Raw genomic sequence first — 127167 nt, 5'->3', positions numbered from 1 at the left:
CACTCGTTTACGTGAACATCTCTGGACTTGGTCGTTAGACCATAAAACAGACTGAGTGTGATAATTCGATGATATCGTGATATTAACTTAACGACCTCATGCGCGGTGTGGTTTCTTAGATCGGCGTCCCCTTGCGCCTTCTGTTGACTCGGGGGCCGTAAAGTCTGGCATCGGACAGCTGCCCCCTTCTTTACTCGCAACGCTCCCCGTTCTTTGATTTTCTCGCTTTTTTCTTCAAATTTTCACTATTAATTTTCAACAACCGCTCCCTCTTTTTCCTTGCGACGCTCCTCTTTCTTTACTTCTCATCCTCATTTTATTTAAATTTGTTTTCGATTAAATCCTTTTATTTATGCGAGGTAGCAAGCTCCTTGATTTTGTCTTTCTTAATTGGTGCTTTTAAAATTTACTCTAAATTCTTGCGTCTTCTTTTCGCGTGGACGCTGACTTCCTACTTTATAATACTTTGACACGCTTGCACGCTAACTTCCAAATTCCAATGTTATACTATTTCGATATTTTTCATATCTATTCATTCACTCGAAACTCTGTGAAAATTCTTTTTTCTCGTTCAGTAACGAGACAAAATCCCTTTTCAGGCTCTGCTGTCGCTCTCTGAACATTTCGCTACTTCAAGCTTTAGGCTTGGTTTTACTTTTCGTCGCGTGTTGCTACCAACCATGACTTGGAATGGCCACCTCTGGCTCCTTGCTTCGGTGTTGCCGGCTCCCACTCCGGTAAATGAATTTCGCGTACCGCTAAATTTTTTTTGTACGAACAAATTACGTTCAAATTTTTTCGCTCTCCTTGAATAGATTCGCAATTGGACTTATCAAAAATAAGTAAAAAGATCATTCCATAAAAATGCAACATTGGGCGTTCCTTATCTACATGAAGTACTATTTGCAGATAAATTTATTGACTACTTTAATTTTTATAGAACTGAGTTTTATTGTTAGTAAGCTTTTTTTTAGTGATTCATTGATATTTTAGCAGGCCAGTTTTTTTCAAAAATTGAGAATCTTGCATGCATTTACATTTCCTCTAATACCTTAATTGATATTTTGTAACTCAACTAAGTTTCTCTTTAAAAACAAGTCTTCTTTTTGATTTTAATGTTCGTTGTTCAACCAACTTGTTGAAGAACAATCGTTTTCTAATTTTTTCCTTTAAAAGTATGGATATCGCGTGCAAAATAATTACCACGATACTTGGATTCCTCTTGCTGTTCGGGCGGCTGATATATCGACCGTGGCGAGGCTGCAACTTTGCTCAGAGTTTTGTTTTTGTAAGAGCCTTGCGTCGTCAGCATGCGTGATATAGGGGCTCGCTGTTAACATTTTACGGCCGCCCTCGCGCTTATATGATCCCTCTTTACGGCCCAGATCGGCGCGACCCTCACTACGCACCTCCCGTGGCCGCGCTGCCACTGCCACCAAACGGCACTGCCACCCCTTCAGTGGGCACCCTTCCCTCCCCATTCAATAGGCACCCTCCTTTCAATGGGGAAAAACTTTCAATGGAAACCTCTTTTCAATAGGCACCCCCCCCCCAATAGGCACTTCCCAATAGGAACCTCCCCCTCCGCCGTTGCAGACTTTTCGTCCCGAATCACCAGTGTTTGACGCTGTAAATTGAGATATTTGAATGTTATCGTTGCGTGACATCCACGTAGTACTGACGAAATCGTTTCATGCAGCACCAGCTAAAATTACTCAAAATGGTCACAACACCGTTGCCAAATTGTCGACTAGTGTTAATTAATTCCACCGATGTTCCTATTCCAAGTCTCGTGATACTCTGCACGAGCGTTTCTTGTCTCGTTATACTCTACACGAGCGTTTCTTGTCTCGTGATACTCTACACGAGCGTTTCTTGTCTCGTGATACTCTACACGAGCGTTTCTTGTCTCGTGATACTCTACACGAGCGTTTCTTAAGTCTCCTGATACTCTACACGAGCGTTTATTTAAAAACTAGTTAAATTACTAGTAAAATTAAATAGTTACCATTTTCACACAACAATATACAATGGACGATTTAGTGGTGCCTATTCATTAGAGTTTAGCGACTCCTTGTTAAAGTAAGTGGATTTTTTAAGCCTTCTATTCACGTAACTTGTGAAAATTCCCTCTTGGTGTGAGGCGTAAAACTTCAAGTGAAAATGCTCGAGTATCCGGTAATTATTTTGCGAGTTATTCTCTATTTAGAGTGTGCAAGTAAATAATTAATAAGCATGAAATCAGTGACAGAAAGGAGCGCGTCGTAAGTTTCCCTATCATGTATTTAAAACCATTATGACTAGTAAATTTAAATTCAATAAATAAATACGTCTTTGCTTTATAATATACATGCATGTTTAGAAGTGCTCAGTTAAAACTACAAGCCATGTCTCCTTCAACTAGGAGACTTTCTCGTCATAAATGTGCGTTAACTCTCAGGCAGGTCGGTCTTAGTCTCTTGAAGCGTGCCAGAAAGTATCACTTACAGCAGGATTATCACCGATAGAGCTGAGCAGGATATCACGTCTTATTGGAATCCGATGAGAAGAAAAGGCTCGCTTCAATCAAATGAGACATACGGAGGGAAGCTGCTCCCTCTCGGAGGCATTTGAAGGCACGGAGCAGAAATCCCGAGCCCGCGAAAGAGGCTCCTTCGCTTCTCCGTCTCAAAATTTCAATGGGTAATTGGCCGGAGGATGTGAGCCGTATTGAGCGGGAGTGAAGAGCCCCCTAATTGACGGAAGAAGAAGAGAGCGGATATCGCTGGTTTCACGGAGTCCACCGCCAAAGGAACAAGTTCCGTCCCGACAAAATTTCGCTTCTGATTTCGCTCGCTCGAACTTCTGACTTCACAGGTTTCGCGTCGAATCAAATCCTCAGTCTCCAGTCGAGCTTAAATAACTGGAGTTCCAGATAAATTTGCGTTTAGCTGAAAACTCGTGCGATCTGTATTGTTTTTTAAAGGCGAAATGTTAATACGATTTAAAATCCTCGCTATTTACGTCAGGAAACTTGCAACGTTTTGTCTCGTCCGTTGCTTTGACGAGTCGAGAGCTACACGTCGCTGCAAATCTGTAACTAGTAGGTAATAAATTTGATATACTAATTTTACCATAGTTGGTATATGTGTTTCTCATTTGGCCGAAATCTAAAGACCCATCAGTTAGCACTAATTTCTGGTTTTCATGGGCGCGTCTGGCAGGCTCTATTGTGCTTCCCTCTCTAGAACTGCTCAGTGCGCTCCATTTATTCTTTTGTGCGGTCATTTTAGCCGAGGTTATTACTGTGCTCTGAAGCAACATTCATCACCCAAACGCCTTGCAAATAATCGATATGCCTTGGTGACTCTGAGCTCCTTTGTATCAGATCGCGCAGAGATGGCTTGTCGAATTATACATTTCACAGGGCATTTACAGTCATTTGGTTATTGTTCTAGGATTAAAAGTATCTTATAGCAAAAACTGGTGTGATAATTCATAAGACAAATGCCACTGGATCATTGTGATTTACCCGTTACCAATGACGCTAATTTGGAGATTAGAATATTAAACTTTGATCAATTCTGAGACTATAATTTAACGTCGTAACTTTAGTTTGAAGAGGACTTGCCAAAATGATGTGGTTTCCCTGAAAAAGAGTAACATTTATATCTTTGGAATGCTAATACCTCGTTTCTGTACGGACACACGCAAGCGAGCCATCACTTCCTGTCAACAAACTTTACAATTGCAGTCGTCTCTTTTTCCTCATAGTATTGTTTCGAGACTTTTTTGCGTTTGCACATTTGGCAGATGTAGGTATGATCTAATGCATTCAACATTTATGATCAGAATTGTCTTTGGACAACGATTCCTTGTGAACGAGCTAATCATTTTTTTTTCTTAAATTTACTCTCGTATGATTTATATCAAGTTTATGTAATGTATTTTCAACTTTCTTCTAGGGTCACTTGACTAATTCTTCAATCAGCCTTAATGTTTGGACAATTCTATTCATTATGGGATGCTCTAGAAAACAAAGCACTGTCATTTATTAAAATTGTTGTAAAGACGTTTTGGATTCAAATGTTTGGTTTTTATTAACATCGCGCCTAACGCCTCTATGACCCGCGAGTCTCTCAAGGCAGAGCACGCGTCTTCTCGGTAGAAAAGGCCTAGAATTTTGTGGCTGCTTCGCGAGCGGACGGCCCTTTCGTTCTTCTTAAGAGTTTTAGGCTCACTGGGCTGTTGATTATCAGGAGGATTTGCTGCCACGGCGCCTGCTAATTGCTCCTTTTGATCGCCCTCCTAACACTAAGAGCGCTCTTTAAACCTTTCTTATCTGCCTAGTATTGCGTTTGATGCTAAAGTGGATTAGTTAATGCAATAAATGAATTTCGGGTGTTTTTAATTAACGCTCCGAGATGAAAGTACCTCGTTAGTATCTAGGGTCTGCTTATTGCACTCTGTATGTATCATAATAGATTTCTGCTTTAATTAGTGCAGATGCTTCTAAATGGAATTTGTTATTGAGTTTAAGCTGAATTTAAAAGTCCTCCTTGCATGTCACTGAAGAGGTAATATTGCCGCGAATCGTGGCTCGATTACTATTTCCTATATTGTATCAAAACTACGTAACAACATCACATATAATTTCCATGTTCCAAAGCCTGCTAATTCATCGTAAAATGGTTCGAATTATTATACTTCATGTGCCTGGCAGCTGTGGACGAAAACTTGCATTTTAAAGGAAGTCTTGTGAGCTACAAAGCTCCTTAGCAGCTCTGCAGAGGGCATCTTGCCATTCTTTGTTTGTGAGGCTCGGCCGTCTCAGGCAGGCGCGAATGCCTTCCCCTGAGTGCCTCTTTTGGATGACTTCTTGTTCTATTTAATGAAAATTGTAATGAGATCTTCGTAACTTTGAAGCTCCGTATCTTAAAGTTGCTTTTAATTTAAACTGTGCGCGTGCGAGAGCACTTGGAGATGGACGGGCTGATAGTGTGACAGTTATGGTTTATGGGAAATTAAAAACTGCTCGTGATGAGTTGCGCTCTACTTTTTTCTTGGACAGTTCCAGTTTTGTGACACAAACTCAGTTAAAGTCCGTCTCAAGTTCTCACTTCTGCTCCAGTTGAATGAGACAACTGCCGTGCTCCATACGGCATGTTATGGCTCAAACGCGAACTTGTATAGCTCGACAAAAAAATGGTGAAAAAATACCATGACCGGATTATTTACAGAAGTTTTGCGATAAAAGCTACAACTTTTAGCATGCGAAAGCCAATTTTACTGATTCTATTTCCATTCAAATTGCTTCATAATAAAATGTCGTTTCCAGTTGATGCGAATAAGTTTTTGATTGGTTTTACCCAACTACGTGCATGGTTCATGTATTCTTAAATATTATGGTATTACTTTAAATTATGTCTGAAATAAGTCGCGGAGACTTTTATTAGTTTTAGATCAAACCGCATTCAAAAAATCTTTGGTTACATTTTCGTTAAGCATTTTCGGGTTTCGTCTCTTAAAGCCCTCTTATAAATCTCTCTCGATCTCTTGTGACGCGACAAACACATTCGTCTTAGCCAAACGGTCTAAAAGTATGCAAATTCAGTCGTCGTGGACGATATTCCTTGCCATCCGATGATATTTCCATCTCTGTATGCTGTAAAAAGACTGTATGCGTTCACGGCGTATAAGTATTTGTGTTGTCGCGCACTTAGGCAGCCTTATTGATGGCGTGCCATGAAAGATGCTCGGCCTTTTACCGATATCGAGAAAGGTTTGCAAGCTCTCTTATTCAATAGGGATCCCCTCCCTCCCTTGACTTGTTTACTAGAAAACTAGACTCAATATCGATAATAACGGCGGTGTTTGAGGTATGAAAGTGCGTATAACGAGAAAGCCTCCAATGCTGAAAATCCTAGTCATTTTTCTGTGACAATAGAGAAGAGATCTGGGAATGAGGGCTCCTTCTTTTCGTGTCATAGCAGGACTCGAGCGCTCCCCTGAGTTCTCTGCTATTGGATTCTGGTGGTAAAGCCGTCGTGATTAATAGGCCCTTCTTTAGATGGCATCTTGGCAGGATTTCGACTCTTTGAATTATAATGGTCGTTTGCGATTTCGTATTCTAGTTAAATGAGCGAGTACTCATGAAATCGACAACAAAATTTGTTTAGTTTACCATCACTTTTCGTCACGTACATTACAGCTGAATTTTGTACGAAACACATGTCATAAAGTTGAACTTTGTTCGAAGATTTGAATAAGATTTCGTTCTTTGTTCCACGATTTGACTTTGTTCGAAGACTTGACTTCAAATTCGAAGATTTGACTCGGTACAGAGTACGTACGGACCGTACGTAATTTAGACTTAATCAATGATGCTAAAGATGCTAAATCTAAAATCAATGATGCTAAACTAATCAATGATACACACTAATCATTCTAAAGTTTTCAACGATTATTTTTAGGCGATTGGAAGCTGAATCTGAAAACAATATGATAGTGTTCTCGGTTGCAGTACAAATCATGCATCGGTGGGCCCTTAATATCGTACGATGAAATTATCGCTAGACCACCTTGATATAAAAGACAACGTATAATTGTCTGAGATTAGATGAGTTACGACATAATGTTGTGACGTCATTCATCGTCGTTGTTTTGCTCTCAGACATAGCCAACTTAAATAAATGGTTGATGCGTTCCCAGATAATGGCGAGTCTCTCAGGGCAAATTTCTAATAATTCAGTCTGTGAAAATCAATTTATCAAATCACGGTTGTAATAAATTTTGATTTACTATGTTCTTTTCGTAGTGTGAACAGATCGTAATCCAATGATCCGTGCGATGAAGCAGTCTTCTATTTTTACCGTTTGCTAGATTGTATTTTACCAATAATTTTACCTTTTTACCAATTATTTTGCGTTTTTACCATAAATGTAATGGAGGGGAGCGTCCTTTCCTGCATTCAAATTTCTTGTATAACCCTATCCGTTTTTAACCGAATTTCATTTTTGTATTCACAGATGCAAGACAGCGGGTAACGTGAGCGGCAGCCGCAACCCGTTACATGGACGGGCAGGCCGGCTCGATCAACCCGCGAACCCCTGGAGTAACCCCTCGAGCCGGAGGGGTTCCGGCTTACCGGGATATGAATCCCAACGGCGGGGTACAGCAGCCCGGGGCTCGGTATATGAAACGCTCCCCATCGAGTGGTTTAGGTGACAATGGAGGCCTGGATAGTGACTCTGAAGACGAGTACGCGGTGAGTGACGAGCGACTACAGCAACAACATCCTGTCAACGCTGCCAAGAGGACGCGCAAAAGTAAAGGTAAGCCTATAACCTTTACTTGATATTTCTTGATATTTTCTTGCGTGCTAGGATTTTTTTGTGTGTTCTAATTGCGAATATTTTGAATTCTAAATTCTGGCATTATTTTATTTGTGTGTAATGTATATAGTATATGAGATGTCTATAGAATCACTTTTACGGCTCTTTCAAGGCCATGCGACAGAATTCGTTAATAATCTGTTTTTGGGTAAGTCATAAGGATAAAGTTTGAAAACTGTTTTTTTTTTCTATCTTCGGGAGCTAAAAATGATCAAAACATTCGTTTAAGTTCCTGGTCTCATGTAATTTATATCAAATTAAGTCAATTTTAACACATTTCCTTTTAATTTAAACAAAAAATTCAATTTTTATCGTGTCCGCAAATGGGAAATTTATGAAAGTTGTATTTCGTTCGAAAAGTATAAAGTAATGTCTTCAGATAATTACAGTCCTACAGTTTACAGTTCTCAATGATTTAATATCGTTTTCAAAGATTGATTTTTAGTCATTCGAACCGTCTTTCATCAGTCCTCGTGCAGCTTTTTTCATTAATCCCTGCATTATTAAAATAATTCACACTGGTATTAGCAACGCACGCGATTTAATTCAGCTCTCTTCCGAGTTTTCCATTCGAGACGTCATTGAAATGCTAATTATTCCTTTGGTTTGAGCTCGTCTTTTCAATTCGCCGCATTAAAATTCCCACCTTTAATTATTTCCCTGCAAGGCCCTGGATTCTCTGGTTTCCTTCTATAGTCCTGCGAGAGCCAGACGTGACTGCGCTCGATCGCAATCCTGACACTTCGTCCTTGTTTAAAATTTTTATCTGTTTCAGAGTCAAGACAATTTAAAGTTCCTTTTAGTTTCAATATATTTTCATTCGTGTAGCGGAGTGTTAATGTTGAAACTTATTTGAAGTGCAAGTGAAGAGATCAACTGATGAGAACAAACTTCAATTCTTCTTTCCATAATTTTGTTACTTCCTCAAAAAGTGAGAATTGATACTGATGAAAGTATCAAATTCTGATGTAAAGTTTTGATGTGGAGGCAGCGACCTTCAGGCCCAGTGTAGTTCATTAATGGATTTTAGCGACATCGATCACTCTTTGTCTCTGCTGCCATGGCTTACCATTCTTTCTCATTAGAAAAACATTCTAGGTCTGATGGAAACTATAACAGCAGCGAGCCTCGCATTTGTTCCCGAAATTCGTTGTTGATGTAGATGAAATGATCATATTAGACTTGCTCAATCTTTTTCAGCTTTTTGCTGAGCTACCACTTTCATATCTAACATCTAACGAAATTTAGTTACCAGCTTCTAATCAAAGCAAATTTCATTATCACTATACACACAACTTAGAAACTTGTACTGCAGTTCATGTTACATTCACGTGTTCACCGATACCGTTTTATGATCCAGCTTTATGTTATTGATGGTGGTTTTCGTTCTTCCCATCACATTATTTCGTATCGAATTTGAATGAAAAATAGCTTTGACTTTTCGTCTCAATCGTTATCCAACTTTGATAAAAGGTTTTTGTCAATATCTCTGTACAATTTCTACGTCGCCTTGCCTTTTCTGAGGCCCTTTAGGTCATTAAAGTTTAGATCGGCGGTATCTCGATCGATGGTCGAGTTCCACAACGTCTTTCTGCGGTGCGTGGCTGTCCTTCTCCATACTTCAGCTGTCTCGCAGCTCATTGCAAGTGGCCCTCACTATTTGTCCGAGTTCAGGCGTCTTTCTTAGGATGTCGGAGTTGACACGATCTTTCCACCACTGGAAATCATTTAGCGATGGCAAGTTTGCACGGCCAAAGTTTTCCTTGGATGAGCAGCGAACTCCGCGGCCAACTTACTTCGCAGGAGGCATTGTCAGGCTGCTGATCACCGACGTGCGGCACTTCCACAATTAGTGCGACGGATGTGAAGGGAATCTTTGCTGGATTACGTTTTTTACCCATGTTTTTCGCGTGCTGAAGGAAGTTATTGTTCTGAATAAAAATCTGGTAATGAAGCACGAAAACGAAGCTGAATTTATCGAAAATTCAGATGCAAAAAAGTCTGGAAATCGAGTATAAAGTCAGGTTAGAACGGAACGAAAATTCTCAAAAAAATCTCATCAAATGTGTTTGCCTTCCCCTAACGCTTGCATTTCATTTATTTAAACTGACATTTATAAAGCCAATAATAATATTCGATATCTTCTATTCTCCAATTAGAAAGCATATATTCCTTCCTCTGGGCTTCTCATTAATTTTTTATTGAACTATCTTGTGCAAGTGGCTCTTTGCATCTTTCTACAGCCCCGGTTTTTGCCCTCGTTTGTTCTCAATATCTATAAGCAATGTACCTGCTGTTACAGTTATCGATGCTTGCAGATGCAATTAAGACGGTCGGTGTAAGAGATGCCATACTTCTAAACTTTAATTTTTGATCTTGCATGACGTCAATCAAAAGAGATCTCTTTTACTTCCCGCATCGCAAACCATGAATTTATCCGACCATCGATCAGCCCGTGTTGAACCCCATGCATGAGTGGTCTCGAGATCAATATTATACATTGTTTTTGAGGAGTTATACTCGTGCTATTCTTCGCATCGAAAACCTTTTCGTGCTATCTGCAAGTACGCAGTTTGGTCTCCTCCTCATTACAATATTTTACTCCTATAATAATGTAAGTGAATTCACTCCACAGGAGTACCAAACCATATATTCAGGCCATAATTACTACGTTCGGGTGAAGGGACATGAATTAGTGACATTAAATATTGTAAAAATATTATTGAATATAAGGAGGAATTCATCGGAAGAATTCCACTGCGGCCATTACTGACCGCCTATAAAACTTGTGCCAGTGAAATTTGTGTATGATTCACAGAGTACAAATAAGTAAATACACTGTATATCTCACAATTACTTTTTAGAATTTTTAATGAATGACATCTAACTTGAGTTACTTAAAGAATAAGTATGTATGCTTTTAAGCACGTACTCCTTTCGAGTTCATCCAAGCTTAAAAATGTAACAAGACGGTATGTAACAAATATTTGAGATTTTCTTAAAAAAAAATCTAAATTCTTCTTTCATATTTGGCAATTACAGCTCTGTCATGGGCGGATTTTGGCCAGCACCTGAAGGTGCGTCGTACATCATGTGGCGGTGCAACGTGCCGTGCAAATGGCGCCAAGTTTAGGTGTAAGTTAGAGGTGCAATAACAGGACGACACTGGTGACACACAGGCCTCTACATTATAGTGGCTGTGACACATACACAGCACCAAGGCGCGTGTCGTGATGTAGCTCAGCAGACCTTTGCTGCTAAATGTCTCATTAAATTTTGCCCATGCGTATGATGAATACGTTGGAAAAATTACAACGTAGTTCTGTCATGTGTTATTAGGACCTCGAGTTTCTTATTATGCAATATAGGCAAATGACAATTTTTTGCCTTGTGTGGTTTGGTTTCCAATTTTTTAGGTATGTCAGTCAGTATGGTTCGAAATGGTTAGTAGAGATAGCTTGGAGACACGTGAAATTAATTTTTCGGGTTACAAGGCAATTTTATGAATTCTAAAGGCAACCTCACAATTTATTGGTTGAACAAGATAGATTCCTGGGGTTTGAATATAAATTACACGAGTTTAATTTTTATTGATGATATTTTACCGTCAATCAGTTTCTTGTATATTTTTTGCAATTAAGCTTTGAGAAACCAGGAGGGTCAAACTAAATGTGTAAAAACTATTGATTGTTCATAGTTCCACTTTACCCCAGATGTCCAGATGTAAATCTTGCTTTACAAATTCGTGCGCTCGCTCAAACAATGCGTTTGAACTCGTCTTAATGCAGCGATTGTCTTGCAAACTCTCCGCCTCACGCATCCTTATCAAGAACTTGTAAAAAGTTCAAGAGGAAATTCCCCAAGTATTCAATACTCGCATTGCTATTCGTCAACTTCCCTCGTAAAGCCATAAAATTCCTCAACAACTGCCATAACTGCTATGCAAAACTGGGCATGGATGCGTCTGTAAATCCACGGAGCTCTTGTCTACCAGAAGAGGTGTCTGCCAAAGTGTCCGTTTGGCGCTCCGGAGAACGTTACTGAAAAGCATGCACGGCATTGCGATGTGGCGCGCGAGTGCGAGAGCCATGGCTTTGCTGCTCGCCGTGTATGGAAGCTGTCGACCCGAGCATCAGATTACCCTTAGAGATGTGCTCAGATTTGCGCGCTCGGTATTCTGAGGAACGCCTTTCGGATGCCAGCGATTTGAGGCCAGAACCGCTAGATAGAAATGAAGCAGAGTTCCAAGAACAAAGCACAGCACCGAAAGGGCGTTCCTTGTCATGCATGTGTAATGTTTCCGCGACGCTGAAATTCGTTTTATTCCAAACATTTCGGCACCAGACCTTAGCTTTGGCTCTTTGTTTGATCTAGTGCTTGCGGAGATTCTGCGCTTGCCAAATGAAGTGCAAAACGCTACTGAACTACTACTATCTGAGCGCCCTCTTTGATATTGAGAGAATAGACAGATGATCCACATACCTTCCAACTGCTGTTACTATTCAGTTTATTGCCTGTTGTTGGACAGGAACGATTCTGTTCTTCTCAACCTTACTTTTCGGTCCAGAATTCAGGCTTGCAAATCTACTGAAGCTCAGCTGCATGCGAGACATGTTTTCCTTTATTGCTTCACTGACGATAAACTGCCCATAAATATGAGACTGACGGATAGGGCAGAGTGACTGCCTGGCTCGTGTGAAGTCTTGAACAGTGAATAGTGAGAAGTGAGAGACTACATGCATTATATTGATCCACTCTCTTGTGACAGAACATATATATAGTGTCATTGTGACCTTGCTGTCCACTACGGATCCATCGAAGAACATTCGGATCCGTCATTTGCTTAGTGTATATAATACGGGGTGCACTATTTTAAGGCATACCAATACCAAATGGCTTACACTTCGGTTTTTCTTAGTGAGGAATGAAGTTACGTTCCTCATGATGGACCTACCTACAGTGAGAAACTAATTTAGACGAATAGAGGGATTTTTTTTATTTCTTTCGATTTGTAACATGAATTTTTATTTCATTTAGTAGATTCATTTTAATTCTGTGTAGTTAATTTAAAAGTAATTTTTTCTTCTATTGTTGAGCATAATATTTTGTGGTCCTAAAATTCCTTAGATGTTCTTTTAGCATTTTTTCTCGAAATTTCATTCCAATTGTGATATACCATCGATATTTATATACCGTCTCGATACTTATCGATATTTATACACCGTCTCGGTATACACTGTGATAGAAGCTTATTGAAATGCAGTAGTTTCCGCTTCAAGTCAGATGTGCTTACGTCAGATTTGCCAGCTTATAATTCCGTAGTCGCAGTCGGCGATGTAAGATCTGTAGGTTGTTTGACGAGATTCTAATACTTTCTCCGATACTGCTAAACAGATGGGTTCTACTTTCTGTATTGCTAATGCACTCTCATAATATTTCCTAAAATTATCTTAACATTATCACGATTATGCACTCTGAATTATTTCGTGTGAATATGCAAGTCGGCATCGCAAACAATGAGTTGAAACTGCAGTGCACGAATTCCTGTCAGTAGCTGGTAAAGACGGCCTTGTCCAATCACCATGAAAGTTAATCTATTATTATTTTAAACATTTTTAGCTTCTAAGTTTAGATTGAACCTTTTTCTTCTTATGCACTAATTTTCTCGTAGGTCTGCGATATTGCCATTTGGAGGTTGCTTCTAGGACGCGGCACTCGTCAAATATGCCAATTCCCTGGATTTTCTATTAGATTGAATTCCAAGATGACGTGAGGGGTCGAGATTGCCGCCAGCAATCGGTGTCCTGTGGAGGAAAGGCAGTTTGAGCTTTCATGAAGGCTTCTTCCCTTCTCTTCAACCCCGTAGTTTGGAACGTTTTCCCTCGCTCTCCCTCTTAATTGTTTCCTGTTGTTGGCCGTTGTCACAATTTCTTACTCTTTCCCTAAGGCGAGCTTTTTCGTTCATTGTTTGAGGTGTCCCCTACAATAGCCCTTTTATACGTTCAAGGCCTCATTTTTTTCAGACACAGCAAAACTACTGTCGAATTTTAATAGATCTTCTAAATTTTTGTACTGGTGTACGATATTTTAACGTCTTTCAATATACTTTTGTTAAGCAAGTGTATCGAGTTCCTCGAACGCATATAAGGGTACTTTTAGGCCGTTTAGGTCAGGTGTGCTAAGTTCAATTTGTAGCATATAAAAGTTTATTTACTTACATACATTATGATACTAGTTTTTGCGCGAATCTAGCATTCTTGGACAAAAATTGTTTTAAATCACTTATTACGTTGGATTTCTTCTTTTTACATCGCAAGGAACTTAAATGAGACGAAATGCAGTAAAACTTGATGATTGTATAACCGAGTTATAACAAACTCTTACTTTGAAGATAAATGTATGCGTTATCTATATGTTTATAAGTTTAAACTTGAAGTTGTTGCTATAATATATGTTGATGTAATATATCCATTGAACAATCATTACACCGGAGACCGGATCAAAAGTCAAACCTTATAAGTGCTGCAAACTAAGGTGCGTGAGTCGCGCTCGAGTCGACCGTATAGAGCGCTCCTGCGGTGCCAAAGAATGGACCTGGAAATGGATCTAAATAGGCCGCCTAGAGGGCACCCAATATCCCTGCTATAGCGGCCAGATAGGGGGCCGCTATCCATGTTTATTATTATGGCCTAAAGTAGCGAGATCAAAGGCGTTGGGTATTGGGCGCGTAAATTGACACTTGCGAAAGGGAGGTCATTCTTATTGGACAAAAACGAGCATTTCTGACAGCGCCGCCCTTATCGCTCTCTGTACGCTGGCGACGACCGTTGCGCTCATATCGTTCTGTACCTTCAACAACAGTAACTTGTTCGGTTAAATGGCAGCTGTGTTCATGATTATATTCAAGCAAATCGATCATCATGCTTCTATACTACCATTGTTTCAGTATTATTTCAATCATAATTTCTGCCTATTCGTTAGAAATGTATTAATTCGATTATTAATTATTGTCTTGGTCGACCAGAGCTCTTGAAGAATTTACTTTGTTAGCTCAACATTTCCTTTTTTTTTCACCCTCTTCGGACTGCATTGATGCTACCGTACCTACTCGTACGATTATAACGTTGTAAAATTATGCAGTTTGAAAAAGGTTAAGTTCCTTTGCAATTGTTGAGATTGAGTTGGTAAGATGAAATTTGGTAGGAACTCCCAATAATTTTATTTCTCTTTCTTACCCAGACCACGGCTCCTCCATGCGAGGTGGTGTCACTCCAGTCACCTCTCCGGGTGACGTGGACTCAGAGTACAGATGTGGAGGTCCTCAGTACGCCAATCCCAACCTCCTACCGCCAGAATATTTCTCCAATTCCTACTCCAGCTCTAACAATGATCAGTTCGATTCGAGGAGACCAAACCCACGACGCATCCCGACCTCGGTGTCGTCTTCAGACAACAACTCGGACACGACCTACGCAGAGAGCGGCGACATCAACTCCAGCCTCAGGGCTCGAATGCAGGCGCTGGATAACCGTAAGTTCAGTTGTCATCTTTGGATGGACATTGTACCAAGATTTAGTTACTTAAGTTCGCTTTTTGATTAACCAGTTTTCTGATCATCAATGCTGAAATGCTTCTTAATTAATCTAAATGAGAAAATCTGTCAAATATGGTTAGACGTTTATACTTCTTACTTGCAATTTTGGTCAGTTTAAATAGAAAATTTTACGACAAATTACAAGACAATGCCTGAAACATTCGACTAACCAGCCTAAATTATTGAATCGTTTGTGTCACCCTGTCACAATGCCTACTAGAAAACTCGCTTCTAAACGACATTTTAGGCCATCAAAAACTTTATCTAAATTGTTTATTTACTTTATTACAATATAGTTCTTTTCTTGTGATTCGTTTTTGAAATGCCAAAGAGAAAGTGAAGAAACGACGACCTCTCTTTTAGCGACAGTGTATCATCTGAAGGCTGCGACATGCACTGCATATTGCGCTTGCGTTCTATCCCCCTCTAATGGTTGCCGACACTGTTACCCCCAGCAATATTCGCCCTATATAATAGCCTAACGAGACTCTAAGATTCTTGTCGCCCCATCTCAGGCTGCGAGTGGTACGCTCTCCCAAACGAAGCTACTGCGCCTATACCCGAGATCCTACGCCACAGTTTCTTTCTTTGTCTTCTCACTTTTCTTATTAGCTCGATTCCTGCTCCTCTTCTGCTTTGAAATTAGAACGATTTAAAAGTTTCAATGCCTATCTTGTTGTCGTGTATCATTTTGCAGACATGGTTTTCCGAAATGCGATTTGTGTTAATAATGATTACACAATAATTGGACGTTGCCTGCAAGTGTATCTAATAGCTGAAGAATTGCAGTGAACAACGCTTCCAAGTTATATGTAGTGAAACAAGAGCATACTTCATACTTTAATATCTCGCGTACATATAAAATTTTGGATTTTATTTATTTTCTGATCCGGTTGGTCACCTCAATATTCTGAATCCATGAAATATTTAAAGTATTCGCAAAGATTCTGAGCAATCCAATCACCGACGTGGTCTCAACAACACAGTTGACATTAAAATTGTGCAGCGTGAGCAGAGATAGCACAATTTTTCACATTGCAGATCGAACTGCTCGGATTTATACATGGTTTTAGCGATGTTTGTCCTAGTGAGTTTTCCATGGAGTATGAAGTCTGACGCTGAACCAATATGTTGGATGGCACAAAAAATTTACTTTGCCGCGTAAGGCAATTTGTTGCTCCGTCACCTTTCATCCCGAACAATATTGGAACCCACTGGAATTTCCGATAACTGGTCCCGTAAAAAGGCTTCCTAGTAATTTGCTCTCTTGCCGAGCGTTGCATCACGACTATATCGTATTGAACGTTTCATGCTGGCCGATCGCTTTAACAAATCATTCTTTATATGCTGAATATACGCTTTCGATTTTGGGAGAAAAAAAATTACATCTATATTTCCGGTGTGGCGCTGAATCAGGGATCGCGGTGAGCAAACGAATTAATTCGACACGAGAAATTGCATTTTTGGTTCTGAGTTTATTTGAAGTGCTGTCCATTTTTCTAGCAATTTAATATTAGAGAAAATGTCAATAAAATTCCGCATACGTATTTTGGATTATAACGTTTTCATTCAGTTCGAATACTTTGAATTTTGTTTAGCTGCGAGTTGCAAAAATTTAAGATGATTACACCTCAAGTTCTTCATGGCTTTTCCACAGAGCTGGTTGGCAGCGCCGAAATGCTGCCATCTGACGTGCTGCAGCGAATATCCCCACACCACCTCCTCATGGAGATGCGCCCCGGGGGAGGCTCGGGTGGGGAAGGGCCTGAATGCCCTCCCCCTAATCCTCCCTACCCTCCACCAACACCCGAGGATGGATACCAGCAACCACAGAACACGGTGTTTCTATCGCATGGTGAGTCGTGCTTCTATTTGGATTAAATTTCTACTATTTCCCTTTGTTATGATCAAATAGTTCTCTCAATAACGTTATTATGGGATTTTCCGATGAACAGCTTATGTGACGCCCATTTCTACGCTATCAGCTCTGAAACGATAGGAGAATTTAGAGATTCAATCAAACGCAGCGCACTAATTTTAATCGGGCTTGATACATTGGAACTGACATAGAATTGTTCTCAATATCACCAGCACAATTTGAAGCTCGCATCAGCGCTGCACTCCAATATTTGAAGTATAATGTTTACTCTGATCCAATATTTCTTAAATTCGATTTACTCTCAAGCGTAAAATAAAGAAGATTCACTCTCATGCGGACTAAACCTAAATACTTAATGTTAATGCCCACAATTCAAGGAATGCTATGATTTGGCACGCTTGCTGCTCCCGTTGTTCTTGCTAGCTATCTTCGCTCGCTTGCGTTTTTTAATGGCTAATAATTTAGTATCAGACACTTCAATTATTCAGTTGACATTATTTTGTTAATGTCGAACAGATTATGTTCTAATTTAAGTGAGATCGTTGTTATTTTAAGCTTAACATTTTTTCATATGCTTCCGGGTAATTTATTATAGGGAATGTATGTTATTATTTCAGGGATGCTAGCAGAGCCAGAACTAATGACTGGGAATGAGTTTCACTTTTATGATTATCGACATGGTTTTATTGCATTTTAACCAGCTTAAAATGATTGGTGCATCTTAATTTATCTTTGAATGGGTTATGAATGGCGACTGAATTACTGAAAAGCTCTTCTTAACGCTTGAATTGTAAATTTCTCTGTTTAGGATTCTTCATATGTTGTTCATTATTTATGAGTTATCGTCAACATCCTAATAGTTCATCTTCTTTCATGCGTGCTGCGTTGATGAGTATTTTTTTTCTTTCGGAATTGCTGATATACTCAAATCCTGGTAGGCAAGTCCCGAGACTTTCTCTGGTGTAGGATTGCGATTTACTCGAAGTAAATACCGTAGACTTTCCCATAGTTTTGACAGATTTTTGTCGATCGTGAATATGCCATTCACATTTGTGTCTGAACGGTAAATTTGTATGCAATGTATTGACTTTAGTGAACTTCGCTTGTTTTCTTCTGAGATGAATTTGTTTCTGTTATTAATTCCTCTCATTTTGTTAAGAGCTGCGTCGTAATACTCGAACTTTTGTGTTCGCGTTTACAGCCCTTTTGGATATTGAATGTAGAACACTCGAGTTGCAGGGAAACGTCACCAATGAAGAGAAACTCTCACCAATGTCTTTTTCTTGACTATTTCTCTCGACCGTCATTCACGACCTTCATTCCCGACCGTCTTTCACGACCTTCACTCACGATCGACCGTCTATCACGACCGTTATCACAACCGCCATTCACTACCGTCATGCAAAACCTTCACGCAAAACCGCTTTTCACAACCGGGAACTGTGGGCTCTAATTTCTGTAGAGGCTGGATTGCAGTTAGCGATTCTAAGACCCTCAGCCGCAGCCGCCTCAATGACGCACGATAATTAAGTTTCTCCGCGTATCGCGAGCGAAGTAAATGCGGTGCAGCGATCTGCGCAAGTCATGAATGCCGGGGTTTAAAGTTTTCAGTTGATTTCTTTATACACGAGAACTTCACTCCTGAACTCCTGCTGGAAATATTCCTGGCAGAAAACTTTTAACCCAAATGACGTTATGTTTATTAAAGTTAGAACATTTTATCATGATTTTCGGTAACATTTTAACATGATTTTTAGCATTATTTTCGGTAGCATTTAAACAATTTTCTACCTGAAAGTCATGATGATTTTTTCGGTCATTTGTGTTTGATAATTCTGAAAGAAACTCGTACGACTTTGTCGCACTAATGCCGTTTTCTACATTGCGTATGCATGCAATTCTCCCAGCAGCGCTGTAGATGATCATACGCTGTAAGCAATCACATCTCTTTGAGCTGCTAAGTTCATGTGACCGAATCTGGTGAAACGCAGAGCCTCGAAGGGGCGACACGCGATTTCCATAAGTGCTTCTTCTGCAGCCTTTTAGTTTAGAAATTCTTGCATTGAGTTCTTTATTTATTGATCCCCAGAGTACCTGATGGCAGGCAATGGGGTTCGGTATCCCGGCGCTAGAGGCGGGGCGAACAAGTCCCCTGGGGGACAAGCCCTCTACTGCACCCCATCACCTACCCGGGATTATTACTCCCATAACAATGCTCAGCAACCTCCTCAGTGAGTATCTTGTTCTCTATTACTAATATAAATTAATCTATTCTTGATTTCTTTAAGAATTAAATTATATAAGAAAAATTTGATGTCTAGCTTGTTGCGCGAAAAATTCTGAGGTATTGATATTTGTTCAAACATTTTATTACGTGCATTTTACTATCAATGGCAAGTAAAGAATGTGAAAGCTTTGAATTTAACAACTTTTTAAATGTTCGGTAAACTGCAGTTGAATTTATCCACTCCATCTCTGAAAATCTTTTAGATAAATCGCGCCGAAACATCGCTTCAATATTTCTTTGGCACAAGCGACCACCGCTGGCCTTGTCGAAGGCAATCGAACGGCTTAAAACTTTACCGATTTCCGGCGACAATTTTTTTCTATCATTTGCACTATCAGCTCACCAATCGCGATCGTCGCTGGTGCGTTGTTTGTAGCGTCGACAAGTTCTCGAGCTCATCCCTCGTTTGGTGCTAGTGACCAGCAAGTTTGAAATTGGACAACGCTGACCGGGAGCCAGATGGCGATGGAGTCCATCAGCGCCACCTGCTGGCCCTTGATTAGCTCCATTTGGGAATTCGCACGAACCCAGATGCTCGTTCCAAGCCTGGTCGCTGTTGACGGCAGCTCGACCCTTTCGCTGTCGCCCGATCGCACGCGAGGCTCATTTTTGAGCACGGAATTCTTCCGGACTCGAAAAATAATTTTTGTCGAGGTGTCCGCTGACCACATAGGTGGAGAATGTCATCGGGAATTTGATGATTTTGTTGCGTTTGAATAAATCGCTATTTTGACATTGATGGCGAGAGATACTTTTTCGCCCCTCATCATGCGCTCATTTACATAAATTGTCCATATATTTCAAAGAGTATTATAGTTTGTTTCATTTTTAAACAATTCTAGGTATTATTTGACATTTTTTTCAAATCTGACCATGTTTTATGTTCCACCATATATCCTCTTGGATTAAATTTTTCGTTTATTGCTATTTATTTTGTTATTTGATCGAACATTTAAGTTTTCATTTCCTTATTATTGTTATTGCACCTGTGTCGCTCTGTAGTACAGAAAATCGGTATGCTTAGTTGAACTTGAAGCTACTAAATTATTATGCAGAAGCCTTAACATTTTTTATCAACAAAATATGTTCCAATGAACTACCGTACTGGTCACGAACAAGTTTTTGTCCACTGTTTTTATTTTTTTTTCGACATTATCGTGAAAACACTTGTCTGAATCACATCCTCGTATTATCTTGATTGTACCGAATCCATTTTTTTTGGCATGCTTCACTTTTTTGTTATGATTTTAAGTTTTTTCTGTCATCCAGGGAGTTCTACTATTACCAGCAAGTGCATCCCCACCAGCCCCAGTGAGTACCGCTGTGTTATAACTTCTCCGTTCTTGTACTTCTTTCCGTTTGCTACTGTTACCTGCTCAAGTAACGCAATTATCACTGTTACCTGCTTCAGTAACACAATTATACCATGTTTTCTACTTCATTAACGCAATTATCACTATGTTACCTGCTTCAGTAACACAATTATACCATGTTTTCTACTTCATTAACACAATTATCACTATGTTACATGCTCCATTAAGACAATTATGCACCGGCTTTGGCGGGACGTATTCTACTTCTGTATTATACTCGCCCTGCCATGGTTTGTCATTTCCGGTTTGCGGCTCTAGCCCATTTGTGAATTTGGCTCACTTGCTTTACGGAATGTTGGGAACAATTGCTGGGACTCCGCAGAATTCATCTATCATTTTTCAATGCTTTTGTATTTTTCTGTGTGAACTAACCATTACTCATAAAAACACTTACTAGCCATACGTCGTATGAGGGTATTTTAGATTTGGGTTTTTTTTCCTTTCTGATGATGAATTTAATAAAAAAAATTTGTGTGCTTAATGAATAGATTGCAGCTCCCATTAAATTACTCAGAAATAAATGTTTTAAGTAATTTATATCAAATTGTTTTACTTTTACTCAAGTTTTCAAACCTTTTGTTGGCTTCATTCCAATGTTCGGTGTTGAGAGAGAACTAATTCCATTTTGATTTCTGAAGAAAAAGTACGGTTGATGTAATTTGTTCCAGTGACATCCATCACTTTTCTCGTGCAGTGATTTCGTTGGCAGTTAATCCCGACATGTTTCAGAATTATAACTTCGAAGGCCAAAACTTTAGACGTCGTGTGTGCGCCCATTGCTATATCGACCACACGCGCATTCCGACATTAGTTTGTGACAGAAATGGGCAGGTCTAAGGCATCAGGCATACAAATAGGCCATATAGGGCATTGTGCTATGTAAAGTTATACGTTGTGGTTCGCAGTATAATATTTATACATTTTATTCCCGCTAGCTCGTGAAAAAATTCCCGTTGTTATTGCACTGAAGTTACAGGGCATTGCGTCAGGTTTATTGCGTCAGGTTTATGCTTCATTTTAATTGTATTGTACGTGGTATCTTCAGTGTTGACTTACTCACGCAAGTTATCAGTTATTATCTGACGCTGCAATTGACTGTGGCTAAATGCTAGCCGTTACCTGCACTTTATGGTCATTGCAACAACTCGTTATGACCTTATTTCCTGCCGCCTGATGCTGCTGAAGACTTTAAGTAGTGCTTTATATCATGTACGAGTGTGACTGCTGAGATAATTTTTTTCTTGCTTAATTCTGAATCATTTCTTATTATACGTTTGCAATAGGTTAAACTCAGAAACTTCATTCGATTGTCTTTACTGCGTTAGAGGTTTCGTTGATACAATTAAAATTATCAATAAAATTTTTATACTGATCTCGTAATACGAGTATATGGAAGTCACTCCTTCGACCTGCACATACGCTGCTGTGAGGACTTGTTGTTGTGTTTATTCGTGGTGACCCGCAGCGGCGCCCTGAGCTTCGTGTGATGTTTGCGGCAAGTCTGCGAAGCGTGAAGTTCCCTCAGACTTGCCCTCGCTCCCTCACTCGAGCCGACGTTCCACTATTGAATAAGTTTAACTCTTTTGAAGCGTGGTGGCTCTGCCTCCCACTTGCCGCCTTTGATGTAAACCGCACCTCTTGAATGACCTTTGTACGTGCGGGATCACATTCAAAGAAAGTCTTGCAGGAATGTTCAGGAATGTTGTAGAAAGGTTCTTGTAGTTGGGGCATCAACATATGTAGACAGACAGACAGAAGTACGCTTTATAGCATTAATGCACGAGGAGACAAGTTTGTAAAAGTTGAAACTAATTTGTTACCTAAAGACGAGGGGCTTGGCTTAGACATCCTGATGTGGATTTTTTCTATTATATTTTTTTAACTGAGCGATTAATGCAAGAATACAATGTAGAATGTATGATTTGCCGCTTAATCGAGATGTCTCGTAAATTTGGCTATTTGCAGTACATATGTTCATTTTTAACGTCTATGCTCATCAGAATCTCGAAGATTTTAGCATTTTCGGTTTGAGCGTTTTTCTTAATAATTTCAGTAATAATCATAATCCCCTGAACCTGTGCGGATTCTAGCCGGTTTTACTTATTCATAATTTACACATTTTGAAAATGTTTCAACACTTATAAAATTTCGTTGATATATTGCCAAATTTAATTGATTTTTTTATTTAATATTCATCTTTCCTCATAGCTTGGAAAGAAATCGTTCCTGTGAACGAGCAGCTAGGAGCAGGCACGCGCTTCGGTGAAAATTGCAGCGGCTGATGCGCTCGTCGGAATGTCTTTTGTTCTGGCACTGAGCGCTGCCTAGCGCATCCTAGTGAGCCATTACCACCACCGTTACAGTTATTTGCATGAGCCACAACGGCTCTCTTGCACCGCGCTCTTTTGCCACATTGCCTGTCTCATCGCTGCGCACTTGACGAGCTGCCGTACAAAATGTTTAAAGATTCTCTCACAAAGCCTATAGACGCGTCAACATAGTGTAATTTTAGGCCGAGTTACATGAGAACTACTGCCAGCTGAAGGTGACTACCCGCTGGTACTTGACATCGGACATTATCGTGAATATTTCTCAGTACTTTCTTTGTTTGACAAAAGCTTCTCTCAGTCGTTAATATAATATAATTAATACGTTAACGAAAATTCTTCATGCGGCGTAAATTTGTTCTAAAATTTCAGAGGGTCACTAAACAACCTATTTTCTGCTGACTAAGTTCGTTTTTCCGTATTCAACATATGGTGTCATCATTCACACCTGTAATTTTATGTGAGTAAATAGACGCTCCGAACAAGATTTTACATCTTTATAATTTTGATTTTGATGAATTTTGTGGTCCATTGTAGAGATAGGATCGAACAAATATAGTATTCGTAATCTTCCGTTTGTATATTTATACCCGCTTTTTATTCATTCTTAAATATAACTTCTATTAGTGGTGAAAATTTGAAAACTTATTGGAAACGATCCATTATTGGTCGTTTCCAAATAACAGCGCTCACTTTGGTTCATTTCCTCTAAGCCAGTTAATATATTAAGTCCATGTGCACTCCTGATAATGATGTAATGTTATTAATGCATCTTCGATAGTCCATTAATAGTCCGATAATGACCTGAATTGGCTATTCAATTATTCGGGCGTGTCTCTAGCGACTCGAATCTACTGGTACCGAAACCATGTCGTCAGCGTGGTAAATCAGATCGGTTATTGAAGCTTCGGATTTGCCATGGATTTTGGTGCTGGAGGAGAGAATTCTCGTGGCGACGTTTGTAGGTCGTGAACGCGTTGTCAGCAGCTCTCCCTGGTGGTCGTAGTGGCGCAATATCGCAAATGTACGCCGCATGGCCGCGAATTTATCTTGCATCCCTGAGGTAAAGACGGCAATCCGCTCGTGGCTAGAGATGCCAGGGATGGATGGCTGCTCGGGTATTGCGCGCCCTCTTGCCTTTTGCCTTGCGTTGTTGAACGTGTCGACGATGGGATTAGCCGCTGTATAATAAAGGAATAAACCGGTGTGAAATTCTAAATTATTTGCGTAGTTAACTTATTTTTAGTGCTTGTGTTACAGATTGTTGTTCAGATGTTGCAGCTTTCTCTTCCTCATCACTCGGCATCGTTGAAGGTGGTAAAAAAACATCGACAATTCATAGATAACATATAAATTAATAGAAGACATAAACTAATATAAATAAAAGACTCTTTAATGATTGTGATTTGAATTGCCAGTGAGGTATTACAAGTTGGTACCTTTTGGCAGTGTATTTATTACCGAACTAACGATGAATATTCGTTTGATTAAATTGTTTGGGACACAAAAACGTTCCAAAAAATCTTGTTATTTCAAATGACTTGAACTGATTAAATGATTGAAGTTTTTCAAGACAGAAGCATCCTATTGCTGTCGCACTATTTGAATTTAATCTTTCAACGTTGGTCGATCACAGGTACAAATTTTAACAATTTAGTATTATTGAATGATTGGCAATGAATCGAGAAATTACCTGCATTCAAACATGTATTTCTTGAACATGAAGCCTTTGTCCGACGTATGTTACGCACGTGTAATACAAGTGTATTAAATCAACAACATGCAATATTTTTTCGGATGGGTACGAGTATCTCGCTAGCATTGCGAGCTCACTCGGCCATTTATCTGGTTTACGTTAACGAGTTCGCTCACTAACGCTTTTAGACTAAATAAATTGCATTTATCAGTCTCACTCGGACTGAAAACATTTGTGCTTCTTTTGTTTCCAGTGTGCATGCAGCACTGATTCTGGGTAGCTATTTTGTTTTGGAAAAACAATTTATATGTATTTTACTGGTGATGGTTTCAATTTGTGGACGTGATACCGTTTTATTACGATTAGAAATTGAAACTACCATTCTTATACTGTTGAACATTTGCTTGTGGTGTTATTAATGTGTGGTTGTTGCTCTGCGTATGTATTTCTAAGCCAGAAACTGAAACATCCATAATGAAATAGTTCCTACGTACGTTTCCCTGCTTACGTCGGGATGAGCGACACTTTTATTGGTCTTGTCATTAATCGGTTTTGCATTTGCCTTAGGGTTTATAAAAATCTTCGCCTCATTTGACGGCTCATTGTGTCGTCGTAATTTTTTTTGGTCAATGATCGCTTGATGTGACTAAAGTCATCTGTAGATCAAAAATGAGTATGCAAGAAACCGTTTATCGTTGACCAAACTCTAAAATTTATGCCATTGTCTGCGGCCGCCAGTAAAGATTCTCTTGTATTACGAATTTTAAGCAAAATATTACCCATCACTTCAATGAATAATTGTAGTTCTTTCTTAATCCTAGATTGAATATTGATTTTACGTCGAAAGACGACAGTCGATTTAACACTGCAAGTGACCCGTGCCTTTGAAGAATATCTAAAAATAGCGCCCGTATCAATTGTAATTTTCAATTTTTACAGCAAAATTATTCATTTTTGAATGTGAAAGCATTGCGAACGCAGCAATTTCACGTTCATCATTCAATTAGTAAAAATAAAAACAGTAACATGCTCCTGAAAAGCACATCCTTTATAACTTCCTATTAACCTACGCCAGACTGCAATATTTTTCATCACTGTAATCGTATCGAGTGCAGCTACAGTTCTGCCTATGCAGTCCAGCAAGTATTGAACATTCCACTCTCATCCTCTGTAGACTCCTGGGCACGCTGGGCACTCTGTCATCCACCAAGACTGCACTCGGTCAGCAAGGAAGCTGCAACGGAGGAGGTGGTGGTGGCTTCGCCTCCCTCGTGGCGCTGCCTGTAGTGCGCAACAACCTGGGATCTCGCGCTGCCTCCATCACAGGTCGAGGGCTGTCGCTGGGAGGGGGCAAGTCCTGGACGAAGACCTGTAACTGGAGATGTGCGGCCATCGTTCTCGCCGTCGTGTGTTGTGCTCTCGCTGCTCTGCTAGCTTACTTTGCCAGTAAGTGAGCTTAATTTGCCAGTAAGTGAGCTTAATTTGCCAGTAAGTGAGCTTACTTTGCCAGTAAGTGAGCTTAATTTGCCAGTAAGTGAGCTTACTTTGCCAGTAAGTGAGCTTACTTTGCCAGTAAGTGAGCTTACTTTGCCAGTAAGTTGGATCACTTTGTAATCCCTGCTACTGTGCTTATTTGTCCTACGGTAGTAGGTCTATAGTTGTTCATTCTTCTTGCAAATCAAACGGTTGCATTGCACTGTACCTGGAAGTCGTGTACCGTGAGGTCTGGAGTCGACAGCTCGCCGCATTATTTTGTTAATTGTTGCAGCGGCGGCGAGTCTGGCGACTGGCTGCCAGGGCTGCATTCTGGTGCAGGGAGACGAGGGCGTCTTCAGGCCGGGCGAGGGAGCCGCTCTATTGCCACCAACGACGCAAGCTCCTGCCCATACTCCTCGTACGTAATAACTTAGTTATTGATTAATATAATTTATAATTTTTAGTTTAGCTAAAGTAATAGTCAATATGCTGGCGCTCATAGCCGTTGCTTGAGTTTCAACAACATGACTCGATTAACACGAATGCTTTATATTCGTAATAGTGATTCCTTCGTCTAGAAGAAAAATCAATCTATACTCTATTATTTCACCTCTCAATATTATAAAAAATGTTGATTTCTTCAATCTTATTAATCCCCTCGCCTTATTAATTTCTTTCAGACTTTTCTCCTGCACCCTCCATGTCGTCCTCGCATCATCCACCCAATCAGCAGCACCCAAGAGACCAACAACAACAACAACAACAACAGCAGCAGCAGCAACAACATCAACAACAACCGAAGCAGGCGCAGCAGCAGAAACCACGAGGCGCCTTAGGAGGCGTTAACGGCGACACCTCAGAGCTCGTCAAGCTCCTCAACAGGCGCTACGTCTCCGTTGTTCCTCCTAACGACTTCTGGAACGTTCAGTTCGAAGTGAAACAGCCCATGCTTGTCAGGTGGGCCTCCTTGTCTATGCATCTAGCGCAGCTTGTCTTCCGGCCTTGTCAATTCATCCGGTCTTGTCAATGCATCCGGTCTTGTCAATGCATCTGGTCTTGTCAATGCATCCTGTCTTGTCAATTCATCCTGTCTTGTCAATGCATCCGGTTTTGTCAATGCATCCTGCAGGTGCATTTGACAGCAGAGAAAATGAATTTAATCAACTTGATGGGTTATGTAAAAAATGAACAAATATTTATGCTGTTTCCATATTGAGGACAAGTTTTGAATTCTGTTTTCGTATCTGGAGCATATAATGAAAAAAATTGCATTTTATGTTTTTACATATCGTGCTAGTCCCGGAAACGGCAAAAATTTGGTAGCCACCGTGTACTCGAGACCAGTTTTCTAGCATATTTTCAATCACTGGAAAACTAGACTAGAACAAAACTATTTCTAGATACTCTCATTTTGTGAACATTTTTTATGTGAAAAATTCCATTGATGAATAATTATTCGTTATATTCGACTGGGAGGCTTATTTCTTTGTATTTTTTGTTATTAGGCGAATTAAAAAAAATAAGTCACGTGATAAACCGTGATTACTGTAGCTAAAAGTGTAAACTTATTGAAAGCAATGATGTAGCTTCTAGCATAGGTATTGAAAAAATCGTTTTTCCAATTGTTATTACCTGTATGCACTCGCATATCATGCCCCAAATCAAGTTTCTACTCAAATCAAACAATTTTTTCTCTGTAGAATCAACTTGACGGTACCTCGGTCATCATACCTGGCTGTGTACGGTCGTCGCAACGTGCCACCTTCCATCACACAGTACGACTTCGTCCAATTTATTCGGAGTGGACGGACGACGCGCATGCGCAGAGACGCCGCTGTCTCGGTCAGTGTCCACGTTATTTCTTCATTTTATTTTGTGAATGAGAAAAATGAAAAATTATGAAATAAAAAACCCATGAATTTTTCGTCATTCACATTGTGAATAGTTAAAATGGATTTGAAATATATTTCTGAATACTTGTGATTACATAAAATTGATTCAATCTTCTTTTATTTGTAAGTTTTGCGTCACTTCTTGTTTTTGAATGATGTAGTGCATGGGCTTTTTTTCTTCTATATCTATAGCAAATATTATTAGTACGCTTTATAAGTCTTAGTACAAAAATTCGTTCATAGTTAGTAACACGTAGCTTCTCGTTCTCTGACTTTGGCTGCTGTTGTTTCCACTGACAGAGCCCAACTCACGAAGAACACATAGAAGAATATGACCGCTTCCAATGGAGAGATCATTTTGATTCTACAACGCCTAAACGAACTATAACATTTGACGAGTTTCTTTTGAGCCACTCTAATAACGGTCCTTCGAAACACCACGGTCATCATATAAATCGTAAATCCCACCACCATAATCACATAAACATTCACCACCGCAATCGTAATCAACACCACAAGCACCATCACCACCCGCACCATAAGAAACACCCTAGAACATACGACTGTGGAGATCACTTTAATGGTTCTCACCCCAATTCTGGTGGTCGTGTTCAGACGTACGACGATCGGCCACTAGTGGACAAGAATATCTTCGGCGATGCCCCCAACAGCGAATTCCTTCAAGAGCTTGCAGAAACTAGTGAAGATTTTCCCATGTGGCTTTACAAAGGGGATGACAAACAAGAACAAGATGGTATCGAACATATTCCAACTCCACAAAGTCTGACTTCAAATCAAAATAGTGGGGATAGGTCGGTGTTGGATTACGTCAACGACGAAGCGCCTCCTCCTGAACGTCTCAGACGATACGTCGGAGGGGAGCTGTCGCTGAACGTGTCGCTGCTACACCACATGAACACCGGCGTGTGGTACATGGCCTTCTATAACGACGCTCTTGCTCAAACTCAGGTCAGTGATCATCACTGGAGTCGTTCTTATCAATTTTTTATGGATTGAATGCATTTAAGTGGTCTGGTTTCTTAATAAAATTTGCTTACATTTTGTATTATAATACATGAGTGAATCCTACCAATTAAATGGAATTTTTGAATTTGAAGTTTTGAATTATGCTCTCCAATCCATTAAGCAGATCTAGCCAGCAACTACGTTTACATTTATGCTGGTAACTTGCACGCGTATAAATACTTATAAATTAACTGTTTTTTTATTTGATTCGATTTTACATCACGAATAAACATGTAACTTGCGCACGTGTCGTGCATGTTGCAGATCGCGCTGGTGCTTGAAGAGGCCGGTGAGCTGCAGTCCGAGTGTCCGGGCGACTGCTCGGGCCACGGCTCGTGTGTGCTCGGCCGCTGCGAGTGCGTCCAGGGCTGGACCGGCCACGACTGCTCCACCAGTCAGTAGCCTTAAATAATACGATATAATGCGATCCTTATAGTCCATAATGCGATCCATCCTTATAGTCCATCCTTATATGCAAGTCGATCCCCTCATTATACGTATTGTATGGCAGTCACAAAACTAGCTCGTCAGTTATGATGCCATTTGTTACTTTGTTGACGCCATTGATGCTTGTTGCTGCAGGCGTGTGCCCGGTATTATGCAGCAGTCACGGGCAGTATGGCTTTAACTCTAGTCACGTCCTCTATATTGTACATTTATTAACACACCACACGTCTCTTGCTGCAGGCGTGTGCCCAGTATGAACAGTGCCAGCACGGTGAGTGTGTCTGCCAGCCTGGATGGAAGAGGGAACACTACCAGCACGGTGAGTGTGTCTGCCAGCCTGGCTGGAACGGGGAACACTGCCAGCACGGTGAGTGTGTCTGCCAGCCTGGCTGGAAGATCGAACACTGCCAGCACGGTGAGTGTGGCTGTTTGATTTTGACGTACGAGTCTCTGATGTGAAGCTGTTCGTTGTGTGCAACGAAAACAAAAAATTATTGCTAGTATAGAATAACGCTCAGTGTTTGAACTTTACCAAATCCTGATGAACCATTTGTTCCAATACCAAACTCCATCACCCACTACTGCCCGCTTGTTTATTGAATTGAATTCATCTCATAAAACATTAGATCACTTATTAACTCTCGATTTATCAAAAAAGTCTATTCTCTCACAATGCACAGCTCAATAATTCAAGCATAGGAAAATATTCCCTACACTCGCGTAATGTTCTTACTACGTACGTTAGCACCCGAGGTTATTAAGGTTAAAAGATACCCCAAATAATACATTAAACGTGTCCTTAAGACGCGTTAAAAATGAGTTCCCATTTAGAAAGTTTGTGATGAATGCCCCAAGTTTTCCTCCTCTGAAGGCGAGATTCACAGCCGCGGAGCAAAGAAAGACGGCAGTTAGAGCCTATTTACTTCTCTGCATCTTTCGCTGGACTTTCTCGTTCTATTTTCGGGAATGTAATTACTAACTTTTTGATTGCGATTGTAATCTTCGAGTATGCAGCTTTTATGCTGCATGTATGCACGATAAAGTTAACTCTGTACGTTTTCTGTAATATTTGAGTCTTCCTTTATAGTCATTACTCGTCCGAAGTCTGGACTGTTTACTTCATCATCTTTCGACGCTGTTAACTTTTTTATATTCTGCTTCCACGATCTCGGTGGTTTTTGTTCCTACTTTTCGGATGCAGTTTTGGCGCTGCAAGAGTTTAGGGCGGTCTGAACTTTGCTCATTTACCTGACGCTTGTTTGACGAGTTGCGCCCCGAGGTGCCTTGAGATCCCTTGACCGTGGCGAGCAGGCACTCCCTGCTCTGCCTCCTACCTAACGCGCTGTGTTTGGTGGCAACCGCTAAACCTGCACGAAATTCTTGTCATCCAAGTTTCATTATCCTTCTTGACTTCTCGTATGTGGTAGCTACAATTTCATCAGCGTGTCACACTCATAATGGGCATCTACCGAAAAATTCTAGAATATATCTCTTTGCTCCATGCTTATTTGCCTTTTTACAACCCTTCTTTTTAACTTCACTTCTTGTTGTTTATTTGTTTGTTTGTCTACTACAAATCTTGTTATCGATATTTAACACACTTCTTCTTGTCCAATCGATCTGAAAATTTGTACACTTTCGTAAAGTCGGAGACAATGCATGAATCAATTGCCAACTGAAAAATTGTAAATATTTTTTTTAATATAAAAAATGTACAAATAATTTTTCTAACATATAAAAATAAAGAAATTAATTGTATATGTGTAACATCGGAGACACTAACCTCTTTAGAAGTGTTGTTTTAAAAAGTAATTTTTAAATGCATATTATTTATACTTAATATCGCAATTAACTTTTTAAATAGAATTCTGTCGAATTTCATCGTCGTGTGGTATCAACGGCAAATAGTTTTAAAATTTATTGACATACGTACAACTATACTAATTTGGTGCTGCTGCATAAGATGTCTTATTGTAATCTGTTTAAGTAACTATTTTGCTAAATGCTTGACTGTGAAGGTAATCTATGGGGCGATGACCGCCATGCATCGTCACTTTAGCAAGGCAAGGCAGCAGTGAAGATTTGTAGAGACCTGTCCTGGATCACTGAATAACTCATTTATCGATCCCACCCAATGCAGTTGACTGCGAAGACCCGACGTGCGGTGGTCACGGAGGCTGCGTGGAGGGCCGCTGCTTGTGCCATGTTGACTGCGAAGACCCGACGTGCGGTGGTCACGGAGGCTGTGTGGAGGGCCGCTGCTTGTGCCAAGCAGGCTGGACGGGCCTTAATTGTTCTCAGGTCGACCACAAAGTTTTCACGTGTCTGCCGGACTGTTCAAGCCACGGACATTACGACCTCCACGCCTCCAAATGTGTCTGCGATTCCTTCTGGACCGGCGACAACTGCAACCAACGTAAGTTTAATACTATACTCTAGTTACTAAAACATAACTTGTAATGAGGCTTCCAAATTAATGCGCTTAATTATATGGCTACCATGCATTCGTGCTAACAAAGAGGATTAGAAACAAAACTACTTGTAATTTGTTTTCTACAATATACTCTACTCAAAATATATGTAACGTTCGGCCTCTTAATTAGCTTGAGAATATGAATACTATTATTTCAATATCTCCTTCATGATACTTTTTATGCAACACAGATCATATCTTTTGAGTTTTTGAGGCATGCAAGGCTGGTATTAAGCAGTTATGTTCGTAAGAGTTGTCGTCTCATCACCGCTCGCTGAGCCTGGACTAACAAGGCTAAACTAAGAGTTGTTGGCTCACTTATCGGTCACTTGCACAAACTTCTCGCATTAACAAGCACTTCTTATGACAGGCTCTTGCTGAGATATTATTAAAAACCTTAGCATCTTTTCCGCTCATGAGGCTGCGTCGATATGAAATCTTGCGATTTTGCATCGAAGTTCTCATCAATTAAATTTTTTACTGTTGACTAATTATCAGTTGCCATAAAGTTGCGTGTTGACGTCAGATTTGATTGTTTGAATTTTGTTTAAAAAATTTTTATTCATTATTCGGTCATTCATCTCGGCTTATTTCGTTGCGTTTACCCATTTTCCGATATAGTTAAATGTCAGGATCACGACCCGTAGATTTTCTTCCTACGTAGTTTCAAGTCGCGTGACCAATTGACTGCTGCCAAGATAAATTCATCACTTATCATGCAGCAACTTTTAACAAAGTTCTTCAGCAGCAGATTTTTTCACTAAAATGAGCCATGTTCAGCTTAAAATTAATATAGACTGATGGTCTCTGCTCTATATTTTCTAAAATTTTAGTGTTTTACGAGGTTGTAAAATGTACCGCCCAGAAGAACTAGAGTTCATCATGCAGTATTATGACGACCATCAAGCCGGTTCGTGTTCTTATGTTAGTGGAATCTGTCTACTTCAGGGCCTAAATTCGGCAAAAAGTATTAATTTTTGGTCCAAATAAAAGTTTGTTATTAGCTTATTTAATGCATCACGTTTAACTCTTATTCCATTCAAGGGACATAATTCATTTCCCGATCATAGTAATTTAGTCCTGAACAGTTAAATATCGTTATGCCAGATTATATTGTGCTTCAAAGATACACGTTAACAATGGTCATTCATTCACGTTGATGACCTTATACCATGACTTTTATTCAAATTATTTCATTTATTGATTTTTCTGTCATTCTGATGCATGGAATATATACTTGGAATCATTGGTCAAATCGCGTCGGTAATAATGAAGGCTTAATGCACTGCTACCTCGTCTTGTGACTCGTCTTGCGATGGCTTTAATGCTCACTGGGTTTTTTATTGCGCACTGAGATTGGTTTTGGCTTTTTGCCGACTGTTGCTGACGGCTGTGCAATGTGGCAGCTTTGCCGCTAAAGAACTTTTTTAGGTTCTTAGGTTCGCTAAAGAACTTCTTTAGGTTCTTTAGTGTCTCTTGCTCGTAATGAAGCTCTTTGATGACTTTACTGCACCGGAGATTTTCTGCAGGCTTCAGTTTAAATCTTCTCACGGCCATCTGGTGTTGCTGCATAACTTAGTTTACTTGGGCAGTGCGTTTCATTTCATGGATTAAAATGGCCTGCTAATACCATTGACTGATCTCACGAAGTTCCACTAAGCGACTTTTATTTTTTTTAAACATTGAGCCGTTTCCACCATACGGTAAAGAAAATTGCCTTTCTTGATTTTAAATGAGTATAAATTAAGTTGCAGAAAAAATTTCGTGCTCGACTTGTAAATCATTTACGCGAGGACACTTGATCCGGCCAAACTCTAATGCTCTCTGTCGCTGCTGCTTTACTTGTACCCTGCCTCCTCGCTTCTGAATACAAAAGTTTCCTAGCGGGAAATTAAGTAACTCAGCCAAGCCTTTGATTCGTGTTGTAAGCGGCTTTGGCTTGGCACTCTAGGATTACTGAACGTGCTTTTAGAACTCTGTCCTTCTCAACCCACCTACCGAGTTAAGAACGTCAAGTACTCCTTGGTGGTGTTGGCAGAAGAGTGTACTTGAGTTTGTTCATTTATTTTTTACGTGAAGTTCATTAATTTAGAAAATATAATTGTGAGATGAAGCATTACTGAGTGGGGTACTTTGGGTCTAAGTTATTTTTTAGTCAAAAAATTTGAATAATGAGAATGCCGTCAATCTTACTCATTTATGACGCTTATATTAAAGCACTTATTAATTAGGTAGTAGCGCTCAAAAAGTGTAAAAGATTGTTCAAACAATGTATTCGGAAGTTATTTTCGTTTTTAACAATCTGTTAAAAATTACGACTAAACCAATTTGAATTATTTTTTAATCTCGCCTACAACTTAAGTTGGTATTTTCACTGATGAGAAACGTTTTAAAGTTGATAATAGATTAGTTCTAACCAACCACTCCCCATTATATAGCTTAATTAAAAACTGCAATGTTCCGAATTATTGGCGGTCCTCTCCCTCCCCTCCCCCCAAAAAAATTTTAATCGACAAATTGGTTATGGCGGTAATCCGAAGTTTTCAAAATTTATGACTTTTATTTATTTATTATCATTATCATTATTAATATTATTTTGAGGATCCTATTTATTATTAGGATCCGGGGTTACGCTCTGAAAGTTGCGGCCACGATAATGTGTCCTTAGAAGCGATTATGGCTTAGTAAGGACTTACGGGAACTATTACCTGATACTTTGATAGCCTGCATGGTATGCTTTGCGCCAAACTGTTTTTAGAATCTGACGAATATATCCCGTAATATAGAGCAAGCTTAAAGCGTGTGTGGCTTTACGTCATTATAAAACTTCATGTGCTAAATTTCGAATGTTCGTAAATTTCTATTCATAGATTTATTCTATTGAAATTATGTTCAACTTGTCAAGCTTGTGGACAAAACTGTGAGGTACGAGCTTATAAAATGAATTTGAAGGCAAGCGAAACAAGAATGGAGTAGAGGCAAGAGAAATCTTTTCTATATTTAAAAGTTGCAAGATGGTATAAATTGCCTTCAACTCCCCGAAATTGTTGTGTGCTGCCTAATTTCGGTAGCGGCTCCTCTTCAACAGGCGTGAGAAGACAAAGGAGCCGCAACTCGCTCCCGCGTCTACCCAACCTTTCCGAAGAATTGGAAACGGTGGTTAGGCAAGGCACAAAAATTAGCTCTGCTCGATGCGATAAAAGGTCATCAATGAGACAAGTTCGCAAATCGTAGCAAAAAGTATATAGAGCTGGCGCAAATTGTCGCCACACATATTGAGTAAGATGCGGTCTGGATTACTGTGGGAAAATCTTTCAAATGAAGTATGTATAAATTCTTAGAAATATCAAAGATAATTAAAGTATTGAAAATTACGGGCTATACAAATTATTCGGGTTTAAGTGAAAAGGAACAGGATTCACCGCCTCATCACCGTTTGTTCCGTGCCTACGAAGATTGGTGATGTACCTGAAGCATTAAAAAATCTTTCAGTGAATCGCTGGTGAAGTGCTGATTCTTAGAGCTGGGCTACGCTCGCGCAGAGGTAAGTTGCCGGGGCCAAGGTAGTGCATGGTCGCAGCTAAAGCGTCAGGTGTGCCACCGAGGTAAGTCGTGGCGCAGACGACACCCACTCTAGCAAGTGCCCACGCATGCGTCCAGGGTCCTGACCGTGCTCAAGCTAAGCTTCCATGAAAGTCTTTACTCCATGAGTCCAAATGTAAACCGGGGCCAAAGATTCTTCATAAGTTCCGCACCATCTGACTTGAGGTGTCGACAGATACGGTGGAATTGAATCTGGAAGCTTCAACAGCACCCTGGGAGTTGCTGCTGCTAGGTCAGGCAACGAACTGGCGAAAATTCTTCGGGGAAGAGGAAGTTTAATCGGGGGTGAGATGTTAGTTTCAGGTTAAATGTGCACGCTAAAACTACTTCCAACGTCACCCAAATCATATAAGGCACAGAGCAGGTGCGGATGTGAAATCTAAGCCCGAGATTTCTCAGAAATTAAAACTAAATCATAGTTTTTTGTTCAACTTGGGAAGAGAGCTCGTTGTGCTGCTAATTGGTCTATGTACGTCAGCAATTTCATAGTTGCTGGAACTCGTTTCAAAACCGTAAAAAGGTTGAAATACAATGTGAAAATTTAACATCAAAGTTGCAACTATTTCGTTAGAAATGCCGGGCTTTCACATCATCATTAGTCAAATACTGCCTTAAACCTACTTACTATATCTAATGATCAAAAAAGTTGTCGAATGAATTATATGATGATTCATTGAGTGTTTTGGAGGGGTTTTCTAGAATCGCTAATAATCTTTCAGGGTTAACAACATTTCAGGACTTTTGTAGATAAAACCTATCCTGACATTTTAGCAACATTCGTACAATAAATTGTGATCGCTGTGCTGATTGGAAATCGAATTTCAAGCTCCGTCACGATTGAAGATTAAAGAAGCTTACCGAACTCGGTGGATTTGGCAAGCGTCATCAGAATTTCAGTTTTACTACCTGGCTTCTCAAGATCGAACAATCGAGACTTTACTTCACCTTGACGCGTATAAATGTAAAGTGACTAAAGGTGTTCTTTTATTTGCGGCCCTTCTCATTTGGTGACTAAAGATCATAAAAAATATCGTCATGCCAGTAGTTTTCGATTTTTTCAATTTTTTACATAATTAGATGAGTATAAGAAGGGAACATCGCCCAAGAACATTCATAGCACACCTCGTGGCAATTATTAATTGATTATTAACGTGAGTAAGGAGCAATTCGTTCATTTCCAGCCAGTTTCTCTGGCCGTAAAACGACAATTCCATCAATCGGGTCATAGACGTCGATTAATTTTCCGATTGAAGAATAAGTGATCTTTGAATGCCCGTTCATATGGGCTTCTAACTTGCAAATTGTAGTGCATGGTTTATGTCTGCCGGTATATATATTTATTGTTGTTCCTTAACAAAGCTAAGAATACATTCATTCCAAAACTTTAATTGGAAAAAATATTCGAAATCTAAATTATTTTTAACCTATGTTTTGCTCTTTCATTTTATATTTTTCAAAACCATTAAAGGAATTATGTTTTTTTCACTTTTTTTCTCTTTTTTTTCTCCCACTCAAATTGTGTCTTAATTCTCAAGTTCTTTTCATCAATGACGACGTTTTTATATTGACGCTTTCTGCTAACGAAGAATGTATTCCAAACCCATCATTAATTGCGTCTTAGTCCGTTAATGTCATTTGAGACTTGCCGCTCACTTCTTGCCGGCGACTTTTGAGTTGTTAAATCCGATTTGTTTCATAAGTAATGAAAGCTTCTCACGTTGGCATAAGAAACTTCGGAATTATGGAAGTCGGAGTTGCTCTATCACAGCTAAGCAACGCGCGAGGATAATTCTTTCCGATCCTTTATTCTGGAAAAAAAAATAATTCCCTGTCAATCTTTCCGCAGAGCGTTGAATGAAAATTTAACTCGGTGGTGCACTTCCGAACTACCGTAAAACTCTCCATTGCTTTTGACGCTACATTTTCCCTCGTGAGTTTTTGTGCTCAGGCTTGCAATTCTTGAGAGCCAATTTTCTGCATCACTTCTTGAATCAGTGTTCTGATTTTCTAATGAATTCATGTTCTTTTGTCTTGGAGGCTTTGAAGTTCAAATTGACTCTCATTACTCTGCCTATTTTCTTGCGCTGTGAGCGAGCATTCATCAGCTTTGAAATGCGCTTCATTTGTTGAATTTAGAACACGATTATTATCAAAGATGTACTTCACTGGAAAATATGCACTGTATGGGAATAGTTCTTAACTTAGATTCAAATAACAAATCATGCAATAAATTCAGCGTGCATATTTAGACAAATGCTCCAAGCAAGAGTTTAGCTAATCAATCATCGTATAGTAATGAAATTAGACTTTCTAATTTACCCCTTTTCATTTATTGAATGAATTAGCGCCAGGAGTACAAACTATTGTAACTAGAAATGCTCGCTTTATGATGGTCATAATTATGCAATACTTAAGCGTTTAACATGAAAACCCCATGGCCTATCGACAACCCTGACTCATTTATTCCCTTTCTTAATTATAAAATGAAGCCTTGGTTTATAAATTATTTACTGGCTCGTTGATTTATCCCCATAATACTGAATGTACTGCGTTCATCTCATTATCTGAGGGCTAGTCGCTGCCCTCACATCCTCTACTCATCTGCCGTGACACAACATGGCGACACTCCTCTTCCCTTGTGCCGCGACGAGCGACGCCCCTGCAAGCCCAAACTATTACCTGTGACAGTCCAATCGCCCAAGCCCTTTATCTAAATTGAAATTCATTTTGTTGATCGTATACGCCTATGGTATGAGGAGGGCTACGTCCCCGGCCTTTCAGTAGCCGAGATAATTGGAAACGCCGGCTTTCGATCCCTTGTATAAGCTGGAGCATTGCATTCGTGTAACAAATTATGGATAATTTTGAATCCGCGCTCCTGCTCTTCATTTCAGGATGTTGGTCTGAAAACATGATGAATTATTACTTTTTTAGTTGTTGGTTTGTTATTTTAATTCATGAAATGATTACATACCGGTTTCATTCTGTCGTTTGAACTTCGTGCTATGACATGATCTTGAATTTTACATTATAAGTTATTGATGTAGCTCTAATTCTTTGAGTGACCAGCATAATAATAATACACCAATTTATTATATATATCAGCTGCTGCTATCAATCTACACTTGAATATTATTCTTTTGGAATGCCGCGCAACTATCTCTCCCTACCTGCTACATTCATCGTCGTTCATTCAATTCCATGAACCTGACCACGCGGTGTGGTGTTCTTTTGTTCGTTTAGAAGTGTGATTATTGCAGCCTTTAAGACCTGTCGCCCCCCGTAACGACGCTGTTCACAAGTTTTATTGCACTTTTATGTGCCGGAATAGCAATTCAATATTCGCGTTCGATACATTATAGGCCGCCTATAAATGCAAGGTACGTGCGTGCATCCCTTCTATCCGTGCGCTTGTGATTGTCCACTGCACGCTACCTGGTCCTCTGACGCCGCGCGTGTCGCCCCGCCATACGTCACTGAGCGGCCTGCTTAGTGGTTAGAAAATCGTCGCTGCCTAAGTTATTATCACTGCCGTCTAATTGGCCGCAAGGCACTCTTTTATACCCACGCTAAATTGCTCTTTATCACCTCTCTTCAGTCACCTCCAGTGTTGAAGTTTCGAGCATTATATTAGTACATTTTAATTGTGACAGAAAGCGCTATGATTTTGTTTAAAAATTATTACGAGATTATATTGTGATCGGTATCATGATAATCTGTTGAAAAATCCATATTTATCTTCTACGTTCCGATATCAATCATTTGAGTACAATTCGACTTTTCACGTAGCGTGAAGATAAAATTGACTTCACTTCTTTTTAAATGGTAAATACTAAAATAATTCTTTTAAATCTAAATATTTTCCAGGGAACTATCGCTGCCACCAAAAACCTCGTCATTTTAGCTGCTTCCCTTAGATTGTTACAGCGAACGAAAATCTTCCCTTTCGAAATGCACCGATTTTTCCCGTTGGATTGCGTTCAGTTGTAGTGACCCGGAAAGCTCGCGACCATTGTCAGTAGATCTCATATTTTTCACCGAGATTGGAAGAATTTTTAAATTTGAGAGCAGCTGCGCCAAGACTCGGCAGCTTCGCGAGACTCTTTATAACTTCGTTCCAAAATAATCCACGATACTGCAGTGCATTGGGTCTTAAGGATCAAGGGAGCTGAGAGCAGATGTTACTTTTCCCAGCTCCACAATTGTGGCGGACTTTGCCAACGACCTGCCGACACGCAAACAATCTTCTTACTGTAGCTCTCATGTCAATTTCTAGTCTTCTCGTAAGAACTCAATAAAAGAGCTTCTGTGCTTTCCATACTGTGCCAATATGGCTCCTCATTATCCTTCTCGCAGCGAGGACTTCGACCAGCGTCGAAAACTTGCTGCTGCATTTTACCTGGCATATTTATAAATTTTTGCTGATGAGAAATGTTACTTTAAACATGACTTTTCTCCGATGCTCGTTACTTGTTCTTTATTCCCTATGCTCAGAGGCAAAACTTGAGTTCGTGAAAAAATATTCGTCGTTGTTTTTTCATACTAAACTTTGTGGTCTGTTATAGCGGCGATTAATGACACCTAATACTCTCCTTAAAATAGAACCCAACTTTCCCAATCAAAAAAGTTATGGTGGAGAAGTTTCCAGGCAAGTTTTCGGCATGTTACTTTTATACCCAGCGACTCAGATGTACTCCCACTCAGTGCAGGGCAACAGTTATTAGTATTGAATGTCAACAGATAGCCCGTTCTTCAGATCTCATTGTGTATATTTTAAGTTTATTGGTGACGTAGTATGAAACTTTTGTCTCTATATTTCTACACGTATTACTATAAATGCAAAATTACATCCAAAGCTGCAGTGTTTCATCTGCGCAACAATGTAAGACTTGCTGTTCTATTTTTACTGAACAACTTGACCATTCAGCCATTCGTGTTTAAATACAATCTTTTGGTTATCTTTTATTGCTTCAAAATTTCACTAGCAGGACAGCAAAAAAAAATAAAATAAAAATAATAAAAAAACAGCAACAAATTACTAGCCGGATAGCAACGTACCCATAATCTCATCACTACAAACCTTGGTCAGCTCAGAGTCGTCTCGAGTCCAATGCCATTATTTTGCTTCAGTTTTTCCACCTCAAAAACTGCATTTTATGAAGCAGAAAACTTGATGCTACAAAGCTGATGACCTGCACAAACTTCCCTAACTTCCGATGAGGTCTGAGTCCAAAGTGTGTTTTGCAAAGCTTCTTCCTTCTTGCTGTCCAGATTGAAATACACGAACTGCGAGATATTTTAGGTCTGTAGTCTGTTTAAAATGTTTAGTTTTGCATTGTGTTTTTAATTATTTACAGATTTCACAATGCCGTATCATAATTGCGCCAGCAGTTGAGTGCTAGATGTTCAATCCCATTTTCATTTTTTAATCACGCATGTCATATTATAATGATACTTCGCGTCGTTACTGTCAGAAATATGGCCAAAATTTTGAATATTTTTATACAACGAATGTGTTTCTCAATGCTCAAGTAATTCATTCTAGCAGTAATTTTGACCGAAGTTCTCACATGAAGCTCTATTTTCAAGTTTACAAGTCTCTATTTAGAATCGGCCCATTCAAAAGATTCTCATACACTAGACATTTGCTATATTATTTTTTCCCGATAAATATCTCGGAAGTCCTTTTATGAGGGAAGACGGCGGTTTTCAGGAAGTGTTCTCTGTATTTCTGGACGATAAACTTTGTAGATGACATTCTAAATTTCGTAGTCAGAGATTCCTTCTGTTCAAGTATCCGATCATTGCAAACTTTTCTAGCTGTTGTAATAAGTGCTAGAGAAGAACTTCATCGCACTTCTTCGAAAAATAAGCCAATAAATTCCAGCGAAGCGAATTCCTTCAAAAGACTCGAGTTTTGGCTCCACGAAGCTCGAGTTCATCTTTGGGCATAAAACTCGGCCCAGAGAACTGACTGATGGCAGGAACACGCATCACTGGGCTTGGGGAGCTGGGCTCCGAGGTTTGGGGCGGGATTGGATTTTGAATTGGACTGCACCCAATATTATATCATTTTACTTCATTTTATTGTGCTATGTGTAAACCTTACATCTGAGTGATGGAAAGAAATCGTTGAATATGAAATGCATTTCCCGACCTCTCACTTCCAGCGTGGCAATGCGACGTATCGTGCGCACACGGCAGCTGCGGTGCGTCGGGATGCGAGTGCGCGCAAGGCTGGACGGGCGAGCGCTGCGACGAGCGCTCCTGCGACGCCCGCTGCTCCGAACACGGCCAATGCCACAACGGCACCTGCATCTGCATCCAGGGCTGGAACGGCCGCCACTGCACCATTCGTATGTTATTGCAAGAAACTATATTCTTTGATGTATATAAATGAACAAAGTATGTGTTAAATCCGTCTGTCTCACGTTGTTAATGTTTCTTTGGCCAGCTGGGTGCGTGAACAGCTGCTCTGGACACGGGCTGTGCACCACACAGGCAGGCGAGTACAGCTGTCAGTGCTCGACAGGCTGGACGGGCGACGACTGCTCCGTGCAACTGGAGACGCAGTGCAGCGACATGATCGACAATGATGGCGGTATGCATTTTTATAATATGTTTTATGTATGTATATGTCCGAATCCTTGTCCTCATGATTAGGTAGAAATACAATAAGTCTGTAGGCGCATAAACATGCATCTGCATGGGACACATAACTATCTGTAAAAATGTTTAAGATTCAGTGGCATATTACTGAAAAACTCTTCTTCGTCGCGCTCTGAAATCTTTATAAGTAGCTAACGACCTGATAAAAAAATCGTTCATACCACCTCACCTTATTTATTTTAACTTCATTTCGATATAGCTTCAAGATTTATAAAAGAAATGGTTCAAAATTTCTTCTTTGCCTTTAGTTGGAAATGCTAAAACATTCTATCATTATTCAACTTTCCACGCCCTGTATGCCAAAAAATTTCCGTACTTGCATTTCGCATTGGCAGGGAAATTGCATCCTAAGCTTATTTGCGTGCCTAATGAAGGCTGGCCTTTTTAGGCCAGTCAGGTCTCTCGATTACTTGACCCAGTGTGCGACTGTCCATATCTCCTCTTGAATGACCTTATCTGTCACCTGTTTTACGGAGACTGAGAGGTGAGTGGGCTAGTTNGTGAGTGGGCTAGTTCATCTTTCACCGGTTTCTTGGAGACAGTGTGGTGAGTGGGCTAGTTTATCTGTCACCAGTTTCTTGGAGACAGTGTGGTGAGTGGGCTAGTTTATCTGTCACCGGTTTCTTGGAGACAGTGTGGTGAGTGGGCCAGCTTATGTCGCCGATTTTACGGGACCGTTGTGCGAGTGTGCCGGGTCCTTCATTTGACAAGACTTCTTCTAAGGCAGTCTTTCACTGTGTCTGCAACTGCACAAGTTCCTCCATAAGTCGTCGCGTGACACTCATTGCTGAACTCCCGTTCGTTTGGTCCATTCAACCTTGTGCATTTTTCCTCGTTATTAATTTTCGGAAGTTCTGGAATGTTGTCTCTTTCTGACTGGATTTTCCCTTGGATCTGAAATAATAAAATTTACTGTCTGGGAAATTTATTTTATTTCTTGGTCAGAATTCATTGCTCGGGATAAATTAATCAGCATCTGAAACTGAAAATTTCGATCCTTCATTTATGACTTTCCCGAATCCCGAGTTTATAATTTTGTAGCCTATTACAAGCCCGATCTTCTTTACAAATTTGAGCGCTGTTGCAAAATTACTCTGAATAATTATCAATTAATAAAATAATCGATAATTTGCATCAGTTGGCTTCGGTTTCTGCTAAAGAGCCAACCAATAATTACCAATTAATAAATTAATCGATAATTTGCACAAGTTGGTTTCGGTTTCTGCTCTAGAATCTCACTTTGATTTAGACTCCAAACAGTTGAAACTTTTGAGACCTGCTTTTACTCCGAGGTCATATAGTGACCAAAAAATATATACTTTTCAAATGAATAGAACCACCGCAAATTTACTTAACCTTCATATTGGATTTTGATTTTTATTTCAGACGGTCTGTTGGATTGCTCGGATTCTGACTGCTGCGGGACGGGCGCGTGCACCGACCACGTCATGTGCATGGTCTCCACAGACCCCGTGGAGGTGTTGCTACGGCGGCAGCCCATGGCGGTCACCGCGTCTTTCTTCCAGCGCGTCAAGTTCCTAATCGAAGACAGAAATGTTCAAAGCTTCGCCCGTGCCTCTGAATTCCTTGAAAAGTGAGTTATTTGCGATGCGGTGAATTCGATAAGAGTGATCATAGATTATTTCGCAATTGAAGGGCACAATTTCGACGTTGCCTGAAGTATCATCTTGAAATTTTAGATAAAATGTCATATTAATATTCAGTTGATGTTGATTTTCATATCGTTTTCCTCATACATTGAATTAGGCCGGTCACACAGATCAAAAGCATGCGGGTTTAGTTGCCGGTTACGAAAATCTAAGCTCATTGATAGTGTTGTCATTCTTCCTGTATTTGCTCGTAAATGTTAGTGTTTTACCATTCCTCAACTTCCGTTTTCGTCATACGCCTTCGCAATTCAGCGCATCGAAAACTCTTCAATGTAAAAACATGGAAAATTCTTCCCGCGTCATCGCAGTTGAGCTCAGAAAAATGTGTTGCGCCATCTGCCAGGCTGTCTTGCAAAGTTACATTTTGATGTGGTATCTCAAAGTGTGAGGCAAATGTGCTGCGTCAGCACGAATTTAGCCGCCACTCACAAGACAGCTCGTAGCCCGCCTGCCAACAGCCTCAAATTAATGACGAAGAAGACGAACAGTCTTCGATTTTTTAACGCTACCTCCCAGTGAGAGACACTCCAAGAGATGCTGAGATGTTCCTCCTGTATCTCGACTGAATTCTGGCTTTGCATTTTGAATTTATCTGAGTGGAGTCTGACTGAATCAGCAACATTAAATAACTGCAGTGTTTCTCATTGTGGTTAAGGTGTAATCTAATAAGTTTATTTTTTATTTCTATTTTGGTTCTTTTTTATTCATGTTTCGTGTCTTAAAAAAAGCAGGTTATAGATCGCACTCACGGAAGACGAAATTATCAGGCTTACTATAATGAGTCGATAAGAGTAAGAGAACCCAAAAATGAATAACATCGGCTGTAAGAGGGAGAACCAAGTCATAATAAAATTTCTTTCAAGTGAGAGCACAATTTAAATTATTTTTATCGCTTTTGATCCCCATTTTGAGGTTTTGCTGAAAATTTTTAACTGTTTCAATTAGTTCACTGACCAAATCTTTAGTCCGTCCTCAAAGTTTTCGTTAATGCGCCATTGAAAATAAGTGTTTCATTTTGTGAATTTTATTTGACTTGACGCTGAAGCTACTGTATAGTTTTTTTTATAAACTCAAAATTTATATTTTTGAAACCAAATGACTAAATGTCATTAATTTGGATAATTTAATATATCATCCAAATATATAATAATTCAAATATCACTGAATTCTCAGTTGAAATATTTTTGTGCTTGAAGCCTCCTCTTTGTGTTCTTTTGTATATTTATCTTATTAATGATAAATGAGTCAACTATCGTACACTATCAACTGTTTCGCGCACTTGTAAGCTGTGTTTCGCAATGGTGCAATAACTGCACTTTTATGCTTTCTTCACCCTCAGCTGATTTCTTCAACAAGCAAGGTTCTCGTACACGATGGCGCAAAATTTGATACGGCCGCTCTTTTCGCCCGTTGCAGTTTTTAATTCCATGGTATAATCTTCAGTGCGTCAGGGACCCGCTCTTACCCTCGTGTAATAAATAACATCTCTTGTTGCCGTGAATGACTGTAGCGCCTCTGAGGGAGACTCTCAACAGCCCTTCAAGATCTTTTGCAAGGAAATATTGAGATCCTTTCGAGAGCTTTCCGCTTCTTCTCTCTGTATTTATCGGCGGAAAACATCAAGCAAACCCCTCGTTTTTTGCTGTGTTATGCCTCTTGCCTTTCAAATTATTCCTAAAAATCGCGTTCAGCTGCAGAACTTAATCCCAGTGAAAGCTAATGTTATAATGCTTTCAGACCGCTATTCGAGATAGCACAAAGACAAGTTAAGTATCGATCGGATCGAAAATTAAAATTTTAAATTGAAAAGTTCGTATAAAAAACACTTCGTACATTTGTTTCATTTGACGCGCTATTTTGCAAACCTTTGTTTGACTGAAGTAATTTAAATTATCGTAATAAAGTCCGTAGACTTTGAAAATTTGCGTGACGTTTTATTACAACACTTCTCTTTAACTTCACTTCTTGTTGTTTGTCTGTCTGTCTTTCTTCTACAAATCTTATTATCGATAATTAACACTCTTCTACCTGTCCAATCGATCTGAAATTTAGCGCACTTGCATAAAGTTGGAGACAATGCATGAATCAATTGACAGGATAAATAATTTAAAAAAAGTAAAAATTTGTATTATTAATATAAAAAATGAAAAACTAATTTTGTCTGCTACATATCTTAAAATCGCTATTTAACACACTACTACCTGTCCAATCGATCTGAAATTTTGCACATTTGCGTTAAGTTGGAGACAATGCATGACTCAATTGACATAATAAATAGTTTTTTAAATTGTATTTTTTTATTTTAAAAATAAAATTTAAAAAGACTTTAATATTTGATGATAATATTAGAAATTCATTCTACATATGTAACATCACAGACACTAGATTCTTTAGATGTGTTGTCTTTAAAAAGTAATTTTTAAACGCATATTATTCATCTCAGAACGTATTTTCTATAATGAATTCACAACAGGTAGATACTTTTATAATATACCTATACTTTTTATGCTTTAAAATAAAAGTACGTATATAATTTTTATTTTAATATAAGTATTTATTATAAAAGTATATACTTCTATATACTTTATCGTGGTTAGGTTAACACAGTTTAACAGAAAATTTTTCAACCAAAAATTTTCAAATTTTTCGTTTGGGTTTCTGATCTCACCGCGGAATCCATAAGAAAAACATTGACTGCAGCTGCACGCCTCATTTTGCAGTCGGATGCACAGTATGAGATTGCTGCTTCGTTTCTCACTTCACGTAACTCCGTGAAATCTGCTCCGAGAATTCCAGCCGTTCTACTGCAATCGGCAAATTTAAAGGGAGCGCCTCTAAGTGAGTTTGAGAGAGAGAACGTGCGCTGGAGCGGAATGCGGATTGCGTTTGCAGCTTTGCGGACAAGCAACCGGACAGGCGTCGACTGCCGAGTTAAGACTGCCTTCAATATCGGACCCGATTGAATTTTCTTCCTCCTTTGATATTTTGATGGCCCGGGGCTTTTACAGCTGTTTAGGAATTGCGGATATCGGAATATTTTGCGTGAAATAATGAAAAACGTAAAATATTTTGTTTTTCATGTGCAGAATAGTCTATTTCAACCATTATTATGCATTTTCGATCACTTGCATTTAATTGACTTAATGGTTTTTGTAATATTTTTGCCCGCAATATCCACTAAGGTGCTACGAGTTTGTTATCGTCATTCTATTTATTCTAACGTCCTTACGAAATTTTTCAGCTTTTATATTAAGGTGCATATTTTCTCTTAATTTTATGCAGCAATCAATGCTTTACGTCGTTTTCATACATGCCCGCCATCTTAGTAATACTTTAGTGATATCAAATAACTAAGCTTTATGCAGTAAAAAATATCAGTTCATCTTGTGCCACTGATCTCATAATTGTGAAAATAATTATATGTTAACTTGTTCGCTGACCTGCATCATTATAAGTATAAACATCTGCTGTTATGTAAATAAAGTTGAAATTTATTGCCAATAATTCACCCCCACTTTCTTGTTTCATTAGCTGTTTGCCACGCACCACATTATTGCACTTAGTCGACACGATCTGTGTAATCCTTGTTTCTTATCATTACGAGTCAGGTTATCACGCATGATCCTTCTGATATCTTCCTGATGAAATACTCGCCTGCCATCGGTGAACTGTCATGTGAACTCTTTGAGGGTCTTCAGCGTTCGGTGTCTGGCAGAACAATGGCAAAAAAGCCTCTGCAAAAGAAAGCTATTCGTGCGTGAGGGAGACCGAGGCCCTCTGTCGGAGATAATTGGCAACCTGAGCTGACGTGCCAAGCTGTCGATGGCTACGGAATAACGATGTGGCTCTTGCCTGCGCCATGCAAGTCTGCTCACAGCTCCTCCTTTTTATGGAGCCCTCGTCGCAGCATTTTTTCCCCACGCCAGTCGTTTCAGCCGATGCGCATACGAAATTTTACTTGATTTTTTATATGAGAGAGAGCGAAGAAATAGTTATCTTATTCTATTCCGACTAAATTATCTACTTTACTATTAATATAGTACGATATTTTCGAAACACTGTCGTCCCACCGGTATGCTATATCCTTTTAAAAGGTGCTGCATTATTGTTTCTACTTCAGAAACTGACTTATTTACTGGATATAGTTCCGAACTTTGAAATTGGAAACGAAATCTGGTACCTTGTTCTATTCGATTCTATTTGCTTGCTTTAGTTTATGAATGTATTTATAACAAATATTTCAGCCTAAAATCCATTTTGCAACAAATTTTGCGATTACGGATTCAGGCAAAACACACTTGAATCCGATGTATACATTTATCTTTAAATTTAGCTGCCTCAGACACGAAGCAGTTTTATTTAACAACCTACATGATATTTTTTACTTACTGATAAATTTTTGAAACAGAAAATTTTATACCATGTGTACATTTTAACATACAATCAAATGCTTTGATTCGACAAAAAAAATAATAGATACGATTATTATTACATTGAAATTGAAGAAAAATAGCTTTAATAGCCTTATATTCTCATAAACTCACGAAATTTAACATAACGACGCTCATTCCCTTGCTTTGTTCTCATACAGACGCGTGTCGGTGATCAGAGGCCGCGTGGTGTCCGCTAACGGTGAAGGCATCGTCGGGGTGCGCACGAGCGTAGACAAGCAGTCCAAGTATGGCTTGACCGCCACGCGTAAAGGAGGCTGGTGTGTATTAATATAATTACCTACTGTATTGCCAATAGATCATTTAACCATGTGTAATAATTGCTTGTGTCATTTATAATTTTTTTTAATTTATATACTCTGATTTAAAATGTTAGGAAAATTGTTTATTTAATTACTCGTTAATTTACATTATCTTATTCTATTATGTTAGATTCCTGTAAAAATATTACTTTTTATTTATTTATTATTATTACATTACATTTTACAATTAAAATTGTATTTCATTACATGTTATTAAATTATCTGTTACTTATCAAATTTTGCGCTCGTTTGCAGGTTCGACTTACTGCTGAACGGCGGCGGTGCTGTCACACTGCAGTTCCAGCGCGCTAACTTCCAGCCCAAGACTGTGACTGTTCCTGTCATTTGGAACGACATTGTCGTCCTCGACCCAATCGTCCTAACGCTCAAGAGCCTAACGGAAGAAGAAAAACCTACATGTGAGAGCAGTTTTTGTGCATGTCTTGACACTATTGTTTCCTATTTACACAATGAAGTGATAAAACTTCTATGTGATTAAGTTATTCATTCCTTTATATTGTTGGTCACATTCACGAGTAATATCTTACTAATGCCCAGTGTGTCTTAACAACTTTTCTATGGTCCAGCTAATCTATGTTGCTAATCGTTTTGAAGCACAAAGAATCATAGTATCATAGTGGCTTTTGTAACTCGACAACGTGCTATTTTTCTTCTGTATAAGCTAATAGTAAAAAAGTTTAGAATGCTGCGAAAAGCACTTGATTTACATAGACTAAAAGTTTTAAGTCACCTCCAGATATTCCGATCCTTTTGCCTGTGTTGGCCGAACGTCCCTCAGAAGTTCCGGGAAAAGTCTTTGTGTTCTCAGAGCAGACAAGCTTTTTGTTCTTTCTCTGCCGGAAGAAAAAATTAACTTCGCTGCTCTCTCTCTCTCTTTTTGGGAAAACTTGACGCACTTCACGCAAACCTGATATCCTCCGGTCAGAAGTGGTTGGGCGAAGTGTGATGAGAAGTCATCGTGATAACGCACTTAAAGTATCTTGTGGCAATTATTAATGAGAATGATTTTTTAAATCGTACTTTATATTAAAACAAATCAAAATGATCCGTCTAATTGGAATCAACACGGATATCTTTGCATGGTTGGTATTGCCATTTAACGTCAATTTCTAATTAAGCTTGCATCTAACGGGGCGCACACGAAAACATCGTAAATTGGCCAATTACTTCTTTATATTTAGAATAAAATTCAATCTTGCACGTTTTGAACTGGCTAAAATTCTGCCTTTTTTGACGTTGCGTCAGCTTTATTAAAAGCGGGAAGATTAATATCAAATTTATTCTATGAGGCCCAACATCAAACGCTCTGGTATCCTAAATTGTGGGTAATTTATCCGCGCCGCTTTCGGTCGACAAGCGCACATCAACAGATAACAGGCAGATTTTACCTACTGTCTCGTCTTGATTGTACTTTGAGTTCAAGAGTTAAGGTTCAGATTAGAAATTCGTGCAGAGGAGCTTAGCTCCATCATCATTACATGGTCTTAAATTCTTTTTTTTTTCTTGTACCTCATTTTCAGAATGGCAAATTATCTGTTGAGTGACTAAATCCACAAAAATTCTACTTACGCAAATGAAACTGAATGTTAAGTGAAAATAAGGTTTTATTACGCGAGCTCCTTGAACGAAACTTGCTCATTTCCGTCATGTCTACACTTTACAGTCTATTTGCTTAGACTGTAGAGAATAAATTCGTCCGTTAGGCATCTAATTTTATTGACCTGTAAGATTTTTTCGCGAGTGTTGCAGGAAGCACACGGCTATCGGTTATCGTAGTAAAAGCCCTACAGGTGTTGTGCCGGTGGTCGATGACGGGGGCTTGCCGAGCAAACTCTTGGGTGTTCCTAAATTGCTTCTCGCTCGCTCTCGCTCATGCATCACTTTTCTGAAACGAGCTTCTATTTTGAAAACGCTCGATGCCTTTCATCAAGATTTAATGGGTATCGGATGAAAATTTTTCCGTGTGCTCCTGGCTTAGAGAAAAAGGTCTTTCAATGTGGGAAAATTAGATTCGTTTTATTCAGTATATTTGAAGTTTCTTTAACTGGGCTGGCAGATTTATAAAAGCATACTGAAGGATAACGATTCGGAGTAATTAAGTTCGTATATTAAAGCTGTAAAATTCGTTTCTATGGATAAATCTTTTCATGCATTTCTTTTTTTTTTCTTTATGGAGGCATTTGCTTCTCTGTCGTTGCCTCATTAAGCCGTTGAAATTTAATACTTAAATCCAAACCGTTAAACAGCATAAATGGTTCTAAAGTGTTTTTGGTGGTTGCACCAGCTGATTTCCGTGGTGAATAATGTCTCAGTTTTCAATAAATTCATGTTGCACACTCGCAGCTTTGTCGAGTCGAACGCTCTAAGAGCACCGTTCGTTATTTGTACATTGTTAAGTTCAGGCACTGAACGCTCCGGTCAATTCGTTGCGAGGAGTTCGGCTTTGAAGGGACTGACTTTGGAGTGATCCATGCGGGCGATCTGCAAACGTCCGCCGGATCGATTTCGCTTTGTCACGCATTTCATTGTTCGATATTTTGGGCATTTCGAATTTTTTACCTTGCATTTGTTGACTTTAAGATACGCATACCTGTGACCGCAAGTGTGACCGCATACCTGATGCGAAAATAAATTAGAATTTCACATTTCGTAATTCGTTAGCGAATTTGAGAAGAAATATTTTGTCTCCAGTATCCGTTTTTAGGACTTATGACTTACGCGTAGCTCACTTAATTCCTAATTCAAACGCTACTCATCACCGCCGTGAATTTTGCATCTGCTATTTTTCTTTCAAGCATTTTGTCTATTGTACCATTATTTTTTGATGCGCGTTGCCTGAGCGCGAGCACTTTTTTTTAGAATTTGGAATACGAAGCTGAGCTCTTCCATTGCGGTAATGTTGCGCGTGTCGAGCCTTTGAGCTGCTTCTTCTAACCTCGCTCACTTTTCTTGCTCATGAATTGCTGAAGCGTGAAGTGGCTCGGCCGCCCTAAAGCCCACGCCATCAGCAGCCCCATTGTGCTCATCATGACGCCATAGAGCCCCGTTCGCCCTGAACGCAATGTTACGTCTCCACGGCAATAATTCTGTCCGGCACAATGTCTCTCGCAGCATCTAGCAAGAGAATGCATTTTGTGTCCTTCTTCATCCATGAAATAGCCAAACTATTCATTTACATTATCACACACTTGTTCTCTGAATTGGAAACTTGTAGTCATAGCCCGTGAATACATATGGCGGAAGATTACATCAACAAATTACAAACCTGATGCTCAGATTGATTCTAATTTCCCGAACTCAACTTTTTTCGCCGAAAATTGGCCCACTATCTTGTCCATTGTTTTTCGAGGTTTCTTAAAGGAAACTTTTTCCCGATATTTGTGTTCTATAGCATCACTATTATAAACATATTCGACTGAATCGTTTGTTATTCTTCATTAACACAGCGATCGTTGGGAGTCAGTGGTCGTCACCGTGTCTGGCACACGACAGCGCCGCCATGAGACCGCAGGTCGTGTCCACGCACCTCCCGCACACCGTGGGAGGCGCGGCACAACAAACCGTCGTCTTCTCCGAAATGCAGGTCAGTTCTACATGGAATTTCCCTGTCACTGTGAGGTAGTTTGTTCTTATCGACTCAATTCCAAATGACAGCATCAAATGCGGTTTTTATTTACTTGGCTTCTGCTCTTTGCCCGTGTGTGAAAACTTTTCTGTCTTGTGCGCTTTGACATTTCCACTGGTGTTGAAACAATGCTAATCATAAAATATAATAAAATGGAAGGTAAATTCCCATGGAGCCCTCATCGCCGGAATTATTACGAAATATTTTTTAGATTGCTTATGAAAAAAATTGCTCGTCAAATTTCAGATGGTAATTTATTTCTAAATTAATAAAAAAAGATGCACCTACTGCACACTGCTATCACCGTTATTTTAATGAGCAAATACTTTCCTTGATTCTGCAGACCTTATGACCCCGATAGTTAACAGATGTAGCAGTGATCGGTTCTAACTGCGGCCTGTAGCGCACGCCACCACAGCTCTAACAGCGCAGCAATAAGCAATTCGTCTTATTGCTGATCTCGTGAAGTCTTGTCGGCCTGTGACGATGCCGGCATTAGCTAAGCTACCATAATTATCTTCATGAGTAACTTCAGGACTTGGCGGCAACTTTGTGCATTAATTACTGCCTTGCATTTAACTCTTAATAGAGTGCTTTGTGCAGCACCAGCAACCTGCTCTCTGACTGGGCGGTCTTTGCTAAGTTAGAATCAGCACATGAGGGCCAAACTTCGTATTACCTCGAATTTGTTTAAATTGTGCCTCACAGAGGCACAATTTACTTTTATTTCCTCAATCTTTTGAGACGCTTGAAAATTGTTCATTAGTAAATTTATCGTATAACAAATATTGAAATAGCTATCGCATAGATGGGGAATAACTAGATTCCTTTCGGATGGAAGTGTCAGAATTCAATGCTGCTATCTCAAAACAGAGAGTATAATATGTCAAATCGTGTTATTATTAAGCTGTTTAATGGATAAAAACCATTTTAAACTTTCGTCTTAATTGTTCGCATGGCTTTGCCATGATCTGAAAGAGGAACGAATTCTATGTGTTGAATTTTTCAAGGAATCTGGTTATGAGCAAACGTGATGTATTACCTGATACTTAGTGATAGCCTTTTGGTTTCAAAAATTGATTGAACATATATTGTGATAGATTTTTACGTTGATTAACGTTCGACCATGCTTTCTTTTCCTACGCCACACCCGCAAGCCAATTTGGTTCAGTACCTCACTCGAAAAGCCAGTGAGGCCCAGGACCTCACTCGAAAGGCCAATAGGGTTCAGGGCCTCACTCGAAAGGCCATTTGGGTTCAGGGCCTCACTCGAAAGGCCATTTGGGTTCAGGGCCTCACTCGAAAGGCCATTTGGGTTCAGGGCCTCACTCGAAAGGCCAATGAGGTTCACGGTCTCATGAAGCCCATCGCTCGCCTACTTACTCTCACCTCGGCCAACTTTTGTGATGGACGACGCTTGGCAAGTTCCTTGGCGACTATAGAGCGCCATGCCCTCGCCTACAGACCGGGAAGAAGGGATGCGTCCGGCCGGGAGTCACTCGTACTAACGAGTGACACTGAATATTATCAACGTGAATATGTTCTATACCTTGCGTAGACATCATTCATCAATCATCATTAATTTTCGCTTCAACTATCTTCAAATTTTAACAATTGTAAATGCAAATATTTCCTAAGTAGGATTACTATAACGTTGTAAAATCCCTCAGTTAGGAAACAACACATTTTGGAAGGTATAATTAGTCGAATTTATGACGGAATATTTTTATTTTTATTTGCGAAATAAAGCAAGCCTAGCGGAAGAGGCCTAAAAGAGCCACGCCGTTTTGTTCTCCTGTCCGTTGTGTTCACCGCCAACAGCTCAATGCTTTTAACGATATGAGCCGCCCTCATTCTGCTCCAGCAAAGTCCTTCTTATGGGACTGCAATAAAAAACCCTGCGATCGTTTGCTAATGGGTAGGTTTGTGCGGTGGCCATCGTCTTCTAAACGTGTGCTTTGCTCACGAATCCTACAATGAACTCTTCACTAGTTACCCCTGCATAATCATCGAAAGTGAGAGGATTAACGGGTGATGAAGTTGGCCACAAGCTAAGCTAAATTTTATGTCTGAGCTCCGTGACGTGGGTGCAAGTCGTAACTTATGACTGCGTGGGAATTAGCAGGGATCGCAATACTCGCGAAAAAACTTCGCTCTTTGTGTTTTAGAGTTTTCGGTGATGAAGCTTGTTTTCTCGATTCAACTTGGCAAAGAAATTTCGTCGTACCATAGCTAAAATCTCAATTATTTCGGAGCGTGGTTTTACGTCAGAAAATGGCACATTAGTTGGAGCTATAAGGTTTTTGTTCCATAACATTTTAAGGTTGAAACAATCGCAGGAATTTAAAATTTCTACAATACCTTTGCGGCAGTGCATGTGCGTATCATAGTTCTGTATAAAAGTTTGACTATACGTGTCTCCGAAATCTAAGCAAGCTTGAGCCACCTCTGTAACTAAAGCTATCTACATTTTGCAGACGTTATCTGGGGCCAGTGGAGGCCTGCTGGAGATGGGCCGTAGGTATAGGCCTCATCCGCTCATTAAGGAGGCAATTTGGTCGGGCCATTTATCGCTACCGCTAGAACAAAACATTGCAATTTACCGCCTCTCCATATTACACTAATGCCAACTTAGCTGTTTCCGCACCAACATTTTATTATTCTCTTGCATTTTTGAAAGGATTTTTATTTTTTGTGGGAAAGCCGGTGGGCATAATTCAGACCGGTCTTTTGTGCGCCTTGAGTCGCCTGAGCGCGTGGCTTTTATCCGGGCAAAGCAAACATAGAAATTAGCGACCCAGTCAAGCTGATGACGGACGGTGAGTCATTGCTACCACGGATGCCATGAGTAGAAATTAGCGACCCAGTCAAGCTGATGACGGACGGTGAACCATTGCTACCACGGATGCCATGAGTAGAAATTAGCGACCCAGTCAAGCTGATGACGGACGGTGAACCATTGCTACCACGGATGCGACGTGTCAGAGTGATGACGAACAAGGCGAGCATGGGTGATAAAAAGCGAAGCAAAGTGGGGTTAACTAAGTCCAAGACTAACCAAGGCTCTAACACTGAACCAAATGGCAACAAGTTTTCTAAGTTCCTTCTGCTCGACTTCCGTGCAATTTTGTTGGGTAATATTTATGAAACGTGTGTGTTGTGTGGTCTTGTGTACTGGGTTGTCTAGTGTCCTGGGTAGACTTGTGTGTTGTATAGACTTATGTGCTGCGTTGACTTGTGTGTTTTGTGTGTTGTGTGGATTCGTGTGTTGATAATCATCAAGAGATAATAGACAAATTTTGAACTCAGGCTAAGGAGACAAGGGGAGTTATGCAAATGCCCCGTGCAATAATGGGAGCTCAGCGATACACATTATAATTTTAATTAATATAATTATAATACTGTAATTCAATAGAATTTTTTGAGATTTGATAAAGCGCTATTACACTTACGCGGTGAGATGAAGAGTATCTGAGGTTTTGAGATTGTAATAGGTTGGTGATGGTTGGCGCAATTTCGGATGCTTGCGTGGATTAAGACCGATTCTGTTGAGCACTGTTGTTCAACCTTAAAATTTTCAGTATTATTAGAAAATGGAATTTATTTTAGTGGGCGCTTGCCATTTTTTTATCAAATTTTGATGAAATTAGGGGACAATACAATTTAATAACTGCTGAAAACAGAAAATTTAAGATTTTATTTTTAGTGATTACGAAATTCAGTTCTAAACTCATGCTTTGACAGTCAGATTTTTAGTCAATTAAATTTTTATTGATAATTTAGTATAATGAATGTATGATCTCAAAGTATTGGGAATTGTTTAAAAGGTACATTGTACCATAGATTTAATTTCTTAACTTTCATTATGCGGTTCCCAACTTTGCGGCATCCGCTCGACTAATCAAGTCATTTCTTCAATAAGTACTAATCTTGTATGGTTTTAGAGTCGAATATATGGTCATGACTCTCAATTCCTGATAAAGTTCCCTAAACTTCATGCTATTCATTTGCGATTCCTGACGCTAAAAATGGTTATTCATTTGTGAATAGAAAATGAGATAATTGTTCACGTTCAATTTACGAGGAGCTGACGGCATGATCAAATCGAGCAGAAGTTCGTTAGCCTCATTTGAGTTCCTCTCGTTGGCAACTTGCGTCGTTCTTTGGCTCTTGTCGAACAGTTATTTAAACTTTACTTCTATTCGTAACTGTGTCCACCATTTCCATTGTATTCTTCACTTTGGTCTTTGTGTGGCATTTCGTTGTTAGTTGTTCGCATGGACGGGTCATGTTGCAGTACGCCTTAATTATTACGATGTCCCAAATTCTGCTTACAAAACTCGTTACCAGGAATCAAGCATCTCATAAAAGAACCAGACACTAAAGAAGCCACAAAACATTATTAAATGAACTGGTAAAATAATGGAGCATAGAATATTCAGCCAAATGTCAATTATTTTATCTTTGCAACGACCGAGCTAAGGTTTGTTATTCTGGCGCTTAAAAATTACTCACTTCGTTATACATTAAACACATATTAGACATTTTCTATCCTAAATACAACCGATGCCGTGCTAATCATTCCAATCTATTTCGCTGATATATCATTGCTGATTGTTTTCATTAGATTGCAGACTTGTGTGTTGTCTATTCGTGTACTTTAATGTTGCACAACTTTAGTACGCCCGCTACTATATATAAGCTTTAATTTGAGAGAAATAGAAAAAAAATTCCTTAGAACCCATATGCAGCTGCTTTGTTGTTTTCCAAGCCTTTCGCTGGCCTTAACGTCTTCCTTCCCCTTCAATGGGGAAAATTCTGCCACCTCGGCGCGTTTGACTGGAGGCTGCAATCAGAGCCTTGATTGATAAGGAGTTAATAGGATTGCCATCTCTCCTGATTGGACCTTACGAGGACGCACTTTTAATGGCGCCTTTGTGTCTTGTAGTCTCTTTTGTGAGGCCATGTCTCGATTTTCTGCTACGTTCTCTAAAAGGCGAACTTTTGGGACTCATATTGTATCTTCTTTGACGTAGCTAGTAGAGCTGAGCAAAAGCAGCGTGCGTTTGTGTGTGTACGTCAAACCGCCAAAAAATTGTCATGAAAAGCTTCCGGCTTCACCCTTAAAATGTTGACTGTATAAATAATTTAATTTTTGAGCTGGAATAATGTGCATATTGCGTCACATAAATTGACAAGATTTCCTTGCCGACCTAGACGATTTCCTTGGATTGTATCTAATCCACGGACCTTGTACTCAGCAGGCGGATGACAGCAACGCTGTTCTACCTTTAATTTTATTGCACTGATCATGTCGAGCCATTTTATGGCTCTGATTGAATGTGGGCGACCGTAAAGACGCTATTAGCTCGGTCCGTTTGATGTTGCTGAGGGGGACCATTAGCCACGATACTAAAGAATTCTGCGCAACCTCAAAACTGAAGCTCTGTGAATAGAGGCTGTGGCGAGCCAGTCCATGTACGTCGTACACCGTCTGACAACGTCTCTGAGGTCGCTGCTGCCTCGAGTCTACTCGAGTCCAAATACCGACTTGCATTTATTAGATTCTATTTGCATATATTATTTTCTCGTGAGCTGGGTTTTTTTATTATTATAATTGGAGAAAATTTTTGCTTGCGAAATAATGTCGCTCCCAGCAGTATCTCGTTTGTGATGGATCCTTCTCCTTGGTGAGTCCACATTGGTCGCTGCAAAGCTCCAAATCCGGCTTAGAATCGAGCAAATTAAACCCTCAAGACAGTCACAGCACATCGTCGCGGCAGCCAAGGCTGCGGGTGCTTCCAATGATAAGCAGACTCAAAATTTTTTCGCGGGAACTGGCATGGGATGCCTTAAGTTGAGCTTTTTTGTAACTATTTCGTGCATTTTCATGACGTTTAGGAGTTTCCAGAGTTTCACACTGATAGATTTTATCAAGTCTGCTTGTATTTCTAAGGAAAACAGACATTGTATAATAGTCAATAATTTAACCAAATAATTTATGTACTTCTTATTTTCTGCAGGTGGTCCAAGAATCTGTTCGTATCCCTGGCAGTCGCGTTCACATGTTGTACCACTCTAATTCTGTGGCCGGCTACGCATCTCGACTCCTGCTCCAGCTCACGCCTGACAAAATACCAGAAAACCTCACTCGGGTGCACCTCAAGGTATTTCAAAAGTTCAACACGCTATTAGGGTATTTTTCGTGGAGCCTCTTAAATTTTTGTGCTCCATATTCTGAGTTTGGATTAGTAGTTTACTGGAGCGCAAAATAGTACAGATAATCAGTGATGTCTCATGCATGATGACTTAGCGATCTCGACGCATTCCAAATGCGATTTTTGACTCTCAAGTTTGCATTAAACTTTCCGTTGTGTTTCTTTCATCACGAGGAGGTGCTTCATAAATTTGGTTTCGTTTTTGTTTAGGTCACACTCGAAGGCACGGTGTTTGAGAAGCTTTTTGAGGCGGATCCTAACATCACGTTCACCTACACCTGGAACAAACGCAACGTCTACAAGTCTAAGGTGCGTGCCCGAACTCTTTTATCATATTTGCGTTTGTCAATACCATGCACTTTCATAAAATAATAACAGTTGAAAATATCTTGTATTATGTGTTATCTTTGAGTCGTATCAATTTTATACAAATCTAAACTTTCAGAATTGCTGTAAATTTTATGTAGTGATCAAACGTGTATAGTTCAAGTTAATTCCAACATTTATAAGCTGTTCATCGAATGATGGCTCTTGTATTTTATTCAATCATTTCTAACTTGTGTTCCAGATGTACGATGTGTCTATTGCCCGCGTCTCAGTGGGTTACGAGTACAACTCCTGCAGCAGCATCGTGTGGGTGACGCAAACTGCCCCAATGCATGGCTTCCATATGGCCATCTCTGATGTCGGAGGCTGGAACCTCGACATTCATCATATGTATAACTTTGAGGCTGGTACGTAGCAATTAGATATTAAAGCTAGGTCTACGTTTGATACAAACAATATTTCACAAGTTATTTCTTTTTCATTTATTGCTTCCTATACAGTCGTTAACAATATTATTTGCACAAACAAATTTGTGAATCAGAGACCCAACACGTCTTTTTAGAGCATTTTCCATTCTTTACTTTTAATGAAGCATGTCACAAAGTTCACGTTTGGTTGCTCGCTGGACAGGCATCCTGCAGCGGGGCGACGGGTCGCTGCTGGAGCTGGTGAAGGCCCCGCGGGCCATGAGCGTCCTCGCGGGGTCGGGGGCGAAGCGCCCCTTCAGCTGCCGCCACTGCGAGGGCGTCGCGCGGGACGCACAGCTGCTGGCGCCCACAGCCTTGGCCGCAGCGCCCGACGGCTCCATCTACGTCGGAGATTTCAATCTTATTCGCCGCATCACTCCTGACGGGAAAATCCAGACCGTGCTTCAATTGAGGTGAGATCTGACTTTCGCATTTGTAGGTATAACATAGGTTTGGTTTTTAGATACTTTAATCATTACGTAGATTTATTTTTTTAAAAAACATTTTTTATTAGACATGAAAGTTTGATAAAAAAATAAATTTTACCCGTCGAATATATTTATGTATTTATGACCAGTATTCATGATACATAATTTCATCTATAATAAATATGTAGTGATGCATCCGTCCGTCCTCTGTCATTAATACATGTCGCTTGTTTGCACTCTATTGCAGCGCGACTGAGGTCGCCTACGAATATTACATGACCGTTTCACCGGCTGATGGTCACCTCTACGTGAGCGATGCTGAGAATTACAGAGTCATTAAGGTCATAACGGTCGATGTTATTGATGACATTGCATCGAACTTCGAGGTGGTCGTTGGCAACAGTCACCGCTGCATACCGGGTGTGTCAACTAACTCTGATATACGAGACTAGTTCACTACAGAGCAGGAAAATATTTCCGACTCATTGTGATTGTGTTTGCCGAGTATTTTGATATGTATTTCCGATTTTTGTTTACTTTACGAAGTTTATCTGCAATCTATCGACAAATTTCTTTTCTCGAGTCATTTCTACACAGAGAACATTGGTCTTCCATTATGCCACTGAAATATGTAATTAATATACATACATCGAAATTTTCTTGAATATGGTTAAAATATTTCAAAACACACCTTATTTTGTCCGCACTGAAAGATCAATTTTTTTCTGACCCAGGTGATGAAAATCGCTGCGGTGATGGCGGTCCAGCTCTGTCAGCGCGTTTGTCTCATCCGAAGGGACTTGCAATTTCCGCGGACCAGACCATGTACATCGCGGACGGTCCGAACCTCCGTGTGGTGGACCCGCAAGGAACCATCCACACGCTCATCGGCCACCACGGCCACAAGACTCGCTGGCGACAGCTACCATGTGATGGTGTCGTCACCGCCAGCAGCGTAGACCTGCAGTGGCCCACGCACCTGGCGCTCTCGCCCCTGGATGGAACGTTGCACCTGCTCGACGATCATGTGCTCATGCAAGTCACGCATGACGGCAGGATTGTTGTTCGTGCTGGAACGCCGCTACATTGTCCCGCAACTTCCCTGCCTCCTGTTGGTGAGGTTGCACCTATCTTGAATTGAAATATTTTAAAGCCTATTGTTAATAATTTTTGTTCTTTTGAAAATGATTTGTTTCGAAATTAATACTTTCGATTTGCTTCTTTATTTAGAACTTGATCAGGTTAAAACTTCTGGTTTAGAGTGAAATGGCTTTTTCAGAGTTTTTTTCATAACTTCGCAATTAATTTTTTTAAATGAATTTTTCATATAACTTCATTTTTATTCAGCGACGCCTGCAGCTCATTGAAAAATAAAATACATACTCATTCATCTGATCTCTTTCTAATATCTCTTCTGATCTCTTTCAATACTCATTCATTCTGATCGATTCTAAATTTCCTATGGACAATTAATTTAGACAGAAATTGTAATATTTATTACGTTTTTAAACGTGCATCACTTTATCCAACTATTAGGTATGCATTTAATTAACATTCTCGGGTATCGTTTGAACCCTCAGGTTCCATCAGTGGCATGGCGTTCTCGCCGCTGGGTTCCTTGTATCTGGCAGAGCAGCGCGCCAACGGAGACTTCGCTATCCTCGAGCTAAGCTCTTCTGACCAACTGTCCGTCTTCTCCGAGCCTCCTTCGTCCCACAGAAACTCATCCGTACGTATAATTAATTACCCGTAGCTTTTTAAAGGCATAAGGAAACCCCCAAGTTGATGTTGCCTGGTCTTCGAGTTAGTATGAGACTGTGTATGAATTTTGTTCAGTAATTATTCTAATACGTTTTAACGGAAAAAGGCTTGTAAGATAATTTTTTTTAACAAAAGAAATTGACTATCGACTTGAATTTATGATGCAATTCTCACCAGTTATGATCTAAATGATTTTCTCATCCTTAATTATTTCACATTCATTAACTCCATTCGAGAGTTATAAAATTTGACTAATTTTTTCGTTATAATATACGGTGGCTATTATTCGGGCGCCTAGTCTGGTCAGGAATTCGTTAAACATAAACCGTGACAGAGTAAACTTTTTCTCTGCGTTTCAATTCTCGGTCCTCAAGTTTTAATCTTCATTGTGTAAATTCATTTACAAGCCACAGAATGCCACGGAGCTAATTACTTCATTACTTTTCCATCATAGAATTGTTTCTATTGAATGTGACCGATCCAGGACAAGTACATTCGAGAAACGCAAATGGACAAATACTACAAAGCACTTACGCGCTACAACATAGAATTATTACACTCGAATGTTACCACTGGGTTTATCACAGGGACTGTTTTATTTGTTTCCTTATTTTGTGCTTTGCGCTGCATTATTTCTCATGCATGTGCTGTGATCCTAATTGTACAGACTCACGGGAGCTGTCATTCGCTCTTCAGCCGCATTCTCGATCAGAGACTTAAGGTCACGATGAAGTCTCAAACAGAGACTTTCTGAAGTTTACATTAAACTCCCCTACAGAGAATTTTTAATGTTACATTGAAATTTCTAACAGAGAAATCTTAGTGCCACATTGAAGTTTAACAGAGACTTCTTCAAGTCAAGATGAATTTTAACAGACTTCTTTAGGTCACTATGAAGTCTTTAACAGAGACTACTTTAAGTCACGATGAACTCTCTAACAGAGACTCAGCTGAGAAATAGCCTTGAAATCACCGAGCTCCTTCAGACTTGCCTCACTTGTCTAATTTAGTGACAGATTGAAGGCCCGATCTGGAAGAGCGTCATTTGTTAAGTATTTAGACGGAGAGCCTCTGAGAGTTTGGTCTTGAAACATTTTGCCCTTCGTGCGCTTGACAGCCTCTTCAGAGTTTAGAGTTTTAATCTGGTGTTTTCCGAGAAAAATTTCTTCAGCCGGCCGATGAGGTAATTTAGCGCTGGCAAGTGTTCATTAAAGTTGGTTACGATTAAATGCTGAATTCTTTCCTACTTAATTGCGTGCGCTGGCTTGGCTCAGCGGAAATGCTCGATTACTGCGGATTAAATTCAGTATATTTAAATATTTATACCGTGAAGTATAATAGGAAAGAAGTTAATACTGTAAAGTATGGGGAAAGGAAAATGGTCACCGTAATAAAACATGTCTTTGAACAATAAATCAGATTTTAATTTCTATTTGATTTCGTTCCGCCATAACTTTAATTAAATCAGTTTATTTAATACCACTTTTTCTTGCTCCTTTCCAATCTGAGTGGTTATTGTGCATGTTATTCTCGTAATGTTAGTTAATTTTATGCTTAGATATAAATTATTTTATTTGTTGAAATTATTTTATTTGTTGAAATTATTTTATTTGAAATGCTGTCTTCATGTGATCTGACGCATGATAGCTTTTAATCAGCGCACTAATTAAGCAGTAAAGTGAATTAAATGAAGTAATTAATTAATTAAATGAAATTAAGCAGTGAAGTGGCCCCTCGAACCGACTGTTGGCTATGCAGGTTAACGTTACATCAGGCTTCTCACTTATGCTAGCTGCGGCAAGGTCGTGCATATATATACAGTTTAGTGTTCTGGATTCATGTTCAGTGTAGGCAAAACATTTTCATATGAAAATCATTGCATTTAGAGGATTTTTCTTCACGCTTTCTTCGCAAATTTAGATGAATTCATTTTGTATACAGTTTAATACATGATCATGTGATTTTGACATCGTATAATGGATAAAATAATTCACAAACAGGCCTTAAAGTTAGCCGTTCCGTTCGTTGGTAGTTTTGCAAATTACAAGAAAATCCTTAGGTCACAAACAAATGTGGTACCGCTGTTTCAAATTATGAACTTCACTTTCTTTAATCTTTTTTATTATCACTCATTTTATATGAGAAAAATTCGAATCGTTCTAAAAATTTTTCCTTTTCAAAAAGTAATTGGGAACGATGGTTTTATCGGCACCTGCACTTCAGTGACGGCACTAGAAGGATTATAAAAACCTCGGCTTTAATCAAGTGGATGGCTTTATTTCTTTCCGCTCTCAAGAGACTCTTTCTGCTTCGATAACTGCCTTTACTGCTCCGAAAACAAAGCCAGCAACCGTTTGGATTGCTGCACTTCGTAATCCAGGGGTTTGTTCTGGATTTAGCTGAGCGCTGGACCGAAGACTTGCCAAACGTGCCGATGTCGCACCTCTTGCGATCCGCTGCCGTCTGCTGCTGCAGTATCAAGAAAATAACAGCTCAATCTATGCCATATTTTTTAAGTCATAAAATTATAGACATCTAAAATAAGGCATCAGTACGAAGAAAAAAAATTGCTTAGAAATTACCTTTATTTTTAATTTCCTTTGTAATGTCTTCATTAAACTTTGTTAGGCGGCCGTTTAAAATGGTTTACTATTTCCATACATTCGCATTCCGTCTCAAAGATAATGAGTGAAGTGTTACGACCTTCCCTTGAAACTTAATTGTCAAGAGCCAAACGCTTTGCTGTTTTAATCTTACATTACTTCATTTAGGCTTCACTTAGAGTTTAATTCTTGAATTTTTAACTTGAGAATTGGAATAGATGAACTCTCTCGAGACAGTTTGATACTTTAGTCGAGTATGCGGACTAGCGATATTCCGTATTATTTTCATTATGTATAGAGTATTTTCTGTAGAAGTTGTTGCAGTATATTGGCTAGAGGGAGACGTTGTGCCAATATTGGTCGCTAGCAGCTAATTGGCTGAGCCGTGTGATGGCGCTGGCGTCACGCCCTCCTGTTTGTTATCAATCGCCCGCCGTAATATCCCAGCATCCTGGCCCTGGGTCGTGTAGGGTATAGCGCTGATCTCGTATATATTAATTCAACTTTACTAATACTGTGAAATTTTGTTTTTTATTCTATTGATGAAAATTTTGATAGAATGTCGCTAGAAGAACCTGTTTAGATTTGCTTTTTTATCAGTGCAACGTTATGAATTTACTACTACGCCTTAAAACGAAAGTGTTTAGTAGTTTATATCCTGACATGAACGTCAGTCACGAATAATAAGTTATATTACTTATATTTTCAGACCTTCGATGACCGTCGCGCTAAATATGTATTCACAATTGACGCTGAAACTTATGTTATTTATGTATGTAAAATGAAGTATGTAACGTTTCTTTGTCTCTGTTTGCCAAAGGGTCAGCTGTCAATGGGCTCGGTATCAGCGATCACAGCGACCCCGGACGGTGTGGTACACGTTGCAGACCAGGAAGCCTTGCGCGTGTACAGTTTCTACCACTACCTGCCTCAGGATGATAATAACGGCGACTATCTGGTCAGTCTTCTGTATCTAGTTTTCATTTATTATTGTGCTTTGCCACTAATTACGATTGAGACAGATAATTTATTCAAATATCTCCCTAAATGACGAACGATCAAAGTGGTTCTGTACTATTTGTAAAAAAACTTAATTATTGTTCTATTTAAATTCACTTATTCGTTTGATTTCTTGTCATCAGGTTGCCCATCCGAGCACCAACGAAATCTTTGTGTTCAACCGTCACGGCCACCACATCGAGACCCGAGATCTGCTCACAGGTCTGAAGCTTTATTCCTTCACTTATTCGAAGAACACGTCCGTAGGGCGCCTGTCTCAAGTCACTGACACCGCTGGCAATAAAATTGTCTTCTTCAGAGACTACAGATCAGCTGTCAGCCATGTGAGTGTCATCGTTATCAACGATGCCTATATGGCAAATATTTAATCTAAGTACCTGGTGTTTTTCGATCCGAATTACTTTAACATTGGAGAACTGGAAAATGTCAATTTTAAGTATGTATATATTTTTAAGCTGATATACATAGAGTTGAATTTTCTGTGCAGTGTTAAATTTTCTTGTTTCAATTCAAACTGTTTTCGTAATTCTGCATGATTTCAGCTCACGGTTTCCCCACTTGCACCAGAAATGAAAATAGGTTTCAAATATTTTCTTATAGCTTCAATAAATTTGGAATTCTCGGAACTGATATAAACTTTTTGATACAATTTTCCAATAAATAATCTTATCATGACATTCCTGGCAGCTAAATATATTTTTTAACTTTGTTTCAGATCGAGAACAGCTTGGGTGAGAAGTTCGCTGTTCACATCGGTCGGCTTGGCCTTATGACGCAGTTCGCAGGACGAGCAGGACAAGAGTGGGACTTCACCTACGACGAGGACACGGGACTATTAATCTCTACCACTCTACCCAGTAAGCTCTCCTCATACGTTTCATATGTTTACTTCCTGTCACCGACGACTACTGTACAATATTGTTTTCTAAATAATTCATTTACTTATACGTTGCTTACACAATTTACACAGTTCCTTTATAAAATAATAATTTTTTAGCTTTTGTGTAAAAAAATGGTTTGACGCAGTTCGCAGGACGAGCAGGACAAGAGTGGGACTTCACCTACGACGAGGACACGGGACTATTAATCTCGACCACTCTACCCAGTAAGCTCTCCTCATACGTTTCATATGTTTACTTCCTGTCACCGGCGACTACTGTACAATATTGTTTTAAAAATAATTCATTTACTTATACGTTCCTTACACAATTCCGTTATTAAATGATGATTTTTTTATTTTTTGTGTGAAAAAAATGGTGTGGTCTCGCGTGCAGATCGCCTGACGACGGCGTACCGATACGACGCTGCCGGACGGCTGGTGACGGTGGTCAACCCTACCGGGCACCGCACGGAGGTTCACTCGGACATGTCGCGGAGCAGCGACCATGAGACGAATCTCCTCAGCATCGCCGTCGCCAACCAAGACGATGAAATTCCCCAGCTGCTTTCTCTGTCGCAACGAGGAGACGCATACTTCTCTTATGGTGAGTAGCATTTAAATGGCGTGTAATTTATCTTCAAAAAACTCGTTCGATGCAAAGATATTTATTATTTGGGAAGAATGCGTTCGATGGAAAGATGTATTTATCTTGAGTAAACGCTCTCGATCGACATGTGTATTTATCTTGAAGAAATGCATCCTATCGAAAGATGTATTTATCTTGAAAAACGCGTTTGATGGAAAAATGTTTTATCTTGGAGAAATACGTTCGATCGAAAGTTGTATTTATTCTGAATATATATTGCGTTGGTAATATGTTTTTATTCTGAAGAAACGCGTTTGATGGAAAGGTTCCGGGGAAACATTTACATGCTTCCAAACTCCTCATATTTTGTTGCCTCAAAACGCAATCTTCTCGTATAGTAAATTTTAATGTATTACGAATCATCTTTGAGAAAGTTTGGAAAATTACTCCTGAAGTAAACGATGGAATCACCCTACCTTTTCTCTGTCGATAAATACGATAAATTCTGCAATGACCTTTCAATTTAAAAACAATATAAAATAAAACTCAATGAAGGAAAAAATAGTAAATTAACTCCCAGTCTTACGTTTTGCTCTCAATGGAAGAATTGGCTCAAAACGATCCGCATGAAAAATTGGTGCACAAATTTGTTGATGGATTTCACGATACTATTGTGAAGATTTAATAACTTGTGTTTCTCATGCACGAATAATGCTCTACTTATTTATAACGATATCGTTATGATTGCATGACATTCTCTACCGATCTGATGTAATCACTGCAGTCATCGCATCGCCAACTGACAGCTTTATGTGTGGGGCAGATTTTCTCTATATGGGTGACCCTGCTCGTTTTGTGAGGTCCATTCCCCAGAAAACAGTGATTTATTCACACGTAGAGCTGTTGCATCCGCGCCAATGGCTTCTCAAAGACAGCTTGCAATCCCTAATAAAGACCTTTAATCAGAACTCTGGCTTCTTATTTCATTCTGAGGGTCACTTTTTGGTACCCTTGTCCTCTCGAAACTCGACACAAGCATTCTATGTTATTCCTTCGGAGCCTCGCGAACCATCGATTGAAGACAGCCCGAATGCCGTACTTGGCTGAGATGTTGCGTGTCACTGACCACTCACTCATATTGTAAGGCTCAAAATAGCGGACTTATACTCAGCTCTAATTCGATCAGGCCGACCTGGCCCAACCGTGATATATTGCACAGAAACCCCTCTCTTTGGGACTCGAGCTTGTAACATACAAACTTAGCACCTCTCATTACTTCAACTCGCAAAAATATACGTATTTTCACAAAGTCTCAAGAAATTATTGTCCAGAATATTATTGGCATAACGGCCAGCTTTTCTTGTAAATTGGATTTTTATTCTTTCCTAATTTGGCCCGTATTGTTTTTGTATACTGAAGTTCGAGTTATAAAAATATAAATATGCGCCTTTATTCAATATCATTGTCTCTCTGGATTTTTTTCCGATGCGTGCTGATGCAATTATTAATAAAATTTTGAATTTGAAGCGAAACTTCGAACCGAGAATAAATCACGAATCAGAATTTAATTTAGAGGATTGATTGCATTGACGCGAGCGTGTCTCTCGAGCTACTGTCGGGAAGTGCTTGTCTTGCCGGGCAGGTCTCGTTAGCTTTGCAATCGATTGGCAATAATGGACGTGTCGCTGGACGAAAGCCGCCTGTCGCTTCACCAATTATTTTACCGGTGCTTGTTACTCTTGTTCAACACGTGCCGGCTAGAGCCAGGCTGCGGCCATGCTCTGTGCTTCCTCTGGTCGCACATGTTATGTTTGTGAATTTTTACTTTATCTGTCATGTTTCACGTTGAGTAACACATTTTAATTGCCTCCTGTTTTCTTTTTTTTATACCGAGTTCCAATCAAGTTTTTCTACTGAAGCCATGTTAATGATGTTATACAGCCTCCTTGTCTAGTGCTCTTGAAATAATGGCGAGTAAAGGTGGTTGAACTAGTTAGAATATACATCATGCAAACATTGAGTACCCTGCTTTGATTTTACATTTTTTTAGATTATTGCTTCTTCCTGAAATTGTAGCAGAGGATGCAATGTAACTCATTCTACTCATTAATCCCAGCCATCCTCCATTTGAGCTACCTCTTCCAGCTTGACTCTGAAGGAGTTTTTGTCCTCTTTCAGAGGACGATTGCTAAGTGTTTTGTCGTGGAGGATGTCATATTCCCTTTCGTTCAAAATGATCTTGAGGTTTTTCCTGTATGCGCATGGGTTGAAGAAAAAAAGGTTTCTCACCGTCACTTGCGGTTCTTGTTTCCTGGTTGGTCCGTTGACTCCTGCAGAATGTTGGTCCTATTAGTTCACGTCTTAATGCATCGTTTTTTTTTTTTTTGGAAACCTAAGCCCGCAAGCTCCTTATGCTGAAATCCTTTCAACTTGGCAATCCCTAGGCACGGTGACTCTTGCCAATACCAGGGTTGAGCAGCAATTATGTTGGCATTAATAAAGCGTAGGTAATTCTGACTTTTATTTATATTTTAATATTAAACATAGCTTATGTAAAGTTGTAAAGAAGGGGGCCGAGTGATCAATACTCATCAATTATAAACAGGATGTGACTTGACCGCAAAGTTGGGGTAGAAAACCGTAAGATCGAGTTTGTTTTTAGTTCTGAATGGCCGAGGGCATCGAAAGGGCTGATCCTAGTGGAATTCGAAACTGCCGCAACGTCCCTTGCTAGGCTTATGTGTGCGCGACGTCTGTCAATATATAAGGACCCTAAAATTCGCGCCAAAGGGTTGTTCTACTGCAGTGGTTCCCAAACTTTTTCAGGCTGGTTCCCTAGTGAATTTCTATCGCCCCCACAGAAATAAGCCTCTTTCTTGAAATTTAGTATGCTGCAATTTTAAAAGAGAAAGGTTAAACACAAATGTGTATTTCACAAATAGAACCCCATTTAGTGAACCAATATATTTTTCAGCTGTTTTAACTGTTTCAGCACTAGAAATCTAGGAGGTCACGGGTGAATTTACGGCCGGACTCGTGGCCGGTCTCACGACCAATCTCCAAATTTAATTATCAAGTAATATAATAATTCTCATAGTTACGGTCATCGTCAGTAGCGATACGGTCACGATCACCATCAATTGCAGAAGTACGGGAATGAGCTTGGTATAGCATCATCGACGATAAAGACTACGCCACTATTTAGAAGTACCGTTGTTATAAATTCTACGGCCAGACCAGCCGTGAGACATCGATTTGAGCATGGAGATTACGACTATGAAGACAGAGCGACTGAAAGGCGGACGCGGGGTTACGGCTGCGGTACGGCCGCAAACGTGCGTGTGAGATACGGTCGTTTACGACAGTCGTACTACTCAACGATACCGCAACGATTCAAAGTTTCTGGTAAAAGTAGGAGATTTTAATGATGTAAACTGATTCTCAACTTTGATTGTGTTCGGATTGCCCTTTTCCTGTACTAGAAATTTTTATTGACGTTGGATGTGAACTTGAATTTTCCAATTTAATATTAAATGTACCAGTGTTTCATTGCAACAATCCCTCTTTTACGATTTTTGTCGTAACCTCCGTACGAGAACTTATATGCGCGAATACTCCGAGTGAAGCCTAAGACGCAACGGTCGCAACCTGACTGAATTAGAGCAATTGCCGATCAATGAATAATAAAAGGATAACAATGAAACCAATCATCAATCATTTAAATTTTCATGACTTATTCAGGTGACTAAAGCAATGTTCAATGGTCGTTCTCTTGAAGGGCCTTGTCAATACCAGCTACTGAATTACTACAAAGTTTTTTTTTTTTTTTTGAAATGTAAGCGTTTTATTTGGTAATTTTTGTTCGTTGCTCAAGATAAACATTTGTATGTAGATCAACTAATGGTGGACTTATAACTCAAAAGCACCTATACCTAATGTAGTGGGCACATAGCGGGTAGTTTTTGAAGCTCGCAAAACTTAAAAAAAAAATTTAAAACATTGATTTTTCAATGTGCGATCGAACGGGACAGCCCCGTTTACTCAGTATTGGATAAAATCTGTGCTCTACAGATCTTTATTTGATCGAACTTGCTTCCTTTTTTGTTTTTTTGTGTGGAGGCGGGAAGACTTTTGAAACTCCGAGCGGCAATTTCGATGCCTGAGACTTGAAAAACTGCAGCACAATAAGGTTTTGTTGGGGTTAGGCAGTTTTGTGTCATGGATTTGTTTAGAAGCTAAAAATTTGCTGTATTGTTCTGCTCAATTTCGTACTCTAGTTTGCGATGAAATTTTGATCTATAAAAATAACATATCAACATGTTATGAAAATCTCATGGGTCTTTTTGGAAATAAATATTTGTTCCTTTACATCAACTTTCCAATTTTTCTATTCTCTTACGAAGCGAAATTTTCATAACTTCATGCAAGCTAGTTAAAGTTTTCTTATTTTTTTATTACTTATTTTTTCAAAAATTATACATTTGCCGTATATATCATTTGATAGCTGACACATTCAAATTATGTACGTAATATTTATTGAATGGCTCATTAATTAAACCTTTTGCGTTTAAACTTTAACATATTATTTAGGCTTAAAGTAAGGTAAGGAGCTTTAACAAAAGCAAAATAATATTTAGCTAAGTCATCATTAAGTCTTTTCTGCGAGCAAACGGCGTTGCGTGCTTTAATTTGCCTCGCGTGATGGCAACTCAGCGGCGCTGAGATTTGCATTCTCTCGATTAAATCGATGTACTGAGGTTGCATTTTATTTTGGTTTTATAGATAATAATTTCTTTGGAGACATTGTGTTTTTATGATGCTTAGATAATTATTCATAGGACGGCTTGGAAAGTTTTCCAGTGTTGGAGCCTTGTGCATTCAGAAACATATAGATAATGAATTAAATTGGGTTAAATATATGGAATTAGTTTTATGTTTGAAATTTTCGCACTTCTGAAATTTGGATGATACCTTCAACTAATGATTTTACTTTCACTTCATGTTCGAGTGAGTTGGTCACCCTCGCAGTCGCATTATGATTTCATAATTGCAATTTATTCAAATCAAAATCATCCCTGACATGAAAATCGTTGAAGGTTGACATCTCTTCATAAGACTTCGGTGAAGGAAGAGTTCAGTTGAGTTGCTTCTAGTAAATGCGTCATTCTATGCAAAGTGAACAGTTTTATTTTTTTATCGAATCTTTCAAACCCCAATTTATTATTTTTTCGTGAAGTAATAATTTTTTTACCAAACCAAATGCTGCTCTGTGAAAAAGAAACTTTCCATTAATTAATAGGATCAGAAGTTTATATATAGCAGCTGAGATGTCACATTACAACTGCAGACTCAATCACTGAGCTTATACGAGCTCTAGATGACTGCCGTCACCGCCATACTATTTCACGGGGCTCCCGAGGTCTATTAGCAGGCGCCCCGCAACACCAGAATGCCATTAAGGACTGCAGCAACAGCTCGGGAGTCGTGTTGTGGACTTAGCAGTTCCGAACGGCTTAAGTTAGTGCAATCCTGCTTTTAACACGATTTGCTTTTGGCTCGCTCGTCGACGTGAAGTGTGTTCTCCATTTACTCTATGTTTTGCAATAGAATGTAACTCCTAGCTACGATTCAAAAAGTACGTAGGGGAATTTTATTAGAAGTTTTGACGTAATTGCATTATCTAGATTCGTTTTGCGGCTGACGGAAAATAGTTGGATGAAATTAAATGGAATGAACGCCGTGCATTTATCTGAAACTTTTCTGTACTTGCGAGAGTTTTCTGAAGAAACTTTGGGAAAGAAAATAAAGCCCCGCCTTATTCTGCATATTCAACGACTTGCGGCTCTATTCTGCTTTTTTAACGCTTCTTCTTTTAGAAACTTGGTCGTTTCAATCAATCATGGAGTAAAGTCGTTCTATTTTTAACTATTTTATTTCCATCAAAAATGATCAGCGTTAATAAATGGAAAGAAAAAGTCAAGATGAAAGCTTAATATTACTAATTACATAGCTGAAAATTTTTAAGGAAATGTTGAGAATATATAATGTTTATTAATGACCACGTGAATCATGCTTGATTTTTTAACTGTGTAAATCTACGTCTGAAGTTGAACGCCTGAGTCTGATCTAGCTAAAAAAATTCTGTTGTTACTGATGCGGGATTTACTAAATAATAACAAATAAACTCTAAACTCGCGCGTAATAAATTTGAGCACAATAATTGTTCACGCGTATCATTTCTCGTTCTTCAGGCTCCGTTTCGTCCCACGTGCGTCTCGCTTCCAATGGGAGCTGGTCCCGCATGCTGCCCTGGGGCGGGACCGTCTCAGGGACCACGGTCCCACACAGTCCCTTGGTAGAGGGGATTCTCCCAGCACAGGCCGGGCTGTTGCAAGTCCCTTCAGTCTTCACGTTGTCTGCTGGTCCAGGGCTTCCTGAGGCAGAATTTACTGTGCAGTCTTCGCTTAAGAAGACTGGCGACTGGAGATTATTCGAATCTAAATACCTGGTGAGGATTGGCTTCTCTCAATTTGCCAATTTAATAAAGGTAAACAGAGCGCAATTTTTCGTAGTGAATTTATTCTTGGATCGAGATACACTGTTATAAAAAAATAACACAAAACTGTGTTAAAAATTTCGTTTAAAACTTTTCGCAGTAGTTCCTACATATCATTTGATATAGACTTATTATTAACATTAATGATTAATTTACGCACTTACATATACTCTCTATTCTCTTTACTTTTTCTATCATTTTACGTTATTACTTTCTGCAGATTTTGTAATGGAAAAGTTATGAAAATAAAATTTAATTAATTCATTCCACTCGTATCGCTTTGAATTTTTTTCAGTTTTAAATTGTTAACTTGAGTGTATGCATGTACACGTTTGTCCACTTCTCAGAAATAACTTCAATTTGAAGAAACTGTTCTACGGTTTTCTTTAAACAACCATCTTTTTATAATAAAGTTCCACATTGCAAATTTGGTAACTTTAATTAAAAAAAACTGTTCTATAGTCTAAGAACCATCAATGTAATATAAAGTTTCACATTGCAAATTTGGTATATAATGCATTAATATCTCGCATTCCCACATTCTGCAGCTGAACGGGACGGAAGTTGCCAGCTCGGTATGGGACGGAGCGTCGCGCGTCAATACGCTGCGCAACGGAGCCGCGCAGCCGCTGCTGCAAGTGGCATACGACGCGCGTCACGCGCCACACTCCCTCTCTCCCGGCGCTGCTCTGCCGGCCCTCAACATCTCCTATGACGAGTCAGTCGATAATTGCCTTTTGAAGTGCGACTAAATTAATATTGACCAGTTGTAATTATAGTATAATTAAACTATAATTGTTATCAAAATAAAAATATATATTTTATTATCATTCTTACAATCAAGTTGTAATTGTTACAATTTTAGAACTTTCTACCGTAAATAATGACGCTGTGTAGGATTCTGCCTCCCGCTACGAGTGCAGTTGATACTTGGACTCGTCTGATGAAGCGCAACAAACATGGATAATGATCAAAGTCCTTCTTTTATTATAATGTGATAAAAATTTTTACTAGAATGAGCTCATTGAATGGAATAATGCAGTGAAGAATTCAATGGCTCCTATGCTTACTAGAGAGCAAATTTACTTCTGATATTACATCATAAAATTCAATAAAAAATGCAGAATCACGACAATTTCGCGTGTTGGAGAATTTGCCACTTTTAAGTATGAGGAAAACGGAAATCAAAAAATTACCTCAGTAAGGCTTGAGTATATTATTTAGAACTGTCGAATTAGTATTACATCGAACTGTATACGTAAATCAGTTTACTCATTGACTGGTGAGTTTAATGTTTATTTATTGAAGGTCGTCCACGTGCTGAATTTGAAAAAAAAAAATTTCTTTCTAAAACAGCGAACTCGCATCGTTGTAGAAAAGTAGGTAATCGCTGTGGTTTTATCTTTGAACTTTGATACAACGAATGATCCTTCTTCTAAATCGAGATTATGTTTTTCAACTTAGAGTCGCTTCTGATTTCCTGTAACAAGTATCGCAAAATTGATTTAATAGACGCATCAAAACTATTCGTCCGTTGTCTATTTGAATATAACCATTACCAGCTTCTCATGGTTCACGAGCGAATGTTTCCTTTCTTTACCGGTCAACATTACACGAATTTTACTCAATTCCTAATTTTGGCAACAATGTTCACCTGTATTAATCAAACTTCAAAAGTATTAATAATTATTGTTATTTCTTGGGACCGTATTCATCCAATGATGTATTGGCACAAGGATGTTCAGCGTATCTTCCTATGGTGTCTCGGTAGTTGCGCATCCTCAGCTGCATATGAAATTAGCGTAAAGCTCAGGAATTGTGCGCTCGCGTACAGAGTATCACGATGAGCACAGCAAACGCATCAGCGAGGCGTGATAGTCAGATTTACTCCATCTGTATGCATTTGAGCTCTAATGGGAATGCAAATTTAATGGTGCGCTGCTGCAGGTCTTGAGCTGTCGCAGCATCATTTTTCTCTCCCTGGAGTCACGACGGGTGAATAATTCATCTGCTTGCGCATATTCTTCTAATTCATTTTGCACTGCTTATAATGGGATTCTACGCCGTAATATGTCGAGCAATGATAATGTCACTACAGCTATGCAACCGAGGCAAGACAAGGTTTCTCTCTCTTTCTCATTACAAAATTAATTATTTACAAGCTCTACTTCGTTAGCATTTCAATTAGAGTATAAATACATCAAGAGCGTTCACCGCATTGCATAGTTAATGAGAGAGTCTCGTACAGTTCACTTGAGGTATTCGGGTCTGGAACTTCCTACTCGACTCTCAACCTTCTTATCATCAATTTTATTGCACTCACCATTTCCATTCTGTTAACTGCCTCGAATATATTTCCTATCTTCAGGCAATCATTCGAACAAATCTTGAGGATTTTTCCTGGCGGGCATTTTATCTCGAGAGCTAAGTAGCAGCGAATGATCTCTGGTTTTAGTGCTGGCATTTTATACCCCAAAGGACGGAGCACCACGTCACGTTCAGCTGATCCATAGCACGGAGCCGTTGCCTGGCATTAGCATCGCGTGAGCGTTTTATGGGACTACTTATGGCAGTGTGCCAAACGTGTCTGGCCTAATCTCTGCCTTTATCACTTCATTAGGAGATCTTGCAGTGCTCCTTAGCTCCCAATGGTCTTCCTTCATGGCTAACAATGTCCTTAGTTTACATGCGTGATCTTGCCTTGCTACCGAAGATCTTAACGTTCCTGCCCGACAAATGGACTCTGAAATGTACCTCTTACCATGCACAATTTCTTTGGTCGAACGAACCTTTGTAATTTGATTGATTTTTGATCTTTCTGTGACTGCTGGCTTATTCATACCGGTATAAGTTATATATTAATATGATTGCACTCATTACTGAGCAAAAAATCAAAAGATATTTGTTTTGAAACTAAACAGATGGAGTTTTAATTAATTAAATGTAATTTAATTGAACTCGTTTACCTTTTTTTCTACCTAAAGTTAAAGAATAAATTTATCATTCAAAAATTATCATTACTGGGCACTGTAATTTGAATAAAGATGTTATGCATCAGCTTGTACGAAAAAATATTGGTTTTAAATTGCAAAAATTAAGTTTAACATGTTGATTGTGGAGCCAAGTCCCCGAAAAAATAAATTTGAAAATATTTGTTGTCCTTGAATGTAAGGCTTATAGGGTCATTCAATACCAGAAAATACAAGAACACAGAGGGCAAGTGTTTGCAAAAATCATACAAACTCTAATAAATGTGTAAATTGTATGCGTCCTGACAGGTACGGCCGCCGCAACGCGGTGCAGTGGTCAAGCCTGCGTGTAGGGTACGGCTACGACCCCTCCAGCGGAGTGCTCTCAACCGTTACGACTGACAACCATACAACCGTGTATTCTTTCCACCCGGAGAGACGGGTGAGTTTTTTATCTCAATATATAACGGTTTTCGTACAAGTTCTTTTTGTTTTGTACCTTGTATAAACAACGCTCGTTGTTTGTTCATACAACAAAAATTTTTACGTTTATCGCACGTTAAATAGTTATTTCGGTTGCTCTTCACTCGGACCAATATGTTCGTATCTATTAAGATTTACAAAGGATGCGCTTCTTTTATAGGTGTTTATTATTACTTTTTTCTTGTAACAGTCGTCCGCAACGTTTCGGAAGGGTATTCGTACTAAGGCAAAAAAAAAACGTTCTGGACATTTCATTTCAATATGAGATCTACGAGCGATATTTTCAAGCATTTGATGTTGTCGAATTATTTTTAAATATAGAATTAAATTTTTAGACAGCTTAATATTCAGTACAGTATATATATGCATTGTTTCGTCGTTGATTTCCACATAACCGTACGAAGTTAAAATAGTTACGTCATATTTTCTTTGTAAAACCAATGCAAGATATAGGCACCATGAGTCAATTTGATTCACTATAGAAGCTAAATTTAAATAATATGCGTTTAAATTAATTTTTAAAGACAACACTTCTAAAGAATATAGTGTTTCCGATGTTATAATACACATCTACAAATAATTTCTAATTTTATTTCCATATATTAAAAAATAATAATTTAAGAACTTTTTTTAATAAATGAAAAAATTTAAATTTTCAAAATTATTTATTGTGTCAATTGATTCATACAATGTCTCCTACTTTAAGCAATTGTGCGAAATTTCAGATCGATTAGAGAGGTAGAAGTGTGTTAAATATCGATTATAAGATTTGTAGCTGACAGACAAACAACAAGAAGTGAAGTTAAGGAGAAGTGTTGTAAAAATAACTTATTTCCCGGCACTCATCCAAGCTTCTTCTGGGTGCTGAAAAAATCCCCTTGATGTACTTTTAATCTTTAATTTAAGGGTTTTCATTATATTAAATGTTTCAAATGAATTCACCCGATCTCTGCTCGTGTAATCAATTTCAATCAGTAATAAGTTTCTCCTGAATTATTTACCCAAACTCTCATATTTTACATTTTTGCATCTTCAGCTGAATTCGATTAGTTTGCCGTCCGGTCGGACCTGGACGTACCTGTATGATGAATACGGGGGCCTTCGCTCCATCACAACCCCCGCCAGCACTGCGCACTACTTCTCTGTCCAGCCAATATTCTCAGCCTTCGTTTTCAAGTACACGGCTCCTGGCGCCACGCAGGCCTATAGGCAACACTTAGATTCATCTGGACGTCTCTTGCTTTCCGTTACACCGGACATGGAGTCAAAAATTTTGTACCGATACACTAGCGCGGGACAATTGGAAACGATCGTGTCTGGCGATGGAGTGACGAACTTCGTTTACGGCGAGAACAGTTTACTGTCTCAAGTGATGAATGAAGGTGATGAGCTCGAGTATAAATTAGATTATCTCTATGATGGTCATCTGCTTCAAGAAATGCGCATTGAGTACAACGCACGTGCGGGATTAAGCAATGTTAAATTTGCCTATGAATATGATGCCAACATGCGCGTCACAAAAATGTCCGGTCGAATCGGAGGGCAGAAAGTAAAGCCCTTGCATATATCCTACTCGCCCAAAACCGGCGTCGCCACAAACATTGGGAACTTCCTCTACGACGCTTCTGACTTCAATGTAACGATAATCCAAGACGGCACTGGCATCTTCACACGGAACCTTGACGAGCATTTGCGCGTGACTTACGTGTCACTAAACATCCAAAATATGCAAGTGTTTACTCAAAACATTAAATACGATGGCAGTAGTAGAATTTCTCAAACCACTACGTTCACATCAAGTTATGTTGTCAGGCCACTCTCATCAACCAAAAATTACACCTACGATGAAGACGGGCAACTCATAAGAGTGTCAGGAAAGGAACCCTGGAGTTTCTCGTATGATTCTAATGGTAATATGTTGTCCTTGACATACTCAACCAACACCATACCGATGAAGTACAACGAAGAAGATAAAATCTTAAGATTTGGTGAAGGCGTTTACAAGTACAACCTTCGAGGCTTCATTTCGCAGAACGCTCGTGATGTGTCGTACGAATACAATGCCCGAGGTCTTCTAATCCGAGCCGTAAAGCCTGAACGATTCTCAATTAATTATTTGTACGACCACGAACGGCGGCTCATCGCTCGCAAGGATAACTTTGGCAACGTCACTCAGTTCCAATATCAAGATTTCCGCCACCCTGACCGCGTGACGCACATCTACAACGCGCGTGACGCGAGCCTCACGTCCCTCATCTACGACGACAGGGGGCACCTTATCTTTGCTCAGGTATGCAATGACTGTCTTTGAATTTTATGTAATAATTGCAAATGAACAATAATTATTTTGATCATGTTTTAATGCATTGATAAACCTTCCATTATACTCTATGTTTACTCTTGTCTCTAGATTAGTTCTCTGGCTTAGTATTTTGATTGTCATATAAAAAATTTCTCATTTCGTCTTTGTAGATTCAACGGAATCAGTACTACGTAGCGTCCGACCAAAACGGCACTCCGCTGATAATCGTGAACAGATTTGGGGAGGTGGTGCGCGAGATGATGCGCTCTCCTTTTGGTCAGATTATTTACGACAGCAACCCTTACCTTTACATTCCCATTGACTTCTGTGGTGGCATTCAAGACTCTCAGACGGAGCTTGTTCATCTTCCTGGAGGCCGAGTTTACGATCCGCTCATTGGTGAGCATTTTCAATGGATGAAACTTTAAATTAACTTCGATCCTTCATTTGCTCCGGTTATTTCATGAGATTCTTTTCTAATGATCCTTTTTTTTTATTTAATAACACATTATCGTATTTGAATTTTTTTAATCATTTCAGTTAAAGAAAATTGAAAATTTACAGATGTGTAAAAGCTATTTTATAATAAAGTCGAAAAAAGTTGTTATATTATCTAAATTAGCCATGATTTGTGAAATTTTTTTAATTATCAATTGGTTTATCAATATCTCTGTATCCGATTTTTAGATATTCTGTCTTCGTAATCACAATGTTTGCTAATGATCTCAGTGCATGAGATCACACTGCAGAGTGCAGATGTCTTAGATTATTCCGAGAGAAATAATCCATGTCGTCCTACTTCTCATGGCTCATCAGTTGCTAGTTCTGAGTTGAGCGTGTCTCTCTCTTGGCAGGTTTATGGCTAAATCCTCAATGGGAAGACATAGCGGAGAATCTCTTGCAGCCTCAGCGGCTCTCGCTGTACAGGCCCAACGCCAACGATCCTGTTAACGTCAACAGACGCACCTGGGACCAGCTCGGTGCGTGCCGTTGGCTGTAGCTTCATTTTTACGAAATTTATTGTTCTTATGCTAGTTCGCCAAAAACTTACAAAGTTTTGAATTTTTAATCGTTTGTGCGTTTCGTTTCATTCAATTTATTATGTTACACAAAATAAAATTTTTTTTGAAGGAGTTGCAAGTATTGGTTTTCTAACTGAACTTTGTCGTATAAATTTTTACTGCACATGTTTAAATTTTGTGTTTATTCATGTTTCGATCAGTTAATTATTCTAATTTTACGTTCCCCCTATCTTTATCTAGACAAACCCGACTGGTTGAATCTTCTAAATTTGGACTTGGTAAGCCTTGCGCCTCATTTGGGTTGGCCCCGGCAATCGTCATTTGCGCCAAATGCCAAGCATTTGCCGTCAACCGACAACCTATGGGACGCGTACACAATGTCGCCTTTCAGCGACACTGGAGTGCGTCCGTATGCCGGTTATTTGCGTGCCGGTTTGGACTCAACGTCGCGATTAATGCAGCCGAGGTGGCGCAGCGCTCGGTCGCAGTTCTCCCAGTTCGTGGCTGAAGGAGGCCTCTGCATCAGCGGCTTCGCTGAAGCGCTTAAAGAACCAACTGACAGCGCCATCGCTCTTGATGCTGTCAAGGTTTCCGCTTTGAAAGAAGACTTTTGGCCGTCCACTTATAAGGTAAGGATTTATTTGAGCCATATTTTCGAGATGAGATATCGTGCATTCTTATGGAGTTTGGCGGGCTCTCGTTGCCCTATATCCTACCTCTTAAAGATTTTTCCGAGGTTCAGCTATGTAAATCACCTTACTTTTGCAACGGCTGTGTAATACGACTTTGCTTGTGTCATTAATGAGAAAACTCTACTCTTTTCTTGAATCTTTCCCTTTTTTTGGAATAATATCTAGTCTCAAGAAGCTGCCGGTGTTAGGTAACGATTATCGACAAAATCCTCTCCAAAACTTACTATATTGTCCAATACCTGGGCTTGGAGTAGAAGTCAGCAGCCTTGCTTGTAGCACTAGAGCGCAACGCGCGCCCAATCCTTGCCTTCGGAATCATTGACTTTCTTTGCAATCAACTAAGAGCTTTCATGCGGGTTTTGCGGCCCTGTCAATATTTGGAAAGCGAGCGGCTTTAATGCTTGGCCTTGGTTAGCCTTGGAGCGTCTTCTCCTTTTCTACCTCCCATTCTACTTCTGGGTTTTTGTTAGCTCGACGAAAGCTGCTGGTATCATCTCATGGCTGCGCGATATTGCTACAGCCTCCTGCCTCGCGGCTCTTTGGCCGCGGCCTCGGCAAACTCCTGATCGAAATGTCCGCCGGAGTCTTGCCCTGGGATCAATTTTGAGCTGATGGAGCGAGATTGTCTGAAATATCGAGAAATACTTTGTGCATGTGACTATGATTCTCAATTTAAATGGATTCAATAAAAGCGTAATACAGTTATACGTAACAATAACTTTCTCATTCATTTATTATTTAAGTGTAGTCTATAGCTGCACAATCAGGTGATTGTCCATGGTTATTGTCCCTTTATAGCATTGTATCTTTGCCACTTATATGCCACTTCCGGTGGTAAAGTCCTGCTGCTAACTTGAAATTAATCTAAAAAATTTTCATAACTTTCTGTGAAGAATATTTTTCTCACTTGCAAATTCAGTAATTAATTTAAAATTCATTTTATCAACAAAAATCCTGTGTCGTGAATCATTGGTGTATTTTTCTGTCAAACTAACGCTGAAATTCTGATCGCCCAGTACACTTTTCTAGTCTATCCTGGGTTCAAAACTCATGAAAGATAAGGTCTTTTGTTTGTTTTATGTTCTCCCTCATGATTTGTGCATCCTGCATATTTTTACCGAGGTAAAAGTTGTGGCAGAATGTTTCACTTGGACAAAATTCTTACATTTCAAGTCTAAACGCCCGTAAAAGAAATAGCATCCAGTGCTTTAATTCACATAATTTTTTCGTAGCACGGCGACTGCGTTCATTGCTGAAGATATGCCAGGGCCGTAGCTTTAGGGAAACTCTAGCATTATCTGCCAGTCGTTTAGGAGAAGCAAGCCCGACACACCACAGATTTATGCTAATGTCACCTCGGCGACTTGTGGCATTGCAGATAAAAGGGGAAAAAGTCCGAAAATATCACGGCTGCATGTTGCTCCCGTTGGCTGGTTTTTTCCTGGCGACATTCATAATTCAATCTAAAGATTATCTTGTCTGTTTGAAACGAACTCGAGTCCCGGATTGCAGCCGCATTTATACAAATATATTTCATGCAATTCTTGTTTGAAGCTGTCTTTTCACTTTAGTAAATACTGTTTGTACGGCATCTCATTCACTTAATTGAAAATTGACCACTGGTCCAAAAAATTTCGTATCATGTCTCTTTGACACCACCTAATTTTTCAGGCTATTTTACTGAGCAAAACTGAACTGCAAATTGACCAAAAAGTAACTGATATTACTAAGTAACCCACCAAAAATAAAACATTTTCCCGTCATCTGATCTGCAAGTGTGAAAAAATCTGGAACTATCAAACCAGTTTCAAATTCCTACTTTACTCTATATTGGCGCTTGTAAATGCAGATTCTACTCAACGTTTACAATGCAGATTTTTTTTTCACTTTACCCAAAACAATGATTGTCCTTTTTCCGCAAACAAAAATTCTTCAAATTATTTGATTTAGGTAATGAAATTCTTTTTTTTTTTGTCCCATCAGCTGGAGATCTCAAGTACGCCTGGGCCGTTTGGCGAAGGCTTCCTTGTGTCGCGCGTGGGCGGCAAGGCTGTAATTACGACATCTCCCTCCGCTAATCCTATCTTCAAAGACGTCGTCTTATCAGTCTTCAACAACTCTTATCTGCTCGATCTGTCCTTGTACTCCCACTCCGTGTATTCCTTCTACTTTGTCAAGGTTAGTTATTGATAATCGTCTTTGTCGTCGTCATATCTGTAATTGAACTGTCCATTAAAACTGCATAATTTATCGCTTTTTACGAATATTTCTCGTACTGCCTATATTTTTCATATACGTTCCAATATTGTCTCATAATTTATTTCTAATTTTTTCCGCTGATGTTATTACATGTTATGATTCAATATATTAATAATATGGCTTCCATTTTCATGCTTTTCATAAAATTTGATCTCTTACTTTTTACTGAAAAATATCAGCTCTGGTGAGTTCACTCATCTTTCATTGTGAGATAGAAATTCCAGACAGCTTTAGGCGCATATCACCATTAATCAAATCTGGGCCCTCTATATTCATTTTTTGTTTAATTGACCGAGAATAACGCTTAAGTTAAATTTTGATGAATAGGACGAGCTGTGGCGAGCTAAGGAAGATCGCAATCAATTGAACCGCTTGGCTGGCGAAGTAAACATTACGCAGACCAACGACAACGGCAGCGAGAAATTCATCGACATAAAACTGCGCACAAAATACGCTCTAATTCACGTCCGATATGGCACCAGCCCTATCCTTGAAGCCAAAAGAATAATGAAGCATGCTAAAAAGGTGAGTCAATCATAAGTTATGCCTTCATTCTCAATTTACTTCAACTATTTCATATTTGAATTGCATGACATGCTTGAAAATCAAATTATTTGGCATTCAACATTTTGAACATCTCTCACATCTTCCCGTGTTTAGGAAAACGCATCGAACTTTTGTCCTGCAATTTTCTCCAGCATTTAAACTTTACTCCAAATAGAACAAATTTTAAATTTTTTCAATTTACCCTGCCCCACGCGCCGTTACGCAGATGACGCTGCGCCGCGCGTGGTCTGACGAGCGGTCGCGCGTGAGTCGCGGCGAGTCCGGGTCCGTGGCGTGGACTCACGACCAGCGAGTCGAGCTGCTCACGCAAGGCTCCGTGGAGCAATTCGTGCCTCGCTACACGCACAACCCTGAGCTCTACCCTGAGCTGCTCGACGACCCCAGCAACGTTCAGTTTGTCCAGGTTAGATAACAATAAAAGCGAATTTGTGTCTTCAGTGTTGGATGAAGTATAGTTTGTCCAGGTTAGATAAACAATAAAAACAAATTTGTGTCTTCAGTGTTGGTTGAAGTATAAGTTGGATGAAGTATAGTTTGTCCAGGTTAGATTAATAATAAGAAGATTGATATTAAGAGCTCATTTCCTGTTAAGTGTTTGATATGGTTTAGTATTTTCAGGTTAGATTGACACTAAGTAGAATTTTTTGTGTTTCAAATTCCGTATTGGATAATATCCAGGTTAGATTGACTATAGGAGCAAATTATTGTATTCAGTGTTGGATGAAGTTCATTTCCTTTAAGTTAGAATATTTTGAAACAATATTTTATCGTTCATACGTTCGAGTATGTCTAGGTTGTGGAATTTGTAATGTAAGATTGTATTTTGTTATTCTGTGTTTAACAGCGTCGTCTGTTCTACGATGATCTAGAATAATGAGGTGGACCTTCATTATACGTAGACACATAGTTTGATGGAACTCGAATTTATTTGGGTCTAAAACACATTCCAGTCTTGTTCCGAAGGGCTATCAAAGCATTTCCCGATCTCCTTTCTTCGATGAAAATCGGCTCAGGCTGCCTTCCAGTATCAGAATAGAGCTTCTCTTTGCACTTAAATGCAGTACTGTCGTAATTTCAATCTGAACTGTACCAAACTAAATTAGCTGAAGGTACCAAGCGCGTAAAATAAACTTCTATCTAAGGTCTGGTTATCGTTGGACTGTTTACAACTATTTTCCTCAATATGGAAAACTTCTAATCAAATATTGGATCGTATCCTTTCTTACATTTATAAAGAAAATTTACGGTTTAGATACAAATTCATTTCAAATATTTGCAGTAAAAAAATATGTTCAAACGCTAACGCATTCTCGCATAAAATTTCACAAAGCTTAGCTGTGAGAATTTCTTTGGTCAACCCATTTCATCAGTATAACGGCCATAGTTTGCCTAGGATCATTTGAGATAACTTTAATGCATTTACAACGGTCTTCAATAGATTTTACGAGTTTCTAACTCTGCAATATTGCTCCATATATGTTTTCCCATGCCTCGCAGCTAATATTACGTCGTATGTGTTCGACAGGAGAACAAGAGAAGCAGACGACATTCCACGAGATGGCTGCGGTGTTGGCACCCGCCTTGCTAGGATATCCTGAGTCTATAGACCTGCATTAGGATGTAACAAATCTTATGAAACCATCTTATTTCTTCTCTTCTGTTTGTCTTAGCGAATTCTGTTGTATTTTACGTTTTGTTTCCGTGTTAATATTTTATTTCCGCGTGGATGCTTCAATGTAAGGCGGGTAGTCATTGTATATCGCCTACTTAATGTAATGTTAGTAATGCAGCGAGAGAAATTATCTGATTCCTTGTCTTTTTATAAAATATGTTTCATGATGATACCAGAGTGATGAAAACAATAGAAACTAATTCACAAATCAATAATTTATATGTAATACTTGAGGATTCAGACCATCATAGTCGCGAAAATATCTGGCAGCATCGATCACCTGTCCCTAGTCCACGGAAGATGCTCGCCGATTTTGACTCATATTTACGCGACACAAAATATGCACAACTTATCCCGCTACTGTCGTGTGCAAAAAAAAAACACCAACAAACTTATGGCTAATATTAAAATCCTGATACGAGTGCCATCCCTTCTCTATGTGAACAATCCTCAAAGCTCCTAACAAAGCAATATGTCATTTGTCGTTGAGAAGCACCTCGATTCAAAGGCTTCTCAAGGAGTTTTTTGTTTCCTCACTAAATTATAATTTGAAGCAGAGTTGTTCAAAATTTCATGATAGTGCAACTTTGATGACATTCATCGAATTGGGATTCTTCGCTCGTTTTTCAGGATTTAAAATTTGATTCATTGTCTCACAATTTATTCACTTGTAGGTAAAAATTACTTTTTTTAAACGTTAATTGCCTACTGGTGGCATCTGACAATAGCAAGAATCTTTAAATATAATAAATAGCTTGAATGTTTCAAGAAAATTTAGTGATGGAGGTAGCCACTTCCCTGTACAGGAATTTTTTTTTATAAACGTTGTACATAAATAGTGTTCATACTAATGCGGAGCCCCGTGTTAAATGTTACTGGCATCTATGTGATCTATAATATTTAATGGTGAATTAGCTCATACGATTAATGTAAAATATTCGTGCAAGGCTTTGGTTTGGGCTTAGGGACGCTGTGTGTAATGACCTGTATAGTATAGGCGCTTCAATTCAGAAGCTCGTGTGCTGAATCATCCTGAAAATTGGAAACACCAATCCGAAAATGCAGATAAAAATTGGAGGCGCAGTAGTAAGCTGTGGTTTTCTTCGTTATTATTCTAAATTGTTTCGTACTAAATCTAAATATTGATCAAACACGATAAATTTGTCTGTGCTCCATTAGGGAACTAATTTGGCGTTCTTAGCCTCGCAGCATCAAACTTCATTTTTTTCTATGTCTGAAAAAGATGCAGTACATCCAGAACGAACTGCTCGTAATTGCAAAATAAAGCGGTTTTTGTTTTTTATTTAATTGAAAATCGTCAAAATTTTCAACCGCCTTCCGTTATCAATAACATTCACGATATATGCTCGCTTTGCACTATTTCAATAGTTTCTTTTAAGTTCATGATGGTTCCAATCGTCTGAAAGATTTTGCATTAAATATTTTTCAAAATATCGTACCAAGTGCAATATCTTATGTTCGATGATGATGCTTCTGCTTAATTATTACCAAAGTTGGCTGCATACATTTCGTGGACGACGACGTTCATGATCATGTCTAGGTTTAGGTTTATGATAAGTGGATGTGCCAGAAAAAGTGTCTCATAGTCACTAACAACTAGCAGTTGTACAGAAACCTTTTAGCTCCCTAAGAAATTATCAATAAATCCCGTCTGTCTAAGAAATCTGGTTGAATTGCACGTGCCTCCAAGTAATTCAAGTTATCTTTTTCTAACGCCTGACATTTCTCGTATTTTTCGTAAAAGGAACAAGTTTTCAAGATGCAAGAGTAGCCCATTTTTCTTCTATTTCTTGAGAGAAATTGCTTCTTGTTTTTGGTTCATTTCTTCAAAAGTTTAATTTGTGTATTGTAAATTTTACGTAACATTAGATTATATCAATTATAATTGAACGCTTAGAACATCAATGGAAAATGTTTAGAATGTTAACAGAAAATGTTTAGAATATTAATTAAAACCCTTTTGTAGCAAAATTTTGGAGAGATAAATATCGGATAAGTTCGTCAGCTAGTCATTTTTTGCGTTTTATATGAACTTTTCTGATTGGATTATAAGGCATTTGAATAAATATTTTAAAGTTTGATTTGATAAGTCGTTGTTGTACAATTAATTCTCTCATTTGCTCGCTTTATACTGGATTCAAAACGACTACAGACACTTTTGGATTCTCTGTTTTTTATCTTCTACGTAAATGAATTTTACATTATATCAATAAAGTTCATAAAACTGATAATGTTTTAGAATTTTACGTGCTAAAACATGGGCATTACAAAAATACTTTTTAACGGGCAAAACCTACGTTCCATGTGTTAGCTACAATCATTTTGAGAAATTTCCCAGCCTCCTGGACTTCTGATCGTTGAATCAACTTTAAGCTTTAGCGAAATTTCAGCCAAAAACTTACATTTAAATCAATTGGATTTTTTTTCTGCGTGCCTGAGAAAACGATTTTGTAGCCTTGCATCGTTTTATCGGAAATTATTTAGTACGATTCTTTCTCTCTATTGATGTTATGAACATAGCGCATTGCAAGCAAGCTCAAATTAACTGAGTTTTCTTATCGATTTGGCTGATAGTTTAAACCCCTTTAATGTTGTGCTATGTCGGATTTACGGAGCGTTTAGTAGAAACCCTTTAGTTAATAAGCACTAATGTTGTCGTTTACGGATTATTTTTATTTGATGCGTGTACATTGATTTCCTGACAATGACTGTACATAAGGGGACGGTAGGTAGGGCTAAGGCGGCTGCACCTTAATACAAGCACTACACTGTGCAGGAGCAAGGGTCTACAATCTCTCATTATTATTATTTGTATACATGGAAAATGTTTTTTATTTAATTTACATGCAAAAAGATCAATAATGCCATTGTTTATTTTCTTTTACTGTTTCCAATCTTTTAGTCCTTAAATTTTGTTTTGGGTAATCTGTAATTTTTTAGAATCATTTAAATTCACTTTCCATAGTAATAAATCCCACTCAAATTTATCGTAGTTTCACAAATAAATTCGTCGTTCTTTCATCATATTTTCAGCAATAATATTTTTCCAAACTCTTAAAGTCGTATCATGAAAACGTTCAGTCGTCTGCATGTTTCCTCACATTCGATGACCGTATTCAGGTTTTTTTTTATGGAAGTCGATACGCCCATTCGCTCCGTATTTTTTTCGTGGTTTGAAGGAGTGTCGGGACGGTCAAGACAAACTCAGTTAGGCTCACGCTCCTCACGCATGAATGTTTTATAACCGGAAATGTTTTTAATAAAAACCTTATTTTTCTTATCTATGGTCTCATTTACCTTCTAATTAAACTAACGACATTAAGTGGTTTCTGGAAATTGTGATGATCGGAAATTTGTTATCAGAGCAGTGAGAAAATCACCGAGTAGAATGACTGTATAAACTTCTTGATTATTATGGTCTTTTAATCCACATTATTTACTCTTGGAAATATTATTTAGAGGATTTTGCACGTTAACAACAAAATTAGATTTGTAGTTAACTTTAAGTACCGTACATTAGGGCTTCTGCATGATATCGACCAAAATGGTTTCGAGGAGAGAGTATGAATAGATAAAATAGCATATTCGTTAGAAAACATTTTCAATAACTTCTTGCTTAAATTTTCGTACAGAAACTAATTTCGCTAAGAGAGGCAATCAAGAAAATTCTATATGGCGTCCTGTGTCCAATACAAGTCATGTCAGCGTCGCCATGTTGCCTTACGAGCACTCACGGTGCCGACCTCCCTTGATTCGAAACAAAAGGTCGCAAATTTGAAAATGGATTCTATTGATTCTGTTCGAACTTGAAAGGCAAGTTGTAAGGGAGTAGATGTGAGGGTTGAATCTGAACGCTGTTTTGAGCTCTCAGGACCACCGTCACAGAGGTTAATTTTGTGTTATAAGGAAGGGAGAGTGTAGCTGCTCTAGCATAATGGAGGGTTAAAAAACTGCGCTGTCACGGACATTTTTACTAGGGGAAAAGTAGGAACTTCTAACCTGATTTGCAAAAGAAAGTGCAAGGATCAACCGTTCGCTTACATCAATCATCACAGCATGGCGAACTATTGTACAAAGACTGAAGCACTCGTACAAGTGCTCATCCTGAACTCTGCAGACATTTATCTTGCAAGTATCAGCAAAGTTTTAGTTATAGATAGAGAAAGCATCTTGATGAAATATAGTAATTGCGATTTTACACTTATTTGATACAGAAGAATGGCAACAATCCCAGTGACATTTTGATCATAAAATTATGTAAACTTGAGAAAAATGAATGAGTTTAGACTAATTTTTCAGGGCTGCGCAGCTATTTCTTAACAATATTCAGCGATGATCAACAGCGATAATCCACAAAAAAATGATCTTACCACACATTTTACAACTATTTTTTATTTGTATTTTCAAAAAACAGATTCATTGTGGAATTCTCGCTCCAGTATTTATGGCTGAAAAGTATTTTGTTAACAACCCCTATGAAATATTCTGGTCCTTAGAATTCAAATTTTCCTTTGCTTGATACGCCAGTATGATTTTTAAATGTTTTAGATATTAAGAGCAGTAATTTTCTTATAGAAGCTCATTTTACTCTCTTAATACTGAAATCCATAGTGATACTAATCCATGGCTATCAAAAAATTCCTATCACGGATCTTGCCAGAGGAATTAAAAAAAAACTTGAGCAATAAATTTAAGCCAATTCTGCTTTGTTTTTGTTAAATCAAACAACACTTTCCACACGTGGGAATTATCTCCAACATCGATTCTACTGTTCTCAACTTTTTGAAATACCGCAATAAATAACATACATACACAATTTTTAATATATACCAGGAAAACTTTTATTTAATTTGTTTAAGGAGGAAAGAAAATTTGAGATTTGTTGTGTTTTTATAACCTGGCAAGAAAATATTGGATGCGGTGCACCTGCGCCCCTGTCTCTTGTTTATGGCTGCGTCGTCGGGACCTTCGGTGATTTTACGGCCGTCGTTCAGGCGCCAATGCCAAACATTGCGGCCTTAGATCTTTTTTTCTGTATCTCGAGCGTTGTCTTCGATTTATGGTCATGTGGTGCACGTCGATTCAACAAATTTCTTGCAGCCGACCACCGTTAAGAAACACTAAAATTTATTTACTGTCAACTTTTCGAATAAATCGATCTCAGAGACTAGATCCTATTTTGTTATGTCTCGTTTGCAACACTAAAGATATTCACACAATGCATCTTGTGTTCTAAAATAATGAGATTAATTTTATTTCTGAGAGCATTGCAAACGTACCGCTCGAAACGACATCCCGCATGTTAGCCCAAAGTATTATTTTAATTAAAAGTATTTTTTCAACGTATCGTTTTTTTCATTGGAGACAATTTCAAGACATTTCAGTTCTTTTTCTAGGTTGAGGGTTAAGGTGTCGTTTAATTTATGTACAAAAGAAACAACCCATATTTCCTGGTAATAAGTGCTAGTAATTCACAATATATTATATAAAGTACTTACTTCACTCGTGCACCAAAATTTTTATTATGCTGTGGATCAATAAATTTAAAAACATAGTTTGTTATGGGTTTTCGGGGATATTCAGCCCTCGATTGTGCTCCTTTCTGATCAGCAAATAAAAGTTGCCGCATTTACGTTATCTTGTGCACACGCGCCCGTCATGATCCCTGCCGTCACCCTGAGACTCGTCTTCTTTTGTCGCCGGCAACGACTAAAGCAAGTCATTTCTCAGCTACTTTTTGCCTCTTTGGATTGTTGGAATGGAGGGTCATAACAATTTCTGTTCTTTAAACATAGGGTCCTAAAAATTTCATGGCGTGGATTACGAATGGATTTTCCTCTCTGTTCCTGGAAGCTTCCTACAACTTAATAAATTAGAACGATCAAATTTTTACTCGGGTTCAGATAACTCAAATATTTTTGCTAGACCCTTCAAGAGCAACGGCTCTACTCAGGCACCGTTAAGTGGGATTTTGAATGTTCGGTCCTTTCAATAATCCTGGAAAGTTTGAATCTTGATCTTTAGCTTATTTTTTTATACTATTCTTTATTGCTCGTACTTTTATTAAGGGACACGTCTTTCAAAAAGTTTAAGTGGGAAGTGGATGCGCCGTCACCAGATGACGATTTTAAGGTCTCTTTGTTACATGATTTTTTTCGTTTCTGCAGTTAATATTTACAAACAATTTCATTTCCTCGTAAAATCCAAATTTGTCCTCGGACCATGACAGAGCTCCAGGGAGTATTATTAAATGACATGTTAGCCTCATTTCAACTAACCAGGTTTATAGTAATCATGTCGGTACCTGATAATACCGTGATATCAAATAATATATTAAATTTTATGATGAAACGATGTTAGTGAATTCATCATCTCATCACAACATTTTACTAGACTGGCCTTTTGATCAAATCTTTTCAACGGACAGTAGATATTGACTCTCAATAGCTGTATTGTTATGAAGCTGTGTGTCTATACGAGTGTTTTTACAATATAGCTACCTTTATGAAAATATATAGACTCACCATGTCAGGGAAGAGACGGAACAATTTCATTCGATCAATAACCAGCTCAGGACAAATTCATTTGATACTTTTGATGTGCGAGTGACTTGACCGCGTCCTGTACAAACAGCTTCACTCAACCTTGCAGGATTTGGATGTGCGAGTGACTTGACCGCGTCCTGTACAAACAGCTTCACTCAACCTTGCAGGATTTGGATGTGCGAGAGACTTGACGCGATAACGTCCTACAAAAAGCATCACTTGACCTTACAGAACAAGAACACGCCGAACTCCATAAACTCTCTTTAATTATAAAAGGAATATTTAGAACACCATAAAAATTATTACGTATATATTGATGAAACAAAAAAGTGTAAATCCGATGAAGGACTGATGAAACTATTACTAGTACATTGATAAACGGTTTTAGAACTAATTTTTCTAACATCTATTAACTGTAATTATAACTATCAATGGAATAACTCGTCAAAAATAATTAGATCCTGCTTGTTACATGTTACTAAAAAACCAAAATTTAGGCTGTACATTGGAATACAATATCAAAGTTTCAACAGAGTCGTGATCCATTGTTATTTGAACATTATAATTTTAAATGATAACTTAATTTAAGTTCATGTTGTGACAATCAAATAGCACGCGGTTGCAACATATAAAAATGTATTTGCATAACCTTATTGTAGTAACATTTTTTCCAATATTTCTTAAATAGTAAGTTCTTCACTGGTAAGTACGGATGCAATTTAAATGATATATTAAATTTGGGATGAACGGAATGAAATGAAATCCATCCAAAAATTTATTTTAAATTGTTAAATCTCATTGCATGGAAATTAACTGTCAAGGAGTAGATATTCCAGTTTACTGAATTTACGTCAAAAACTTTTATTTGTGTCATCATGAGTTGTACGAGTATATCATTCTACATCGAAATTGCACTTATGAATAATAAAATAATTCAATTCCGCAGTGTTGACCAAACAAGTAAGATAATACTTCGATAAATCTACTATCAATTTAATCCCGTAGTTTTTATCAAAAAGTAGTAAAATTCTTGGGTAAGTTATAAATCAATCTTATTCTGTAGTATTGTAGTAATAACTAAAGAAAAATACTCGGATACGTCGATCATCAATTTAATTCCGTAGCGTTGACGGAACAATTAAGAAAATACTTGGATGAGCCCAGCATAGCCTATAGGAATTTCTGACAGATTAACCGGCACATAATAAAGCCAAGGCTGATCTGGAGGGGGAAAATAATCAGCTGCAGTGTTCGCTGCTCCCTTAATTGTGGATGAAAAACGGCGGCTGTGACCAGAGACGGCTGAGGGATAGACCTTATTTGAGGGAAGACGAGTGATGAAGCCGATGCTCCGAATGGGTCGAAATTCGATCAACTGAGCCTATAGGGGTCGAATTTTTTAACCTGTCTCGCGCAGAAATTGTGAATCATACAACAAAGATTTTTACGATTCAACTCATTATTAATAAAATTTAGCTTTCAGTCAAAATTTCGTTCTTAATACAAAATAAAAAAAATACATTTCGCTCGAAAACCGAATTGTATTTCGCTCAGTCTGAACGCGAGACTCGAGATGTACATATCTATGCTCTGAAATTATATCTCAAACCTCTCTTTGAGAGGTCTTTGGAAGAGACTTTATTTGTTTCTGTTTTGATACCGGTGCGTCATGTTTGAACGACTCAACTTGTTTTTAAATGAATTTACTGCAACCTTCTTGCACGCAAACAGCGAATATCTCGTCATATTTACTCATATTATAAAAAACTTGTGGGCTTGAAACAGGTCTTTACAGCTGCTGAAGGATAATTATTGTTGAACACTTTAACTGCGATGTGCGCCATATATGGTACACGCTTTAAAAAATTAACTTTTATAAGGCTACGCAGCGATGTTTGCTTACGGATGAAGAAATTGAGGAAGAGTAGAAATTTGTAAAAATTTGGACCACTTCATAGCATTTAAATTCACAAAATATTCACTTAAGAAATATTCATCGCAGAGCTGCAATGTCTGAGTTCAATGAAACCTGCCGATCGTTGTACAATCTATTATAAGCTCACGTGGTAAATCGATCGTCACCAGCCCCTGGCCCCGTGATCACTTCGACAACATATTTGTGGCTAAAACGCCCAGGCCTCAAGAATTGGAATCACATTGGGGATATTTTACCACTCCACAATGAAACGTAATTATTTAAATCTTGGTAAACTTTTGCCTAGCTGATAAACAATCACCTCCACTGCGTCGATTTCTTTCTTTTGTTATCTGGTCTTCGTAAGTCGCATTTAATTTTATGACAAAATTTTGTTTAGTTAAGTTAAGCGTAGCTCCCGGGGCAATCAAAATTGCACAAAAAACTATTTAGCACAAATGTATAGCCGTATTTCATAAATTCTCGCTACATTTATCTACAAATATGTTCTTAAATAAACAAACAATACGGTCTATTTACCTGATGTTAAATTGTGATATTTCGTTTCTATAATAGTGCCCTATTATAATAACACATTGTTTTGTATTGCTTTAATAGTTATTCGAGTTACGTCTTTATTCATTACAGGTTATAGAATCGATTCATTGCCACAATTATATATATTATAGAATTGTTTTATCAATTATTAAACCTCAATATTTTATATTATACTCCTAAATCACTTAAATGATGTCACTGTTTATTACATGGTATGTAATTACCTTTCAATTCACAGGAACTTTTCGTAGTCCCTAGCAAACTCTATTATGTTCTTTGCGAACGTAAAGCTCCACATATTGTTTCTGTTCACGCGCTACTTCTACGGGCGCATGCACGCTCCAAAAAGCTGCTCCATTATTCATGGTCAAACTTCAACGCTTCATCTGGAATTCATTCGCTGGGCAGTAGAGGCTGTTCCTCGGGATGCACAGAGCCGGCGTTTTGGTTCCTGCTGATCGCTCAGCATTGTGGCTCCGAGTCATAAAAACAAGATGAGAGGAGGCCCTTCTTGATTGATTCAGAGTTACATCAACATGAAACTTGCCGGGAATTCATTTTCATTTCAGATGACTGGCTTGTATCTATACTTGATTGCTCGACATTGAAAATTTAATGCATATATGTTCAAGACGAGCAAGGGTTAAGTTTTCAGTTAAGTTTTTCTAGTATGACAAGATGGGCCACGAGAGAAAGCATTTACTATTTATGTTAACATTTTTTGCATACATTAAAAGTAGCAGCTTATGTGTACGTAACTAAAATTTCTTGCATGAAGAGGAAAATTAAATAAATAAGCTAATTTCGGTTTTCTATAATCATTTTCTCCTTGATAGTCTATCGGTTTTTTATTTGAAATTTTAATTTAGTTGCAAATATTTTTAAACTAATTCCTAGTTTATACAGATTGTAAGAACAGTTTTTATCTCAGTGGTGAAAGTTTCAATAATGCTATCTTCTTAATTAATTTTCTATTACGTACATGTACATCCTCTGTTGTGTCGTAAGTGATTGTTGTTGCTCTGGCTACACAAAATTGTTGTTGGATTATTGTTGCTCTAGCTTTACGAAAAAGGAGGCATTGTATTAAATGCAAACTCAGCCACTCTCCCCACTTTACCTTCCTTTCATTAATACCACAAAGCCACCCTTACGATCGGCCAGTCATGTCATCTATCAAAGATTCTCCGATAGGCAGGCATTAGTCGGAGGCCTTCACATGAGACCATCTCTCCTTATTGATGATACAGGCTACTTGACCTCATCCTGTCTCACTGCGGTGCATTGCAAGTATACAAGTCTGTACCATAACTGATCGCTCATACGACAGTGATCGATCTATTTATGTCTCCTGATCTACGAATATTGGTTAGTATTTCCCTTAACATGAGAGTTTGGAAGTTAGCAGCGATCAAAATAAGCCGTGTTACAATCAATATGCTGTGACATAATATGTCACTGTAGCAAGGTTTGTGAAAACTAATTTTTCATGCCAACAGATATATTAAATATTTATTAGATGCTTCGCTCACCTTCGCTCTCATTTAACATTTATATGCCTACCAAAGTTGAAATTTATGTACAATTTAATATTAATCATATTTTTTTAACAATGAAGTGAATATTGATATTGTGAAAATTCAGTTGCATTCATTATTGCATCTTCATAGTAACGTTTAAGAACTATAAGAAAACTCAGGTGGAATTGTTATGTTCACGGAAATGGAGACCGGGTAAGTCTTAAATAAATATTAAAATTGCTTCTTTTTTTCAGACGACTTCGACGTTCTTGTGTGCAAGACTGAACCGTCTGGCTGGTCGACAGGGGGCGGTACGAACAGGACGTCGGCCGCAACACGCAACTCTGTAATGGCAGTCACTTTGACTCTCCCTTGCAGGAAATTGTTGTCGGCAGGATTTTGGGGCGAAGTAGATGAAGGCAAAGATGTTTTGAGAGTCATCTCTGCTTGTAAAAAATTGCGGATCTCGTCTGGATAGGGGGAGTTGGAGGTAAAATCGCTCAGGCACAGAATGGCTTGCCGAAGTCGGGAGTGCACTACGCGCACAACGTGGCGGTTGTACAAAATCATTTTGCGTTTCACTTTCTAATTTTGAGCTGCGGCGAACGAAACACATTGTAACTTTTATTTTGAGTTCTAATTTTTCGTCTCAAGTAAATATTTAGGTAGCGAGTTAGATTGTGACAGATTATTCGTCCAACGCTTGTATTACGTTTGTATAGGCCTAATTCCTTCCATTTCCTGTCTTTACCCCTATTGAATAAATCTTTTATTCTTCCTTTCACGGATAAAAAAATTTCACTCATTCACTTCATACACTCCTTGAGGTTGTGGCCGTCAAAAATTTCCACGTAAAGCCTGTAACACTGTATTTGCATTTTGCGTATGAAAGCTAATTAAATTTTATTTGACTCATACTCTCCCTTGCAGGAAATTGTTGTCGGCAGGATTTTGGGGCGAAGTAGATGAAGGCAAAGATGTTTTGAGAGTCATCTCTGCTTGTAAAAAATTCTTTTTTTCAGACGACTTCGACGTTCTTGTGTGCAAGACTGAACCGTCTGGCTGGTCGACAGGGGGCGGTACGAAAAGGACGTCGGCCGCAACACGCAACTCTGTAATGGCAGTCACTTTGACTCTCCCTTGCAGGAAATTGTTGTCGGCAGGATTTTGGGGCGAAGTAGATGAAGGCAAAGATGTTTTGAGAGTCATCTCTGCTTGTAAAAAATTGCGGATCTCGTCTGGATAGGGGGAGTTGGAGGTAAAATCGCTCAGGCACAGAATGGCTTGCCGAAATCGGGAGTGCACTACGCGCACAACGTGGCGGTTGTACAAAATCATTTTGCGTTTCACTTTCTAATTTTGAGCTGCGGCGAACGAAACACATTGTAACTTTTATTTTGAGTTCTAATTTTTCGTCTCAAGTAAATATTTAGGTAGGGAGTTGGATTGTGACCGATTATTCGTCCAACGCTTGTATTACGTTTGCATAGGCCTAATTCCTTCCATTTCCTATCTTTACCCCTATTGAATAAATCTTCTTTTATTCTTCCTTTCACGGATAAAAAAAAATTTCACTCATTCACTTCATACACTCCTTGAGGTTGTGGCCGTCAAAAATTTCCATGTAAAGCCTGTAACACTGTATTTGCATTTTGCGTATGAAAGCTAATTAAATTTTATTTGACTCAACTGATGAACTGCTCAGTAAATCAAGTGGTCTTAATTGATGGACAAGAGGCCTGAATTTCCTGAGAGGGGAACTGTAAAAAATTCCACGAGGGAAGCTAGGCCGTTGGCTGGATGAGCGCTCCCAGGGGCGAGGGAAGACCGCGCTCCGTGCATGCATAAACAAGCTCATTACGCGGCGGCCACCGCAGCTTGTTATCTGCCTTATATTCCCCTTTATTCTAATATTAACTGGCGTCTTGAGCAAGTCGAGATCTCCAGCTAGTGAAGATTATCTCTTTGTTTTGATTAAATGAAGTTTATCGTATTCCTGGTGGCCCTACCGAACAAATTGACTTGAGGTGACTGCCAAGCAGCCAGATTTGTTGATTGTATTAATAACTTTCATGTTAATAACATATAGATTTTATCATGTGCCTTAACATTTCGAGTTTTGTTTTCGAAACTGGCGTTTTTCTGCCTTTATCTGTGATATTTCATCGCTGAAATGTGTCTAGGTGCTATTTTTTTAACAAATCAGTCGATAAGGCTTTCCACATCACTAGATAACATTTTAGTACCAAATAACATTTTGAAATTCAATCGTATTTTAAAGACGGTATTGAAACAATGTTATAACGTTACATGCACATCAATAATGCAATGTTTTCACGTTTGGTGCCATACGCATTCACGATTTGCTTTATGGGAGTAACTCTGCTCCTGCTTATTCAAAGTGAACTGAAGTTTAAATTACATACACATTTCAGTCCTAAATGTGGTTTCTTCTGTTGATTTTTATCACTTCTCCATCTAAACTTCCTGTTGCGTATTAATTATAATATAAGATTTAATTTAGAATTGATTCTCTAGAAATTAGTAAACTATGCGATATGTTTAGTCACTTTCTCTGCAGTCGCTTGAATGTGGATTCCCGCGAAACGTCGAGTTCCAACAAAACGTGCAGTTTTTATGAAAGAAACTGCCGAAGCAACTCAGCTCACAGATTCACTATACCTCGCAGAAAGCCGGACAAATGAATCCTCGAACTTCCGTCAGAGCCAATTTTGATTCCATAGAAGTCAGTGCTCGCTGAGCTGAGTCGCGACCGGCATTTGCCAGTCGTATCCGGAAGAATCGTCCTCTTCACTTCAGGCAGAGCAAGGAACTGTCATAGGTAAATTTGTGGGAAAACTATTTGGAGCTTTCCAATACATAACTTATCTTCGNTATTTAGGCGTAAAATGATGAAGTCTTGCATGCAATAATATTTAAGATGATCCTCGTTTTTTGAGCAGAATTTTGATTCTTGTGAAAGCTTAATTACAATCGTATAATCTTAATCTTCTTCCAATCCTTCTTTGTTTATGTTCGCACTACAACAGGCAAGTTCGTTCCTTATTTTCGCTTCTTATTGACTTTCATTGTTTAATTAGCTCGTGAATTCAATATATTCAGTGATTTCATTGATGATTGTTCAGTGTTGACTGGTCAGTGTTGATGATTCATTTTAAGTTTCTTTGGTGGGTGGTGAGCCTTAGATTTAAAAGTAAGTCGAATATTAGCAGTCAACTCCGTAGAGTTTATAACTTTTGTTGCCCGAAATAATGTTTTATTATTAATTCTCTCGCGTTTCTATGACATTTATTTAAAACAAAAAGCTTTTAACATCCTTCTGTTTATATCTTTTGTCTTAAATAGACATTTCATTTCTCATATCATTATTTTTGGAATAACTAGAAAGCCACAAGTTCCTGCAAGGAAAAATTTCACACTTTACGGTCCAGAAATTTCCATACCGCTTTAAAAATAGCAAAGTAAATATAGTAAGCATCTGAAAAAGTTCTCCATGTGTGTCATGAGTCTGCAAAAATGTTTAGGCTCTTTACGCATCGCTTCCCTTATGACAGTTCATCTAGAAAAATTGTTCGTTGATGCCATCATTTTCATTTGGCCAAACTCGGACTTTTAATGGCATAAGTTTGAACGCGGCTCATCAGCCCGGTTATAAAGTTATTCTTTTTAAACTGGTTGCTACGAAGCACCTCTTGTGAATTAGAAAGTGGCCACTGTTGTGAGCAGCCAGAAGTGTCCTTGAATAACGTCTTTGATATACTCTATGTTGGAGTCCGCAAGAGAATTGCTCATTTTAGTTAAGTGATATTTCTAGGCTTCCAAGTTTGGCTGTTTTCATTACATAAGCTTCCGTTGGAACAACACAGCGTGAGAGGAGATGTGCTACACCTTAACTCGAGTATACTGAATGGAGAAATCGGAAACAACGCGAACCTCACACCACCAAAGTAAGAAGGTTAGGTAATTCAATACATGGGAAAGGGAAACAAAAATCACGCTTTCAGGATTTGATCGAATAATTTCCACAGAATCAGGAAAAGTTGCAACTTACTTTTAATTGAGCGATGAGAGATTAAATGCATGTAATTGAACCAATAAATACTGAATCAAGGCCACGAAAACTCGATTGCATGAATATGTAAATAGTTAATTTTTTTTCATTTACACATGAATTGCTTGAACCATAACATTCAAGAACCTAGTACTTTATGTTAATTATTTTATGCAAAGATGGGTGATGGCGATGCTTCACTTCAAGCAGTCTTGAAATTTCAGAGAATGAAGATACGCGTACAGTGGGAGTACTAGGAAAAGGAAACGCGATAATATTTACAGAAGAGAGAGGCTGGGGAAGATTAACGTGGAAGAGGGGGATTAAAGGGAAGTAATTAGGCCCAAATGAGGCATCGTGCGCGATCTTCCCCCAGGTATCCTGACCGGGGGGTAAGCTCTGCTCATCAGGCGCTTAATGCGCGGAGTAAAGCCATGCATGGCATTGCTTGCTCACTGCGGCAGATATGGCGCTGCGATCAATTCGTTTGAACTTTTTAAGTTACTTTAAAATTTTTTTTCTCATGTCGACCGGTGTCGTCTCTTGGGGCACCAAATAATTCAAATAATACAGTGACAAAATCCACACATAAATTGCAAGTGAACGATTATACGGCGGCAGTGGAGTTGATGTCCTCTGGGTTGAATACTACTATTCAAAGTTATTGATTTCATTAATAATGTCTAATGTATGAATTCAATTTTAGACCTCTATGTATATTAATCGCACAAAACAGTACATTCTGTGCTAAAATGTTTCTATTTGCTATTAATTTTCAAAAAATTACAATTTTTTGTAGGCCATTCAACAATGATATATCGAAACGATGTGTCGTCAAAGTGAGCATCATTTAAAAAGATTTAATACGATTTTCTTCAAAGACTCTGTAGCACCGTGGACTAAATACAGAAATTAGCATGAATATTTATGCAGGAAAAAACATATCCAACAGCCCCTTCATACCGGCAAGCAACAGAGATTCTTAGCTCGGCAGTTTGTTAAATTCAGTCTCTTAATACTCGAGGATCGTGAAGTTCGTCATAAATTCTTTTATGGCCTCTTGAATGACTCTGAGCGGACTGTACCCAACTTCGGTGTTGCAATGATGACGCCATCGCTGTTATGAGAGTCCAGAATGTTTTAATGGAACTTCCCCGCAGTCATGAGAGTCCTGGTGTTAAAATGATAACTTATTTGCAGTCATGAGATTTCTGAGGTCTCATTGATACCTTTTTCTCAGTCATGAGACTTCTAGTGTTATAATGTAAACTTCCTGTGAGTCACGAGACTTGCGGTGTTGCACTGATAACCTTCTCGCGGTTTTGAGATTTTCGGTATCGCAAAAAAACTTCCTAGCATTCATGAGACTGTTGGTCATTTAATGATACTTTATTAACATTTATGAGACTTTTGTTTCAGTGACGATAACTTTCTCGCAATCATGAGATTTCTTTCAATAATATGAGTGATTTCAATCCCGTACAACTGGGTTCAAATTTGATGGTTAAAACGTTAATGACTACAAATTTATGGAAATCTCACATTGTTTTAACATTTTTTTATATATCGTGACGTGTTCTATCTAAACGCAAATTTTCATTACTAAGTCGTAAATAGAATATACCAGGTCTGGAATACCGGCCCATACTTCTCTTAACCGTCACGACATTCTACGTAAGAGACCCAATCAATTCCTTGCAGAAAACTTGCAAAGACACGTCGTTTCTGCGTCAAGAAAACCAAAGTTTGTGTTGGTATACGAGCACCAGATGCAGGTTCGCATTGCTTCCTCCTCCTAACCGCGAGCGTCTCTACCGCTCTTTCAACCCTCTCGACGCAAAACTATTAAACTTTTTCTTCTTTCTTGACTTCAAATCCAATTTGAGAAAGCTATGAGTCGATCGAACGCTCCTTCCCCATCACATAATGGGCCAAGTTGCTTGGTGCGGCGCTATCGCAACATCTCACGTCGATAACCAAGCGATCGCAGCCTCATCGATGACGATAACTCCTCTCGTCGATACGTATTACTGTCCAAACTTTAGAGGATTGCCTTCTAAGAACTCGAAGCAGTTAGAGAGTGCTTGATAGAAGCTCTTAGTCTTCGCAGTCACGTCGGAAGTACTCAAACCGCCTACAAACCTAACATCCAATAACATGAAATTAATTGAACATGAGGCATGGCTTACGATTCAGTATAACGCCTTGCAAACGCTCGAATGAGTATAAAGGTAATGTTAATGGGAACTATTATCTATGCAAACAGAACAACTTCTAACAAATTGAAGCTTTTTGTGTGGCAGCCAAGGGATATGTTGAAAGGATTTCTATCATCGTATGTCTAAACACAAGCTGATCAGGTTGAAGATAATTGTAGGTTGAAGCGAATTCTATGTATAATTTTCTGTCATGTTGACGTACGAGTGCAATTTTTCTCACCAAACATTCTCTTGAATCGAACGCCCCGTCACATGTCTTCTTTGGATCGCGTGTTCACCAAACGTCATGTGCGCAGCGTGTGGGGGAACTGAGACGCATTGGCGCTTCAGAACACTGGTACAGAAGAAGCTCATCTAATTATGGCCTTGCCACTCGTTATCAGATGCCATAAAAAGGTTTAAATTGACATCCTGGCTTCCAGAAGCTCATGGTTTGGTATCGAGCAGCCGCCGAGAGTCCTTGAAAAGGCGATAAGCTCGAAGACTAATATCGCCTGACTAATATAGAACTGAGACGAATGAATGATCGTGTTACAATGCAAGAGCCTATGTGCAATTAATGTTCATAATAGGAAATCTTTTCAATTTACATCATTAATTTTAATTTGAGCCAGCCTGTCCCAAAGTTCAGCCAGATAACTTGCAATCAAGATCGATATATTACGATTTTTGAATTTACATTCGCATATTATTCTAAACTCACGAAAAAATACATAATATTTATGAACTTATTTCAAGATAAGTATAATCTAAATTCCCTGCAGAGAATCTTAAAAGCTGGCGTTATTTAGACCCGAAATTATAGGCCAGAGGAGGCAACTGCTTGCGATGGAGACGGACAAACAGACGTTTCCTGAAGGCTCTTGGCGATGTTGTTTTTGAGGGCACCGCTTCTACCCTCAGCCGGAAAGATGAAACTGCAGCAAGAGAAGGCTTTTATGAGACGCTTTGGAACGCTGCCGCGGGCACTGCCTTCACGTTCCTGTGGGAGAGAAAAATTTCTCAGAATTCAGGAGTATTTCCTTCGAAACGTACCTATTTATTTTCAGAAACTCATACATAAATCTGACTGCAAGTAATTCCCAAGGGGAAAATTATTTTGTGCAATGGTATGCACTAGCATGAGAGCTTTATAAGCATTCTCGTCAAGCGATGAAACTCGTTTTTGAAATTTTGATACGTACTTCTCATGCGGTGTTAGTCTAGAGGTTTAATAAAAAAACTCTAATGCTTCGTATGCAACGATATTTAAACAAATAAATTGGTTAATTCATTGTATTGAAATTATTTGTATTACACCCAGTTTAATCGTTTAAATTCTGTTATGAATTGTGCAGTAATAGAATTGAAACTAATATAAATTGAAACAAAAAATTGTGAATTTCTAGGCTTTTTATTGCTAGGCTTTTTTTATTGTGTTTGTTCTAGCGTTTTTTAGGGTTGATTTGTCTTTTATTTGCCAATTTTAGGTTTTATTGTCTGACTTTGGATTTGTAATTATTGTGATTGTTTTCATTTACTAGATTATCGAACTGACACTGGAGCTGGACTCCGGAACGCTCTCAACATCGATATGGTGAATTTACTTGTCGTTCTCTTTGCTTTTAAATTCCTTATATCTCATCTGTATAAACGCGAAATTAACTGAAATCTATGTAGAATTGTTTACCTGAACTTCATAGATCAAAGCTCAGCAATTAAAATGAACGATTTTTGGACGTAAATTGTTTTGATGACTTCTACTTCCAACCCGCAATTAATTTATTTTTATACCGAAAGGGATGAGTTTGTGTTCTATTTTCATTTAAAGGAACCGATTGGAAAAAATAATCTAAAAATGTAACATCTTGTGCTTCAAAGCCCGGATCTAAAATACTATGATTCATATTAATGTTTTTTCTAACCCGAAGGTCGGGTAATATTTTTGCGACTAAGGCCGGTAGGTGAGCCTTGGGCAAAGAAAGGCCGCCCTCGAGTTCAGGTAATCCGTCCTTTTGGAAGCGGGATCACGAGGACCTAAATTTTATGACGAGCCTCTTTTGGAGCACTTCCTCACTTTTGAGACTCCTCTTTTTGAGCTTCGGACGTCCTAGAGCAGTAATTTATTCATGTATTTTGAAGAATTTTACACGAGTCCATCATTTTTTGCCGCTCTCTTGAGAAGATTTGATAAGCTCTGTGATCTTGTTTTGCATAGTCCTACTCAGGCCTGTCGGCGCAAGCCTCCCTCGGTTCCTTTCGTCATGTTTACTCGAGTGACGCGGGCGCAAAATGTACTCTTTTCATGCACTGAAATAGACAATCGAAAACGGGCTTTGGACTGCACAAACAAGTTCAGCTTATGAAAACGCGAGCCTCAAAAGAGGATTTTTCCCCAGTCAGCCATTCTTTGAGGCGTGTTTGTGAAGACACGCGACATTATCAACTCAAAGGACCAAGCTGAACCTTCGACGGTATCGACAAAATGTCTCGACAGAAATGGCGCAAGACTTACTCTGCACGCGAAAACATCTTCGCTTCCGTCACATTACGCGGGCTGTTCAGCAATATTCTTTAAGGGATGGTTCTGGTCCTCAATAAAATGGACACCATCACTCAATACACAGAATACGTTCTATAACAAGTATATTATTTGCCAACTATCAATCGATATAAACATGGACATCATCATTTTTAGTCTCTTCTTAGAGCTTACAACATTGCTGAATGGGCAAATTACGGCTTATCTTTCAAACGTTTTCCTTTCCTGACGGTTGCTCCCTGGGATTCAGTTCACCTGTATCCAAGCATTCATATAATACTTATAATAAAAACAATCATCAAACACGAACATTGATTTTGCCATGTTTTTACTTTTTTTCTGCTGAAATTTTTGATCTCGTCTTTCCGAGAGTTCAAGTTAGAGGGAAAAGTATAATTAAGTATCAAAATATTCAATTATCCTCATTGCATGCACTTTATTTGCAGGTGACAGAAACCACTGAATACCATAAATACATAATTAAACACTCTAAGCTCCTAAAGTGATTAAAAACATGCAAATCCCGGCCTCTCATATACCGACCAGCAACTGTGACATCAAACACACTCATGCGTCAAATCTCCTGCCGGTTTTAAACGCTAAACTTTAAACCGGGTAACATTCCTTGCAAAGGACGATTTCGTACACATTAAGCTCGACACCTGAGCATTTGCAAGCCGTGATATATTTATCGAGTAGCCGAGAGCTTGGCAACGCCGCGACCAATAGCCTCTAGAGATCGGCTCTAAAGCGCTCGGTGTCAGATAAATCATGCGTGCTCCTGCTTATTAACATCGGCAAATGGTGAACGTTCGCTCGGAAAAGCCCTTCAGATTTATGTGATCAAATACGTCACATTGAGCGGCCCCTTTAGAGAAATGTAATTGCAGAGGCACACCGTAAGGCTCAGAGAACACATGGATGTTGACCGCAAGCTAACATTAGAATCTGAATGTTAAAGCTAGTGGCTCTAAACTGAAATGATTAACAGCGGTACACTGTTAGAAAAAACGGTGAAAAAACGGTCCACCGGCATCCTAGTGGCTGGTCGCCTCGTAAAAATAAACTGTTTCGCCGTTTTTATCAGATTTTTTACGGATTTCTGGTGTTAAATTGGAATAAAACGGTGAAACAGTGTTTTTATTTTCACGTGCCGACCGGCCACTGAAACGCCGGCATTACCGTTAACGGTCGTTTTTCTAACAGTGTAGGACTAACGTGATTCGCTGGAAACTATAATTTCTAAATTAGATTATGATTGTAATACGCTGTCTGAAAAAAAGTAGATCTCGCAATATCATGTTATCAGCCAAGCGCCTCGCAATATCATGAGATGTGCAAAGCGCCTGGCAATATCGCATATCGCCCGCCAGGTGTGAAATTCTTCAAACAGCCACCGTGACCTGAGCCCCATTGATGATGAATCTTCCAGATTTATTGCTTTCTTGCAAGGAGAAAATTGCGTGCCGCAGAAATTCATTCGATGAAAGGTCCAACTTTCAAGTTCCTGTAATGAGAAAGTTTAATTAATTGCTTATATCTATTTTTAAGTCTGATGTATATGTCAAAAATTAAATCTAAATCTAAAATAATATATTTTGTAAGATTATAATATCTCAGAGAGCAACAATTAATAACAATTCTGTGCGCTTCTCTAAAGCAGACTTTAGTGCTATTAATACTTTTGATATAAGAAGTGTCATGACAGGCATCGAGATTAGATTTAACTGAGAAGTTGCAAAATAATTTCGGTCTAAAAATGTTACATCTATTAAATTGCGCATCTTAAATAACGTTTTCCTACATCAGGAATGAGATTTTGATCCGTCCAACTGCTCCCTCCATCATCGTTTTCAAAATTTGTATTTTACATTATTTGCAGTAGGCTTCTCAATGTGAAAAAAAGCAATAATAACCTAAAAAATAATGTACATGGGATTAAAATCTCAAAGTAATTCTTATAATTTCAAGGTGTAAGGAGTTCAACAACCGTAGACTTGTAGCAGAGCAGAACATTTTACGCCAAACACAAAATCACACAATTTGTGTCAACATCCCTTCGTCCTGATGGTGAACACATGTTTTCCTTAACATTGTCATAACAACGAACGTCTTTATTTTATTCGTGTTTGCACACAACTTGCAGGGGCTCGTGCAAGGTTTCAATTAGCGTGGCTCTCGGTCGAGTGCTCTCGGCGAGTCCTCATTTATTAGATTCCTTGCTAATCCCGAGCATCTCTGTAAGCACCTTTCAAAAGTCCTGGCGAGCGCTCTCGCTCGACCTGCTGCTGACACAGGTGTCTCCTCTTAAAACTTTAGGTAAAGTACTTGTAAGGGAGACAGCGAGCAATAGCAATACAAGATATTGGTTGCAAGACCTTGCGCTTATCTTATCCACAGACATAGTATAACTACGACCAAGAAATGAATCTTAACTACAGGGGTTGTTTGCAATATTGATGCGTTCTACTAATTCTAAGGTAGAAAGCTCCCAATTAGTAATAGACAGTAGAATACTTAGATAACTCAATTATATTGTTATCTTCTTGATGAACGAATGACACAAACTAGTAACGGAGACTTCGTAGTTGTGGCTAAGCTAGTTTTCCTTGTACTTTGATGTTCATTTGTAACTACAGGGGTTGTTTGCAATATTGATGCGTTTTAAAATCAGCCGCTGCATGGTCTGCTACCGGACATTATCTACTAGGTCTAAAATCAGCCGCTGCATGGTCTGCTACCGGACATTATCTACTAGGTATAAAATAAGCCGCTGCATGTCTGCTCCTGGACATTAGAAGTAGGGTTTACTCACTGTATGTGAGTGGAAGATGGATTATTTCAATAATTATGTAATGAGAAAGCGGTTGTTGCAAACTGTTCAAACTAAAGACGTATGCTATGTATTTATTGCCATTCTTATCTGTCTAACTTTTCAACCTCAAGATGTATACCGTTGCTTGTCATTCTATTACGCAATTAAAAATGATCTGTTTCAAACAATTCGAATTCAAAATTGACCATTGTTTTGTCATTCACAACGCATGAGAAACAGCTGCTTAAAATTACCCTATTACTTGACTTGAAACAACTGCATGCCGTTCCAACATCCATTTCTACACAGATGACTTATCAGCCGACAAACGTAAACATTATACTCTGCTGAGAGCTTATACTCTGCTGGAGACATTCATCGATGAACTTTTTAAACTATTTGAACTATGAGGCTGAAGTGAAAAAATACACGAAGACTTACAATTTGACAAAAGAAATTCGCTAAAATGCATCGAAATTGGTTAAAATAATTTACCCTTTGACATTATTAACTTAGATTTGACTAAATTCGAACATTATTTTCTCTCTTTGCACGAGAACTAATTATAACACATATTTGTGCAAGTTATTTCACAAGATCAAAGAAATTTAGAAACGATAAATTGATGCAGTCGGCTAATTAAACTTCGCAATAAATTGCAAAAATCAATATTTGGTTGGCAATAAATCATTGATTGCACTTCTCAAGCCTATTTAATAAAAAATCCCTGAGCAGAAAAAAAGTTTATTTTGAAATAATGCACTCTAATGGATGACATTATATTATTCGAATGGTAATCGTGCTTATATGACATAATATTATTAATATTGTGTTATACTATTCAAATAATACTATTATGACATAACATTATTCTAATGGGTAATAATAATCTATTTGAATGGGTACTCGTGTCGAAATGAAAATATAAATAAGGTACACCGAACAAGCCAGATTCAACTGTTGAAGATTAACTATAAACTTCCTTAACTCTTCTTAGTCATGCTTTCCTGCAGTATTGAGTTGCGACGCTCTTTATCAGTTTTTGGAACTTCAGTCTCGGTGATTTTGCCCTAACACAATCCCTTGAGCGGACTAATGTGTTAGGTAGCGGCCACATTACCTGCACTAATGGAGTCTGTGCCAAGGATTAGCTGGACCAGCGCTGGTCTTCCTACTGGACAGCAACCGAGCCTCGGCATCATTTCATTGCTAAAACTGCAGTAAATTGTTTCTTATGTATAATATTTTTGTCATCTTAAAATGAATCTAAAACTGATTAAGGATTCATTCTAATTAATCACGTTGCTTTTGCGTGTGTCATGCACTTGTGAAATGGATAACTTCCCAAGTAAACTTCTTATAAATTTGAATCATATTTGCTAAGAGCAACGGGTATGAAAATTTTTCAAAAACAAAGTGTAGTCGAACGTAGTTTATCTAACAGACACATCTTAGATTAACTAGGCTTCGTCATTAAAACTTCTAATTTGCAAAAAAATGAGGCGAAACAGAAATTCCTAGAACTGCAAATTACTATATAACATTTTCCAAAGGCATGGGACATGTAACCAACCATCGCATTTATTTTTCATTCATTCAATCTCAAGCAATACTATGAGTTGTCGCTTTAGAAAAGTTGCCATGCACGATAGATGAACCAACCGAAAAAAAAAAAAATTCTAGACAAAATTGAAATTTTAATGGTGCCAATTAATTGCGCTTACATTGAAATGAGTTTCCATGTGAAGAGATCTTCATTAAGCTCTCGGCAACTGTGAATAAACAAAAATTAGAGACTAAAACCGTCGAACGCTTGAGACTCTAATAGCTGCTAATTGGTCATTTGACCTCGCCGATCGCCAGCATCGGTGTCAATTAGTTTGGTCAAAGAAAATAAATTTGTTTTCTGACGATTTTGAAAGGATTCTTACATCGTGACATAGTTCACTTAAAATTTGTGCAAATTTCGGACAGTGTATTTACTTACACTCTCTGAGAGAATTTTCTCTTCTTTCTGTTGGAAGTTATGTGTCCAATTATTAAGAGATTGGTTACTTTGATTCAAAATTTGTATAGAATTATTTCTTGATTTATGTTTCACTAAAGGACGCATGAAATTAGAAGATAATTTCTAACATTGATTTATTGCATAAAAGGGCCAAGATTTTTTTAAATTGACGCAGCCAATCCAATATTTACAAATTTATTTATTTTTTACCGTTACGAGGCGAAAATAACATTATTTATTTATGCCTCAACTGATGCATTCGTTTCTTTCTATTGTATCGTTTTCTTAACTTGAAGACCTCCCAGAAAATAATTTTTCTCTGTTATCGATCCAAGCCGATTAGTCGCTAACTAACGGCAATACTGAACTATTTTTCCTATGTTTTTATTAGAGACTTTAGTATTTTACTAATATTCTTGGCTTAGGTCAGGATGCCAGGCTTTATACAAGTTTTTTTTTTGCTGCCAGTCGGAACTGCCTCTATCCGCTCAGCCGACGAGCTCGGCATGATTAATCCCGCTGCCGTCAAATTATTTCCAGCCTCCATCGTGCTTCAGGATTACTTGCACTTCCCTATTTTCCTCCAAAGAATACCAATTTTTAATCGCAATATTGAGAGAAGTAAAGAAGGAATTAGGTCATTATCGATACTAGTTCTGCTTTCCGTTTTGCACCTTGATTCTTTTATAAACTCATAGCCGACTTATTTTAGAAAAGCTTGAAATTTTTCAAAATAAATATTAAGAATACAGTATGAATTAGTTGCTAGCAGCAACGTCAAAGTTATCAATTATTTTTGAAGTGTTTTATATCCGGCCTTATTCTCGGTTGCCTTATAAATAAAAAAATTAATCACAATGGATAAGTGATTAAACTGGCAGATGATATTGAAAAGAGATTATGCAAATGTAATCTTATTTATAAATTGACATGGTTTGATTTTAAATTTACTTTCCACTATTACAACAAATGCTTTATAAATTGGATATATTGTTGGCATGTCATAACATTCGTTTCTCGAGATGGCAAATTGGAATTAGGTCCAAAGACTGCATCACTATCACCACACTATCATTATGTCCAAAGACTGCATCACTATCACCCCACTATCATTATGTCCAAAGGCTGCCTCACTATCACCACACTATCATTAGGTCCAAAGACTGCATCACTATCACCACACTATCATTATGTCCAAAGACTGCATCACTATCACAACGTTATCATTAGGTACAAAGACTGCATCACTATCACAAAACTATCATTATGTCCAAAGACTGAATCACTATCACAACGTTATCGCTAGGTACAAAGACTGAATCACTATCACAACACTGTTATTATGTTCAAAGACTGCATCACTATTACAACACTGTCATTATGTTCAAAGACTGCATCACTATCACAATGTTGTCATTAGGTACAAAGACTGCATCACTATCACCACACTAACGTTTGAACACATCTCGTTTCCATAGACTTAAATATTTTGAATGAACAAAATATCCCTTCAAATGAATTTTATAGGCTAATGAAATTTACTCCCGGCGGCTTTCATTTTAATTTTTTTGTAATGAACTTCCGAAAGAATTTTGTTTTCAATTATTCGTAATAATAATCACATTAAATGATATTATAGACAGCAAATTGCTTTTAACGCCTATAACGTCATGAGCAACTGCTCTATATACCTTAAAAGAACATCTTTTTCAAGTAATCTAACTTCATGTATGTTTCATTCAACACATAATCAGTTCTCGCACGAACTCCGAGTCACTAATCCTGACAGTAACACTGCGCCGCTTGAGCGCCGCAGCGTAACATTTTGGACCAAAACGAACGCAAGTTTGCGTCTATGGGTTTTTTCATCAAGTGAACTCGACGTAGTTTCATTAACTTTGGCGAGCTGTAATTAAGAAAGTTGCCCACTGCAACACAATGGTCGGCCAGCCCTGGTGCAAATGAGATAGGCCTAATCTGTCAGTGAGCTCAATGCTCTGCCTTATCTGGGGTGCTCATTTTCAACACGCGCCAACTTATCTCGACTGCGAGCAACGCTCAGGATGAGTGTTGATCCACATATTCATTCCTGCCTTCGTAATCTCGTCATCAGAAATCTCATCTTCTTTTCCGAAGATAAGCCAGTCTTGTTCTGAGTACAGGACTGATTATAATTTTCGGCTGATCCAAGAACCGCCCAAAGTAACTACGTATACTAATTAGAGTAAAAAAAGTTTAATTATTTTCCATTAATAAATGCGAATTTTAGATTTACAACATCAGGTAGCCGTGTAATTGCGCTGCCACTAATACGCAAATAAATATTTGTAGAATATTTCTCTGCTTGGTGGAGAAAAGACAAAAACTGAACTTGAATAGAATTTCTCATCCACCTTTTGGTTTCCTCAGCCTCATTTTGGCTAAGAGTCACAAACAGTAAAATTTTATTAACATACTCGTAATTTTGTAAGTAATATTGTAGAATCCTATGGAATATTACCTGCTTGAGGTCCTGTTACGAAGTAAAATCTTCCAAGCCAACACAATCCAGATATTGCATCGGTCTGCACTCAGCCCTTATGCGGCGGCCGAAGCTTCAGTGAAGTTATGTTTGCTCAGCAACTTACGATGCTCAACTTGTCCTAACTTGGGTCTGATTTTGCTCGCTTGCTTCACAGCCGCCTTATGCGCCACTGACACGCGCTTTTTCCAATAGTTTGAATGGAATTATAAATTATGTTCTTATAATTTTGGCATGTATTCGTGATACTTTAAACCTGTTGAGGCTTAATATGGCTCCATTTTTGATAGCGTTAATTCTCCTGACGAACATCAACTTCAATTTATTGGCAATGTTATCCCAATTATTGCGTTGTGTTGCCTGTATTATGTTTGTGAGATTACTTTTGCTTATTTGTCTATTACTGCCCTGAGCCGAGTCGCCTATTGTTCTAAGGTAATGATTCAATAAAAGAAAGCTTCAATATAAATCCCTCATCTTATTTAAATAAATAAATCCGCTCGAAACTATAATTCAATAGGATTTTTCTGTTCCTTGATCGGTTCTAGCGTAAAATTAATTAATGGTTTTAATTTCCTTCGTGTAAATTAGGCTTTTCTCAAGTCATTGTACTTCTAAATTTTTGAACTGATATGTAGCGGATCGATATGAAAATGTTTTCGATGAAGATATGTGAAGTTTTCTCTGCATTTTCCTTCCTTATAAATGTTTGGTAAACTTGCAATTAGAGCAGACGAATCGTTGCTTTGGATCATTTTGAGCATTCCAATCATTTTATTGACACAGGCGCTGCAGCACATGTAGTTTTTATAAATTTTCCCTCTAATTGGGGGCGAGAACCTTCATGAAACGCTTATCTTTAAACATTTTTGGATATTGTGAGAGCTAGAACCTTCTTCACTCACATTTATCATATTGTGTTGCTGCACCCAACAATAATTTTTCTTTCCATTTCTTCGTGTGTTTGAGCAGGAATTAGCGCCCGACTGCCCATTTGAGTTCACTATCTGGCATCACATATCTGTATAGACTTTCAGGGATCACTGTTTGGTTTTACCATCTTAGTTCACCGTTTGTGTGCAACATATGGGATCACTATCTGAGTTCACCGTATGTGCACAATGTATGGGTTCACTTTCTGGGTTCACTGTTTGGGTGCAACGTATGAGTTCATTGTTTTGTCTCGCCGTCTGGATTAGCGTTGAAATGTAATGCTGTTCAGATGAAACAGTTTTTTGGGGCTTGTGTACTGCACGTGACGTTTCTTCCAAATGTGAAAAAATTTAACTGACTCCAATAAACAAAAATCAAGGAACTTTAAATAAATTTAAGAGTGTTCGTTTATGTTCTAATTTTATTTCCTTGGACGAAGAGTACTAATTATTACTAATTAATATAATTACTAATGTTGAGTTCTAATTAGTCAAAAAATAATACCATTTGATTGAAAATTTTGTTTCTGGAAAGAATTAATTACTTTAGCACTCAGCTCATAACAAATACACAGACTCGGGCGTCTTAACTTGATTCCTTCCAAATCTTTCATTCGATGAACAACTTTTTCGAACTAGAAGGTATATTTCATCTCAAAGTTCAGTCATTTACTCGTGTTTGAAGCCCAAGGAACCATGAGTACTGCTCGCTATCGTTCAACAAGTCATTTAAGACCCATCTTTGCACATCTCATGCAGCCTTTGGTGTCACTTAATTAAGCGTCACATTACATACATTAATAATTGCTACGCAAATTTATAATTATCAGCAAACTAAGTATAAAATTTGTCATGCAGATCCTTTTTGGTGTCTTTATTTATTTTGAATAGTGAAATATCTCATTTCATATAATTAATAGAATCAATATATGAGGCGAATTTATGCTGGTCGCAAATATTTTCCATTGACGTTCCCTCTAGCGATGCCCTGCAACCAGTACCAAAACAAACATATGCTATTACAGCAAGGCTACAACAGGAGTTCGTTCTGTAATCAAAACTAATACTTAAATTCATTTAATTTCGAGTTGCCCCAACTTGCTCCCATACAAGCCGGTGTTTGCAGGCTCTAATGGAGTGGCCGCTATACCATGGCACAACTTTGTTATGAAGAACGCAGTTCAGATTTAGTGACAACCCGGGCCCGCAAATGGTCCTTGTCTTTAACAGGGTCTGTAAAGGGGCACTCGAGTGCAGTTAGTAACTCTGTCTTGGCAAACAAAACGTGTTGGCACTTCAAACGAGAGCTGCGCGGCAGGTGGCGAAATTGCGCTTCAAGTCTACTTGTACAGCGCAGCTAATGTGGTCGTGTGTCGCTCGCACAAAACAAGCTCAATGCAACACTTGATTAGATCGTATTATTAAAAGCACTTGTGATATGGCATTAATTTCCAACGCGCAATCGAGAGAAGAGAGATGAAGTGGATTCATAGTTTGCCAACTTTGTATTACATGTAAGCTTAGAGATGTGCAGCTTGATCTAATTAATGATTAATTTCAATTCTAGATAACATTATGCTCTGGAAGCCAAAGTCAAAAGCCAAGATTATTATAAAGAGAATAAATGGTTAATAATATGTTCTTGAAGTAAATTATCAGATTATTTTTTTTATCAATTTTATTCATCAATGCTTACAGTAGTTACCGCATTTGATTATAAACCTAATGTTATTTGTGTCAGTAGAGGTTTTGTTTTGAAATAGATTGGAGAAGCTAATTCTGGAACGACCGCACTGACATCTATGCCATTAATGTAGCCACTGCACAGTTAGGAAGTGAATGAAATCCAGCAGTTAAGTGATATTCGGTCTGAATTGTTGTAGTTATCACCAGAAACCCCGAATTCTGAAATATTCTAACTGACCTCTATAAACTTCGTGCAGCCCTGCACAGTTGAAAAGCAAATAAAATCGTCGAGTAAGGTGATATTTTGTCTTGAATCATAAAATTTTAAACCAGAAAACACAATTTGGAAACATCATTGTGTTACACGCATTGCGAGGTAATTAACGAGGGGAAAAAGTGCTCTAAATGTCAGTAAAATATCATCATTAGAGCTTCAAAATTCTTGGAAGAATTAATTCAACACCTATCATAAAGATAAAATTTACAGAATTTAACGTAAACTTTGTTAAAAACTATCATAAATAATTTTTGTAGGGTGTTGAGGTCAATTCAATAAATAAGAAAACAAGCATTAATGACCCCAAATATTTGACCAATGATCAGCAAGAAAAGAATAAACAAAATAATAATAGGTTAACTACATATATTCATATAGGAAATGAATACAAGAATCTAAAAATATAAACCGTGTTTTCTTCTGGCCAAAACTCATGTCTGTTTAACCGTGGTCTAGTATCCGGTTCGATGCCTATCTGCAAATGCCTAAATAAAAATATATTAAGGACTTTTATTGATCCAAAACAAAGAAGTATATAACGCTAACTTGTCGAAAGTAAATAATACAAATAATACACCAATATAAATAATACTATTCCCGATCATCAATAACAAGCAACACCGAATCGGCACTTTATGATCATCACAAATGAACACACCAAATAAAAATACGTACCTCTGTGCTGGATCACACGGCAAAAAAAAATACAAGACACCTCTAAGCGAGGTCACATCATTGGTGTATCAAAACCCTAAACGATAAATATAATGGTACTTCTCATTTTTTCAAATTAGTTTTTTTTGTTGGATTTTAGTTACTTTTTGGTCTTCAACAAAACCTGCACTATAAAGAACAACGTCTAGCAAACTATAGCAATATTAGAGAGTTAAGGCATAATCACGATGAATTATTCGAACTAGTTTACTAAGTCGTGATTACGTATTTCCTACTTTTACTACACTCAAGCAAAACAAATCCTCATTGTCAAATCCACTCAAGCAAAACAAATCCTCCACGGATACCAATTATTCCAAATATTCTTGTGCTCATCATACAACATTGTTTATTTTATGAGAAAGTTCGTTCACTCATAAAAGTTTCATTCTATCGTCACGAGGCTTGAAATGATGAGTTGTGAAGAAAAGAAGAAAATACGTTACAAATGAGAAGAATATGACAGGGGGAAGGTCACACTCTCTGTCATGAATATTCACACTTGTTTTTTTAGAATTGATAAACCTGTTCCTGACAACGTCCACTTGGAAATAAAAGCTTCCATAGCTGATGAGAATTCTCAGCGGGGAAGAACATTGCGTGTCTCTATCGGGGCTGTCCCTTCAATCAATGGAATCAATTGAGTACAATTGAATAGAATGAACTTTGCGCAACCAAGTGAAAAAAGAGGCAGCTCATTCCCATCTTCAGTTGGCAGGAACGAATTGATTAAAAAATTGATTTAACTTTGCGTATTTGAACTGTTCTGAGTTCGGTTATCGAGGCATAGAAAAAATTCTTTACTCAACATACGCAGAGAGAATTGACAGGGAAGCTACAACTCGCTTGAACTCGGTTTGTATTCTATGTGCATAGAGCAATATTAATTAAAGTATGGCGTCCAAATGTCATTCATTGAATTTGTGCAGACGACAAATCAAATAAAATTGTAATCTAATTTTGGATAATTAATGAGCTCTTGTATGCTATATAAGTTGAGGTTGCATTGCGTTGTAAAGGTTGATTATTGTTTGATGAATTTGATAAATTGAGCGATATTTTGAAGCAACTGAATGAACATTATTACTATTAGTTCATGATGGTTCATAACAGATGAAAATCTCTACTCAGGTAATAAAGCCTCTGAGAATTTTAATTCAATTACTCTAATTCCTATAACTGGCCAATCCAGCTAACTTCATTCCATTCATTGGAACAAATTTCTACAATGGCATTCGGGTGCTGAAAGCATCCCGTTCATCCTGGAATATAATTAATCCAGCGAGCAGCGGCTTCCTGGAATGGTTGGAATTTGGAGACATGAGTCGGGATTATTAGGAACGGAAAATTCAAGACGCCAGGATGATGATGGCAACTGGGGAGCGAGCCGCATTCCGGACTGTCATTTATGGAACTCAATATTAATTAGAGGCCTCTTGAAATATTGGGTTTTTGATAATTTCATGAGTTGTTCGTCTCTAATCGATATGTCAATATCTTTCTTCAAACATATTTTACGCAGTCATCATATAATTAATTTCCAGAGTTGAACCCTGGCGCCACATTTATTCTTCATATTTTCTTATTTTTGATTCTAGTTTACACTTAACAAATGCTGTTTCTGAATTTGTTGAAAAATGTATTTGTTTTTCTTTTTCTTTCTCATGAATGCACTACAGTCCCGTCTCAGTGCAAAACAATTCGTTTCACGGTGAACATGGTTGACCGCTCGTATCCCAAGTTTCAGCATTTGTATTCATGCAGAATACCAAGTAAACTTCTCCGGCTTATAACCAGCCTGAATTACTCTTATTAAGTAAAGATAGAAAAGAGCAACTTTTGTCGAGCTGACAGCTAATTTCCGTATATCGCCGCAGCCTGGCGCTCGCCATGACTCGGTGCTCATGTTACACTCCGTCCGCGTCGGAGATTCAGTGAAATTACGCCGCTTGGCGCGTGGCTTTCGTGAAGCTCTCTCATGGCCGTTTGAACTTGATGGCCGAGACCTAAAAAGCTCGCCTATTTTAATGAAATCAACTCAGGATATTCTGTTGCTGCATGAATTTCAACAAATAAATAAATCAGTAAATGAGTATCTAATATACAAGTCAAAATCTCCGTATCCATGTCCTAGGCTCCAGCAGCAAGAGATGTTGAAGAATCTGCGTACACGGTGTTGTAGCAGCATTCATGGCAAAAACCTGGGATAATCAAGAATACAAAAGCAAAGAAAATGTCAACCAAATTGAATTCTTGATGAACTTGCGACTTAGCAGACTGATGAAATATATAAATATAAGCACTGATGGTGTGACGGCCATTTCAGTGTCAACATACAGTATTGCAGCTTGAGAGCGGATAATGGGTAATCCAGAATTTAATAGCAAAGAAAAAATTAAATTCTTGATGAACTTGCGATTCAGCAGACTGATGACACAAGCACTAATGGAGGTGTGTCGCCCATGGCAGCGACAGCAGTGCAGCTTGAGAGCGAAAAACGGATAATCAAGAATTTATCACAAAATAAAAACTAAATTCTTGATGAACTTGCGATTAAGCAGACTGATGACACAAGCGCTAATGGAGGTGTGTCGCCCACGGCAGCGACAGCAGTGCAGCCAGAGAGCGCCTCTGCAATGAAGGCGGCCTTCGCCAGGGAGCAAATGAAGGGACGGCGCCCCTAATGAAATCCCCGGACAGCCTCGAGCCCCACCAGCAAATCTCCGGCCAAATGGGGATCTGCGAGGCTTTGTTACTCTAATGGCGATATCAGTCATCAATTCGAACCTTGAGGATGAAAATTTTAGTGAATGATATTAACAATTTATATTTTTATTAACATGTGCAAATAAATGCTAAAGTTGGAAAATTGGTATCAAGAATGATAAATTATTTTTTTGCCTTACTCATGAACTCGCATTCATATCTTTTCAGAAACTTTTATATTACAATATTTCATGTTTTCACCGTTTCAGTTTCACGCATGTGATCTCTAAATTTGCTATTTAACAGAACAAATAAACGGCGTTATACGAGCGTGTTGGTACATCGTACTCTGATTGAATTATGAAACTGTCCGTAATATTGATTGTGTGCAACATTCCGTCAATCCGAACTCGTTTCTCATTTAGAAACAAATTGATACCAAAGTTATTGGGACATCACAAGACATCTCCGAGTTTTTGGTGAAGATCTTTTCAAAAGTTTTCCTCTATTATAGTCCCAATGGCTTGAACTTTTGTATTGCCTTTACATGAGACCTGGTATTGCCTGAATTTTTGTTTTCATTTCTAGCGGAATTGAATTTTTCAGATTGTATATTGCTCTTTGCAGCGACAAAATAATTCAAGTTTTCGGGCCCGAGAAGCAGCGTGGTCGTGACGCTCGCTGAGCAATTTTCCCATAGGTTGCCGATGCAGCGCTAATCAAAATTCCACCCGCGTCAGATAATCGATTGGAATCGATGCGGCCGATTATGGGTAATATTGGATGCTGTAAAAACTCCAGCGCAAGAAAGTAATCAACTAGGCTCTGATTTTTCTATTATGCCGCGCTCGCTCATCCTTGTAATTTCAATAAGGCGTAAATCATACAGTTGAGCAAAAAATTAGTACAACGCTAAAATTATGCGAGTTTGGAACTCCGATCCCTGAAAGTTGAGATGCACAAGTAAATGAAGTAATTTTAATCTTAACAATTAAATTTTTAGTCTATTAAGTTTTCGCAGCGCAGAGCACATGAAGGTGTTGCTGTCACAAAAAGGCTGTGCTGCCCTCGAAATTCGAGGTGCCGATATTGGCACAAAGATTAAAAATGAGTTGTGAACGACGGCAATGGAAATACAAATTACGGTAAATTAACAGTTGAAAGAACAGGTTTGGATAACAAAATGTTGTTACGAATCGTACTTCCACTATCAACGGTTTGGTAGCATATATCATGCGAATTGATTACCTTTTCAACAAATCTTGAGTGTACGCAGTCAACGTCAGCGCCTCCGCTCTGCAGACACTCGGCATACCAAGGAAGAAACTCTCCATGCAGAGAGATGCCCAAAACTTTTTTAATATCCATGTATGCCAAAGAAGAAATGCTATTTTTCTCTTCGGAATTTTGATGAACGTCACATCGAAGAACGTTTGAAGAAGTGAATTTGGTAAGTTTATGGACCATGTCCTAGAGCAGCGCATGATTTGCATACGGCACGCGATTGAACTGCAGAAGATGGGCCCTGATTTTTATCCTCAGCGGAATAATGCAATAAGGATTTAACGAAAACTTTTGCAATAAATTAAAAGCTCTGAATAATAATTCGTGCAAGAGGGCTCTCAAGTCTGAGATTTAATAAGAAAAATAGATTATTTTCCACCAGTTTTGAGTTACTCTATATTGAAAAATACAAAGTTTATCTTCTTTCTTTATCACACGAAGTTACATTAGGTTCGTGGGCCGCATGAAAACTCTGAGCTCTCGCAAAAAATCAGCCACCAAAACGCGACATATGCAGGAGACTTCCTGTCACTCACTACAACATTTGAATACATTAATTGCCGACGGCCATATGAGCCGCTATATAACAGCGAATTACAACTACAGTGTGCACCTGACAACACGGAAGTACACTTGCATTACACTAACCAAAATCCTGAAACATACCGCGCTGCATGTGTTCACAATATCCACCTAGTCACAACGTACATCACACTGTTTTCTTATCCGCATTTTGTTCTCATAACTTAATTGCCACAAGTGAATGACCGTACCAAACTCTGGCATATTATTTCAGTGTACACGTGAGCTATTCCAAATATACATTGATCCATATCATACCTCAGGTCCCTGTAGCCCATTCCTCTGTAACTCGTTTCTGCACGGAACTGTAGACTGTCAACGACATCAATTGTGCTACATTCATACACAAAACAGTAAATTACCATACATGCCCGTGCTGCATCTCTGCACACTGTAGTATATTGATAGTCATGTTATGTTATAGCGCACAGCGGGGCAGGTGTCAGTGTCCGTAAGGCCGCTCCGCTTTTTGTTTGTCCGCGATATTGAAGGTAAATATTAGCCGCACTTCTCGGGCTGCAGCTCGCAGTTCACTGCACACAAAGCCTCGCTCTTCTAGAATTTTTCTCTTTCTTGCTAGATTGAAATCCCTCGTCGACAAAACTTGAATGAATATGTTTTTTTTTATGTTTACAGTTACAACAAAACCTTACTTCAGCTGAGAGGGCCCCTGATGACGGCAGTGTTGCTGGAAGATAATGAACTAAATGCTTCTTTCCGGTACATAATTTATTTTTATGTTACATTTTGGTTTTATATTTGTTTATATACGGATGCCTAATTATCACATTAGTAGTTAAACTTTAATCACGTTAACATTAAAACAAATATTTAATGAACTCAATCTCTAACTTTGGTTGTAGTAATCAACATTATTTTTTTTTAAAATAATGGTCTAAAATCTATCGGCGATATGCATCCTCGAACCAACAATTCAATGAAGCTAAGAGCTCGGTTACAAGGGCAGGGCCGAATTCCCAGAGGCATAGGGGCTGCACCGGCCCTCGTCGCAACGAGGATACAATTTAAAAATGCCGAAGCAAATTGTCTGTCGGCCATTTTTAAGCAATAGTTGGTTTAAATATTTTAGAATTATAATGTATAAGTAATTGAAATGGAGGGTGTTCAGGTGTAAGAGAATGAGGTTTGAACGGCGGTCATGTAAATACCGTTGAATTGTAATGCAAAAAAAGGTGAATTACCGGTTTACAGTTCAGGTTTGGTAGCAAAATGCTTTGGCGAGTCGTTCTTGCACTCAAAACGTCTGCCTACTAAGGTATAAATCTGGACATAAAAACTTGGCCTGAACAATTCGTAGATCTAATAAAACACTATACATTCTGTAAATCCATCAAATCTTCCTGAGCTAAAAATAAATCCGAATGCTTTCTCATCTCTTTCTTTGCTTTTACTTGAAAATTCAACAATTTAGGGTTTTCTTCTGTTATTACAACAGCGCATTCCGCACTATTTTGACAAAATTTTAAAGGAAATAAAATTGCTTTGTTATGAAGATGTCTTTTTTTGCCGGCATCGAATGCAGTTTCTCCAATGTCTACACTCTGTCAACGAATGAAGAATCGATGATCGTTTACATGCATAAATGCAAATTTAGACGAGAGCCGCAACTTGTTTTGATGTAAAGAAAATAGCGGTTATCGTCTTATGAATTTTTAGAAGTAAATGGTTTTCTTGCAGCACTTTGTACGTACATAATTAGAACTCCAGGTCTCGAGTGCTCGGCTAAATAAGTTCTCATTAAAACTCGTGTAATTAATCAAGACTAGCAACCCTTGTAGAGCGCTCTCGAAATGCCTTTATAAAACTATTTTGTCGAGAGCCTTGTGAAGAACAGCGGCAATACAGGAAATTAAATTAAACCTTTCACTTAACTACCGGTAATTATGCGTTTTTTTAAATGACAATACCTGGAATTATTCCAACCTTTAGCAAATTAAAAGCTCTTTCCAAAATCTCGTTTTGTTTTAATTTTAAGTTCTGCTCGCGAGTCGTCCTCGTACGATGCTATTACATATATCGAGTTCTTAATGGGAACCAAGAGTTAACAATAAATTTCATTTTGAATTTGAGAAAATAAATATATAAAAATAATAAGAATATTAATAAAATAATAGAACCAAACTCACTATATTTGATGCCAAATCAAGGAAGAACAAACAATAAATTACGGGGTTTGATGAATCCTATCGGCAGCAAAATAGAAGTCAAACAGAACTGTTGTCATTTTATAAATATTTTGCCTTTCGATTACTACGGCATAGCAATCTTCGATACATTCTTGCTCGAGTTGCTCTTGCAGGGCCTCACGCTAAAAATAGTCCCCTCTGAAAACTTGCGGCAAACATTAACGGTTCCAAAAGTGAAGGCAGGTCTTCTGTCATGGGCGCTAAAATTATTAACATAGCGTTAATTAGGCGCTTGCGCACGAAAAATATTCAGTTAATTGCGACAGTGCAGGCAATTACAGTGGTTGTCCAGCAGTGGCAGAAATCTTCAGGATTGGGCTTTGTTTAAATCACGAAGACAAAGAGCGTCCAGTACCTTCATTATTTGCACAGATGGCCCAATGGTGGTGCAATTTTCTTCTTAAAGGCTGCGTCATTAGAACCGAGAGCAGTCGTTTGGCCAGGGAAGCTCCCACGAATGCAGCTGTAGATAGAACTGCTGCCTGCAGCATTGATCCTCTCGGCTGTTTCGTTGATTTAGGCAGGGTTTTATTTAATGGGCAAAATTGGATTTGGATTTTAGGATTGAAAAGTTTCGGTCCAAAAATTCAGTGTGTTCATTCTCTTTGCAAACTGCCAACATCATTGTAATAAACTTTATTAATACTTGAGAATACCATTGTAAAGTTTCATAATGTTCTAATTGAAGCAAACTATTCTGTTAACTTATTAGTTTTTATTGTTAGGAGATCGTGTCCGATTTCTTTTTCAACCAGTAAGAATAAGTATGATATGCAACGTTGCAGAGATCCAAATTTTCATCTAAATCCCAAATTTTTTATTTACGTTAAATAAAAAGACTTTCATTATTGTGTTTGCATTTTAAAAGAATTTTATCATCAAGGACGAAGGTTTGGTGGATACGTTTTCAGTCACAACGCCATAACCGAAATAACTTCAGTTCTGTAACGAAAATGGAGAGTTTTAGCTCGAATATTATAATTTTATGGATTCTCACAAAAGAAAACAATAGTGCATTTTTTCATAAATGAGAAAATGCGCTAAAAAGCTTGGGGTAACTCCTAAACGTGATACCACTTTCATAAACAGCCCGATTATGGAAAAATTGCGTCCAGGTGCAAAGATTGAATTCTTCATATTGAACCCTTGAAAGTGTCAAACACTGTGTGGGTGGTCAAACAAAAGCCCACAGACCAAATCACTAGCTCCTATAATGTCAGATATCTGATCAAAAAAAATAATGACAGTGGAATCATTTTTGTTTTTACAATATACGCTGCATACTAATATAAATGACAATAACATTTGGAGACTTGAACCGCAGGCTTTGAAAATCTATGGAGTAAATTTAGGAGCCTGACTTACTAAATCTAGAGGCTTTTAGGTAGAATTTCCAGTTTTTCGACAAACATCGAAATTTGTTTTGCAGGAGGTCAATTAATTATTTGCTAAAGTTTTATTTGCATGATTACATATACGCGCCCTAGCTGAGATGAGGGAGAGGCTGATCGCAAATCAGATTCATAGTAAATTTGAAAATAACTAAAGGAATGATAGGTAATGTTTGCTCGTGGTACTGGTTGAAAATGTGCTGGTTAAACATTACTTTTACTTTTCCTTGCTGTTCATATTTAGAGTAATCAACCCTTATTTTTATTTATTACTGAGAAGAATTTAAAGCGTTATAATTTGTAAATTATCAAAGAAAAATATCACTGAAGCTATAGGCTCCAATCGGTATAAAAAATATCTCAAAGTGAGTGGTAAGAGCTCTCAGAGGCGCCTCCCAAATGCTTCATTAGGAAATAGGCTGCAGAGCTTCGGGTTGGTGGGTATTTCTCATAGAAGCCAAAGCTGATGCCCATCAAAGGGTCTCGGCATCGTCTTCACAGAAATTCTTGAAGCCTAAGGCTTTTTGCGAATTACAGTGTCCGGCCACGCGGCACTCGATCGTGCGTACCTCAAACCTTCGTGGAAATCTCTCATGTTTCGTCTTGAAGAAGAAAACTGAAATCTAAAATGTTCAGAACATGTAAGACTGACCTATTTTAAGGTTGAAGTATGTCTTCGGAAAGTATCGAACTGAATTTCATCAATTCAATAGATTTAAAAATTCTTTGTGTTTGCAACTGAATTACTGTAATTTTTAGGCACCGCACTTATTTGAGTGCCGTGCACATTAAAGGAACTTTACTCGTCCTAGTCAACGTATCATATTTTAGTAATCCAGGTGGTACATATGAATGCCCAAGCTTTTGAGTATCTTTCTAGTATAAAAACCATCAAGTTCATGGTACGATTGAACTAGGGGCAGCCACTGTACAAGGAAAAAATAGATTTTACCGATTTCATCATTCCCAAGCCTGGTTTTTATTTAAATGAAGTGATCTATGATAACTAATTGATCAGATTAATTAGTTGGATTCTTCGATAAACAATGCATACTCTAACATCTCATGCTATAAAATATTCTGATTGAGAAATGGAAATGGCCGCTAAAAATTCGTTTGTGAGGGTCATTTTTACAATAATATTACTCCGGGGACGTGCTGCTCTCCAGTGCAGCATCATATAATTGCATTCCCACTTCAAAAACGCTGTGGGACTTTGCCACCATTGGACAGAAACACTTTCGCGGGCGGAGGCTGTTTTCCTGGAGAAGGTGCAACAGGGATGCATTAGGCCAGGGGAGGCTTTCATTACGGAAATGAAGGAAAGGTTTGACCTGAACCTTGTTGCGAAAGCAGCTTCACACTCCCAGCCAAAATAAATGCTCAGAGAAGGAAACAAAAAATCTCTGAACCTTTTAGGTTAGTTTTACCCGAAATGACACAAAGATTCCCTTCCTGGCAGTTCGAGTTTCGTGAGGTGCAAATGAAGGCTGATTTATCTTAGTGGCAAATTAAAATTGGCACCTTCAGTTGGCTAAGATGATTCATTTTCATGGATTATAAACCTAATCTGGCGATAATTGAAATAAAATACCTTTCTTTATTATTTACTTTTACAAAAAACATGTGATTGGGTGAAGACTTAAAAAAAACCATAGTGTCGAACGATATCACATAAAAATAGATATTTTTTTTGTTTTGAAAAATTAAAATTTGTGAATGACGATTTCGAATTTTACATCCACTGTTCGTGTAGGAATGTATGGAAAATTAAGCATTGGATATAAGAAATCCTGCTGATTCATAAATTCGAAATTAACTGTATTAACTCATTTTGGTGAACTAATAATGCAATTTCTCTCTTCTGCTATGATTTCCGTCACGGTGGTGAAACGATACCAAGAACGAAGTTGTTGACGAGTGAAGTGATCCCCAGCTTTGTCTGGATTTCAGTTGCTCCAAAGAGGATACCCAGAATTGGAGGCCTCAGTCCAACGAACTGCGTCTCAATGAAGCATCGATGCTGAGTTCCTCACGGGATTTTCAGTCTAGCAAAACAAACACTCAGGCGAGTGTACCTCTGAACCTCTTGCATCTCGTTGATCAAATTCATGAGAGCGTCGAGGTCTGGGCCTACGCATCAATTGCTCTTGCACGCTCCAGATCACGGCGATCTCATATCGGGGGCTGATGGTTTTGGCATCGAGCGGTTATAAATGCATAGCCTTTGTTGGCGCATCGCATCTACGAACTGGGCAATGATATTCCATCATCAATCTAGCACAGCGGCAAAGTTGTGCAAACGAAGTGAGTATATTTGGACCCTAGAAAAATCGCGCCCGCAGATGATCACTTTTTATTCTATATCGATTCCATCTGCTGTTGTCCTAGGTGACGAACTGTTTATCTTGTTTCATCATAAATTTTGGCTGCGTGAATATTCCTTGGCAAAAAAGTTAAACATTCCTAGAAATATTTTCCACTATAATTCACCTAATAATAACTGCTTCTTCGATGATGATTGTAATGTTTTGAGAACTAAACCATTCCAGTAGAATTGAGAACTAAACCATTCCGTCTGCGTGGGGATCTCATTGAAGTATACAAATATACTCATGGCTTATACAAGGTCCCAGAAGGATTACTAGAATTTGAAACAAGAACCAACACTAGTACTCGAATCCCGTTCCCAGATACAGCGCCCACAGAGTTTGATCCGATGAGACTCAACGCTCCATAAAATTTGATGCCAAGAACGCATCTTTTAGGGTGTTCGCCGCTCTGAGCGAGCTCCGAACACTCGCTCATTTTAGAGCTTCATCCTTCGTTATCCTGGTTTGGATCAGAACAATCTAATTATCGACCGAAGTCACTCGGGCTTTTTAGGTACCTCATGCTTCGCAAGTGCTTTACGCATTTAGCGCAAATTTTATGCACTTACGGAATAATTTTTTGACGGGTGTCTCGTTAGGGGGAGACCCTTGATGGGCGTGTCATGCAATTTACTCCTTGATGAGATTCTTCCGCCTTTTTGTTTTGAAGTTCATTATGAAAAGTTAGGCGGATGAAGGCTTCTGAACGAGGGGCTAAAGAAGATCGTCCAGCAGCTCCGGCTCCATGATGCAGGCTTCTTCCCCTGAAGCTTTTGTACGGCCGTAATAGATGAGCGTGGGCAGTTAAGAATTTTCGACGCATTTACATTGGGTTTCAATGTTCACGATCACGCAAATTGCATGATTGCGCAGTTATCGTGTGCGCGGGTCTCGTGAACCAATAAACTGTTTCTCAATTAGAGCGCATCGGCATGCAGCTGCTTTCATCAATAATTCAATGTGGTTTCAATTGTAGCGGGAGAACAAAATGATCTAAATTGGAAGTTAGAGCAAAACATTTTCACTCAACTTGGAACTCACTCTGTATTTGAGTAAATAAGGATTAAGAGGCGAACATACTTCGAAACACCCGTTTTATTTACTAATACAGGATTTATTAGTAGTAAGTCCGTGATTTATTTGAAGGCAAAACGAATGATCACATATACCAAAGTATGGAAGCACTTCATTTTACGCAAATTATTAACTCAGAGTATGCCTTCCATGACGTTTCGATTTTTTACAATAGAGACAACGAAATGTTATTGATAGTACAAACCGCAAAAATGATTCTGAAAGCTATCC

General features: G+C 38.6%; 1 protein-coding gene across 1 annotated transcript; it reads left to right on the top strand.

Moving 5' to 3' along the window:
• Positions 1–7007: 7007 nt before the first annotated feature.
• On the top strand, positions 7008–88297 carry LOC108679429 (teneurin-a; the record flags this gene model as incomplete). The annotated part of the gene is given in 43 exon segments (XM_047885510.1): positions 7008–7313; positions 14613–14903; positions 16625–16822; positions 18936–19077; positions 20403–20444; positions 25704–25975; positions 26298–26423; positions 26686–26962; positions 27706–27847; positions 28198–28866; positions 29188–29317; positions 29506–29561; positions 29611–29785; positions 31511–31786; positions 41617–41802; positions 41901–42047; positions 43502–43709; positions 48377–48496; positions 48794–48957; positions 52006–52142; positions 58208–58351; positions 58613–58711; positions 58971–59136; positions 59360–59609; positions 59872–60044; positions 60359–60739; positions 61205–61353; positions 64809–64946; positions 65131–65331; positions 65724–65793; positions 66042–66113; positions 66283–66492; positions 72726–72982; positions 73579–73748; positions 76309–76441; positions 77519–78772; positions 78955–79183; positions 79639–79764; positions 80047–80435; positions 82482–82676; positions 83085–83282; positions 83530–83727; positions 84850–88297. Coding segments are annotated over 43 exon segments (9285 nt in total). The 3' UTR covers positions 84913–88297.
• Between the last annotated feature and the right edge of the window lie 38870 nt (positions 88298–127167).

Source organism: Hyalella azteca, unplaced genomic scaffold (genome assembly GCF_000764305.2).
Source record: "Hyalella azteca isolate HAZT.00-mixed unplaced genomic scaffold, Hazt_2.0.2 contig2238, whole genome shotgun sequence".
Taxonomy (NCBI): domain Eukaryota; kingdom Metazoa; phylum Arthropoda; class Malacostraca; order Amphipoda; family Hyalellidae; genus Hyalella; species Hyalella azteca.
This window is presented reverse-complemented; position numbering and strand designations above follow the sequence as displayed.